We start from the raw sequence: 144,179 nt of genomic DNA, 5'->3' as shown, positions 1-144,179 counted from the left end.
AGTTATGTCGCAGAGCCAGGGCCACTAAATATGACTGAGAAAAGATCATTTAAAAATGGATAGTGTTGTAGGATGCTGTAAGACTGGCCTAAAGAGAAAGAAAAGACAAATGGGGAGCTCATCATAGGAATGCCCAGACAGGAAGAGAAACTAGAGAACGAGATCAGGGACACGTTTTAACGAGGGAAGAGTGAAATTCAGTGAAAAGGAGAGCTAGAGCAGGACATTTTTGTTTGTTTGTTTAGAATGGAATTTTTTCACTGCCCCCCCCCCCAGTATCTTTTCCTGTTTTTTCAAATGGTTTGTATTTAGTGTGACAGAGGAGGCCCTTTGGACCTTGTGCTGCTCCTCAGGGAATGCTGGATTTTCTCTCTCGCGGTTGTCCTGTGCTGACCTGGGCTGCTCTAGCCCCTTCGTGCCAAGAAGAAGGAGGAGAATGGATTTACAAGCTCCAGCCAGTTCCCATGCCCTGTTCTGAACTGCTCTATTCGAGGATATTTCTGGGAAGACACAAGTGTGCTCTGGGCTGGACAGAATGACTCAGGAGGCGGCCCCAGCATGGGGTGGTGCTTGCCAAGACACAGAGGCAATGAGTGGCTTGAAACAGGGTGTGTTTTAGAGAGGATCCAGTTCCATCTTCAATGTCCCCCAAGCTATTACAAGTAAAGACTAATTATAAAAATAGGAAGAAAAAAAAGAAGGAAAAACTTGAAGTACATGCTGATGTGTGCATGTGCGCACACACACTTATAATCCCTAGGCTGCTTAGTTCATAGGAAAAAAATTATCACTAGAATAGTTAGTTGACCATTGGAGAGAGAAAAATAAATCTTGAAACTTTCAGTAAAAGGAAGGACTTGGCATGCAAAAGAGGCTTCAAGACAAACTCCTTGACTGGCTTGTCCAACCAGACTGCTGTCCTAAGCTACTCCTTTGCAAATACTGAAGCCACTGATCATGCGATTTTCTGAGCCTCATGGCCCGGGAGGTAGAGATATCCCCAGGGAATGGTTTGGTGCCATAGACTTTCGCTTAATGGGCTTTTATTGTTATGTGTTTGATTCGCTTCTCTCTCTCTCTCTCTCTCTCTCTCTCTCTCTCAAACACACACGCGCACACACACAAGCAACTTGAATTTTTTTTTTTTAATTATAAAACTAATGCCCTCAGAAATCAGGAATAAAAATAAAGATAAATTTGAACACGCAAAATTAAAAACATCCGCATAGCATAATAGGCCGTAAATGAAGTAAAAAAGGAAATGACAAAGTGGGGGAAATATCTGCAACACATGTGACAAACTGGGGACAAATTTCTAATTTACTATGAGTTTATACCAATGAGCATGAAAAAGACAAAGAACTCAATAGAAAAATGGGTAAAGGATAAGAATAAGCAGGTCACAGAGAAAGAGAGGAAAAAAAGCTCAACTCCACTAATAATTTTTAAAATGCAAATCAAAACAAACACAGATCCCATTTTTCTTCTATGGTATTGAGTATTGGCAAAAATTTTAATGTGTGATAAGGCCCAGTAGTGTTGACAGAAAAATACTCACTCTCCTACTGGGGGTGAGAGTACAAATTAGTGCAGGCATTTTGAAAGGTGACCCAGCAATGCTATTTCTAGGAATATATCCTATAGATATAATCATAAAAATATGCCAAGATAGGTACAAGAATGTTTATTACAGCAATATTTATAACAAAAATTGAAATAATTTAGGGGCCAGCCTGATGGCTTAGTGGTTAATTTCACACGCTCCACTTCGGTGACCTCAGGTTCACTGGTTTGGATCCTGGGCGCAGACCTACACACCACTAATCAAGCCATGCTGTGGCAGCGTCCCTCATACAAAACAGAGGAAGATTGGCAACAGATGTTAGCTCAGGGCCAATCTTCCTCACCAGAAAAAAAAATTTGAAATAATTGAAATGCTTATAGACAGAGGCCTAGATAAATAATATTTGGAACCACTATCCTTGGAATTCTACTTAGCCTCTTGAAGAAGGAGGTTGATCTCTATATGCTAATATAGAAAGATCTCCAGTATAGTATGACACATTTTGTGAAAAAATGTAAAGGAAAGAAACATGTAATATATATACTGAGAGATACATAATAAATTTTTCTTGCTGCATACACAAGAAAGTGTGTGTAATGGTGATTAGCTTTATCTAGAGGGACTAGAAAACAAGAAGGAGGTTTTTTTACTTTTAATTTTATAGTTTCCTCAAATGCTTGACATTTTACCATGTGTGCGTATTTATTTTGTTTTGCTTTTTTTTTAATAATGATAACAGAGTTGAGGAATTTTGTTTTATTTCCTCTTAAAACTTTCTGTATTAAAAATAAAAACTGATAAGGGGGTGGCCCAGTGGCATAGTGGTTAAGTTCGTGCGCTCTGCTTCAGTGGCCCGGGGTTCCTGGGTTCAGATCCCGGGCGTGGACCTATGCACCGCTTGTCAAGCCATGCTGTGGCAGCGTCCCATATAAAGTAGAGGAAGATGGGCACGGATGTTAGCCCAGGGCCAATCTTCCTCAGGAAAAAAGAGGAGGATTGGCAAACAGATGTTAGCTCAGGGCTAATCTTCCTCACCAAAAAAAAAAAAACAAAAAACACTGCAGAGCAACAGGAACTCTCATTCATTGCTGATGGGAATGCAAAATGGTACAGCCATTTTGGAAGACAGTTTAGTGGTTTCTTACAAAACTAAACATACTCTTACCATACGATCTAGCAAATCACGCTCCTTGGTATTTACCGAAAGGAGTTGAAAACTTCTGTCCACGTAAAACCTGCACATGAATGTTTATAGCAACTTTATTCACAATTGTCCAAACTTGGAAGCAACCAAGATGTCCTTCAGTAGGTGAGGGGATAAATAAACTTTAGTACATCCAGACAATGGAATGTTATTCAGCGCTAAAGAGAAATGAGCTAGCAAGCCATGAAAAGACATGGAGGAACCTTAAATGCAGGTGACTAAGTGAAAGGAGCCACTCTGAAAAGGCCACACACTGTATGATTCCAACTATATGACATTCTGGAAAAGGCAAACTATGGAGACAGTAAAAAGATCAGTGGCTGCCAAGGGTTGTGGTGGGCAGGGCAGGAAGGGATGAGTGGGTGGAGCACAGAGGATTTTTAGGGCAGTGAAAATATCCTGTATGATATTATAATGATGAATACATGTCATCATATATTTGTCCAAACCCATAGGATGTACAACACAAGTGACTCTTAATGTAAACTAAGGACTTGGGGTGATAATGATGTGTCAATGTAGGTTCATCAGTTGTAACAAATGTACCACTTTGGTGGAGGATGTTCACAAAGGAGGAGGCTATGCATGAGTGGGAGCAGGGAGTATATAGGAAATCTTTGCACCTTCCTTTAAATTTTGCTGTCAGCCTAAAACTGCTCTGATAAAATAAAGTCTTAAACAATAAAATAATTAAAAATAAAAAATCACAGTAACATACCACTGTACACCCTTTATATGAGAAAAATAAATATTTCTGTCAGAACAAAACAAAGCAAATAAGCAAGGTGATATACACTTGTTGTTGAAATTTTGGAAAATACAGAAACCTTTAAAAAGATAATAAAAATCACATATAATCTCAATACCCAAATATAACCTCTGTTACTGCTGTGGTTTCTTTCATTCTTTTTTCTATGCTTATGAATGTGGCTGACATGTACTGTACCACAACAATCTGGATACTTTAAAAAATTTTTCCAAAACAAATGAAACTAAAACTAGCTCTAGCCTCTAACTACTGAATTAGCCAATTATCTCCTCCTTGGAGCTCCCCCTCTCCTGCCCTGCCCAGGACCCTGGGTTTATGTACCACGAAAGGAGTCCTGTGGACACACACCTATGGGAGAACAGCCCAGACGTCCCAAGCCAGCTCCGGATTGTGGCTGTTTCTGCAATTGCTCTTTGCCACCACAAGGTGTCACTCTCTGATGCCCCTGGACGTTGCCACTGAGGTGACGCTGCACCGCCAGTAGTCAGACAGGCCTGTTAGGGCCTCGGGAGGCAGAATTCTACTCCCTCCGCTGTCAGCTAATCCAGAGTCCTGTATCAGTTCCCGAGGCCTCAATCTTAGTGCCCAACTCTTTCAGGCCCCATCAGCGTCTTCCCTCCAAGCCTGCCCCACCTGTCTCAGGATGGGCTCAAACGGACACATGGACACCCGTTCTAGCCAGCCAAACACTTTCTCTTTCTTGCCTAGGGTTTTCACCCTTAAAACAGATTGGGCTTGTTCTGCTTCCCTCCTGGGCGCTAGAGCTACAGGTTCCACCCCACACACAAGAGTAACTTCCAATAGGATTTCTGGGGATCTCATATCATCTCCTTTGTGTCCCTTTTCACACAAAAGGTTGATTAAGGTCCCTACTTTCCCTGACAATAGGGCCTGATTGCCTCCGGGGGGGGGGGTCAGCCCTTCAAAACAGCTAAATTCTATTTACCTTCCCTGGAGGAAGGGGACCTTCAGAGTGAGTTACCTCCCCATTCTTTTTTTGTTTGTTTTTGTGAGGAAGATTAGCCCTGAGCTAACATCTGATGCCAATCTTCCTCTTTTTTTGCTGAGGAAGATTGGCTGTGGGCTAACATCTGTGCTTATCTTCCTCTACTTTATATGGGACACCACCACAGCATGGGTTGACAAGTGGCCTGTTGGTCCATGCCTGGGATCTGAACCGGCGAACCCTGGACTTCCAAAATGGAGCATGCAACCTTAACGGGTACGCCACTGGGCCAGCCCCATGCCATTTTTCTTTTTTTTTTTTTCCTGAGGAAGATTGGCCCTGAGCTAACATCTCTGCCCATCTGCCTCAATTTTGTATGTGGGTCACCGCCACAGCATGGCTTGACGAGTGGTGCGTAGGTCCACTCCCAGGATCCGAATCTGCAAACCCCGGGCCGTGGAAACGGAGCCCACGAACTTAACCACTACACCACTGGGCTGGCCCCCATAAACATTATTTCTAGTGGTTGAATGATCTTTCACCATATGGTTCTATTTGTAATTTTTGCACTAATTTACCTATTATTAGACACTGGTTATTTCCAATTTTTTGCTATATCCACTACTCTTGTACATACATCTTTGTATATATTTCTGATTATTTCTTTAAGAGAGATCTAGTATTGGAAATACTGAGTCAAAAACATTTGTAAGTCCTTTTATTCATTCTGCAAAAAGACTTCCTAGAAAGTGTGCATCATTGTGTACTACCAGCAGCAAGTAGGATACAGAATGCTTACTTTACTGCACCCTTATCAAAAGTAATTAGGGGCCTGCCCCCGTGGCTTAGCAGTTAAGTGCGCGCGCTCCTCTACTGGCGGCCCGGGTTCTGGTCACAGGCGCCACCGACGTGCCGCTTGTCTCGCCATGCTGAGGCAGCGTCCCACATACAGCAACTAGAAGGATGTGCAACTATGACATACAACTATCTACTGGGGCTTTGGGGAGAAAAAGGAGAAGGATTGGCATGGATGTTAGCTCAGGGCTGATCTTCACACACACACAAAAAAAAGTAATTAAAATAATTTCTAAAAATATCTGATCGTTGGATAAGTGAAAAAGAATTTTTTTAATCTACAATTAATCACTAGCATGAGTAAAAAGTTTTAAATTTATGTTTCTGCTTCTATAAATTTTCTGGTAGTAGCTTTTGCCCATTTATTTATTATGGTCTTATTTTTTTTAATTGAGGTAAAATTTATATACAATGAAATGTGCAGATCTTAAGTGCCCATATCAAAGAGTTTTAACAAAGATATGCACCGAGATGTACATGTTTTTAATTTTTATATATTCAAATTTCTTGGTCTTCTCCTCCAGTGGCCACTGTTAGGAAAAAGTGAAAGACTTTATGGACTAAAAAAAAAAAATGTCACTGGGTGTCTTATCTAAAGTGTCCTTCCATGTTATCCTTTCTTGTCTTTGATCTATGTTACGACTCTGTAAGTTGTAGAAAATCAATATTAATGCAAATTATTCTTGTTCATAGAAATGCAAATTAGCTGTGTCTGGTAGAATGCAATTGATTATTGCCCGTGGACAGATACATTTGCATCTATTTATAAATTCATTTTAGTGTTCCTTATCTGCCTACATATATGAGTGTGTGTGTGTGGATTTCTTTGAATTCTCTTGTGAACTAGTAACATCTTACTGGTTCCCTGATTAATTAGTGAATTAAAATCTTTGACATGTATTCATTTTATATCTGCACTAGAGTCATGATTATGTCCTCTTTAAAACGTTATCTTTAAATATCACCCATATTCAAGGCATGGGTTAGTAGGTCATGGCCTGGATTCATTCTGGAAACAGTTTATTTTCAAGGTCAAACTGAGTTTACTTAAAAGGGCTAGGACAGACTGACAGTTCATAATTATGAATCATCAGGAAAAGCCAGAAATACTTTTTGTGCTTAGGAAACATAAAGAAATATATTCATGTACATTCCCAAATTTCCAATAAAACAAGATGGATTCCATACACTGTAGTCTTTCTGTTTTGTTTGGTTTTCTTTCCACCTTGTCTTCTTCTCAAGGACTTAAAATTTGAGGAACCAGTGAGCTGTTGGGGAGTTCCTGGAGGGCAAGCACAATATTCATTCATTTCTAGTAACAAGTTCCCAGTTAACTCAAAACATTTGTGAAATTAAGCAATTTCCCTAGTGATGTGAAAGTTTTTATGTGTTTATAAGGGAATTAGGCAGGCCTCAAGGAGGAAGAGGAGAGAGAAGAATCTCCCCCAGGCTGAGCAACCCAGGGCACTGAGGCTCAGATCTTCATGTCCCTCCTTTGTCTTCCCCATCTCCTTCTCACTCCCCAGGCCAGTCAGACAGCAGAACCCAGGACAACAGGAGGAAAGAGAAGGGCAGGTGGAACTGGGATGGGAGCTGTGCTGGCTGGACAGGCCTCTCTCTGGCTAGGCAGGGTGGGGGCCACTTCTCCAAGCTTGAGAGTTGCAGAAGTAGGTGGCAGGGAATCCCTTGCTTGGGGAATGACACATCGGGTAGATTAGAAAGTTGAAAAGCAGGAATTCTAGGGCACTAGCAAGAATACGGTTAAAGAGCCAACCATGAGGTCTAGACTGAGTGGGAGGTAGAAAAGGAACTATCGTAAACAAGGAAGCAAAAGAGGCTGTGGTCAGGATAAAGGGCAGTCCCAGTTATCATAAGGGAAAAGAAGAGATGGAATAAGGAAAATGGAGTTGAGGTCCTGAAGTGGAAGCAGGTTCCTGATGTGGCCATGCCTTTGGAGGTTGAGTAGATGGAGGTGTAAGTCACTGGAGCGGAGGAGGTGAAGGGACCATGAGCACAGGTGGTAGAAATGTAATCAACATTATGGTGAGGTCACTGAGGCTGACAGCAAGACACTGGGATGAGAGGGGCCTGGTAGCCAGGTCCCAAAGCCATTACACGAGGCTGCAGAGTGGCCTGGAGTAGAAGTTCTCTGCTAAGGCACAACGCCAATGAGTGGTTGTGGTCGTTTGTCAGGAATGTTGGGGCAGTACAGCTAGAACCAGGAACTGGGCCTCAGCTGAATTGTGCCACCATCCATGCAGCAACTGCAACCCCAAATCTAGATGGTAGTGCTGTGTGTGGGGCCAAGATTGGTAGGTGACAGTGGAGAGGCTGTGTAGATATCCTGCTGATATGTAAGTATTATTGGAGTTTGGGGGAGGTCAGTAGACAACTCCCCTCTTTTCCTCTCCTGAGTTTAAAATTAATTGAGAGATGGATTCAGATGGAATTCATTCAGATGGATTATTCACTCATTCAACAAATATTTATTGAGTATTATTTATATGTGCCAGGATGTGCTAATGATTGAGCAATGAATAAAACAGCAAAATCCCTACCCTCGCTGAGCTTACATTCTGGTTGAAAGAGATAGACAATAAAGAAAATAAATAAGTAAAACATATGATATGTTAGGATAAACTAAAGCAGAAAAGAGAAATGGAGAGCGCTGGAGGTGTATTTGTGAACGAGATGGTCAAGAAAGGCCTTGTTGATAAGTGAGAAGTGAGAAAAGATCGGAAAAAGATGAGGGACCATGCCTTGCCAAGGCAGGACTCTAAGCTAATCGTGGCAATCCTATATTCCTCACCAGGGATTGGTTTAAGGGGTGAACAGTGACCCAGTTCTGACCTATGAGAGGAGAAGGGTGATCTGCCTGGGGCTCCTGGGAATGGTTTCCATGTTCTGAAGAGGTGGTCTCATTCTCTCGATGGACTTTTCTGTAGCCGATGTGATGTCTGAAACTGTGCAGCCATGTTGTGGCAAGAGGGGAGCTAGCCTCAGAAGTTTGATCATGCAAGATCATGTCAGCCCTGGTAATTGGTCTGGATGGTTCAATGAATATGTAGGTTTATTATGATGGCTATAATGTCAGGAAATTATATGAGAATCTTGTTATTATATTTTTCAGTTAAAACCTTATGAACTGGTCACTAAATGTATGAAAAGATATATAATTTCACTAAAATCCAAAAATACACAACAAAACAAGATATCATTATATGATAATCATATTGGCAAAAATAAAAAATGTTGACAATACCCAGTTTGATGAAGATGCAGAAAAACAAGCACTTTCATAAACTGTTGGTAGAAGTGTAAATTGAGGGAGCCTTTTGGAATGTGATTTAGCGGTATTTATCAATATTTTAAATGGGCATACTCTTTGATTCAGCTTTGTATTTTTGGATATCTATCCTAGAGAAATATTCATGCATATGCATATAGAGACATGTACACACTGGATGTAATATAAAAAATTGGAATCAACCCAAATATTGATAAATAACAGAGTGGTTAAATAGATTATGGTAGAGCAGCATTGTTTAATTCTAAGTACAGTTGATTCTCATTATTTACAGTAGTTATGTTCTATAAAGCCACCTCAAACGCTGAATTAGCGAATCTAGAACCATTGCTCCTAGAAGAAACACAGGGTTAGGTTCCTGTGTGCCTCTGGTCACATTTTCATCAACTAATTGATACATAACCTTGTTTTATGTGTGTTTCTGTTTAAAGACACTTTACTTAATATGTATTTCTTACAAATAGTGAATGGCATGGTCCTTCAATGGTTTAAAGCCAGGGGATTAGGAGGCTGTTTGCATTATATTAGACGGGTTCCTGTCCCACTATCCTTGTGAAACGAGCCAATCTGGTCAGCGCTGTAAACCTGCCCTTCCACATGGCTCTTTCCCTGCATAACACGTAGCAGGTAGTTTGAAATTCTCCCACAGCCTCTTGATCTGCAGAACCTGCCTGGCCTACAAATTCGAATTCTGCATGCTGTAACGCTTTTTGAATTGTATGAGCCAGTCAGTATTAGCTGAAAAGACTTAACATTTTCCTGACGCAACATGACTACAAATTTCTTTGTCTTTCACGCCTCACAACAATGCCGTCAACTATGCTATTGTATTGGTTATCATCTCATGAATCCACAAATTTAGCCCTTTTTTTATCCTTTCCGTGGCTTCATCACACACTATAACCGTTACTTTAGCACTTTCCGGAGCAGCCTCATGTACAGTCGGGCCAATTTCCTCTTCCTTTTTCTAGGTGTAAGGTATTGTTGATTCACTAACGCAGACTCACAGCCAAGGACACTATGACTCCTGCCTGAAGGAAGCTTTCCTAGCACACTAGTTTCTCTGTAAGGCATATCACAGCCTTCTTGATCCTAGGGACACAAGATAGCACTTCAACACTATACTTGGGGGCCATTTAAAAAGTGAAATCAACAACAAAAAGCACAAAAATACGAAAAACGCAGCATTAAATAGACCACAAGATGGACTCTTGTTTGCAGTATCAGATCTGAAACAAGAAGGCAGAGTGTCGCCTTGTTCAACCCCAGCTGGGAACATGCACATCAAGGGACTCAGATTTATGGCGGCTCTGAGCATGTCCACGCAGAATTCCAGAAGTGCCGTATTGATATTGGGGTTACAAATAAACTTTAGAGAGTAGGCAAATTCTCGAATGTGGAATCCTCATATAATGAGGATGGACTGTACCTATTAAAAGGAATAAAGTAGATCAGTATGTATTTGCATAGATGGATGACCGTGATATGTTTTTTAATGAAAAAAAGAGACCTATAGAATAATATATACGAAGGTTGAAAAAGTAAATGCTTATAAGGGCCAGAGAGGCAACATAAAATGGTGAGGTGGGCCATTGGAAGACATCTGGGAATAGTGGGGCCTGGAGAAGAGGAGAGCTCATCTCGCCTGTAGGAGGCAGCCCATTATTCAGTGCGAGTCATCGTTTCCAGGCAGAAGCGTGGGCCCGGTGATGACTGATCTTCCAAGTTTTCAAGATTTTCATGAAATATCCCAATTTAAAATGTAGGCAACAAATTCAGATTTTTAAAAGAATGTTATGTGGATCACATAAACCCATTATGGGCTACATTTGACCTACAGGCTGCCCGATTGTGGGCCCCAGTGTGTGGTAGTATTTATGATAAAAGTACTCACATGAATGGAAATGCATAGGAAAAGGTCTGGAAGGATACACATCCATCAGACCATTAACAGTGGTTACTTTGGGTAGAGGAAAAGAATAAGGTTGTTGAAGGCAGGGGTAGGTCTTCATTTTTTCTGTATTGTTTGAGACCTTGACCATGAACATGTGGTTATGTATTAATTATCTACTTTAAAAGGAAGAAAAGAGCCCTATGAATTGAAAGACCAAAGATTATGGGTCCTGTGGCCCCCTAGGTTGGGCAATGTTAGTGTTCTCTGCCTTGGATTGCAAGCCCTCAGGAAGAAAAGAATATATTTCTAACTTGCTTTTTAAATTAGCATTGTTGTAGTTATTTAGGGAATGAAGGGAAACCTACTCAAAATAGCTCCAGATCAAAAGGGGGATTTGGTGGGAAGGTATAGGGTCATCCAGTAGCATTCAGGGGCAGCAATGAAACCAGGCCCACAGGGAACTAGAACCACAGGCTAGAAGCCACGTGGCCCACCTCCAGAGCCGGCCTCTTTGTCCTCTCCTATCTCCTATCCCCTTTGACACTTGATTCATTCTTCTGCTTGGCAAGCCTGCTTCCTCAGCTCACTACACATGGCTCCAGTGGCACCCTTGGGCCAGGGTTACTGTGACCTCGCAGGTCCTGCACCCTCAGGTAGGAGTCTCCCAAGTCCCAGGTCCATATTCCTGGAAGAGAGAATTTGACTGTAGCCAGTGAGTTTGTGACCTAGAGCAAATGTCCTCTCCCAATCCAACACCCGTCAAGGGAAAAGTAGGATCCTGTCGTGCAAACAGGCCCCAGGGACCCACTCCAGCAGGGAGAGCATTTCTCAGAGATGGAGGGTGTGGCCTGGGGAGGAATCTCAAAAGGCATCCACAGGTGCAACTACAAGTTCCATGTTTATAGGGACTTGTAGATGCTGGATCTGACAGAACATGTTAGTTCATCAGGGACATAGCAGAGCAAAGTGACCAAGATCTGGGATTTTGGTAGGGCCACTCCTGGTTTGTCCAGGTCTGAGGGAGTTTCCAGAATTCAGGCTTTCAGTTTTGAAACCAAGATAGTTTTAAAGGTTTCCCAAGATGTGGGACATTCACTGCTAAAACCAGGAGAGTCTCAGGCAAATCAGGACGTTTTGGTCCCCCTAGATTTTGGAGTTAGATTTGGATTTGAATCTTGGTTCAGCTGCTATAGTTTTGTGACCCTGGGTAAGTAACTTTACCTCTTACAACTCAGTTTCCTCTTTGTACAATGAAGGTTATAATAGTTTCTACCTCACAGAATGAGATAAGCACCTAGTGAGCATTCAAAAAAAATTAGGCAATTAGGTAATAATACACATGGTTAAAAAAGGAAATAAAATGAACAGCGAAAAGTAAGTCTCACTCCCACCTCTGTCTCTCAGGCCACAGGCTCCCAGATCCCCTCCCCAGAAGTAACCACTCTTTAGCAGTTTCTTGTGTATCCTTGCAGATATACTCTGTGAATTATAGATGTGCATAGAGATTTTTTTTATATAAATGTTAGTAGACTACACATTGTGTTCTGCTGATAGCTTTTTTTCATGTAATACTATACTTGAAAGGCATTCCACATCAGAACATTTAGATCTGTCTCGTTATTTTTAATGGCGGCATAGTATTTCATGGCCTGAGGATATCATAATTCATTTGGCCTGTTTCCTATTGACTGACATTTGGGTTGTTTCTAGTCTTTTGTTACTATAAACATGACAAACAATATAATGTTATTTTGTATACACACCTTTGCACACATTCATAAGTGTGTCTCTAAGATAAATTTCTAGAAGTAGAAATGCTGGGTCAAAGGAGCTATTATTATCACTAGTTATTATTATTGCTATTATTAATCTCTAGGAAGTCAGACATCAGATCCACTCTTCCTTTTTAAAGGCAAATAATAGCTGTTTATCTAAGCGTAAAGAGATCTACATCTAGTGCCTTCTGTAAGAAATGATTAAGTCCTGGTACTGACATCTCGGAAAATTCCAGAATGCCTCTGCTACTTCTCCCTTTTCACTCTTTTCACATCCCTCCTTCTTTCCCTATTCACATTGGCCCATAACTCCATTCCCACAAAATGTGTCAGCTGAGGTGGTGACTTAGCCTGAGCTCCTTGGAAAACAGAACCTGAGGCAAAGTTTATATGCTGGCACTTTGTGAGGGCTATAACACCAGGAAAGCAGGAGTGAAGAGAAAAGGGCAGCAAACCAAGGAAAGGGGAAGAGCAAATATAAGCACATGCATAACTGTGCTGACCACAGCTTTTGCAAGTGAAATTGCTTCCTTGGTCTTACAGGACATCTTTGAGAAGCCAGATAAAGCTACTGTATCTCTGAGCAGTCCATGGAGGTGTGGTGTAGAGGAGGGGCAAGGAAGAGGGATAAATTTATCTTTAGGCTTCGAAAGTCTCCCTTTGGTCAAAGTTTGCCCCTCAGGGTGTCAACTCCTCCTCTCTTATGAGTTGAGCAGCCGTACTCCTCCAGCAGCCACAGAGAAAGCTAGAGCCCAGGAAAGCAGTGGCAGCCTCTGTGGCCACTGTCAATCTGCAGGGTGAGCCAGTGTGCATCCATGGATTTTGAGGTGGTCCACAGGGTCTCTTACATCAGCAGCATTAGGGAACCCACGTGGCAGGAGGATAGAAGCATAGATGTTGGTACGAGGCCAGACGCTATTGTGTCATGCCCTCTTGTGACATGAGGAACCTGGAGCGGCCACCACAGAGCAAGTCATTGCTAGGTTCAGGCCCGAAAGCATGGCAAGTGCAGGATTTGTAATGTCACAAAAAGTGAGTCTGGTACAGATAGGAACATTGCCATATTTCACTGATCCTAAGATGCACATTTTATTACCTTTTAGCATCATTGAAATCAGGATGCATATTACAATTGGCAACATGTCAGAGTTTAATTGGCAGTTTTGTTCCCTTTCTTTGTGATACAAAAGTGGCATTTTAGATGAGATATGGTAATTTATTTAGGCTGATGTGTATCAACCTGTCTCTTGATACCCTGGGCCCAGAAGTGTTCTCACAAAAGAGGCATTTCCATCTCCTATGGGAGAGACCCATAACAAGGAAGAGCAGTTAGCAAACTCATAAGTCAGGGGTCTCGTGTTTCCGTTGTCGATAATAAACATTCCTTATAATTAATATGGCCGTGTGTTGCTTATAGATAGCAGTGCCTGAAAATGTTTGCTAAGGTCAAGTCCAGGCTGTGAAACAAAAGTTCTTTCACATGTTCATGATGAAAATAATGGCTTTTAATTAAGGCAGAACTCCTTGCTAAAGATTAATATCTCATTAGCCTTGATAAAAGAAGTGTAACAACATGATTCCATTCTTAATTTTTAAAATGTATACGAGCGTGTTTAACCAGGAGGTTCCAAGTTCATGCCTATATTAATATCCTAAATCATGATGCTCTAAAATGTAGTCTTTAGAGTCTAAATCCTCACTCAAAGCGTGGTCCTTGGACCAGCAGTATTGGACAACACGTGGGAACTTGTTAGAAATGCAGACTCTCAGGCCCCATCTTAGGCCTGCTGAATCAGAATATGTATTTAAAATGAAAGCTCCCACATCCACTGATGAGTGGATAAACCAAAACGGTATTCAGCCATAAAAAGGAATGAAGTACTGCTACAATATTGACAGGCGAAAACACTATGCTGAGTGAACGAAGTCAGACACACAAGGCCACATATTGTATGATTCCATTCCTATGAAGTGTCCTGGATAGGCAAATCCATAGAGACAGAAAGTAGATTAGTGTTTGCCTAGGGAATAGGAGAAGGGAGGCATGGGGAGTCAGTGCTAATGGGGAAGGGTTTTCTTATGGGAGTGATGGAAATGTCCTGGAATTAGATAGTGGTGATGGTTACACAAGATTGTGAATATACTAAAAAACACTGAACTGTACACTTTAAAAATTCGAATTTTATCTCAAAACATTTTTAAAAATAAAGCCAATAACACACTGCCTGCAACCTTTAACAAATTGTATATTGTTTCCTTTTGTTCCAGGGTAGCAAAAGAAAATCAATACATTTAAAAGAAATGTCATCTGGTGTTTATTGTTCCCCAAGGAGTACAACTTTTAAAATCTTGTGTATTTATTTTGGATCATCCATGTAAGTGTATTATAAAGTAAAAGATTTCTTGTAAATAGATTGCTGTCGTGAACATCTTTAAAAGTAAAAGTGATCAAACTAATAAAAGGTTTTAGAAGTGAAAATTAAAAAAAAATAAGCAAGCTCCCCAGATGATTTGCGTTTGTATTCAAGTTTGAGAAGCGCTACTCTAAATTTCATCTCTTTGACTGCAAGACCTCAGTGTCCTTCCCCACCCTCACCTGGAAAAATCTTCCCTTTTCTTCTGGGAATCCCCAGATGTGGCTCCATTTCCCCTGTTAAGCTCCTCCGAAGTCCTTCTCACCACCGCCCGCGTTACAGCAGCCCTGCATGACCGCCCTGCTCCACCAGGCTGCGCCACCGTCTGCACAAGGGCCAGGAGAGGAGGGCCCTCACTGGGCTGCAAGGCGTCGTCTGCTCCCTGAAGAGCATTGCTGGTGCCCAGGGTCTCAGTCATCCTCTGCTGAACAGGATTCTCTCCATTGCTCAGGCCAGGGTCATGGGGTGGCAGAAGAAACAAGCCAGACACCAGACCATCCCCCAAACTGTCTTCCTTTCCTCTTCTCCCCAGGCAAGTCTGCACCAAAAATCTCCTCTTTCCTCCTTTAAGCAAAAAAGGAAAACATATCAGATGCCAACACACGTAAGAGGATCCAAATGGAGCAGGGAAAGAAAGGAAGGAGTCTCCTCTTCTCCCCAAAGATATCTGAACTCGAGCTTCCACTCAGCCAAAATTTTCTATTACACACACGCGCGCATGCACTAGAAAGATATGTAGCAAAATAATATGGTTTTTTAGAAGGTGGTAGGATTTTTCTCTTCTTTTTATTTATCTATGGTTCTAATTTTTCAAAAATGAATGCATATTACTTACACAATCTTAAAAATACATAAAAGAAACTCCCCCATGATGATGGACTACATGATTTCAACATGCATTTTTAAATAGAGAATTTCTGTCTTGCAAAAATTAGCTTGTGGAGGCCATAAAGGCTTCCCCATACGGTTCATAGTACACAGAAAAATCTTTCATAAGGGATGTCAGGTTACCAGAGACAGGAAACCAAGTTGGTTCCCAGAGCTTGGCAGGAGGTGGTACAGAGGCACTGCTCCATATGAGGACGTGCTGAGCTCTGTTTTCTGTAAAGACAGGGTTCTTAAGAGAACTACCCCATTATCATACTAATTGGTGATAATCCCTGTCTGATCATTTTTATCACTTAGACCCAGGCAACAGATGCTTTCTTTTGAATCTCTACCAAGAAGGACTTGAATTGGTTAATTATCCTGGAAGTGGTTCAGTTTAAAAGGGTTTAAAATAGTTTTGCTGGGCCGGCCTGTGACTTAGCGGTTAAGTGCGCGCACTCCGCTACTAGCTGTCTGGGTTCGGATCCCGGGCGCGCACCGACGCACGGCTTCTCCGGCCATGCTGAGGCCGCGTCCCACATACAGCAACTAGAAAGATGTGCAACTATGACATATAACTATCTACTGGGGCTTTGGGGAAAAAAAAAGGAGGAGGATTGGCAATAGATGTTAGCTCAGAGCCGGTCTTCCTCAGCAAAAAGAGGAGGATTAGTGTGGATGTTAGCTCAGGGCTGATCTTCCTCACACACACACAAAATAAATAAATAAAATAGTTTTGCTGTTCTTATTAGCAAGGATGAAAGTTGCTCATTTTGTTTCTAGTTTTACTCCCTTTTATGTGAATTATCCTAACCTTTTACAATGAGTAAATTTAAATGGGTAATTCTAAAATATGACATTAAAAAATTAATGTTTACAAAAACAAAAGAACAAAAAAATTAATGTGTTCATTGAGGAAGATTTAAAATACAGATAAGCAAAAAGTATTCCTATATGCATATATATGTGTGTGTATACACATACATGGATTTTTTAAAAACGGAAATGGTACATTCGTAGGCAATTTTTAAATTGTGAGTGACTGAACTTTACCACTCAAACTAGCTTAGGCAAGAAAGGAATATTTATTGACTCATAAAACAAACCTAAAGATAAGTCAGAGTTATTTCTGGCCTCAGTGACCTGAGACTGAAATCCTCTCAGGACTGCCTCCCCACTTCTGCCTCCGCTTCCCTCTCTCTACGTTCCTCTCATTCTCTTAGGCTGTAGTTCGGCTGGCAGGAAATATGGCTGCCAATAGCCCACAGCCTCACATCTTCCCATCTCCACCTCCAGGGAGGAGAGGTCTTTTTTCTTTCATTCCAGCTTAAGAAGTCTCAGGGAAGGTCTCTGACAGGCTCAGCTTGAATTTCCTGTGCACTCCCTGGCACATTGTCATGGGCAAAGTGGTGCAGTTCTATGATTGGCTCAGTTTGGGTCAAGTGCCCACCTGTAAACCAAAACCTGTGACAGAGGGAGGGTCCTCTAAGAAGATGGCAGCTCCCATCTGAAACATGGGGTCCTGTTTTCTGAAAGTTCAGAAAGTTAAGGAAACATATTTTTCCATGTTCTACACCATAATTTCAAGGATAATGGCATTTAATGGCAGAACAATATTCTATTCTGGAATGCAGACATGATGACTAGAAGTGACCAAGAGGACAAGAGCCACACACTAAAACTGGTAGAGCAGAGGGACAGAGGGCGTCCGAGTCCTTGACGGTATCCCAGAGTTGCTGTAACAGCCCTACTTCTACACTTCTTGATATATGAGAAAAATACTTCCTGATTTGGCTAAACCACAGTGGTCAGATGTACACACAGCCAAGTGCAGTTCTTTATAGATACATTTCCAGGCAGACTTCCTCCATTAAAAGTAGGCCAGGAAATTTGTCATCAATGAGAAGAAAGGGAGGTGAGGATAAGACCCCCAGAGAGGTTGAAAGGGAAGCTGAAATAAAGGAAATTGCAACCTATTTATTTTTTGAACTGTTAAAGGAAACTGACCCGTAGAGCATCCCTGAGTCAACATGAGGTGATTATGGCAGGGTAGAAATGGCAGCCATAGAGGAATTGAGCAGAAAGAGGGTCAGAGGTAGTAACCAAGACTTCTTTGATGCCCTGTAGCATGAAGTGTTCCAGAAGTCCCTAAGGGCTCCCAGCAAGGGTAATGGGAGTAGCTCAAGTTGAGAGCTAGGACGCCTCCCTGTGGCCAACACTTCTGAGTAGCAGCCTAAGCAGGCACAGAGAGAACAGGCTTGACTGGGTCAGTAGGGGATGCAGCCAGTGCAGAGTCCTATGCAGAGATCTGATGAGGTGAGCTGCATTCAAGTGGAGTGAGCAGGAGCCAGTAGAGAAGGTCAGCTGGAGAACCAGTGTCCCTTCCCCTTGCACTGAGATAACATCTCGGGAAAGAGTAAGCAGAGAGGAGACCTTTGGAGGAGAGAGACAGCTCTCATAGGGAGTTGGAACTCTAAATTGACTAAGAGTTACTCAAAACTAGGCTCTTTTAAACCCAGAAGAGACTGTTATTTTTAGCCAGTAAGCTGAAGAAATGCCCAGTAATGAGAATCTCCTTAGGAATCTTAGTTCAATTATAGAGACATTTAAAAAAATTTATACATCTGGGTCATAGTGTGTACAATTGTGACTGTGCCTCCTGGGTCCCCATGCATATAGATCTCTATCATAAGTTTCTTTAAAGAGGTTTCCCCGGAGTTTGACAGAGTATGTCAGAAGGAAAATGTCCTAAAATCGGCTTTAGACATGTGGTAGCCAGCCCCGAAAGTGATCCACAATGATTCTTGCCTCCTAGTATTCATTACCTTGTGTAGTCCCCTCCCACACTGTACCAGGGTTGGTCTGTGTGACCAAGAGCATATGGCAGAAGGGATGGAAGGGGGTAGAGAAGTATATGGTATATCTTGGTATATCACTTCCAGGATTAGTTTAGTTTCTGCTTCTTTCACTCTTAGATCACTCACTTTGGGGAAACTAGCTGCCACGTTGTGAGGAGAGGCCTACATGTGAGGCAATAGCCATATGAGTGAGCTTGGAAGCAGATCCTCTAGCCCCAGTCAAGCCTTCAGATAATTGCAGCCCCAACCAACATCCAGACTGCAACCTCATGAAAGACCCTCAGTTAGAGACCTTCAGTTAAGCTGTTCCAGATTCCTGACATACAGAACTTATAAGATAATAAATGTTTGTTGTTTTAAACCACTAAGTTTGGATGCAATTTGTTGTGCAGCAATAGATAACTAACATATTCCCTCTCTTAAGAATTTCGATTACAGCGCCTGCCAAAAATCTTTCTCTCTTTTCCTTCTCCATGAAGTTCTTTCATAGTTTCCCTCCATTCCTCCTCTTCCTCCTCTCTGCCACACTCTTAAGCACCCAACTCCCAAAAGGTCATGGTCCTGTCTCCAAGTGGCCACCTAGGGTATAGAGTCTTGTTTCCTTCACTGACTTCTCTTGTTATGAAACCAAGCTTCTCCTCCCCGCTCTTTTCCCCACACAACTGATAATGGTGAATAAAATGCTGAGAGAACAAGGCAGGGGCAGAAGGAACTGAAGACAGAGACAGAAAGAGGGGCAGGGGATAGCCATCAGCCAGATTCTGTGACACTTCATTCATCTTCCCTCCGTACTTCCTGCTGATTCATTGAAGAGACACAGAATCTCCCTAATGGCAGAATACCATAAAGACTTCTGAGGGGCCTGGAGGTGTCTTGATTCTCTAGGTCCTGAACTGTGTTCCAGTCGCATGAGGCCTAGCACTCCCTAGGTTTCCTGGGTGTTCCGTGCTGTTCCCATGAGATTCCCATTTTCCTCATTACCATATAACTAAGATACATCTGCTAAGCAAAACCAGACATTTGTCTATAGTGGACAGAATTCCTCAAAATGCTGTTGTGATTATCTTGCAGATGATTACAATTATGTAGCAAAATAACTGAGCTATAAGCTACATGAGAAAAAGAAGAAAAGACAAAATATTACTTGGTATTTTAGTATCTTTATGGTTTATCTCCCTGTTGGACTGTGAACTTCATGAAATCAAGGGTCATGTGTGATCCCGTGGGTAACCACAGTGTTCAGAATGGTCTTGATATAGAACATCGCCAGCAAATATTTGTTGGAAGATGCACTAAACATGTTTGTTGAAGGAATGGTTGAATTAGCATCAACGGGGTCTTCCACAATAGCCCATTGGCTGGTAATTCTAAGCATTTTGCAGTCCATCACAAAACGTCCTTTTCTTTTTTTTTTTTTTTTGTGAGGAGATCAGCCCTGAGCTAACATCCACCAATCCTCCTCCTTTTTTGCTGAGGAAGACGGCCCTGGGCTAACATCAGTGCCCATCTTCCTCCACTTTATATGGGACGCCGCCACAGCATGGCTTACCAAGCAGTGCGTCGGTGCACGCCCGGGATCCGAACCAGCGAACCCCGGGCCGCCACAGCGGAGCGCGCGCACCCAACCGCTTGCGCCACCGGGCCGGCCCCTCTTTTCTTTTTTTAATTGCACTGAATCAACAAAGAGGGTAGCGTTTTCTTCATTGTAAGGAAAGGCTTCTATTATTTTTTAGGTAAAGGCCCGCCCACAAGGGAACACTGGCTCTCACATAAAACCCAGGAGCCTCCACAGTTTGGAACCCAATACACACTTCCTAGAATACTCTGGCTATTAACAGTGTATTAACCAATGGAAAGGAGATATGCCTGGGAATTGTGATGCCAACGGAAGGAAGCAGAACATCTGTTTTCCACTAACGGCTTCTGCTTGGGGTTTCTTAAGCCCAGTCTGAGTTGGCCTGGAATCCGGCCAGCGGCAGACACCATTCCAGACTCTGGCCGCCCCGGGCTGGGGCAGGGGACCGGGCAGAGGAGGACGCGCAGCAAGGTCCGAGCAATGAGCTGTTTGGCGCCTTGGAAGGGCGAGGTGACAGAGCGCGGGAGACGCCGCCGTTGGTACTGCGGTAGTTGGGTGAGGCCAGGAGGTTCGCACCTGCAGATCCCTCTCTGGGTGTACAGCCTTTGGATCCCCCTGTCAGCTCCGGAGAGGCGATTCTCGCAGTCAGGTAGATTAGGAATCGGGTTTGGCACTTGTCACCGCTCGAAACTGGGCATCCCGGCACTGAGTCCTTTGAGGAAGTCTTGCTCGGGACTACATTTCCCAGAAGGCTCCGCGATGATTGAAAGCCCAATCAGCCTATGGACGGGGAAGGCTTCTCGCCATGGAAACCGAGAAGCCAATGGCGAGAGGACAGGGGCGGTGTTTTCCGGCGGCTGGCTGTCGAAATCAGCGTCCCACCTGTGTCCCCACAGTCCTGTCACGAATCACAGGCTGGTTCTGGGAGGGACCGTCTTGGCGTTGTGGGCCAGGTGCGGCTCGGCGGTGGAGGACTCTCACTTCCTGCTCCATCCCCGGCTGGGCCCTGGGGCGGTGAGTGATCCGGGAAAGGAGACAGCGGCGGCCGCCCGGACACTGCTGAGGGGCGTGGAAAGGCTCGCCCGCCGCCCCGACGTCGTCTCTGCCGGGTACCCGCGCTCGCCTTCCGGAGCCCGCGGGTCTTGCTGAGGAGTGGGGAGAGGTAGCTGCGGTTTTCTGCGCCACCGTCGGGATAGCTCATCCTTCTAATCCATTTTCTTGCTCCTCGTGGAGGTCCCCGGGTGTCGGCTTAGCTTTGTGACCCTCTGACCGGCCGCCTCCTGACTGGGGCCTGCGGCACCACGAGGGAGGAGATGGGTGTCGGCCCTGCCCCCGCCGTGATGTTCCTATTAATAAACACAGTGAGCGGACTGGTGCTTCTCACAATGGCACTTACTCACAGCACCTCGGCGCTCCAGGGCCTTTGAGGTCACCTGTACAGGGGACAGGAGACTGGGCGGGGAACAGGGTTTCTGTAACAGTGGCTGAGAACTCTCTCCTCCATCCCGCCGTCACCTGCAGGTGGGCCCTGCTGTCGTGTTTTGTAATGGATGTAGAAATAAAATTTATGCTCAAAACTCGTTACAATGTTCACTTCCTAATGACATTATTTTTGTTTGTTAAGGTTTTAAAGCAGAGAGATGAAATGTATTCCTCGGGTTTTTAGGTCCTCAAAATCTCACTACTTTATAAGTGACCCAGAGCAATGTCTGTCTATAGATGCATAAATGTTTCCACGAAAAGTGATTGTGTGTGTATTCTAGTAGTACCAGGTGCTTTGATTGGTGAGATGAAAGATGTGAAAGAGTAAAACTTCCTCACCTCAATCTGGTGCATCCTCCACTGAAATGCAGAATTCTTTGTAGCAGGTTCAGGTGGCTTACATGCATTTGTTTCTACTGGAAACTCTTTTGGGGTGGGGGGTGGGGGCGTGTTATCTTATATTTCTTTGTGACTCCTAATGCCTTACAACATATTACTGACTGAATAAATTACTGATCCATCCAGTAATCTGACCATCTCCCTCAAAATAATTTTTTCGTGATACTGCTGTCAATTTTATTAATGTGTTAATGATTGTTTCAGCCCTCAAGGGTTTTTTTTTGTTCTTATCCCCGTTGAATTTCACTTAATTTTACAGCTTATCCATGTCTTTTTTTTTAAAATCTATATCTTTTTAAGTCTCATATCTAACTCTATTAAACCTTGAAATAGAACGGTACCCAGGACAGTTCCCTTTGGGGTTCTGCATAGTCTGTCCCTTGAGATTGACACCAAATCTACAAGCTGGGAAAAGTCAGCTGTTCTCATAACTATTATGAGTATAATTAAGTCCACGATTTCCTAGCTTACTGAACAAAATGTAGTTGGAGAGAATCCAAAGCTTTCTAGAAATCAAGTTATACCTGCACACACTCTCCTTTATTTATCTTGTGCATCATGGACAATTTGTCCCTCAAAAAGTTAACGTGTCCAAAGACTGAGGGTTCTGTACATGTGTTTGGGAGGTCCAGGCCTCACTTAGTGATGGGAAACTTGGCCAAGGGAAGGATTATGTAAAAACAATAAGAAAAGCAACCCTTCTATGGGTGACAGAATTTACCTCAGAGCTATTCTAGTCAGGGGGTTTTGTTTGGATATACTTGTGGCCATGGTGGCTGTCTTTTGGTTTTCAGACAACGGTGAGAATATGCAGAGAGCTACTGATGCATGCTGAGGTCTCTTTCTTTAGGAACTGATGACCCTCAATGATGTGGCTGGGGACTTCAGGGAAGAGTGGGTTACCTGGACACTGCTTAGAGAATCCTCTTCAGGGATACCACCCAGCTCACTTAGAAGAATGGGGTCTCAAAGGGTAAGGATGCTACTCTCCTTTAGATTTAGGACTTAGATATCTTGAGAGGGCTCAGGCCTGAGTGGTCTCTGGGGATATTGGTCTCTTAGAGCTCTAGCTCTCTGTGAGAGTAATTGTTGCCTCCCTGGCAGAAAAAGAATGACATCCTTTTTTATGGCACTTTATGGTTTGTAGATGTCTTTGATATTTATTGTCTTGTTAATATCTCACCATCACCTTTTGATGTATGTATTATTATCCCCCTTTTCCAGCTCAGGACACTGAGACTCAAAGTTAAGTGGCAGAGGAAGAGTCCAGCCCAGGTCTTGTGGAAAAGGGGGTGCTCTCCCTATGGTGTTTTTTCCTTTCACTTAAAAAAACACAAACCTCCAGTGCTCTTTCTAAAATACCATGGCTACCCCTTCTCCCTGCTTTACTTTGTATCTGCTACACAAGTAGAATATACTCGTTGAAGAAAAAGACAAGCAGAATGAAAATAAAAGTCATCCATCCCACCACTGAAGAATTACTATCCTTCCAGCCTTTTTTTCTAAGCATATATATAATTAGAAAAACAAAACAAGAAAACAATTGAGATCATACTGTACGTTCAGTTGTACATCCTACTTTCTTACACATTATATTGTGAATATATTTCTACAACAATAAATACTATATCTTTCTCTATATCACTTAAAATAACCACTTAGTATTTTGTTGTATGGAATACAATTATTTACATTAGATTGGATCATATATTTGACCATTTTTTACCTATAAAATCACAATTTCATATGGCTCAATCAAATATAATTATTCCTTTGTTGTGGGACCTTTAGGTTGTTTCCAAATATTCACCAGTATTGTGATGAACAGCTCTTTGTCTTTTTTAAAAAAGCTAATTGTCTTTTTAAAAACTCTTATTTATTGAAATATATTTAGTTAATAATTAGCTAATATGTCTTTTGCACAACTTTTTTTTCATTTCCTTGGAATTCCCAGAATTAGAATTGCTGGGTCAAAGAAGAGATACATTTCTAAGATAGTTGATACTTTTGCCAAATGCCTTCCAAAAAGATTGAATCAATTTATATATTCCTGTAAGCCTTATACAAAAGCGTCCATTTCTTCATATTCAACATGTCAGGGTGGGTATTATAATTTAAGAGTCTGGGTAAAATAACAGTGATAGCTACATTTATTGAGGACTTACCACTTAATCCTCACAACAACTCTATGAGGTAGGTCTTATTGTTATCCCTATTTTATAGAATGAAGACACTGAGACAGAGAGTTTAAGTAACTTTCCTGAAGTCACACAGCCAGTAAGAGGCAAGGTTAGGATTCAAACTCAGGCACTAGGACTCTTGGGTTTGCACTCTTTATCTGTACACTATATTACCTAAGTGTGTCATTGTTTGAATTTCTTTGGTTAATGGTGAGGTTAAAGGTTTTTCATATATCTATAGGCTGCCTGTATTTTTTTCTTTTGTGAATTGCCTATTCATGTCCTTTGACCATTTTTTTTCCTTACAAGTGTTTGTCTTTTTCTCACGGTTGTATTGACTGCTGCCCTTCTGGGAAAATTTTAAAGCCCAACGTTATAGTTAACTTCCTTGATTCTCTCTAAGGATGAGGTCATGGCAGCTTTGTTTCTGATAAAATCTGCTCTCCACATGAGTTTAGCCCGGTGCCTTCAGAGATGAGTTATTGTGCTTACTTTCGAGTTTCTGTCACCTAAGTCTGATTTTTTTTTTATGGGAAGAAAAGGGCTTTTTTCTCAGATAAAAGAGGGAGATCACCCTCTTTTATCACTTCACCATGGCTGCCCTTTTTTCCTTCACTAATGTCTTGTGTTTGCCTGCTAATAAATTGAGAAAACTCACAAAATGGATTATTGATGGAATGGCTGCCCTTTTAATGAGACCAAACACACACTAGAGTTTCCCTGGGTATTCTCTTCTACCCAGGGAAGGAGGAAGGCTTGGATTTTGGCCAGGGCTTGTGTGATTGAGTCAGATTAACATCCTATGTTCACCCTCCTGTATAGGATTTCTAGACCAAGTGTAATCTCCCAGCTGGAACAGAAAGAAGAGCCATGGGTGCTGCCATGCCAGAATTTTGAGGCGAGGAAGATCCTACGGGAAAGTCACACAGGTGAGGTGTGAGTGTTACCTAATGGGAGGAAACGTAGCATTTCATTCCTTGTTTGATGAAAATTTGGAATGTTGCCCCAGACTTTTTTTTTTTTTTTTTTTGGTGAGGGAGATCAGCCCTGAGCTAACATCTGTGCTAATCCTCCTCTTTTTGCTGAGGAAGACCGGCTCTGAGGTAACATCTATTGCCAATCCTCCTCCTTTTTTTCTTCCCCAAAGCCCCAGTAGATAGTTGTATGTCATGGTTGCACATCCTTCTAGTTGCTGTATGTGGGACGCGGCCTCAGCATGGCCGGAGAAGCGGTGCCTCGGTGCGCACCCAGGACTGAACCCGGGCCGCCAGTAGCGGAGCGCCCGCACTTAACTGCTAAGGCACAGGGCCGGCCCAGACTTTTGTTCTTACTATTAGAAGTTTAAATTTGACTTCTTGGGCAGTCAGTAATTGACTAAATAAAGTCTTCATTTTAAGTAAGCATTTCACTTTCATATAGACTATAACATCTTTTTTTGTCCCCCCGCCAACGCCAAGCCCCAGTACATAGCTGTATATCCTAGTTTTAAGTCTTTCTAGCTCTTCTATGTGTGCTGCTGCCACAGCATGGCTACTGACGAGTGGTGTGATTCCTGTGCCTGGGAACTGAACCTGGGCCGCCGAAGCAGAGTACACTGACCTTCAACCGCTAAGCTGGCTCAGAGACTATAACATCTTTGAAAAGTGTTGCCCACTTTGGACAATATGTGGTATACTCTTGAAGGATAATAAGGTCACCTCAAGATTCATCTAGCCATCTTAAAATAAAAAGGGGTTAGGAATTCATGTTTTCTGTAAGCTCAATGAACTTCAATAAGTTTTTCACAAAGTGACAACCAAAGTAGTCAAATTAAATGTAGTCTGTTGCAAAAACATTAATTTTAGGGGGCCGGCCCGGTAGTGTAGCAGTTAAAGTTCATGCATTCTGCTTCAGTGGCCTGGGGTTTGCCGGTTCGGATCCTGGGCGTGGACCTACACACCACTCATCAAGCCATGCTGAAGCGGTGTCCCACATAGAAGAAGAACCTACAACTAGGACATACAGCTATGTACTGGGGCTTTGGGGAGAAAAAAGAAAAAAAAAAAGGAAGATTGGCAACAGATGTTAGCTCAGGGCCAATCTTCCTCACAAAAAAAACAAAAAAAGACACTAATTTTAATCTTTCTTGCTGCTTTCTGATGTTTTTTCCTGATAACTGATCACTTTATTCTGTTACTTCTGTTAATTTTTCAGACTTTGGGAATCATGTGGCAAAACTCAATTGGGACATTTCTGAAACAGCAGAACAGTGTGGAACATCCTCAGAAAGGGCCAAAAAAGATATTTCTCATACTCCTAGTTGGGGAGGAAACTGGGAGAGGGGCCTTGAATTAGAAGAGCAACATGGAACCCTTCTAAGAGAGGGCCGTCAAGGTCCCTTTTCACAGGCGAAGGATTTAAACAAGCTCCTGGATGGATATGTAGGAAAGAAGCCTGTGTGTGAAGAATGTGGAAAAAGCTTTAACCAGAGTTCCTATCTCGTGAGACACCTAAGGACTCATACTGGTGAGAGGCCTTATAAATGCATCGAGTGCGGGAAAGGTTTCAAACAGAGTTCAGACCTTGTCACTCATCGCAGAACACACACGGGAGAGAAACCCTACCAATGCAATGGTTGTGAGAAGAAATTCAGCGACAGCTCAACGCTCATCAAACATCAGAGAACCCATACAGGTGAGAGACCCTACGAGTGCCCAGAGTGTGGGAAGACATTTGGGCGGAAGCCACACCTCGTAATGCACCAAAGAACCCACACAGGAGAGAAGCCCTACACATGCCTCGAATGTCATAAAAGCTTTAGTCGAAGCTCAAATTTCATCACTCACCAGAGGACCCACACAGGAGTGAAGCCTTACAGTTGTAATGACTGTGGGGAGAGTTTTAGCCAGAGCTCGGACTTGATTAAGCACCAACGAACCCACACAGGAGAACGGCCCTTTAAATGCCCAGAGTGCGGGAAGGGCTTTAGAGATAGTTCTCATTTTGTAGCTCATATGAGTACTCACTCAGGAGAAAGGCCTTTCAGTTGTTCTTACTGCCACAAAAGTTTCAGTCAGAGCTCACATCTGGTCACGCACCAGAGAACACACACAGGGGAGAGGCCTTTTAAGTGCGACAACTGTGGGAAAGGATTCGCCGACAGTTCTGCCCTCGTTAAGCACCAACGGATCCACACGGGAGAAAGACCCTATAAATGTGGCGAGTGTGGGAAGAGCTTCAATCAGAGCTCCCACTTCATTACCCATCAGCGAATCCACTTAGAAGACAGACCCTATCAATGTCCTGAGTGTGGCAAAACTTTCAATCAGCGTTCCCATTTTCTCACACACCAGAGAACACACACAGGAGAAAAACCTTTTCACTGTAGTAAATGTGACAAGAGCTTCCGTCAGAAGGCACATCTTTTATGCCACCAAAACACGCATTTGATTTAGGAAACAGTCTTTGGTGGTTCTGCTGCTTCCTTCCAAATTTCCATTGCTACTGTCTTCAAGTACCCCAAATAGAGAAACCTGAACCTGGGCATCAATGGCTCAAGTTGGGCCCTGATCTATTCTCTCTTTTTTTCCATGTTTTAATGATGAGGGTAAATGTATAGGGTCCAAATAATGTTCTGAACACAAAAGGCATTCCTTCAGTGTTTTTGACTGTCTCTTAGGGAAATGTGAGTTTAATGGTTGATGCCTGGTTCCTAAAAGAGAAGTGAGATAAATGTGGCCGAGAGATCACATATAAGCCACCTAGTAAAGTGCCTGCACAAAGTGGGTGCTCAGTACTAAATGGGCACATTGTCACTATTAATGGTTAATATTTGAGATCTTCTATAAAGCCCTTAAGATAGTGCCTGGCCCTTAAAAGACACTCAATACAAGGTTGGTTTGTTGTATCAGCCTTATTACTCAACAAGTAATTTATTAGTGCAGCCCCCTAAGCCCAGAATTTGCAAGAAATTAGATTGGAACTAGAAGGTTTGGGGTGTGAACACATAGATTGAATGAAATGGAAAACACTTTCCCCTCCAGTGCTATGCAGACATTAGTCACCAGATGTCTCATTGCCATGACAAGGCACAATTATCATAGAGAAGGTCTTCGGTCTTGTGACTTAGATGCTGAAAGAACTTCAGAAGCTCTTTGTATAGCAGTGTATGAGGTTCTCCCGCTAGAGGTTTGCCACCATCTGAGGCATAGAAAATATCCTGTGATGAACAAGCCAGAGGGACCTGGAAGAGGACTGTAAAACTGTGAAAGCAAAATTGCTAAGAATGTTAAATGATTTTACAGGGATCGTTCTTGGCATTTAGTTGAAGGAAACTTTTTTCCTAATTTGCTGGGTCATTGGCCCTTTAGTTTTAAGTTAATGCAACTCTCTGATCCTTTTAGGGCCATTCATTTTATGCACTAGTACATTCCTATGTTTAATTGAAATAAATTGAGGGAAGGCAGTGTGTTGGAGAGAATACTGCCTTCATTGAGAAGGCGAGGTGGCTGAGTCCTGGCCCTGACACTTAAATTGGCCAGACTTGCACTTTCTCAGCCCCAACCTTACCTACCTCACAAGGTTGTGAGGATTAACACACACACACACACACGCACACACACACACAAGCACTTTGTTGTTAAACTATAAAGTTATTATCCCTAAAGTTTAGTGTTACAGTATTGTTGCTAATGTCTTTTTTCCAAGGAACTCTGGCTAATATTTCTCCAGGTGTCCCATTTTCTCTCGTAACGAGGGACTTCTTTTTTCACCTGTTGAAAACCTAAGGCCTGCAAATGCTAAACAACTCATTATGGGTCACATAGTTACCAGGAGAGCCAGAATTTGGCTGCAGGTCTCCTCTTCAACAACATAGAACAGACCAGCTCTGGGATTTGTTAAGAGTGTCTCTGAGACACTACAGGACTGGAGGACCCATGTTATATCCATCAGACCACCCTGAATTTGGAAATGATGGAGGGATGTAGCCTAAGTTCCTGGGAACTTTACAAGATCCTGTGCTGGGGATCCTTGATCCTCATGGAGTGAGAGTGGAGGGGTAAGGGCAAATGTAAGGGGCTAAGGAGGGAGTTGGGTGTTTAACATTCTAGAGAGAAAAGTGGTGGACTTAAGTTTTTTTCTTTCAAACCTTCCTACGTCAATACCAAATAAATTATTACATCAGCCTTGGAACACCAGTTCATTTTCTGGAATGCCATCTGAGTGCTGTGACTCATGGGGGGGTAGAACTCAGCTGATAACCTAAACTCTTTCTTTGAAAGGGTAATTAGATAATTGACCAGAACAAAAAAAATCTGGTTAATCCAGTGCAGTGGTTCTCAAAATGTGAGCTCAGACCAGTAGTATTAGCATCACCTGGGAACTTGTTAGAAATGCAAGTTGTAAGTCCCTACCTCAGACCCACTGAATCAGAAACTCTAGGGGTGGGTCCCAGCAATCTGTGTTTTAGTAAGCCCTCCAGATGATCACAATGCATGCTCAAGTTTGAGAACTACTGCTTTAAAAGGCGTCTCTTCTACTAAGCAGCCACAATACTATTTTACTCCTGAAAAATGTTGACAGTGATTTTGTAATATCATCAAATATTCCAGTCAACGTTCACATTCCCCTAATTATGTTATGTTTTTTGTTTTTGTTTTTTAGTTTGAATCAAAATCCAAATGAGGTCTCTACATTCATTTGGTTGGTATGTTCCTTATAAGTCTTGATCTAAAGTCCTCCCTCCTTTCTCTCTCTCTCTCCTTTTCTTCTATCTTATTTGTTGAAGAAAGCTCGTTGTCCTGTAGTGTCTCCCACAGGTCTGTATTTTGCTAATTCCGTCCTCTGGGGTCCTCCTCTATCCCCTGCTTTCTTAATATTGGTAGTTGGATCTGTAAACATGATCAGATTCAGATTTTTTTGGCAAGAGTACTCCGTAGTGATCTTATATACTTCTATCAGGAGGTAAAGAGTATTATTTTGTCTCTTTTCTTATGATGTGAGCAGCCATTGATAAACCCTTATTTCACTTGGGTTTGCCAAATGGTGGTATTTTATTTCTATCATTCCTTCTTCATTTATTAGCTGGAATACTTGTATAAAGAGAACTGCCCTTTGTCAATTATTTTGTTTCCCTGAGGTATAGTTTGTGTAGGAACAGCACAATAGTTGCTTAATCAGAACTCCTTAGATTTTTTAATATCACTATCTAGGTTTCGGCCTCCATGCCCTAGATTTCTAAGCCCCTTCCAGTGAGAGACTCTGTTCTGACAGGACATTTGTGAATGTATAAGTCTCATAATAACTTGTCTAATGTACTCGGTTGTTTTTCTCCTGCCTTTCTCCCCTCCAGTTTGTCTAGGTTCTCCAGAAAGTAGTGTGCTACAGAGCTCAATAAATTCTTGAGTGATTCCCTAGTCAGGGATGGACTCTCTAACTTGCTAATTAATATTTCTCAATGTTATCCAGGCCTGAAAAAAGGAGAGGAAACTACATCCCTATCAGCTGGGAATGATTTTACATTCCTTTTGGTAACAGGAGAGTATACCATCTCCATTTATCTTATCTATCTATGTATTGCTTTAAGTCAAATATGTTCAGTATGTTAAACAACAACAATTATTCGTAACAATCAGATAAGAAGGTAGGGGAAAAGCCTGGCAGGCAGAGGTGAGGGGTAATTTATGTGAAATCCAGGAGTGCCATCTCTCTGGGTATGGAAGTGTTTTGGCCAGATGTAGGAGGCAGAATGAGAAAGTCACAGAGTTCAGTATGATACCCCTCGAAAATGACATTTCAGATGGTTTTGCACTGGATTAATGTAAAATGGCCTAGCAGAGTGTCCTACAAGAGGGAGCCAGTTAGAGGACACAGAGGGACACAGAATCTACATTATTAGCACAAGCAGGCATGACCCTAAACCCAGCTAGGAATGTGATGTGTCGCTTATTGGCTGGGAGTGGCCCTAGATTTAGGAGACAGGATGTGGAAGCAGCACAGAACCAGAGTCAGAAGACCCAGCTCCTCGTTCTGGTGCAGTCATTTACTAGCCAACTGTCTTTGGACAGGTCACTAGATCACTCTAGGCTTCAGTCTAACTCAGAAAAAGATCCCTCTGTCTCTAACACTTTACAAATTCGGGGCTCTCTTAGACCCCAGGACTGTTCGATGTTGTGAGCAGGCTCTTCCACAGGTGCACCTTCATGCCCTGAGAGGATAAAAGCAGGTCGTTTATTTATAGCCTGGCTTCCTCTCCATCTCCCACTCCTCAGCCTTCTCCGGGTTCTTGGAGGAGAAGCGAAACCTCACAGCTACCGGTAGAGTTAGCACATTATCTCCAAACTAAAGACCTCCCCAGGTTCCAGCCCCTCTTATTCTGACTTCCTAACAGTATTTAACAGACACAGGTCACTGTTTGTAACATAATTTGAGTCTTTTTCTATCACCTTGTTTTTCATGATGTATATCCACAGATGTGTCTATCCTATAAGGTATGACCTCTTGAAGGACAATGTGTGACTTGCTTTATGGCTTTGCCACTTCTCCCTGCCACCCCTCCCAGCCATAAGTAGGAAATACTTAAATGGTATTGGTGAGAGTGGAGGTAACTGACTTTCCACATTTTCCCTTTGCTTCTACCCTATGACTGGGCTGTTAGCTTCTTGCACATGCTGCACACCTCCTCTCTCCCTCGCTTTGAAATCCACGTCATCACCAAACCCTATCAATTTTACCTCTCAGATTCCTCTCAAACCGATCTATCAATCTCTCCATCTCCACTGCTGCTCTCTAGTCCCAAATGACCACCAACTCTTCTGAATTCCTGCAGCAGCCTCCTGACAGCCCAGATTTTATATTTGCTCAAATTTCTCCTCACAGAAGCCAGAGTGAGCTTTTAAAACCCCAATTCTGATCCATCACCTATATGCTTAAAACTAGCAGCTTCCCATTTTTAGGAATAAAAACCCAAATCTTTAATCAGGCCTACAAGGCCTCCCTCGGTTTGACACTCACCCCCCCCACCAGCCTCTTCCGATGTCACCTTCCCTCTCACTCACTGAGCTTCAGCCCACTGTGTTCTCTCTGCTCCTTGGTCACACTGGGTCAGGCACAACTTAGAGTCTTGGTACTAACTGTACCCTCTGTCCAGTATGTTTCTCACCCAGATCTTTGCTTAGGCTCCTATTTGTCAACCAGGTTTCAGTCTAAAACCCACCTCCTTACAGAGACTTTCTCCAACTATCCCATCTAAATTAGTCCTCCTCCCCCACCGGTCACTCTCTATCACCTTATCCTCTTTTATTTTCATCAAAGTCCTTACAGCTGTCTGCTATTTTCTTGTTTGTTTATTTGTTTTGGTAAACTCCATGGTAGGAAGGAGCCATTTCTCTTGTTTACCATTCTTTCCCTGGCACCTAAAACAGAGCCGGGCATGTTGGATGAGTTAATGAATGCATGCTCACAGACAAGGAACTCATGCTGGAAAAGAAGCAGTATGAGAGGAAGCTGTAGGGGTGAGTGAGGGTCACACCAAGAAGGCTCTGAGTTGCCAAACTGGAGAATGGGGCGTCATCAGTGGTTTTCCAGTAGAGGAGAGGTATGATCAGCACTTGAGGAAGTTTGATTTGGCAGCTTTCTGTAAGACACATTACAGAGAGAAAAATTGAAGGCATTGAGACAATTTATGATAAAAGGGCTTAGCACAGTGCCTGGCCCATAGTAAGTCTCCAATAAATGATTGTTATCCAAGCACCATAGCAGGCACTGTGAGATACCAGAACAAAAAGGCAAGATCGTTAAACCTTCTTTCTACCTCAAAATAATTCTTCCTAGACCCTATTGTCACATTCCTTCCCTTCCCCTTTTTGTCAAATTTCCGTTAATGTGTAGTTATTCTCAGAGCTATCATGTATAGGCTATTTTAATAGGGCTTCCCACCCCCAGCATGCCTCAAAGGTCTCTTAATTTCCACATCTGAAGGCCTCTTGTTTGTCTTCTTCCCATTCAACAGCTGTTTACTTTTTGATACCACTTACATATGCTTCTTGAAATTCTCTTTTCCCTTGGTGGATGTGAGATGGTTCTCCTACATTTCTGGCTACTCCTTTTCAAGTACCTTCCCTGGCTCCTCTTCTTCCCCTTAGATGTGCCTCACTCCCTCAACATTCTGACCCTTGATCCTCTTCCTTTCTTCCTTCTTTCCTGTTCTGCACACCAATCTTATGACTTCAACCATCATCTCTCAGAACATGGGTCTAGCTCAACCTCTCTCCTGAATTTCATACCTACAAGTCCAGCTGCTTGGTGGACCCTCCCCAAAGATGACCTGCTGCTCCTCAAACCCAGAATCTCCAAATTATAGTCAGCATCTCCTCCCAAATCATCCCTCCTGACGTTTCTCTTTCTGCAATGACTCTGTTCTCCTATGTATCCTTACCAGAACCTCCTGGTCAGCTTAGATTTCTCTTTCTCCCTTGTTTCCTATATTTTGCTAGTGCCAAGTCACGTAGCCTCTGCCTCTACATTGTCTCTTTCTCTTTTTAAATTGTAAAAGCATCATGTACTTTCTGTAAAATTTTCAAAAAAATGCAGAAGTACCCAAACTACAAAAATGGAAATACCTCGTCTCTTCCTCATTCCTTCCCCCAATCTCACTCCCCAGATTTCAGCTCTGTAATAGCCTGGCATGCCAATCTTTGTTTCTAGCTCCCTTTTTCCATCTCCACTGCCATCATCTGAACTGAAGGGATGGTTTCCATCTGGTCCCCTTGACTTTTCCTTTTAGTTAAACTCAACAAACATTTATTGAGTGCCTACTACACACCAAGTCCTACACTAGACCCTGGAGGTAGAAAGACAAATAAGACAGTGAAAGAGGTCCACATTTAAGAGCTGTCAGACTTTGGGCAAGTTACTCCCTCTTAACCCTGATTTCCTTATCTGTAATGTACTGTAATCCCAGTACCTTCTTCATGGGGTTGGGTGAGGATTAATGAGATGACACATATAAAACTCTTTGTACAGTACCTGGTATATTGTATCTGCTCCACAAATGTCAATGATGACCATGATAATGATGATAATCTTTGCCTTGGAGGAATTTGTAGCTTAATGAAGACACTTGTAAAATAGGTATCATCTATGTGAAGAAAGATGGGAAAATATTTTGGAAAAGGGGAGAAAAGCAGTTTAAGTGAAATTAAAAGGTTGAAGTAGAGAGTTGGGAGACTGAGAGGTAAGAACTTGGACTTCATCCTCTACGAATATTTCTCAAAGTGTCAGCCAAGGACGACCTGCATTAGTCTTACCTGGGGTGCTTGTTCAAAATGCAGATTTAGCGGCCCCACCTCTGACCAAGGTGGTAAATTCACACAGTGGAATAATATACATCAAGGAAAATTTAAAAACTTCTGTTGTACTCATCAACTCAGATAAGCTTCAAAAACTCAATATTGAGTATAAAAAATAAGACAGAAAAATACATATAGTAAGGGTCAAAATGCAATAAAGATAAAAGCAGGCAAAACTAAACACTATATTGCTTGAGCAGTAAGGACAAACACACAAACTGTAATGAAAAACAAAGGGTTTATTAATACAAAATTCAGGGTAGAGGTTAATGGGAATGGGGAAGAAGAATGCTAAGTTTCTATTGCTTAAGCTGAGTGCTGAGCACACAGGTTTTCTTTTTATTATAATTCTTTAAATTAATACACATTATTTATGTACTTTTTATTTACAAGATATTTCACAAGAGAAAAAACACAAAAAAGCAAGTAGGAAAACAGAATACTTTTCCAAAGACTAACCTTTTCCACTCATAAAGGTTGAATTATACTAAGGAAAAAAAAAAAAGAGACAATCTAAGTTCCTGGGCCTGAACAGACACCTGGCCAATCCCCTCCATTCTTTCTCAATTGCACACTCACACTTGCTCATTTTTCCTTCAGCTAAAAAACAAACCCTCCCCTTATGTGTATCAATTAGTGCAAATGAATGTCCAGAAGATCATAGGCCCACCCTTCTATAAACATCCAAACTTGGACTCCTTGTCTGAATAGAGGATGCCCTGTCACATTAATAATGCTCTTGAGAACATCTTCTTTTTCCCCTGAAAAAAATATTTCCACATTTTAGATTATTTACACAGGGTGTGAACGTTTTTACAGCTCTCGTCACTTGCTGCCAAATCGTTTTCTGAGCGAATTGTACCAATTTACAATGCCAGCAGCCATAAATGACTACCAGTTTCACCACACCCTCATCCTTGAAAAACAGTTCTGCTAATTTAATAGACATGATTCTCACATGTTGTTTTAATTTGCATTTCTTTGATTACCAGTGAAGTTGTACAATTTTTTGTACATTAGCTTCTTTCTTGTATTTCTTCTGTTGTTTGTCATTTGTGTACTTAGAGTATACAATCAGAATCAAAAACCTTGACTATTTGACTTTGAGGAAGTCACTTGCTTTTTTCCTGTTCCCTTCTCTTCCCCTCTCTGCTTTATTACTTTTTTACTTCATTAGTTGTACATGTTCATATTGGAAATATCAAAAAACACAATTAAGCAAACAAAAAAGTAAAATCCCACCTTCCAGAGATAGCCACCACTGTTTATTTTATATCCTTTTAAACTTTTTCTCTAACAAAAATATTCACAAATATATCACCTACCCTTTCTGAGCCTGTTTCCTTGTCTATACAACGGCAATACTTTTCCCTCAAGTTGATAATTAAATGAGCTGATGTATGTGAAAGTGATTTAAAATGTGCAAGATGTTATATACATGCAAATTGCTGTTCTTCTGACATAAAATACCCTTTACTCTGCCAAACAGAATGATAACATTTTATTCCCCGAACATAGCCTGCCCTCTCCAGCAGTTTCTTCTTTCTAAAATGATTTCCTGCCTCAATTCTTCCAACTAAATAAGTATCCACTATATTTTTAAAAATTCAATATGTAAGATATACAAAAGGTATAAATGGTAGTGCAAAGAACAACCATGTACATACCATGCAGCTTAAGAAATAAAATTTCTCAAAAAAAAGAAAATTTTACCAATACACTTAAAATTTCCTGTGACCCCCTCCCCAGTTATAGCCCTTCCCCAACTCATATTCCACTTTCCTGAATTTGGTATTTCTCCATGTTATGCTTTTACATTTATTTATGTTCTTTCTCTCTTCTCTTTATATATATTTACATAGAGATATTGATATAGATCCCTAAGCAATGTATAATATTGGTTTGCATAAACTTGTTTAAATTGTATATGAATGGATATCAAGGTAAGGATTGTGTACTTATTCCCCCACAATATTATGTTTGTGAGATTCATCCATGTTGGTACATATAGTTGTACTTTATTTCCTTGCTTTAATATTCAATATATAATCACACTGCAATTTATCTGTTTTCCTGATGATAGCCATTTAGGTCATTTCTGGGTTTTGCTGTCACAGGCATTTCTGTGATGAACATTTTGGTATGTCTCCTTGTGGACATGTGTAAGCGTTTTTCTGGGTATATATACCTAGGAGTGGAATTCTGACGTCAAAGAGTATGTGCATCTTTAGCTAGATATTGCCAAATTATTCTCCAAAGTGCTTGTAATAATTTCCATTTTCACCAGTAGTGTATCAATATTCTCTTCACTATTCTTTCTTGTCAACCCTTAGTTTTGTCAGACTTTTTAGTTTTTCCAATCTGATGGATGTGAAATGACATCTCATTGTGGTTTTAATATACATCTCCCTGATTAATAGAGAAATTGAACAACTTTTATAAGTTTATTGGTTGTTCATGTTGCCTCTTCAGTGAATTCTATGTTCATAAAGAAACCATTCTTCAAGGCCCCTTTAAAACACTTTCTCTCCATGAAATATTTCCAGAACCCCTCCATCAAGCAGATGGGCTCTCCTTTGGATCTCTATAACCCTGTCTACATCTCGGGTTTCACTTACTTTTTATTTCATCTTTACTGTCATTTGTGTACTCATCTAAAGGTCAGGGACTATGTTTAACCCAACTTTATGCCCTTGTTAGTACCTAGTGCAAAGTAAACATTTCATAAATCTTTGTTGAATCCAATCATACTCCTCCCCTACTTATAAAATCTTAAATAGTTTCCTATTGTCTACCGGAGAGATTTGAATCTCCTTAATCTAGAATTTAAGACCCTTACATGGGATCTGGCATTAACTTTCCTGCCTCTTCTCCTGGTATGACCCTGCCTTCTGCCCCAGATACTAGATTCTTCATCCACAATGAGGTCCCAGTCTGCAGATGTTTGGCTTCTTTCCCTGCAGCCAGGATGGCAGCTTGATCCCACTTATTTTAACTGCTCATCAGATTATTTAAGAGAAAATTTAGGGATCCTGAATCTAGAAGCTTGCTTTTATTACCGAGCAGGACTTTTGCCCTGAATCTGTCATTTGTGTTCTAAGAATACATAAATTTCTTTACCCAGGTGACTTGGGTTCCACTGAAGGAAACCTAAAGCACTTAACTTCAGCATTTTGACCTTGAGTCTAGGCCCGGACACAGCCTGTCCTACCTCTTCCAAGTCAGATGCATATCACAAACAGAATATATGAATACATGCCCAACCCCATATTGTATCTTTCCAACTTATTCAATTTAAATCAGTAAACATTCATCATACACCTGTTACATCCAGGCTCAGTCCAAGGTGCTGGGGACACAGATATAAACATGACAATTCTCTCAAGAAGCACACAGAGTAGTTGGGAAAGACAGATGTACAGACACATGGTTTCTTTTTTTTTTATAATTTTTTTTAAATTTTTATTTATTTATTTTTTTCCCCAAAGCCCCAGTAGAAAAGTTGTATGTCATAGCTGCACATCCTTCTAGTTGCTGTATGTGGGACGCGGCCTCAGCATGGCCAGAGAACCGGTGCATCAGTGCACACCCGGGATCTGAACCCGGGCTGCCAGCAGCGGAGTGCGCGCACTCAACCACTAAGCCACCGGGCCAGCCCCAGACACATAGTTTCAATACAAAGAAGAACATGGGAGCCAGGGAAGGGCTATTCTGAGAGTCAAGAAAGGATCCCTGGAGGAGAGGTCACGTAGGGCAGTTGGTGTATAAATGAGTAGATGAATACAAGGCATGATCTTGAAATTAAGCTTTTTTTAAGCTTTATATGTGAATTCTGCCACAGAAGATGCTCTGATACATGGGGGTTTTGCCACTGATTCCACTGAACTGAACAACATGACTGGTGCTAATGGTTTGGAGAGCCCATCTTTGTATTATGAGGAGGCAGTTAGAACTCGGCCATTTTCATACCAGACTGGTTGTGAGTCAGTTAACAGACAGGTGTCTTAGGGAGGAACATGGCTGCATATGTGTGTGTCTCTCCCATTTTTTTTTCTGTGATAATCTTTACATATCTTTGAAGTCTCACAGTATCCTACATTGCCCTGTTCTAGTGATACAAATCATGGTAGAAACATCCCCAGTTTGCCTGTAATCTCATGAAAGGCCCAATAAGATTTTCAGCACTCCACTCTGGAGGAGCCCACAGGAAAGTGGCATTCTGCAAAGGATGTGAGCATCCTGCCACCTGAATACCAATCTTAAAAGCAATGAGGAGTGACAAAGGAAGAGGGTATTTGTAACCCCTCTGACCAAAAGTATCCACCCATTCCCCAACCAGCAACCCATGGTACCAGAGGAAAGAGGAAGTCACACCTTCTGAAAGGATGGGACATCTTTCCCAAGAGGTTCCACTTGGACTTCTTGAAGCATCATGTGGCTTCTACTCTTTGAGAAGAGTGAAGTGAGCTAGGAGGTCAGCCAGGCACATACACACCTGCACATGTCCATACACAATTCATTTTCACAATTTCCTGGCTTTGCTTACACTGTTTCCCTAACCTGTGCTCTTTCTCACCCTTTCCACTGGTCTTCCCTGGAAGCCTTACATAAATAACATCTCTTCTAGGAAACCTTAGATCATCTAGTAAAAATCTACTGTTCTCTCATCTGTGGTCCCCGAACTGTCTCTTCACATCTGAAAGCTCCTTGAGAGTACTTTGTCATGTCTGTGCCCATCACATTCTTTGATGGATGTGGTCTCACAAATCTTTCAACTCTGCTCTCTAGGTAGCCACTACCATGGACAAGGTTGGCACATCCGCAAACAACAGTGTTCACGTACATGGGCTTTGAGTCAGGTGCAGTTTGAATCCTGGCTATGTTACTAATTAGGTGTATAATCTTTGGAAAATTAGTTAACCTTTCTGAGTTGCAGTTCCCTCATCCCCAAATTGGAGAATTCTAGAATTCTAGTAGTTCCTGCCTCATAGACCTGTTGTGAAGATCAAATAAGGTGACACATATCAAACATTTAGAACTGGAGCTGGGGGGCACTCATTACAACTTAGCTATTGTTACTAGTAACCCACTGTCATCCTGTAGATGTTTAAATGGCATGCCATGAGGGAACCCTGCTCATGCAGGCTTGTTTCAGGATTCAGTCTTGTGAAGGCATCGGTGTTCCTTGTCTCATCTACCTCTCTTTTCTCTCTACTTTGATCTGGCTACCTCCTGAGCTCATGGTTCCTAACTATGTCGCTTGATGGCTCCTTAAATCGTCCTTTGTCTTTTGTCTTGAGACTGCAGTAGTGCCTTGCGGCCAATTCTAACCCCAGCCCGGAAACCAATGCCCCAACTCCATTCTGGGCTGACTTCCTGGTTTCCTCCCACAACTTCCTGGTTTCTGTTGTTGTCAGTTATCCCTAGACCAGGACATGGATGTTCATAAATGTTTGTTGAAGGGTTTCTAGAGGGCCAGTGCGGGGAGTAAATGAACACTTTCTCAGTAATATGCTGTCTATAACCTGGGAGGTGGTATTGAATGGTTATTTGGCAGAGATTTTAGAATTAGAAAGACCTAGGCTTGATTCCTAACCCTGAATCTTATGACCTTGAGTAAAATACCTAACCTCTTCGTACCTGTTTCCTCATTTATAAAATGAGGATAATTATATCTTCCTCATAGGGTTATTGTGAGGATTAAATAGATTAAATAAATCTATAGATATATATATCTATAAAGCCCCTAGCATATTCTGGAACATGGTAGGCAGTTGGTAAATGGCTGCAATTATAAACAGGTAGTTAAAAACTTTTGCTCCTTTCTGAAAAACCATGAGGTTGGAGAAGTGTCTCAAGTCAGAATACTTGGCAGGAGCTATGCTCAGACACAAGATCCAGAATATCTGAACACCTGAAGTACAAGGCAAAATAGGTTTTCTTCTAATGAAGAGGTAAAGGAGAGTTAAACAGTAATAGACAACAAAGTTTAATGAAGATGAAAATTGGCTCATAATAGAGACCCAATTGATGGGATTCTGTAATTTGCTGTATGTTGTCCTCTTTGTTCTATCTCTGGCCTTAGTTTACCCAAGATGTTCAGCCTATCGGAAGACAGAGAAATCAGATCAGAGAGAGCATAGATCAAATGGGGTACTCACTTTATTATTGGCTATACCTGCTCATAAGCATCATTGAGGGGCTGGCCCGGTGGCATAGTGGTTAAATCTGCTTTGGTGGCCTGGGGTTCACGGGTTTGGATCCCAGGTGTGGACCTACATACCACTCACCAAGCCATGCTATGGTGGTGTCCCATATACAAAGTGGAGGAAGATTGGCATAGATGTTAGCTCAGAGACAATCTTCCTCACCAAAAAAAAAAAAAAAAAAAGAAGCCTCATTGAATTTTGAAGTCAGGCCTGTCAGAAAGGAGCAGGGTGCCCTGCTAGTTCATAGTCCTTTTTAGGCAAAATTTTTTCATCAGCATATTCGGCAACACTACCTGTGAATCACCTCATTCCTCTCCCTATACACCCAAATGTCCTAGGGCATATGCATTAGTTTTCTATTGAAGACTGGGCAAACTTGACTGGATTCTTTGCTCAAGGTCTCACAAGGTAAAAGTCAAAATGTCCACTAAGCTGAGCTCTTATCCTGAGGATCTGGGAAGGAATCTGCTTCCAAGATCATTCAGGTTGCTGGTGGAATCAAGTTCCCTGCAGTTGTAGATCTGAGGTCCCTATTTCCTTGATGGCTGTTAGCCAGGGGTCACTCTCAGCTCCTCAAGGCTGCTCTCAGGCCCTTTCCATGTGGCCCCTTCCATCTTTAAAATGGCAATGGCCCATCAAATCCTCCCCCTGCTTTGAGTCTTTTTGACTTCTTCTGCCACCTGGAGAAAACTGTTTGCTTTTAAAAGTCTCTTGTGATTACCAGAGTAATCTCCCTATTTTAAGATAAATTGATTAGTAACCTTAATTACATCCGCAAAATCCCTTCAAAACAGTACCTAGATTAGTGTCTGACTGAATAACCAAGGATTGGGAATCTTGGGCAGCCCTCCTAAAATTCTGCCTACCACAGCATGGCTACAATCCCCTGAAAAGCTATCCCTTGAGGTCCTTAACACTTAAAGAATGTTGAGAAGCTATAGCCTCAGATTTCCCAGCCTCTTTCACAAGATGTTGGTATCCAAAAGCCTATATGTTCTTATACAAGGCAAGGGACTAAATCAGTCAAAATATTACTATCTGTCCTAGGGAATCCATCCTTCTGAAAAATTTCTATATAAACTACATAAAAAGCAAATACTAAAATCCCAACGGTAAGAATGCTACATTTGTTAACTATTCACACTGAGTTTATTTACCCAAATTTCTGTCTTTGTGGAGTTAATGATCTGTCTGGGAAAGTGGACCTGTAAATAACTAATTATAATTCAATGAGCTAAGTGTTATAATAGAGTTACATAAGGTTACACACTTCCTAGAATTGAAGACACCTTTGATTGTGGGATGTACCATCATATTTCAACATCTTTTGGGGTCATTAAGAATATCCTATCAAATGTATATATTTGAAAAAACTTGATGGACAATAGCATATATTTATCACTGGAATTACTTACTAACTTCTCTAAATCAAAGCGGGAGCCAAGCTTCTTATGAAGAGTCTAACTCTATTTGGATCCACTAACGATTCCTAAAGCGTGAATCTGTTATCAATTCTAGCTCTGAAAGTTCTCTGAACTTTTCTGAGAAATTAGTTAAATTCACACATCTGCAAGCAATGACAATTATGTTACTTTTCCATTACTTCTCTACCTGGTAGACGGCTAGTTTCTTTTTTTCTTTTTCTTTTTTTTTTTTTGAGGAAGATCAGCCCTAAGCTAACATCCATGCTAATCCTCCTCTTTTTGCTGAGGAAGACCGGCTCTGAGCTAACATCTATTGCCAATCCTCCTCCTTTCCCCCCTCCCCCCCAAAGCCCCAGTAGATAGTTGTATGTCGTAGTTGCACGTCCTTCTAGTTGCTGTATGTGGGACACGGCCTCAGCATGGCCATAGAAGCAGTGTGTCGGTGCGCGCCCGGGATCCGAACCCGGGCTGCCAGCAGTGGAGCACGCGCACTTAACTGCAAAGCCACGGGGCCGGCCCCGGCTAGTTTCTTTTAATACTGATTGTAAGACCTATCCTGATTTCAGAAGTTAAAATGTGAAAAAACTTGGGACTTCTTTTTGAAGACATGGTTTCTAAAGTGCTACTTGGAAATAAATGAGGAAGTGATTAATTTTGCCTGGGAGAGGAGATGACATTTGTGTTGGGTCTGGGAAGTTGACTAGGTTTTTCTCAAGGAAATAAGAGGCTAAAATGTATTTCACGCCAAAAGAAACCTCTATTATGGTTCTTATCTGAAGCTATCCTGTCAATATTGCTCCACTCCCCTGAGTCTGTATATTCCACGGTCATGAACCAATTCTATCTCCCAAAATGATCATTTAGCTCATTATTATGTCGTTTAACTTTTATTTATTTATTCATTTCATATTTACTAACATTATTCATACTTATACCTACTGACAAAATAGTATTTCTAGTAGCTCATTGTAAAAAACTTGGTAAATGCAAAGAAGCAAATAAACAAACAAATCCCACACAAATCCACTGTAATTCCACCACTGGAGAAACCACTGTTAATGTATTGGTGTATAGGCTTCAAGGCTTTTTTCTATTCATATGCACATCTATATCTATCTATATGTTTTTAAAGCAAAAATGGTATCATAATATGTTTATTAGTTCATAATTTGCTTTTTTTTCCACTTAACCATCATATTAGGAATATTGATCATTGTTTGCCTACCCAGCCTCCCATTGAAGGAAATAATGCCCAGCTCACAGTTTTCTATCCTTAATTGGCTGTATTTCCTGACCACAGCTAATTGAACTAAAGGATTGGCATCTGATCCAAGGGCAGCCCACTTGTGGGCATTCAGAAACATACACATGGGGTGAAGAGATGAGCTGGGCCAATCATATGCCACTGGGTTACGGGAATTGGGCAACTGAGATTATCCTCAAAGGAGCTGATGGTGTAAGGATGTCATGGCCCAAGGCCATGGCAAGCCAAATAGAAGCCAGAGTTGTGACGGAGCAGAAAATATTAGAATTGATGAAGCTGGTTGCCGAAGAGAGGAGGGTAAGAGCAGACCTGTGGAGAAGCAGATATACCCAGAGGGACAGAGCCCTGCCTTCAAGCTTCCGTTAGTCCTGTTTTTTCTTGCTCTAGTTCCAATCCATATATATCTTTATTAGAAATACCTCCCTTCCAGGCTTTTTTCCTCTAGAGGTAAAACAAGTGGGTCTCCATTCCTTGTAGCCAGGCAAGCCTGACCAGAACCACAAATCATCACTATTATGACTGTATAGCGTTCCATTGTGTGGAGGTGCCATCACTGATTTAAAAACCTAGTGGTGGGCTTTTAAGACATTTCCAATGTGCATCTTCATCACTAATTTTTGCACATTAAAAAATAATTTTGGGGGCTGGCCGGGTGGCGCAAGCGGTTAAGTGTGCACGCTCCGCTGCGGCTGCCCGGGGTTCGCCGGTTCAGATCCCAGGCGCACACCAAGGCACCACTTGTCAGGCCATGCTGTGGCGGTGTCCCATATAAAGTAGAGGAAGATGGGCATGGATGTTAGCCCAGGTCAGTCTTCCTCAGCAAAAAGAGGAGGATTGGCAGATGTTAGCTCAGGGCCAATCTTCCTCACACACACAAAAAATAATAATAATTTTGTTATGATATATTCTTTTAAAGAAGTGGAATTCTTTGAAAGATTGCTACATAAATGCTAAGTTGGACTTCAGAAAGATTGTATCAATTTACAGCCCAACCAGCAGTGCATGAGAGTGGTTGCTTTTTCAACCCTTTGCCAATAATATCAATTAAAACAAAACATTGCTACTCTGATAGGCAAGAAGTGGTAAGTGGCCAGTTATGATCTTAATGTTCATTTCTCTGAATCTTGTGTTTATTGACCAGGCACGTAGGCTTTGTCACTAGACAAACCTGGGTTTGAGTTCCAGCTCTGCCTCTTGCTGTGTGACCTCAGTTGAGTTAGTTCTCCATTTTCTCATCTGTAAATTGGAGATAATAACAGTTCTTACTCTGTAGGATTATTATGAGGCTCAGATGAGAAAATAAATACAAAACAGTCCAGTAACGCCTCAGTACATTTCAGTTATTATAGTTATGAAGTATGAATTAATTTGTGACCATCAGATAAAGCAATGTGAGCTATCTGAAACTCAATAGGATATTGATTTAAATACCTGTTAGAGGGCCGGCCCCGTGGCTTAGCAGTTAAGTGCTCGCGCTCCGGGCGCGCAGCGACGCACCGCTTCTCCGGCCATGGCCATGCTGAGGCCGAGTCCCACATACAGCAACTGGAAGGATGTGCAACTATGACGTACAACTATCTACTGGGGCTTTGGGGGAAAAATAAATAAATTAAAAAAATTATAAAAAAAAATACCTGTTAGAATTGTATGGTCCTAGGAATAAGAAAAAATGCAAGAGGCCAACAGGTTCATAATCTTTATCGTTAGAGAGAAAATACATTTACATGTTTGGATTCCATCCATTTACACAGGTCTTTAGAATTAAAATAAAAACACAATGTACATATCTTAAAAGCCAAGAAATATAAAATAAAATCAAAAGATAAACTGTGTAGGACTTGCAGATTTCTCAGAGTAGTTAGAGGATGAGGTAACGAGTTTTGAAGACCATGACATAATATAAAAAGGGGCTCAAAATGACAGTTGACGCAGTGAGAAGAATGGCTCTAAAAGTCTGTGCCTCCAGGACTTATGTCTGGTAGAAATGTCTGATCGAAAGTAATCTTAGTTAACTAGGTTGGAAACTGGCTTTCTTAGCAGCTCTGTGTCTTTCAACTCAGAGAAGCTTTAGAATTAAATACAGAAAGGCTTAATGGGGTAAAAACTGTGGGATTAATATGTTGGTGTTAAGAAGAAATATGTGCATATTTCACATTTCATGAACTTGCAATCTTTAAGAAATTTTGGCTTATTAGAGTGACAGCCTTATAATTCATTTTAAATGTATAATTGAGTTAGTTTTAGACTTAAGATTTTGAGTTGAAATCTTACTAAGTTTACACTTGGAACTGGGCTAAGAAAACTTTGGATTCATTATATTTGTACGTTTACTTGATTTATAAGGATTACTAAACTCTGAAAGGTTCTAGATTAGATAACTGAAGAAATTAAAAAGAAAATCTAAGATATTTTTATGGACATAATTTTAAATGTTTGAAGATGTTGGATTAACTAAGTTTGTGAATGGGACCAAAAATTATTCAAAGTTTCTGAAAAGTGGTAAAATATGCTAGACATAACTAGAATAAAATTTGTAAGCTGAACTTAAAAGCTTAAGAAAGAACTAACTTTTGAATTTGTTGTAAATTAAACCTTTGCCCATTTTTTAATGGGGGTGTTTTGTTCTTATGTTTTTAAGCAACTCACTTTAGTACTTTGAAGGAAGAGTGGATAAATTGAAAACAGCTAGAGCAAAAAGCCTGGAGTCAGGTTGTGAAGGGGCTTATTTGGCATGCTAAGGAACTTGGACCATAACCCGAAGGGAGTAATAGGAAAAAATATAAAAAGGAATAACACAACTGCGTTTGCACCTTAGAAAGAACATGCTGTTGACTGTGAGGAGCTAGTTGGCAGAACGGAGAATAGAGATAACGACAATCTGAACTGTGTAATCACAGTGGAGATAGAGACAAAAGCAAGACACTTCAGAAGCAATACCGATTGGATTTAGGGCACGAGGCAAGGAGACTGGCGTGTCCCGGCTGCGAACTGAGCACTTCTGTTAGTAGAGAATATAGCAGGAGCAGGGGCAGTTTCGACACGTTAAATTTGAAGTGTCTGCGGGATTCAGAGGTGAAAATGTCCATTACACAGCTGAAAATATTGAGTTAGGGCTTCTAGAGGGTCTGGTCTGGAGCTATATATATTTAGGGCTCTTCAGCAGTTCAAGGTGAGCACAGATCAAGTTACCAAGAGTGGGCAAAGAAGAGGACTGACCGAATTCTGCTGAATACCAACATTTTAGGGGCAGGCCACAAAGTGCAAGAGGAAGAGGCATCCCTAAAAGGGGCAAGGAATCCCCTAAAAAGAAGAACTTAACAGTGGCAGGAAATCCAAGGCAAGGAAGTTTGGACAAACACTGTTCTCCTGCTTTAGCACCCACTTCTCAAATACTTGGGGGGTGGAGGAGTCCAAATCTGGCGACTGCTGGCGAATCTAGGAGAGGACTGAAGCCAGACTGCCAGACTGTGAGGTCCCTTATGGCAGTTTGTGTCCTGCTTGTGTCCAGCAAGAACACGCTAGGGCACTTCAACAGACGCCTTCCTTGAGCTCTTTGGCGCAGAGGAATTTATATGGGCAGGCAGTGGAAGGGGAAGGCCCACGTTTTCTATTTCAAGCAACCGACACCGTTGGCCTTTTTGTCCGAGGCGCGGCCGGGGCGGCGGCCGGGGACGCAAAGGCTCCAGGGCAGGGGCGGACCTTCCCCACCAAGCGGAGCTCGTCGCACCTCGATTGGCAGCCGGGCTCCGCCTCCTTCCTTCCACCTCCCGGGACCGTGCGCGCGCAGGGCGGGGCCGGGCGGCTCTGCCCCGCCCCCTTCCGCCCGCTCCCGTCAGCGCGGCAGGGTGGGGCCGCTGGGGTGGGGCCTGCGGGTGGGGCGGTGGCGCGGGGCGGGGCCTCCGGGAGCAGGGCAGCCCGCGCACTCTGCAGCAGCTGCCGCCGCCGTCGCCCGCGCCTCCGAGGTCTCACCTCTTCCTCAGCAGACCCGGGCTCGGCCGCCATGTCCGCCGCGGACGAGGTTGACGGGCTGGGCGTGGCCCGGCCGCACTATGGCTGTAAGTGCGGGGCTCCGCGGCGCGGGGGTTTCGGGCCGGGCTCGCTGCCTCCGAGGTGCCCTTTCCCCGGGGAGTCGGCCAGCCGGGTGGGGCAGGGCGGCTGCGGGCCGCGCGGACCCGGAAGAGCCGGGCGGCGGGCGGCGGCGGGCTGGAGGGGTGGCGGGCGGCGAGGCCCCGGGCCCGCGCCCCCGGTCTCCGAGGCGGCGGGGAGGACCGGGCGCGGGGGCTGGAGGGCCCCACCCAGCGCCTCTCGCCTGCCGCTCGACCGAGATTGGGGAGCCGGCCCTGGGTGAGGTGGCAGGCGGACGCCGCAGGGCGTGTCCCGGGGCCGGGGAGCGGAGACGGGGCCTCTGCTCGGCCTCGTGGGAAGGTGCTGCCTGCGAGGTGGACCCGGCGTCCATACCTGCCCGGCCCCAGGCTAGCCGAGAGGTGTGGCCCTGGTCAAGTCACTTCAGCTTTCGTGGGCTTAGTTCCCTCGTCAGGATTTCAAAAAAAAAAAAAAAAACCCACCTCTGACTTCCTCATTTTCTGTTGCTGTCCCTAGGACATCATTGGATCAGGCGGCATAGTTACCAAAGGCGAGTCCTTTGGAGTCTTGAGGTTTTCAGTTTTATGTTCTGGGACTAATGTTCTGTTTTTAGGATAATTGCACTCAACAGTTATCTGTGAGGTCTTGTGTCACGTTTGTGAAATTAAACATGAGTAAGACTAGGCCCTGCCTTCAAAGAACGTTTTCATTAGAGAGACAAACAGGCGTACAACCTAATGCTAATAAGGTGTAGTGAAGATAAAAGATGCAGTGAACTAACTAGGCATAAACAGTACCCTGAGTGGGGGGAGGAGCGTGGGGAAGGCAGGAGGAACACAGGGAGTGACGTTCTGACGGAGCCTGTCTTCAAGGATGCTGTGTAAAGTTTGACAGGGCAGGGTGGGCCAGGAGACATGACGAAGAGAGAAGAGTATAAACTCTTCTAAGGCGTTGAAGAGTGGAAGGGTGCTGTGTGTGACAGGAACTGAGTGGTGTGGAGTGCACAGTGGTGGGAGGAAGAACAGGGAGAGGGAGGAGAGTTTCCAAAAATAGTTGGCGCTAAATTGGGAAAGGCCTTGAATGCCATCCCAAGGAGTTAGGAATTTATTCCATACGTTGGTGCTCATGAAGGAGGTTGATTGCAGAGGTTAAGCTCACAGGCTTTTGAGACACTGCCTGGGTTTGGATCCAGGCCCCATCATTTATTAGCTGTGGGGCTAAGATCACCCAGCCTCAGTTTTCTCATCTATAAAATGAGAGTGACAGTTACAGGCTAGTGAGGCTTCAATGAGAGAATGCATGTAAACTGCTTAGCCTTATTACTGCCACTTAGTTCTTAATGACTGCTGGCTTTGGTTGTTAATAAAAGAGGGAGATACCATGATCAGCTCTGTACTTAGAGCTAGTCTGGCAGATAGACGAGGACAAATTTGGGCCAAAATCTCAAGTCAGTATTTTTCAAGTTACACTGAATTTTAGTACATGTTCATATTACCATACTTTTTAAAAAAGGGTAAGATGAGTATAGTTGAAACCCCGTAATTCCTGTTTTAGGACAGTCATTGTTGTACACCTGGCTACCCACACATCCACAGGTTACCCTGAGTCTCTAGGTGACTAGCAGGAATTTGATGCTGTGGCATTCTTTTATCGCTTGGGAAGGTTACAGATTCTTATGTTTACATTCTTTCTTTCATGTTTTAGCTGTCCTGGATAATGAGAGACTCACGGCAGAGGAGATGGATGAAAGGAGACGTCAGAATGTGGCTTATGAGTACCTTTGTCATTTGGAAGAAGCAAAGAGGTAAAGATTGGCTGGCTGGAGAGAAGACTGGGAGAAGGGAGCTGATATGGTGTGAACACAGATAAAGATCTCTTTGAATGTGTTGTAGGTGTGACTGTGGGAGGCTGGTAGTTTGAAGGAATAAGTATAGTTAGGGTATTTATTCATGGGAGCAAGTAGCCTTGATAGCAGTTTATCGTGAAACATTGATGGGCACTTACATATACTGAAAAATTTCCAGATTTGTGTTGTTCAGTTTCATGCTTATGATGCGTGTTTTGGGCACTGCCAGTTGTAGGGAAGAAATAGCGTTTTTAGTGTTTGAAATTCTTGGCCTTTATGTTTCACTGGTTTCTCACTGGTTTTGATTTATATGAATTGGGTCCATTCTCCCCTGGGTAATGCTCTGGGTATAGGTCCTCTATTTGGCAATGTTAAAAGACGGTTTACCAAAGGCAGCATCCTCTGCATTCTTTGTGAAGTGAATGTACAGCTGCTGTTTTCTGATACTCCCAGACCTTGTGGTCTTATTGTTAGAGTGTCAATTTGCTATCAGTGGTTCATTTCTTTTGTTCTGGTGCTTGTGTTCCTTTGCAAGGTCCCAGGGTAGATAGATGTAATTACAGATCATTTATCCTATAAGTGAGCTTTGGTGGAAAAGGCCAGCAAGGGCTAATCAAGGGTATTGGTGATCAAAGTCTACTGAAAATCAAGGATGTTTCAAATGGTGCTAATAAACAAGAGTGTTTTGGTAATTCTGAAGATCTTAAAACGCTACAGGAAAGTCCAGAGAACAAAACAACAAACATCCATGTATTCCAGAACTAACAACTGTTAGCCCTTCAGATCTTTCCCTTTCCTCTTAAAAGACATGGAGTCCTTTTTGTGCCTCTCTCTGGTCCCAGTCTCCTCCTTCCCATCCTTGGGCCTACCACTAACATGCATTTGGTGTGTCTTCTTGATTCCAGGCTTCTTTTCTGAGCTTAAAGCCCTTCCATTAGACTGGGGAAGGGGGACTGGGATTAGTGATGATTTAGGTGGGGAGAATGATAATAACACTTGTTTTTGTAAATGGAAGGTTAGACAGCAGGAGGTGAATATGTTATTAGAAAAGGGGATGTTTCTCATACAAAGTTTGTAAGGCTCCCGTGTATAAAAATACTAAGTCCTCTGATACTTGCATTGTGGATTAGATCTAGTTTTGGAAGGTCATAGAATTTGAAAGCTGCAGCTGGTATGAGAGACTGTCCTGTGCTCTGTGAAGCCTTGATGTCCCTGTTGAGGTGACCTAGGGATGAGAGGGAAGAGGCCCAACTTGCCTTCCTTCCCCCATCTAATGCAGTTCTGCTTTTGTTTTAATATTGAGTTTCCATAGTAAAATTCCCTTTTTGCAGAGGATGTCTTGGCTAACACCCCCTTGCTGCCACTGATCTGATTCAACTGTCTCATTTCAGTGAGGAAACTGAGGCCTGAGTTCTCATAGTTTACTTGTAGTTTTTTTAATTGAAGAATATTTTCATCATTTTATTCAGCAGTTCTTAACCAGATGTGTGCATTAGAATCACCTGGGGAAACTTTAAGAAAAATACCGATATCTGGGCCTTACCACCGAGATTCTGGTTCGGTAGATCAGGGCTGGAAGGTCCAGATACCTGTATATTTTAAATGCTTCCAGTGGTTGTGATGCCACACACACACACAGCCACCCGCCCACCGGCCCCCCTGCCCAAGGGGAGAAACAAGATTTAAAGCATTTTTAGAACCCTGCCTTATGCTGGGTTATTCGAGCCTGAACAGAGTGGTGCTCTTCATCACATTTCCTTCTTCCAGTGCTGCACTAGCAAGGCTCTTCATTTCCATCTGCTCCAGAGCATATTCTTTTCTGTCAGATGTTTTTTTTTTTTTTTCTTTTTTCTTTTTCTTTTTCTTTGTGAGGAAGATCAGCCCTGAGCTAACATCCATGCTAATCCTCCTCTTTTTGCTGAGGAAGACCGGCCCTGAGCTAACATCTATTGCCAATCCTCCTCCTTTTTCTCCCCAAAGCCCCAGTAGATAGTTGCATGTCATAGCTGCACATCCTTCTAGTTGCTGTATGTGGGACGTGGCCCCAGCATGGCCAGAGAAGCAGTGCGTCGGTGCATGCCTGGGCTCCGAACCCGGGCCCCGAACCCGGGCCGCCAGTAGCATGCACTTAACCGCTAAGTCATGGGGCCGGCCCTGTCAGGTGTTTTTTCCAGAATAGAAAAGTATCCCATTTTCTTTAGAACCCATCCAGGGGGCCATGATCCCCTGGGGTGTTTTTGTTGGGTGCTTTTACATACTTAGGGAAGCGACTAAGGCAGCAAGACAGTTGTGATCATCTTTATTTTTTATGCTTTGGGTTATAAGAGAGGGCATAATAGTGGCATATTGCCCTGGTACACTCTGCCCATTGGCCTGCATTGTGGAAATGTGCCCTGTTTACTTCATGGAGGCAATCATATAAACTGAATGTGGTGATTTTTTTTGTTTAAAGCTTTGATTAGAATATCAACTTTGGAAGCACCTATTTAAGTTTTACAGCTAGAGAGAGCTAGGAAAAGAAGCCTAGGAATGTCATGCTGAGAAAAGAAGACTGGGATTCCTACGGGTCACCTAATGTGGCTGCTGCCACCCCTAAAAAGTGTTTGAGGTACACCACAGACAAATCCCATGCTCTGCCATGTTCGCTGGGGCTTCAGCTCCCAGTTGTGTCTCCTACTCTGGTGAGCTGGACTGTACTTTGTATGCTGCTGGGGCCCCTCTTTCCCCTCTAGTACAAGCCCAATTTGCCTCTTTGGATTGGTCCCATCCTGTTTCCTTTATAACCTCCACCCCTCCCAAGTTGGAGGAGCCCCAAGGTCTGGAATTTACACCCATTCCAAGGCCAGGAAGAAAGATCAGAGAGATCCAAGGGAGAAAAGTTTCCCCTCTTTAGTTCTATTTATACTACTGCCACTCATCCCGCTGGAAGCTCCACCTTATAGTACAGTGGCCCCATTGTGTATCCTAGGGCACTCCATTTTCTCCTGTACCTGTTACAGCTCTTTCATGGGAAGAGGAGAATGTGTAGAGAGTGAATATGAATGTGTGGAGACAGTGAGTGTAAGTAAGAGTGTGTGTAGATTCATGAGAGTGTGTTATAGTTACGGGTTTGTGTTTCCCCAAAAGGTTAAGAGGGAAAATTTAGGAGTGATTCCATAAAGTGTGCAGGGAGTGGTTGGGAAATAGAAAATACAGAGATTCTGCTTTTCTCTATTGCTTAGAGAGTAGCTTCAATATGGGAATTAAGTTATTGTTCTAATGAAATATCATCTAAGGATTCAGGACTTTTTGTTAGGGCTGCAGAGCAGACCAAGGATTTATAGAGGGAGACATCTTAAATTACATATTTATGCTTAAATGTGGGATTATTTTTATCCTTTTGCCTGTTCTGATTGGGCTTTACATTTGTTTTGGCTAAAGAGCAGCCATATAGTAGAACAGCATTTTCGCTCAGTTGAAGGAGGTGAGATTTAAATATGTGAGGTGCTCAGGTCTTGGACAGGAGGAAGTAACAAAGAGAAAGATCAGAAAGTTCAGGTGAAAAGAAGCAAGAAGATCACGTATCAGGCAGGGCAGAACAGGGTAGGCTGCAGGTGAGGAGAATGTAGGAGTAGTATTTGGAAACTGGAGAAAATTGTTAGGTTAAAACTTCTGTTAGGTTAAAGGTCACAGGAAGAAGATTAATTCCAGCACTCTCTGAGTCTGACAATTTAGGATTCCTTCTTTCAGAGGTTTGCTGGTATGCCCTTTTGAGCCTATCATAGGCCACCTTCCTCCTGTTAGTGTCCATACGCCAGCTCAGGGGGCAGGGCACACCTCCCTTATGGAAGGGAAGGTAAGGGCTGTGGCTGGTTGGAGACTGTCAGAAACTACACGGAGTTAACAAGAGCGTAGCACTAAATGGAGGCACTTTACCTTTTGTAATTTAGGGGAATTAAAAAAGTATCTTGGAAAGATATCAGTTCTTGAGAACAAATTCTCTTTTGTGTATATGTCTTTGTTGTTGGCATCAAACATTTTCCAGGATGGGCCCTTCAGATCTCCTCTAAGTGGAATAAGAATTCCAGTAACATCTGGTTATATCCAGGCTGGCACACTGTGATCATGAAAACAGACGTTAAAGACAAAGAGGCAAGAAAATAAAATGGATAGGTGAGGTGACTAGGAAGAATAGCTTGCCCACCAGCTTCTAGAATTCTCAAATGGAGGAATACCACTTAAAGATTGAGGGTGATCATTTTTAGGAGGTTGATCCAAGCTCTCCTTTTACAGATGAGAAAACTAATTTGTGATGAGACCCAGTATGATTAAGGTCCCACATAGAATGGCACGTTGGAACTACAAGTTGGATGCATTCACGTATTCATAATTATCGGGGGGAGGTATGGGGTGGGATTTATTCTTAACTCTTAAAATGGTAAGGTAAAGGAAAACCTCAACTATTCTCTTTTCTGAAATTTACTCTAATACAGCTGCCTTGGACAGATTCCATGGTGAGAAGTGGGTTGCATTTAAAAGCGTATTTGTTCAAATGTTTCAAACTGAGTGCTTTTTCACATAGTTATAATGTTACAAATGGGAGGATTAGTTCCTAGTATGGCCACAAAAAGCTTTTTCCTACTTTTTACCCTTTGTGTAGCAGAGACAGCAAAATTTATAATTAGGAAACGTGGAGAATAATCTTCTATATATTAGGCAGTCAACTAGTTAGTAGCTAGTAGCTATCGTTATTACTAAGAAAAGTCATATGACTATAATCTCATAATACTTATAATTAAATAAAACAAATTTGGAAAGTCTGAATAAAACATCTTTGAAAATCTTGACTGTTGAGATATGCGAAGTGAAAAGAATGAGGACTTTCAGTTTTGGCAGGTGTGAGTTCTGATTCTGGTTTGCAAGTTGCTTAACCTCGGAGAGTGAGCCTGAATTTGTACTTCGCAGAATGGAGATACTCTGCATCTTATGGAGTTGCTGAGAGGTTTAAGTGTCTGGTGCAATGTCTGAAATACAGTAGACACTCAATAAATGTATTCTTTATCCTGGTCCTTGGGGCAAAAGCAGATTTAATATGAAGATGATGAGCTGTTTAACTTTTCTGGGAACTTTCAATGTTCTAAAGGTTGGTAGCCTTAGCTTTTTCACTTCAGACTTCAGCTTTTGTCTGCAAGGAAACACGAGGAACAGAGGATACCTCTAGGGAGTAGAATGAAGGTAGAGGATGTGAGAAGACTTTTCCTTTTTATTTAATGCCCTTCTGTATATTTAAAATGCTTTTTACAATGATCATGAATTTTATAATAAAGAAAAAAAGGGATCAAGAAAAAGGAAGAACTAAGTACATAATTTTTAGATAGTTGTAATCACAAATTTAGATTTTTTAATTGCTGTGTTGTCATCTTAATTACTATTTTCAATGGTTATGTAGTGTTCATAATTTATTTAGACTTATTCCAGTTTAAAGTTGTATTGCTTTGATTGCTGAAAAGGCTAAACGTTTTCCCATGTGTTCGTTTACCAATTTTATTTAATTATGCAAATTGTTGATTATGTTTGTCTATCTCCTAGGGTCATGATATTAGCTTTTGTGAGCTCTCTTAATATGGACAACTTTTGGTCATGTTTGCTACAAACATTTTTCCTTTCATTTGTTTTTTCACTGTACAGAAGTTTAAAATTTTATTCAGTTTGTGTTAATCTTTCTCTTCGTAATTTCTTCTATCAATTCAAAGCCTAGATAAGCTTAATTTCTCAAAGCCTTGCTACAATTTTAAGTTTTATGTTCTATTAGCTTTTCTATTATTTAGTGATTTAAATGTTTTTAAGAATCTAAGTCTTTAAATCTCATGGTGTTTCTAAATTATTCTGATATCATTTAAAAACAATCTTTTTACTACCTATTAGCAATTGATATCTACTTTGTCAAATATTAAATTACATATAGTTCTATTTCTAGACTTTTTATTCTGTTATGGTAAACTATATTTCATTTTTCTTGAGAAAATGTGTGTGACTTCATTTTCTTGTACTTATTATTGAGAGAGAACATCTGAAGCTAGCTTGATTTTAGCTCCATGGCAAGTAACTTTTTTCTTTACACTTTTTCATGATTTGAAACTTGTAAAATTTGTTTCTTAAAATTTCCCTAAGTTATGTATTAAAGTTGATATTGGCTTAGTAATTTTGCCTATAATGTGGAGACTCTTCTTGATTTGTAATACCTTTTTCATTTGTTTATTTTAGCTCTAGAAACTTATTATACCTTTAATAATTGGTTCGGATTCATTAATTCTGTCTTAGGGGTGCCTCTTGGTAGGTTAAATGTTAAATGTGCACAGTCTGTTTTATGGCTTTTTTTCACTTTGTTTGTTAATATTAAGTCAGCATTCTAGATATGTGTCTCATATATCTTCTGTTTCACTAACTTCATTTTCTGCCTTCTTGATTTTTTTCCTAGGTTCTATTAATGGTAGTTACTTTGTCCTATTGCAGCTTTCATTTTGGTCTATTAACTCCTTTTCCCTCTCTACTCTTGTTAGTAGATTAAAAGTCTCTGATTAGTTCATAAAGAATAGTGTGACACATATAGGATCCTTTTCAGGTGGAAAAAAGGAACTTGTAGCCAAGAGAGTTGGGTTAAATACTTTACCAATTCCTCTTATTTTTAGTAAGTCTTGGAGTGGATGTGACCACAGGAAACCAGTGTTAACCGGCCTGCTGGGTTGTCCACCAGTCAAGGTTGGGAAAGTCTGATTGGGTTAAGTGGACCATTAGTTTGGCCTAATTTGGCATATGTTTCTTCTGGTCTTAGAGATCAGAGTAAAATGGTTGGCCTAACTTGGCATATGTTTCTTCTGGTCTTAGAGATCAGAGTAACAGTTGTGTTTATATTTTTAATGTTCCCAATGAAAAAGTAGTGAAAATATATTTGAGGGCCTAAGTTGGCATGTTCTAGGAATTTAATTTTCTGGCTTTGCACGGTGACCTGTTTGATTACTGTGTAATTCCTTCTGCTTCACAGTTTAGCAATTTGGGGGTACCTGTTGGTAGCAAGACCTGTATTTAACATTTTTAAGCCATGTGGTATTTGATGGACTCTTGGTTATTTCCAATTGGGGTTGCTAAATAAACTCCTTCACAGGAAGTATTCGTGTAAGAAAGTGCTGGTAAGCAAAGTGAGACCATCCGGAAGTGATTCATACGGCTGGGGCTGTTTGTTAATTTGGGACTTGGTTGCCTAGAGACCATATCTTTGAGCAGGCTAAGTGAAGTGCCACTTGAATGCAGAGGTCCCGTTGCCTACCTGATCAAAGTGGAACTCTGCTGCCGGATTTGTCTTTTGGGACAGAGCTCCTGGTAATCTGATTGATCCCTGTGCTTTAACAGGTGTGTGAGTCAAAAAATTTTAAACATGTAAATGAAAGATCTGGTTAATGGTTTATTTTGAAAAGAAAGTTTACTTGCTTAAGTTTGGATGTTTTTTAAAAAAATTTTTTCTTATAATTGTATGTTGGGAAGAATTTGTTATTTTTCGATAAGGCATTTTGTTCTAGAAACTTCATTACTTCAGATACCTCTACAGCTAAAAGGAAGCAACAAACAAACAAACAAACAACGACCCAAAACAAAAAACCCAATCCTGCAGTTTGCAAGCACATCATGATATAAAATATTTCCTATCTGCCCCAAGGTCCGTGTGCTCCTTCTCCCCCTCTTCATCATTGTCATCCTCAGTACCATTTACTGAGCACTTATTATGTGCTAGGCACTTTATATGCATTATTTAATTAGCTATTCTTGAAGTCCCAGGAGGTGTTATTCTTATCTCCATTTAACAGAAAAGAAAGCAAAGCTCAGAGAGGTTGACTCACCAGTCTAGTCAGTGGTAGATCCAGATTTCAGGTTTGGCCAGGACTCTGAGGCCTTTGCTCTTACCTACAGGGTCAGTCTGCCACTGCAGTCAGTACTACTTCTGCTTCTGAAAGTAATAATGACAGCAACAATAACTACCAGGAATTAAGCAGAATGATGATGTACTTACAACATTACAGTGTAACAGGCATTATTTTTCTTTTAAAGAGGGAAAAAATGAGTTAGTATCACTTGTCTCAAGGTCACATAACTATCTGTCAAATTCAAGCCCAGGTCTCTGTGACACTTCGACAGGCACTGAAAGGGCAACATTTAAGACCAACATTAAGTCAGCTAGTTCCCAGAGACATTAATTAAGTAATTAATTGGGCAAGGGAATGTGAGCTGTTTCCTGCCTCTTGTTGCAGAGTCTCTTTCCCTTGCCACTCTGACCATGTGAGGGCAGTTCTCTGATTTGTCTCATGTATTTTTGTGTCTAAGTAGATTGTTGGACTCTGTCTTAAACCTCTTGTATTCCCTGCAGAGCTAAAGATAGTAATAGATAGTCATAGGTAGCTGTTAACTGTTGATTGGTGAAAGATTTGTGCATACATGCTTACAAGAAATATAGTAAACATAAAATGTAAGTTAAGTGATTTTTTTAGATGTCTAGAAACATGATAACTGGTCTGTGATAAATGTGTATATTTAACTTTTTTGACCTAACTCCTGTGCTCCAAGAAGGTTTCCCTTGAAGTGGAAGTGGATGCAGTAGAGGTTATACAGTTATATACAGTGACTGGGGAGGCTAGAGAGTTCCTGATTGGTTTTCTTCTTCTTAACCTGGTATCTGCTTTTGATTCAGTTTAGAAAGGCATTTCTTCTTCCAATTGCTTGTCTTTTAAACAGTGACCTCATGCAGACAGGAGTGGCGAATTGGATTGGAAATTGCCTTGGATCGTTTGGCAAGAACTGTATTTTTTGGTGTTGTGGGTGGAGGAAGGGCCTGTCTCCAGGCCTCTACTTCTTTACTCAGAATACCTTCCTGTTGACTCACTGGAAAACATAACGAAAAGCAGAAGGAGCTTGGAGAGGCAGCTGCCAGCCCAGGGCTTGGCTTCTGTTGGGGTAGATGTTTGGAGACTGAGAGAATGGTGGCTTTAAGAAAAATTGTGAGACTTTTGTAGAAGGAAATACTGTTGTGATAGATATTTATCCATAGGGCAGAAAGTATTTTGCTAGGGATTATTAATTAGCAACATAAACAACTAAAAATATTTTCTTGAATAGGGTTAATTAGTGTTCGTAAAAACTGAAGCAGAAGGAACTGCAATATAAAAAGAGGGAATGGGGCAAAATTAGAAAAGGAAAAATTGAAAAGAAGAAGAAAAAAACCTATGATCATTAAAGCTAGAAAAATGATATAAAAATAAAATTTAAATAAAGTCTCACAACATAACAGATCGTTTTATTATAAATAACATATACATCCCAGATGACCTTTAAAACAGCCAAAAGGAAACAAAAGTTACTTACTACTTACATGACTGTTATAACAAGATGCCTTTCTGCCCTGGAGACATATTGCTATGTCATTAGTTTGGACAATACTTCTTAATCATTGATAGTTTGAAAAAGTATTGCTTGACAATGACTTGACTTTGGGAGTTTTCCTTTAAAAACTTGAGAATTCCCACAAAATATTTTTTAGGCAGGTTTGGTCTTAATTTTTTTAATTAAAACTTTTTAAAATCTTTAGAAAATAGATAATACATGGACGTGATATTTAATTCAGAGGCGGGCTGGCCCCGTGGCTTAGCGGTTAAGTGTGCGCACTCCGCCACTGGCGGCCCGGGTTCGGATCCCGGGTGCGCACCCACACACCGCTTGTCCGGCCGTGCTGAGGCGGCGTCCCACATACAGCAGCTAGAAGGCTGTGCAACTATGACATACAACTATCTACTGGAGCTTTGGGGAGAAAAAGGGAAAAAAAGGAGGATTGGCAGTAGATGTTAGCATAGGGCCGGTCTTCCTCAGCAAAAAGAGGAGAATTGGCATGGATGTTAGCTCAGGGCTGATCTTCCTCACCAAAAAAAAAAAAAAAAAAAAAAAATCTGTCTCCTTAGTCCTGTTTCCCAGGCCCCCAGTTTTCCCCAGATGGAACAACTGTTATGACTTTGTATCCTTCAGAGATGTTCTATGCATATAAAGAAATTTTAAAAACTTATTTCCTTGTTTAGAAGTGATAGCACACTATACATTCTGCTTTGTGTCTTGTAACTCATTCCATATGAATACATTCGAGTGCCTCATTTTTTTCTTCACACTTGCATAGTTTTTCAGTGTGTGGATTTAACCTATCAATGGATATTTTCCCCTCAGCTTTTGCTATTATAAATAGTGTTGTAGTTAGCAACTTTGTATGTATGCCATCTTGTACTTGTGAGTATTCTTGCCAGTTAAATTTCTAAAAGTGGGATTTCCTAAAAAGGAATATGTACATTTAGTGTTGATAATATCATCAGTTTGTTCTCTGGAGGTTGTACCAGTTTACATGTCCATCAGTAATATATGAGAGGGCTGCTTTCCCCATAATTTCACCAACCTGGAGTATCATAATTTTTTTTTAATATTTGTGAATTTTATAGGTGAAAACAGTATTTCATTGTAGTTTCATTTTCAAATTATCTAATTCTGCATGAAGCTAAGCGGCTTTACATATGTTTAAAAGCCATTGTATTTCCTTTTCTGTCAGCTGTTTTGGCAGAATCCTTTGCTCATTTTTCTATCGAGTTACTGGTCTTATTGATTTGTAAGAGCTCTTTACTTATTGAGGAGATTGACCCTTTGAATGCTATATATGTAGTAAATATTCCAGTTTGTCCTTTAACTTTTGACTTTAAGGTGTTTAAAATAATTTAGAATTTTAAACCTTATTTGATTTTATTAATCTTTTATTTTTAGCTTTTGGGCTTTATGTCATTTTTAAAGAGTCCTTATCTATAATGAGATTATACAAAAACATTCCCCCATGGTTTCTTCTAGTACTTTTAGAATGTAAAAAGCTTTGGCATTTAACCCTTTAATCCATTTGGAATTTATTTTGGTGTGAGGAATGAGGTAGAGATCCTGCTTTATTGTTTTCTCTAGATGATATCTGGATAATATCTTAAATATTGAGCATCAGCAATGGCTCTCTTATGAAATGTGCTCTGGAGTTTACCATACTGTGAATTGAGATCTTAATTTTTTTCAGAACAAAGCAGCTTCAACTGTTGCGATTTTGGAAACATATGGCTTAAATATCCTTTTAGAGAAATTTGCTAGAATTTTCCAGAGTGCTTTCTAGCAAGTTGTATTGTGATGTTAAAAAGATAGATAGTGTGTAATGAAATTGGCATTGAGAAAACAGGTTTTGGATTAACAGCTTTGACATACATATTATGAAAAAATGAGTAGACTTGCCAAACGTAATTTCTTCTTTGTGTTAAAGGAGAATGCAGTCTGGGATTTGAAAACTGTGTGGCTAACTTTCTATGTCACTGTGTTTTTTGAAGTGTATTCTATTAATGAGTGCTGTGACATTAAGGAAGAAAGAGTTTAGTGGTCAGATAAATTTCAGAAATACTGGATTAAACCAAGTTAAACAGGTTATTTAACTGGTAGATTACTTATACTCTTCATCACGGGCTGTAAATTCTGAATTTCCCAGGGAGAGGATAGTGCAAGCAATATTCCTCAAACCTAGTTTATTATCAGACTCTTCTCATAGATGATCATCTTTCTTAGAACAACTAGTGTTCCAGGGTATACTGGTTTGGGAAACGCTTTTCTCTATCAGAATAATGGATTTGAGGGACTATTTCAAGTAAGAATTTGGGACATGTTCATAGTCAATTCTCAGTTGTTTTATGTTTTATCTACAGTTTCTTTCCCTTCTCCATTGAGTTCTCATGTTATTGGTTTATAGAGCTTAAATTAAAGCCATTATTGATTGTACTAATGGGTAGGTTTAATTGTTGTCAGTGATCTTAAGGCACTGTGAAGAACAGGAGTGTGGTTTTTACAAATAGGGGAGTGCAAATGTACTAATTATTAAAAAGGAAAAGAAGGTATCACAAATTATAGTCTAGTGAACTAGTCTCTGGCAAAATTCCGTAGCTTGTTGTCAAATAGATGGCTTATGAGCACTTAGTAAGATAAGAACTGATGTTTAGGAGTCAGCCAGGACTCCCTGAGAAAAGCCCTGTCACATTAACATCATTTCCTTTTGGACAGGGTCACCAGATTGGTGAATCAGAGAAGCCCAGTAATGTCTAGATTTCAGTAAGGCATTTGGAAGTATGTCTTGTGATACTTTTGCAGACAAGTTGGATAAATGTGGACTAGATTGTAATGTAATTAAGGTTTGTAGCCAGTTGAATAAACCATTTTCAAAAAGAGCTGCTAGAGGGGGAGTGACTGCTTAATGGGTGTGGGGTTTCTTTTTGGGTGGTGAAAAATTTCTGGAATTAGATAGTCATGGTGGTTGCACAACATTGTGAATATACTAAAAACCACTAAATTGCATTTTTTAAAATGGTTAAAAAATGGTGAATTTGTTATATGAATTTATCTCAATAAAAAAGAGAACTGCTAGGTGTTCAAAGAGAGCTCTTTCAGGTATGTTACATGTAAAACTTTTTTATTGGGACTTATAAATGCATCAGCGATATATTAATCAAATACATTAATTTGACTTGTTGCTGGGGGGATGGTTAATATACTACATAAGAAGTTCTGCTTTCAGAATACCTTGAATTTAATGATGGGATTTAATAGTGATAAATGTGATGTCCTACATTGGTGTTCAAAAAATGGAGTGTCTAGGTAGAGGATAGAGAGAGAAGTAGCATTAGTGGGAATAGCATTAGTGAGAAAATAAAATGAAACAAACCTGAGATGTTTATTAACTCATTAATAGAAATATGGTATGTACAGCAAAGGAAGAGATGGTTCCGTTGTCCTGTGTACTGATCAGAGGCTACCTGAAGTTGGTCTTCCGTTCTGAAGGCCATACTTTAAGAGGGACCTTGATAGTCTAGAGCAGGGATGGTAGATATGTGGTGGGATTCTTTCACATCCACAGCAAGCATTGCTGATAGATCAGAATCCTTTTCAACAGAGAACCTGAAGAACCAGTCCTAATCAGTGGGTGTTGGTCCACTAGTTGAGACTTGGTTATTGCCCCAGGACTAGAGCATGTGGGATGAGCATGACTAGGATGACAAAGGGTCCATAAATTATGATATCTGAGAAATAATTGAAAGGACTGAGATTATTTAGCATGGAAACAAGATTTAGAGGGAATATAGATACACAGAATCTCAGAAGTTCAGTCTGTCATCCAGTATAGGAAGTCATTCAACTGTTAATATTTTTGCCTACGTTATTAAAAAATTCCTGAGAAATGGAAGAGAGGTTCAGTTTATCATGTGTGGTACCAGAGGAACAGAACTAGGCAATGGAAATCTGCAAAATATGAGGAAGAACTTGATAACAATAAAAAATTTCCAAAAAAATTCCCAAAAAACCTGCTTTGGAAAAACCCACGTTGCAGAAGATTTTCAAGCGTAGACTGTATAACAGTTAATGAAAGATTATGTTCTAAGTGCTTTCTCAAGTTACTTAAAACAATTTTTTTTGTTTCCTGTGTTATTAAAAAGTATTTTTGTTTTGAATGGGTTGATGATATTCCGTTGCTCATTTTTTTCTGACATGGCTAAAAAAGTTGGGAAAAATACTTCCAGTAAAATAAAACAGGTAAAGAAACATTTTTTAGCTTCTCCATTGTTCAGGACCCTTTGGCAGAACTGGAGAAAATGTGAAAGTAGAACCCAGTCCTGCCCTTAGGGGGCTTACAGATTAATTGGACAGACAGGGCATAACCATTTGAAAAGTTACTCAACATCAAGGATGAAAGCTCTAACTAGTGTCACAAGGCAATGTATGATTGCCAAGGAAATGATGCAGTTAATGTGTGAGAGTTTAGATGAAAGATTATTTTATGGCTGAGTTTTGCAAGATAAACTGAAGTTGTATGGGAGAAAAGGGAAAGCATTACTATATGAATATTTATCTTATTCTTTGTGTTCCTTTAGAGTTCAGACTGTCTTTTTCCACTTCTTGGTATCCAACAGCACCTCCTTCCACAGTGCTTTTCCACAAAGCAGATGCTCAGGAATATTGTTTAGTTGAATCGATGCAAAGTTGTGTGCAATGTGGGGGTTGAGGGTTAAGAGAATTTGAGTATTGTGGTGATGAGAGCTTAGGGTAATTTCTTTTTCTTTTATTATTTGGTTATAATTGAGACCAGGACTATGGTCCTTGAGCAAGAGAGAAAGAACAGTTTGTGTCATTCAGCTATTTTTTATGGATCACTGTGCTTCAAAGATACGTCACAAAAGGAGTCCACTGTTGTGTACTTAACCGGATTAAGAGGTAAAGAGATAACAAAGTGCCATAGGAAAGTTTAGAGGAAGTTTGGAGGAAGAAGAGATTATTTCCAGTGGTAGATCATGAAAGAGTTCATGGAGGAGGTGACTTTTGAAAGTAACATTTGAATTTTCAGAGATGGGTGAGGCTGATCAAAATTTTACCAAATCTTTATTTTTAGTAGGCATCTCCATCCCTAGCTTCCCATATTACAGCTTGATGACCTCTATTTTCTCTACAAACTCTCTCAATTGTTCCAGCCCTAACAAAGTTATCCCATCTCATTTAACATGGCATCTTGACCTCCTTCCCTGTACCAATGGGAGAAGTGTCTTTGTGTCTCTGTGGTCTGATCCTATCCCTTCTTGTCTTCTAGCGTCCTTATTCCAGTATTATTTTCTTAACTGTAACTTGAACTTGTTTCTGCTGATTCTTTCTCCTTAGCACATTAGTTCTTCACTCGTTCAAGATATACTACCTTAATACTAGACCCTACTCCGATTATTGTCCCTTCTTTTTTCCTTCAAGGAAAACTTGTCTTTACTCCCTATATCCACAGTTCTTTATCTTAACTCTTGTGGGTGTGATTCATGCACCCTCCTTTCCCCCACTGAAATTTCTGTTGCTCAGATCACTGATGACCTAATTGCTGTGTCCACAGGAAAATTTTCAATATTTATTGTTCTTAATCTCTGCAGCATATGACACTCTTGTCTGTTTACTTCATGAAATTTTCTTCCTTTTTTAACTGGGTAGATTTTTATACTTTTTGAATTTTGACCTGTGTAAATATATTGTCTGTCTAAGAAGATAAATTCAGGTAGCACCTCCTCTAGGAAGCTTATCTGGATACCCACCTTTACTCCAGGTCTGAGTTAGATGCTCCTCTCTTGTGTTTCTATAGCACCGCCCCCTACCTCCGCCATGTATCTTTATTATGGCTTTTCACAATATAAGTGCCTTATACTTTTCTCTTCCTTAATATGTTGTGAGCCTTAGAGGGCAAGGATAATGAGTAATAGTTAACCTCTCCTCCTGATATATTCTCACTAAGTGATAGATCTGAAAATTAAATTTTTGACATATACTTGCTCTACAGGCTCTCCTTGCTCCCCCCCAGGGCTCTAGCAGCTGCTGCAATAGGCAGTGACTTAGAGAATTGTTTTCGCAAAGAAATATGTACCTGTCTTTCACCTTGTAGAGGACTTGCACGTGTTTCTTTTCTCAAGAGCTGCTCACAACCAGCAATGACTAGGCTGTAGCTGCTGAGACTTAGCTATCGTCTAGGTTTAACTCAGTCTGAAGATTTTTTTCATTTAAGGTTAAAAGGTCTTTCATGCTTCATGACACATGGTTAAGTGGAGATGGATAGATTGATAGATTCAAACATGGTAATGTTTCACTAGGCTCTGCATCTGAAGACTTGGTCTGGGAGTACGTAGTTAATCCTATTAGCCCAGGGACTTTTTTTTTTTTTAACTTTATTGAAGTATAATTTACATGCTATAAAATTCTCCTGTTTTTAATGTACAACTTAATGATTTTTAGTAAATTTACCAAATGATACAACTGTCACCACAGTCTAGTTTCCATCACCCCAGTAAGACTAGGGACTCTTTGAAATGTGATAACAGTTAGACATTTAATTTTGGCAAGTAGATTTGACATACCTTATCCAGTTCAGCAAAGAGTGAAATGATTTGCTCAGGGATGGGTTCGTATTAGGTATCAAGAAACACAGAGGTTAAATAAGTTACTTAAGAAAAAGGAAAAAGTTTCCCTTTCATTTCTTGCTTATTCATATAGCTGGTCAGATTGGTTTAATTTATACTCAGAAGTTTCTTTTAAGACAGATACTGTCAGGATTTCTCATTTTGCTTGCATGGCTTGGGAAACGAGCTTTTATCATTTCTTGTCTAGATTACTGCAGTACTTTCTTTAGTAGTTCCTCACCCTTTACTGGTCCCTCCTCCTAATCCATATTGTTTAGAGTGATCTTTTAGATCAGATCTGATCATTTCATTCCTGTTTCAAATCCTTCAAAGGGTCTGCACATTCTCTTCCCTTGGCCTGACATATTCTCCTTTATCAACACACACACACACACACACACGCATGCACGCACATGCACACACATGCACACAGTCCTTCAAGACCTAAATGCCATTTTCTCTGAGAAACTAGCCCTAATTCCCCTCCTCTTCACATGATGAGGAATGCTTTATTGAATACTCTACATTCCTTTCTCTCAAGGCTTGTTCTTACCACACTATATTGAAATTACTAGGTTGTTTCCAGGGCTTAGAGGGTGCTCAGATGTGTTAGTGGCTTAGTAGAATCCTAATTAGGAGGAAAGACGGCCGAGCTTGGGAGGTTTTTAGCAGTGAGCAACCCTGGCATTTGGGGGCCTTTGCTCTGCAAGCTGGGTGTGGTACCAGCGGAGCTGCTCCTGGGGGAACTGAATCTCAATGGTTTGGAGTGGTCAGTTCCGGCATTGGTATGTTCCCCTTCTGTATTGCACAGAGCCGGGAAACCGCTGAAGTCATGTGCTCTGCAGAACTTGTTCAACTGGTTTCCTCTTCACAGACCCCTAATTCAGATTCTCACCTTGAGTCTTTTCTCCATATGCTCTTGGTCTGAGCTTGTTTTAAGGCTTACCACAGTAGAGTTCTCTGAATAGTCGTTTCTTTGTCTTGCTGAGTGGAAGAATGGGTAGGGCCAAGTACATACTCCTTTTGACAGATATCAGTAGGACAAGGTGGACAGGTATTACACGAGTTACTGAGTGTCAGACTCTAGAAGTAGATTTATTTCTGGGATCTAGCCATCTCACACACATCCTTATACATACATACACAGATACATTGCTACCATTATTTAGGGCCTGCTAGTGTTTGTATACATTATCTCCGTTAATCTTCACAACAGTTGTATGAGAATAGGTACTGTTCCTAATCCTGTTTTACAGACAGGAAACTGAAGCTCAGAGAGGTTAGTTAGATAACATGGTCATTCTTGCTCATTCTTATTTCTTTCCCTCTTTTCTCAAGTAAGAAGTGGGTATGTTCCTTTCCATAGCTAGCTGCCCCCTGTGTCCTTGAGAGCCTTGGTTTTTTTTGTTCTTTATTTCTTGTATCTTTAGTCCCTCCTTCACTTGTTCTTTTGCAGCCCCAAGTAAGTGCCTCTTCTTCAATCAAAAAAAAAAAAAAGAGAGATGCCTTCCCTGGGCATGCCACCACCTCAGACTCACCCTTTCTCCATTCCCCCAATTTCTCTTCTTCCCTTCGTAAACTTCTTAAAAAAGAAGTCTACATTTGCTGTTCTCGTTCCCCACTTCTAGTTACTTTTCTAGTTATAGTGATCTGACTCTTCCTGCCTCACCACTCCACTGAGATCCCCCTAAATGGGGTCACAGATGACCTTCTTCCTTGTTTGCCATATCCTTTTCTCTTTGCCTCCCATCTCTCTGCAGCATTTGAAGTTGGTGACCTCTCTCAGCTTCCTGAAAATTTTTCTTCCTTGATTGCCATCATGTGATTCTCTCATGGTTCTCATTTACCATAGTGACTATTCTTTCTTTGTAATATTTGCCTCTTAAATGTTGGTGTTCTCTGAGGCACACTCCTTGTCCTTTTTTATTTTTCTCTATGAGCTGTGTCTCTGGTGAGCTCATCCAGTCCTGTGGGTGCCACTTGTCAAATCTGGGTGTCTAACCTGGTCTCTCCCCTGAGTTTTTCAGACTTGTCTTTCCAACTGTCTGCGTGATGTCACTACCTGGATGTCCCATTGACATTTCAAGCTGAACATGTTTCAGGCATGAATTTACCATTCTGGCCTGCTTCTCCTGGTGTCCCCAGTCTTGTTTAATGGCATCCTCTTGTATTTAGTCATCCATGTCACAAGTCACCAGATCATCTTTTAAAAATAAAACAAACCGTTTTCCTTTTATAAAAGTTTCTGCAAGTTTACTATAGATGGTGTGTCTTGCCACATTTTCTTCTGGAACATTGTAAGAATGTGGAATTTCCCCACATACTGGACAGTAATGTTACTATCTTTTTTTTTTTAAATCTTTGCCAGTCTGATAGCTGAAATGGTGGTATTGTTACTTTAATTTGCATTTCTTTGATTAGTAGTGAGATTAAAATTTTTTAATATAATTACTTGCAATTTGTATTGTTTTGTGAATTGCCTATTTGTGTTTCTAGCCCATTTTTCTAAGGAAATAGTTGTTTAAGTGTCTAAAAATGTACATGTGTATAAAGATTATAGAAGATTATTAGCTCCTTGTTATGTGTTGCAAATTTTCCCTCCAGTTTCTCTCCTTTTCAATTTTTATTTTTTTTAAATTGCTTTATAGAGGTTTAAGTACTTTTTTTTTTTTTGAGGAAAGATTGGCCCTGAGCTAACATCTGTTGCCAATCCTTCTCTTTTTTTTTCTTTTTTCTCCCCAAAGCCCAGGTACATAGTTGTATATCCTAGTTGTAGATCCTTCTAATTCTTCTATGTGGGACACTGCCTCAGCCTGGCTTGATGAGCAGTGAGTAGGTCCGGGCCCAGGATCTGAACCGGCAAACCCCGGGCTGCCGAAGCGGAACATGCGAACTTAACCACTATGCCACTGGGCCAGCCCCTAAATGCTTTTTATGTAGCCAATTTATCTTTTCCTTTCTGATTTCTGCTTCTAGAATCTTGTTTGGAAAGGCCTTTACCATTTCAAGATTATACAGCCCTTCATTTATATTTTTTCTTTTCTTTTTTTATTTTTTAAAATCTCTAATTCATTTGGTGTTTGTCAGTAGCAAAATGTAAGGTCAGGAGTTAACTTTGCTGTTTTTTTTCTTTTTAGTTGTCTGTAAAGCCCTCATCTTCCCCAGTGCCCTTCTAACCCCCCTCCAACCCATCTAACAGATTGTCAAATGGGATCAGTTCTTCCTTTGTAATTACTCACCATTGTTCTTTCTGTTTCTGCCATCGCCCTAGTTAAAGACCTTATTATCTCTTCACCTGGATTTCGGAAATAGTTTCTAATATTTCTCCCTTGAGTCTGTCTTCCATGCTGTTGCCCTAGTTACCATTCTAAGTCTCAGATCTGACCAAGCCACTCTTCTACTCGAAAACTTTCGTGGTTCCCATTGCCTGCAGATTAAAATACTGATGTTCTAGATGCATCTCCATCTCCTCTACCACAGTGGTTTGTCATTCCCTAAGTATCCCATTTGCTTTCATGACTTTTGCCCCTTTTTTATGCCTGTTTCGTTTATCTTAAATGTCTTCTTTTTCCATTTTTCACCTCTCTAAACACGATTTATCTTACAAAAGCCTACTTCAAATATCATCTCCTATTATAGCTTGTTGTTTAAGCATCTCTGTTCCCAAAGGGTGATCTTGAAGGTGGGAACTGGTATTCAGCACATTTTATGCCACTGAGAAGATTGCACAGACTGGTCCATTAGGAATGTTTCCTGAATGGATATGTGGCTGTCAGAGTAGATAATTTTTTTGGAAAATTGATTTAAAATATATATAAAACAAAGCTTTATAAAAATAGGCTGAATATGAAAAATATAAAAGAATCACTTATAAGAATTATTATGTACTATATTAAAGACATTTATATAAGCACTAATTTTTTACACTAATTGTGTCAACTTCACCAATGTTTAATACTTAATAGTCCCTTCTCGGCGCTTGATAGAGGAAGTGCTGTTAATGAGATCATGTACTGTGGTGTGGGATGCTTCAGGAACTTGAGCTTTTGTTAGTGAGTGATCAGTAGGTGGTAGCTGTTATTATTTTTGAAGGAGGCAAAATATTGTAGCAGTGGAGTATGGGTTTTAGAGTCATAGCGACTTGGGTTCACGTGTGAGGTTAGCCACTTACTAGCTGGGTAATCCTGAACAGGTTTCTTTTACTTTTAAAGCTCATGGTGTCCTTATCTGTGAGGTAAGAACAGTACTACTTACCTCATGGGGTTTTTGCAAGGATCAAGTGAGATAATACAGGCAAAGTTTTTAGCTTAATATCTGCCATATGGTGTTAAGAGATTATTTATTTAGTGTTATTTATATTGAAAATGAACCATTCAAATGTTACTGTTTTCCTGTTTAGTAGTTGTGTTTCAGATCTGATGTCACTTTTTTTGTTTTTTTTAAATAATTTTCATTCCAGTTAGACTTGCTAAAGCAGTTCTGGGGTTAAAGTTGAGGAGGAGAAAATGTTGAAAGTTTATGTCCCTTGTTGTGAGGGGAAAGACTAAGAACTCTACTCTCCACTGTCTTCAACTCTTGTGAGAAATATGAGTTTTGCGCTGAGTTTTATTTGTGGCCGTGGCTGAGAGTCCTGATCACAGGTGGAGTGTGCTGATGTCACCACTTGGTATGATATTCTCAGAACTTTTTTTTTAAAGTGACTTATTTGTTAAAACATTTGTACTTGTTTGCTAATGAAAAGAGACTTAAAAACCCCACATTGTTGTTGAAGTGATTTTCTGAAACGAAGGGCATCCCCTCTTAAAATCCTTCAGTCCGCCTCACGACTAGGATGAAGGACAGGTTTCTTAGCGTGACAGACAAGCTTGCATGATCCAGCCTGCTCATTTTTCATCCTCACCTTCCGCTGTTCCCCTTCGCACTCTACCTTCCAGCAATGGCAGTGCTGAGCTATTTTGTAACCCACCTTGTTTTCTCATGCCTCCCTGCCTTTGTACATGGTATTTCTTCTGCTTGGAGGCCTTCTCTGCCTTGGCTGTTTGGTAAACTCCTCCTCATTCTTTAAAACTCATTAATATTTGTGGATGATGTGAAGCTGAAAGAGAAGTTAATGTTTTGGGTAACAGAATTAGGATCCCCAAAGATGCTGACATTAAGGACAATGAGCTGAATCGAACGTGAAGAAATATAAATAGAGATGAGTGCAAGTAATGGTTCTAACATGGAATTGTAGATATAGGCTTTAGCAGCCGCATATTTAGGAAAAAAAATACTAAGAGTTTCTGTTGATTGGAAAAGCATAATAGGATAATTTGATCTGAGGCTTTGTGGTTATGGAGTATTCAGAATAAAGAAGGTGACCGTGCTATTCCATTTCAGTCAGGCCATACCTGGAACATAGTGTTCAGTTGGAGAATGTTCAGTGATGAGTGAGAAAGATGTGAGGGGCCAGGGAGTTAACTCTAATGCTACTGGTAATGCCAGCTAACATTTTGAGCACTTACTCTATTCCAGGCACTGTTCTTAACACTTTATGTGTGTTATCTCTTAATCCTCACAACCATCCTATGAGGTTGGTGCTATTATTATTCTCTTTTTATGAAGAATACTTGAAGGAACTAGAGTCATTTTGCTCATAGAGATGTCAGCATGTGACTCATCATATGAGGGGAGAGGAGGAGAAGCACAAATATTTTTTAATACCCAGCCAAGCACTGTGCTAGCTCTGCACTTCACCTGCAGTCTTACTTAATCCTCAACAACAGACATATTTGGAAAGTATTGTTATTCCTATTTAACAAATGAAGAAACTGGTTACGTGACTGGCTGTCTTGATAAATGACAGAGACAGGATATAAATCTAGATCTTTTAGAGTCTCTGGCCAATGCTGGTCACATTATATATATTTTTCTGTGTGTGTGTGAGGAAGATAGGCCCTGAGCTAACATCTGCCAATCCTCCTCTTTTTGCTGAGGAAGACTGGCCCTGGGCTAACATCCATGCCCATCTTCCTCTACTTTATATGGGACACCGCCACAGCATGGCTCAACAAGCGGTGCGTCATTGCGCGCCCGGGATCCGAACCGGCGAACCCCGGGCCGCCAGCAGCGGAGCACGCGCACTTAACCGCTAAGCCACGGGGCCGGCCCTAAGTTCTACTCTTTTAGCAAATTTCAATTATACAATACAGTATTATCAACTATAGTCACCATGTTTTACGTTAGATTCTCAGACCTTATTCATCTTATAGCTGAAAGTTTGTACCCTTTTACCAAACTCTCCTTATTTCCCCTACCCCTTACCCCCTGGCAACCACTTTCTACTCTGTTTTTGTGAGTTTTTGACTTTTTTTTTTTGATTCCATATATAAGTGATACCATGCAGTATTTGTCTTTCTCTGTCTGACTTCTTTCACTTAGCATAATGTCCATCCGTGTTGTCACAAATGGCAGGATTTCCTTATTTCTCCTGGCTGAATGATATACCACCTCTTTTTTATCCATTCATCTGTGATGGACACTTAGGTTGTTTCCATATCTTGGCTTTTGTGAGTAATGCTGCAGTGAACATGAAAGTAAAGATGTATCTTCGATATCCTGTTTTCATTTCCTTTGGCTAAATACTCAGAAGTGGGATAGCTGGATCATATATGGCAGTTCTATTTTTAATTTTTTGAGGAACTTCCATATTGCCTCCATAGAGGCTGCACCAATTTCCATTCCCCTCCATAGTACAGAAGGGTTCCCTTTCTCCACATGCTCCCCCACACTTATCTCTTGTCTCTTTGATAATAGCCTTTCTAACAGGTGTGAGGTGATATCTCATTGTGGTTTTGATTTGTATTTCCCTGATGATTAGTAATATTGAGCCTTTTCATGTACCTGTGGGCCGTTTGTATGTCTTCTTTGGAAAAATGTCTGTTCAGTTTCTCTGCCCATTTTTTAATTGGATTGTTTGTTATTTTGCTATTGAGTTGTATGAGTTCTTTATATATTTTGGATATTAACCCCTTATCCAGATACATGATTTGCAAATATTTTGTTCCATTCAGTAGGTTGCCTTTTCATTTTGTTGATGGTTTCCTTTGCTGTGCAGGAGCTTTTTGGTTTGATGTAGTCTCACTTGTTTATTTTTGCTTTTGTTGCCTTTGCTTTCGAGGTCAAATCCAAAAAATCATCACCAAGACCTGTGTCAAGGAGCTTGCCACCTATGTTTTCTTTTAGGAGTTTGTGGTTTCAAGTCTTACGTTCAAGTCTTTAATCCATTTTGAGTTGATTTTTGTGTATGGCGTAAGATAGGGATCCATGCATAGATTTATTTTAAGTGTATTTATAAAGCTAAATTAAATGCTTGAGTTTTATAAGAAAGGTTTGTGTCTGAGTTGATAATCACTGGTAATCTTACAGTTAAACTAAAATACTTAAAACCCTATTTAAACGGACAGGATATGGAGAGATATCAGCCTTTTTCCTGTGTGGGATATCTGAAACTTGGCCCTGTTTAGACAGCCCTGTGGAGTTCAGCCTGTTAGGCTTTTGGGGTGATGTGGTAAGAGCAAGAGTGGTATAGAGAGAAGGACTCTTTTTTTTTTTTGTGAGGAAGATCAGCCCTGAGCTAACATCCATGCCAATCCTCCTCTTTTTATTAAGGGAGACCGGCCCTGAGCTAACATCTATTGCCAATCCTCCCCCTTTTTTTCCCCTTTTTCTCCCCAAAGCCCCAGTAGATAGTTGTATGTCATAGTTGCGCATCCTTCTAGTTGCTGTATGTGGGACGCGGCCTCAGCATGGCCAGACAAGCGGTGCGTTGGTGTGCGCCTGGGATCCGAACCCCGGGCCGCCGGTAGCAGAGTGCGTGCACTTAACCGATAAGCGATGGGGCTGGCCTCAGTGAGAAGGATTCTAAACTAGGAATCAGAGTCCTGTTATTCCACCTTTGCTGCTAGCCAGCAGGTGACCCTGGATAGACTTTATTTTTTTCTTTTTTGTGAGGAAGACCAGCCCTGAGCTAACATCCGATGCCAATCCTCCTCTTTTTGCTGAGGAAGATGGGCCCTGGGCTAACATCTGTGCCCATCTTCCTCCACTTTATATGGGACGCCGCCACAGCACGACTTGACAAATGGTACGTTGGTGCATGCCCGGGGTTCCGAACCTAAGAACCCCAGGCCACTGAAGAGGAGTGTGCACACTCAACTGCTGCGCCACTGGGCCATCCCCCAGACATTATTTTTATTTGCAAAATGAGGGGGTTGTGCAAATAGGTACAGCCTTTGGGTAAGCTTTTGGGCAATAAAAATTTTTTTTTAATGTTTATAATTTTAAATTTTGGAGTTATACTTCTAAGGACCTCTCTTTAGGAATTTGTTCTAAATACAGAAAAACGTTGTGCACAAAGTTATTCCTTGCAGTGTTATTTAATGGTTGAAAACATTTAGAAGTTACATGAGTGTCCAACATAGGTGACTGATTAAGTACTTGATAGAATTTTTATATAACTTAAAGTCCTCAGAAACTATATAATAACATGGAAAATATTCATAAAGTAAATGTTTAATAATTTTCTTTAATGGATATGTATTATATTGGGGGAAAAAACCCAAAGGGATTTGTCCTAGAAGTGCATTAAGTTCTTGGCCTCTCACATTTTGTGATTCTGTGATTTAGTGACAGAGGGGGAAATTTCAGATGGGCTGTAGAAAAGGGCATAAAGCGGGGTTTGTTGTATCTTCTTGGAGTTATGGTAGAATCCGAACTTCTGCTAATATTAAAAATTTTAGTAACATTGCACCCTACTTAATGCTCTTAATTTTTAAAGCAATTTGGTCCTGATTTAACTTATTTCATCCTTATGAACAAAGCAGAACTGTGAAACAGCTTAGAATAGGGAGTGAGCCCCACGTGTAGTGACTTTGAGGGCAGCTTTGGGTTTGGGGCAGTTGTGTAGAGACACTTCTGTATTTTGCCTATTTATTCTGGCTCTCCCTCTCTGTTTATCCCTTTTCACCAAATCACAATTGACTTTTCTTCTTTCGGCCTGACACTTGTGTGATATCAAGGTATTTTACTCCACTATAGAAAACCTCTAAATAAGTCTAGTCGTTAATCAGGACTGTTGTATAGCAGTTAGACTAGGAAAGGCAAAGATAAAAGGATTGTAGGAGATGTCGCTGTGGTCCCTCATGTTACTTTGATTTAATCTAGTAATCTCAGAGAAGAGGAGAGTCTGAACTGGCTCTGATTAAAGGCAAGAGCGCCTACCGTGCTGTTTTTCTGTGGTCTTCCCTGTGTGTTCACCTCATTTTGAGAAGAAAATAAGTAATTTTTTCTTCATACTATTATGTTTTAAAGGGCTGTTTTTGGCTTAGACTAAAGTTGTTCTAAGTTTGTCCCTGTTAATGGGAACACAAGTTAGACTGTCCCCTGAGAGCTGGGGTTGCCAGGAGCTGTTTCTTTATCTTTTTCAGCAGTGAAATATTGGAGGGACAATTGTATGAGGTGTGTCCTTGGACTACAGTTCTTTCCAAACCAACTACCTACTACCTACATTCTTTTCCACATTGCCCTTCTGGTCTTTAGGTCCTTGCAAAGGTGTAGTTTGGATTTTGGGGCTGTTACAAATTGATATCTAATTTAGTTACTGTAGCAGCTCTTCTGGAAAACTCATTTGTTTCTTTTTTTCCCCCCTCTCTGACATTTAAGTTCTACTACCTGAAAGAAAAGCCAGAGGAGGAAACTGATTGGGTATAGGAAATAATTCTCTGGCCCATTTATATATCCAGCCAGTATTTATTTAAGTACCTACTATGTGTCAGACAATATGCTAGCAGCTTTAAAAGTAGAATAGATTTGAAAGTGAAATTGAGTGACTATTCTATAGAACTTGACAAAAACAGGGAAATTGTTACTTTCCCTTATTTTTTTTTAAAGATTCTAGTGGTAATCTCAATTTGAAAACACAGAATTAATACCAGAAATTTTATTCTGAATTATAAAAGTAACAATTTATAAAACTGTGATAAATTCAAGCTCTATTGTATATCTTTCAAGCAATTTTATTAATATAAAGAATTATATAAAAACAAACATAAATGGGATCATAACTACATTTACATATTGTTTGGCCTGTTTTTCTATCGGTATATTAGTGTTTTCATATAAACTTTCATGGATATATGTGTGTGTGTATAAAATATAGCGTTTTTAAATGTTTCTTCCAGTTTTATTTGCCTTTTAATTTAAATTTCTATATATCGGTGAACATTATGTTTCATTTTTTTTGTTGTCCTATTTTGCAGTAAATCTGGTTTTTACTTCAGTCTGCTGTATCTTTGGATTTTTTTTTTTCGTTTGGCTTTTCAAAGATTTATCACTAGTGAAAGAGACCAGGCAACATCTGGTGTTTTGGGAATTTTTTCCCCAGTATGGTGAAGAATGTGGGGATAACATCATCCTTGTAAAATTTGAGTAGAATAATTTTAAATTAGGGGTTTTTAATCTGAGGTCAATGAAATCTCTGGCGTTTATATTAAATTTAAGTGTATGTACATTTTGTCTAATGAAGGATCTACAGCTTTCTTTAGATACTCAAAGGATTCTGTGACTCAAAAATGGTGTAAAACCATTGCCCTAAGTGATTTTTAGTTACCTACATTTCTGTTGATAGAAAATAAACTTTGTTTTATCTTGGGCTTCCCTGAAATCTCATGAGAGGTGTTTGAGGGGGAAAATATAGTTTTCTTTTCCTTTCCCCTTTACATCCTTGTTCCCCTCCCTCCGAAAAACATTTAAGAATTCATTTCTATGCTTCCATTGGAGTTTCCTTCAGTATTTTAGCTGAGATATTGACTATTTCATACCCCAAAACAACCTTAAAACCTGAACCTAGAAATTCACTGTGGATTCTGAATTCTGAAACCAGCAGAGAACTTCAGCAACAAATTTAAGTTTCTGAACAGTTAAGATGGTGGCTTCAGTTACAAATGGTCTTTGTTAGGAGCTCTTGAGTAATTTAAGGAGTGAGGGAAGGGGTCTGAGGTTCATGGGTAGTAAGGACCTGGGGAGCCAGCTGGCTCTGTTGCTGCAGGAGAGGAAAGTAGGGTAGAGAAGAAGGTGGCATTTATGCTCAGGAATTTTAAGTTCGCTCTCCCTGAAATCCGACTGGGCCAGGAAAGGGATGTGTGTGAAATTGAATCTTAAGAGTATTGCTTATGTTCCACTTAAACTTCTCCCAGGAAAATGGAAATTAAGTTTAAAATCTCTAAGGAAGAGAGAGTTCAAACCTTCCTTCTCTTTTCTCACGTCCTCTCTCTTTCTGTGCAGGTGGATGGAAGCATGCCTCGGGGAAGAGCTGCCTCCCACCACAGAACTGGAGGAGGGGCTTAGGAATGGGGTCTACCTTGCCAAACTGGGAAACTTCTTCTCTCCCAAAGTGGTGTCCCTGAAGAAAATCTACGATCGAGAGCAGACAAGATACAAGGTGAGTCCTTCCTTGCTTGGTGCTTAAATTTCTGTAAACTTGAGAGAGGTTAGCCCTCTTTATCCTGTGTAAGAGTAATTGAGAAATATGTCTAAGTATGTGTGTTCCAACAAAATAAAATACCTGGCAGAGTGGAGAAAATAGTGCAAAGTCAAGATATAGTAGTAAAAGAACTGTAGCGGTCTGTATTTCTGGTAGAATTCTTATGACAGTGTGTTATCTAGAAATTTTCGTGGTCCTTAATGAATTTTTTATTTCTTAGAAGGTAGAAGAAGTAACTAAGGGAATTACTACTTTATCTTATTTTAACCAAGCACTAAGATTTGTTGGCAAATTGAAAGCAATAGCAACTTTAGGATAAAAGATCACCCTGTGATATTAGACTTCAAGATAAAATGGGAGAGTGATCCAATTTCAGAAAATTGAGATAAGTGAAAGGATTTGATTGTTGTGGCCCAAGGCCCTAAAAAAGAAGACTGCTTAATTAGGTTGGGATATTGACAAGGACCAAATCCTTTTGTCTACAGAGCTTCTGTGGGGAGCTTTCCTGTGAACTCTTATTTGAAAAGGAATGAGTATAAAAGATAGTGGAAGATTGCAAAACCAAGAGCAAATTTAAGAGTGGTTGACTGTAATAATTGGGCCAGAAGAATTGAGCCAAGGATGAGACAGTCAAAAGAGATTTTTATGTTTTATGTTTAAATTCAAAGGAAAACAAGGAAGATGTAGATTCTAAGCCAAAATTAACATCCCAAATAGGGACTTTTATTAATCAAAAAGCAAAGACTTGGGCTGGCCCCATGGCCTAGTGGTTATGTTTGGTGTGCTCCGCTTCGACGGCTTGGGTTCAGTTACCAGGCACGGACCTACACCACTTGTTGGTGGCCATCTGTGGTGGTGACCCACATACAAAATAGAGGAAGATTGGCAGCAAATGTTAGCTCAGGGCGAATCTTCCTCAGCAAAAAACAAAAGCAAAGACTTATACATTGAGTTTTAAATAAGCAGTTATTCCGAAGACAACTCTGGAGCTGTTCTGTTGAGAGTCTACAAAACGTGTGACAGAATAGCAAGACATTAAAGGAAGAGTGGAGACTGCAGCAACAATAAAAACAATAGTCCTACCTCTCTACCCCTCTTTAAAGTAAATGTTGCTAAAAAATAAGACACAGAGGTTTAGGGGGGATATTTGTGTGTGTAGTGTGAAAACTCTGACTGGTATAATTAATTTTACCTGTCATTTTGTGAGTGTCTTCTACCTGCCAGACACCACATTGAGTGCTTGATGTAGATTTTCTCATTTAATCTTTGCAACAAACATATAAATTAAGTGTTATAGATGAGGAAACTCAGACTCAAAAGGGAGCAGTGACTTGCCCAGTGTCACCAGTAGATGGCCAAGCCAGGAACTGAATCCAAGATAATTGAATTCTAAGGACCGTATTCTGTCAAGCACACCATACACAGGAAGATTCTCCAGATGGTTCTTAAGTGAGAAGAGCTGAGATGAGGATATGGCTTCTTAGGATTGGAATATGAACATAATGCTTAGAGACAGACCTTAAATTTAAGGGTAAAGTCTCACAAGGAAACTTTTGCAAGGAGTTTTTATTTATTATTTGCTTCAATATTGCCGACAGTGCCTAATGGTCTTTTATTTGTTCTAGGCAACTGGCCTCCACTTTAGACATACTGATAACGTGATTCAGTGGTTGAATGCCATGGATGAGATTGGTTTGCCTAAGGTAATTTATGTGATATTCGTAGTTCTGGCTGTTTTGGCATAACAGTTCTAATTCTATCTGTAAAATTATTCTCAATTGAATCTTTGGTGATTTTTTTTTTTTTAAATACTGAAGGATCTCTTTTGTTTGTTTTAGGAAATGTTTTTTTTTTTTCTTTTGTATTCTTCATCTCTGCTTCACCTCACCCTAGAGAAATTCCCTTTGTTATCATTTACTTTACACCAAATTGTAGACTTAATTAAAATTCACATACCATGAAATTCACCATTTTAAAATGTACAATTCAGTGGTTTTTGTTTATTCAAAGTTTTTACGTTCAAATTTGACTTGAGGAAATAGTTTAGAAATGTTATCTTCTGACTTCAGAATCACCAAATCTGTAGAGGGTACGAAGGGTCATATTATATTTCACATTCTAGAGGCAATATAATGACGTATATTTCTTTTTTTTTTTTTAATGTTTTAGTTATTTATTTTTTCCCCCAAAGCCCCAGTAGATAGCTGTATGTCATAGATGCAAACCCTTCTAGTTGCTGCACGCGGGACGCAGCCTCAGCACGGCCTGAGAAGCAGTGCGTCAGTGCGCGCCTGGGATCCGAACCCGGGCCGCCAGCAGCAGAGGACGCGCACTCAACCGCTAAGCCACGGGGCCGGCCCAATGACGTATATTTCTTATTGCCTCTGGTTTTGGTGATGGCTGTTCTTTTTTTGTTTGTTTGTTTGCTGAAGAAGATTGGCCCTGGGCTAACATCCATGCCCATCTTCCTCTACTTTATATGGGATGCCGGCACAGCATGGCTTGATGAGCAGTGCATAGGTATATGCCTGGGATCCGAACCTGTGAACCCTGGCCTGCTGAAGTGGAGAGTGTGAACTTAACCACTACACCGCTGGGCCGGCCCCAAGTACTTTTTTTTTCAACAGCTTTATTGAGGTATAATTGATATACAGAAAGACTGCACATATTTAATGTATACAACTTGATGAGTTTGGAATAATGGCTGCAGTTTTGATATGGGAGTGTGCATCCTCGAGTGTTTTGCTCAGGAGTTTGTTTAGTGCTGCTCTTAGTGAAATTGCCATCTCTAACTACCCAGTCCTACCTTGAACCCATAAAGGGCAAGCTGTATTGTCACTCTTAGAGGCATGGACAGCTTTTTTTTTTATTATATCCTTTGACCAAAGAATTCTACTTCTAGAAATTTATTCCCCCTGCTGCTCCCCCCAAAAATCAGACAAGCACAAAAAGATGTATATGTAAGGATTTTTCAGCATTGCTTATGACAGAAAAATTTGATAGCAAACTACATGTTCTTACACTAGAGGTATTAATTGTGTTACAGCCAGTCAAATGCTAGTGTACCCATTAAAAAGGATGATATCAGGCCCAGCCCTGTGGCCGAGTGGTTAAAGTTCTGCGCGCTCCACTTTGGCGGCCTGGGTTCACGGGTTTGGATCATGGGCGCAGACCTTCTCCACTTACCAGCCATGCTGTGGCGGTGTCCCACATACAAAATAGAGGAGAATTGGCACAGATATTAGCTCAGGGCGAGTCTTCCTCAGCACAAAAAAAAGGATGATATCAATCTATATTGACAAAGGAAGTTGTGATGTGTTAAGTGAAAAAAAACAACAAGCTAAAGTTATAAGAGTTTGCGTTCTAGATAACGTCACTATTTTTGTGTAAAAATAAAGTAGTAGTCTTGGGAAAAATCTGTAAGAAGATACAGTTTCCACTTCTGGGGTGATGGGATTAAGGGATGGTTTTTATTTTCTTTATTTCCTGTGGAGTCTAAATTTTCCTGTGGAGTCTAACCAAAGAAAGATTAAGAAAAAAAAAGTGAGATGTGGAGTTTCAGAACATGGCTGGAATCACTTGGTGTTTAGCATAGTTGAGTGCATTGTTGCAGACGTACCTGTTGAATTGAGTTAAATCCAGAGCTAAGTCTTTGCAGAAGACTAGCTTTTGTCCTCTTTTTTTCAGAGCAAAGTGCTGAAGTTCTCTTCCTTACTCTGGTATGTTTGAGAATTAAACCCCACATATGTCAGGAAATGCAATACGTCAGTTCTTACAGCTACTTGGTCTTTCTGTGCACCTGTAACTTCCTGTTCCTGTTATTATATAGTACACCCAAGGAGCAATGACGATTTAACCTCTTTTGAATGGTATGAAGAGCTTTGTTAATATTTGCTGTTGCTGGTAGTGTTATTACTACAAAAAGCTTTTATTTAATTTTTTTACTCTTTTTGTTTGCTAACATAGTGGATTGTCCTGGACCATAATTGCAACAAACATAGAATTCCCCAAAGGCTCTTAGGGACAACAGGGTTATCATGCTATCAGCCTTGAAACATCCACCCTACATGATTTAAGTCCAGAAGACTTTAGAGTAGTGTAGACTAAAGATACTTAGCCTGAAAGTGTATTGTTGCGCATAGTATAATGTATGATCTATAATTGACAATACATATATAGTAATTATCGGGATGTCTTCCCTAATCTCTTTATACGGTACATACAGGCTATTCATAGAAACTTAATATGATAATTTTTTGGTTCTTATCTTTTTCGACTCTTTATTGTAATTGGTACTATTGGCCAACTCTTCCATGAACTATTTTATTATTTTGATTTTTTAAATTGTTTTTGATCTGCCCAACTAGTCCTCTGTTTTTTTCAGCTATTCTACCTTCCATATCCTAGTGGTGGGCTTTCATTAAGATGCAATCCTTATTTTAGCTACATTCGCTTGTTCTCATGGTTTCGGTTATTTTCAAGACTCTTTACTATAAGATAAACACAATATCTTTAATTGGCTACTGGACATTTCTCCTTGGATAGCTTTCTATCTTCTAGAATTTCTCGTATCTAAATCTAAACCTACCTTTTTCCCCAAGTGAACTTTCCCTCCTCTATAATAAATGGTACCTGTCATCCTTTTCCCACTCATCTAGTCTCACAAGTTTGGAGTTACCTTGGACTCCTAAAGGCAGTCATTCCCCAAGCCTTCCTCATTTATTTGAAATGTCTCTACTATCTGTTGAAACTGCCTCCTCAGCTTCAGTCTCTTCACTATTCAATATATCCCGTATCCCGTCTCCAGGTAGATCTGGCTGAGGCTGTTTTTACCCTTGACTCCAAAGCTAGGACTTCTCTATGGCCTGTATATCAAGTTCAAACTTGTTCAGCTTTCAAGATTCTCATAATCTGATTCCATCCTACCTACCCAACCTTATTTTTCTATTACTTTCTAAAGTGTATTCTGTACTGTTTTCGGGAAGGGTGGCTCACTGTGACCATGATTTTTCACCTTTCAGGAGAAGACATCTCAGTCTTAGGAAGTTAGCATGTAGAGTTTGAAAAATTATCAAAGATGATGATTCTAATACATTCCCCTCTAGGGGGTGCAATTCTTTCTAGTCGGGAGCCATAGGCATTGTGGGGAAACAAGCATAAATACAAATAATCAACACGACGTGTTAGGTGCTGTAATAGAGTTAGATACAAAGTGCTTTAGTGCTCTTCCCATGGCGTTAGTTAAGGCTTCTATTGCTTATCCAAATTCTTCTAATCACCTCATAATTCAGCCTTTCACTTCTCCAATCCACTGTTACCTCCTTTTTTCCCTAAATTACAGGTTGAGTTGTATGGTGCCACATTACCATGAGAACAGGTCTTGAAATTCTAGGCTATTCCCAGTCTAAACCTACTTTGTTCCTAGCGACGTCATTCATTAATTCATGAAATACAGAGCTCTTTCCATGACCTTGGCTCTGGGCTTGGCATTGAAGATATAGCAGTGAACAACATAGACAGGTCCTTGCCTTCATGTGGTTTATAGTCTATTGGAGGAGTCGAACAGATAATAATGCACGTGATTGATTAATTGTGGAAAGTGCTACCAAGGAACACTATCTCCCGCGTTCCAGTGCACATCCTCTATTCTAGACTTTATCTATCTTTCCACTTCCCTCAAGCATTATAACACATTTTGATATTTTGTAGTTTTTTCAATGTCTAAAAGTAGTGGTTTGCACAAGCTAAAGTACTTAGTAAATGTTCATTGTTGAGTTATTACTCTGTCTGGGCATGATAGATAGTAACTAGGAAGATCTCAATCCTTCAGAGCCTCATCATACTCTTTCCAGTGATTTAAACTAGACTAGAACTTGGGTTTCATTTGCCTGTGTCTGAGTCTGCGGTAAGAAAATCACTTTCATATACCTGGTGAAATGCAGTGAGTTGACCAAATAAAGCTTTTCCAAGTAGTGCTTTTCATTCTGTATTGCAGCATTTTATTCCTTGCATTACTTACAGTGAAATGTCTGTTCACCCTAATGAAGTTATTTGCTGAATGCCAACAATGTTTTCTAATTGTCCAAAGTTTTGTTTGTATTATTGATGATTAGTGAAGGATCAAATGAACCCCAGTGGATGGGTACCTTACTCTACTTCTTTTATTTCTCCTTAGATTTTTTACCCAGAAACTACAGATATCTATGATCGAAAGAACATGCCAAGATGTATCTACTGTATCCATGCGCTCAGGTAATCAGATTTTCTTGGTAAAATAAGCAGTTTATATAGATAGAGAGAACAGATTGGTAGTTGTCAGAGGCAGGAGTTTTGGGGGTGGGTGAAATGGGTAGGGTGGTCAAAAGGTACAAACTTCCAGTTATAAAATAAGTGAGTCCTGGGGATTCATGCCTGTAATGTACAGCATGGAGACTATAGTTAATAATACTGTATTGTATATTTGAAAGTTACTAAGAGAGTAGATCTTAAAAATTCTCATCACAAGAAAAAAAATTGTAACTATGTGTGGTGTTTGATGTTAACTAGACTTATTGTGGTGATCATTTCACAATATATACATATGTTGAATCATTATGTTATACACCTGAAATGTAACACCTAATACAATGTTATATGTCATTTATATCTCAGTAAAAAAAAAAAGCAGTTTATGAATAACGCCTGAATTGCATGTATAGCTTTTTGTCCATAGCGTAATGAAAAAGTTTTTGCATTTGCTTTGGAATTTTCAAATAGAATAGAATACTATTATCTTAACAAGATGGTGAGAAACAGCTGTGTTTTTCTAGGGAGTAGGGAGAAGGGATTTATTTATTTCCATAATAGCAGATAATTTTGCTCTAAAAACATAGTATAATCTTTCATTATTGATCTAGTGTTTCTGTGAACTATGCATTTCACTTGGGATGCAGTCCTTATCTTTTTAATTAAAATCTCTTAAAAATTATAAAAACTATACATTTGAAAAGTTCTATTGTTTACCATTTTGTTTCAAGCTGATAAGCTGAATTACAAAATACGCTATGTCTTGATACTCAGTACAATCAAATTTTGGCAACATCTTCAAATAATAGCAAATATCAAACAGTTGATTTTGGGCCGGCCCCGTGGCTTGATGGTTAAGTGCACGCGCTCCGATGCTGGTGGCCCGGGTTCGGATCCCGGGCGCGCACCGAGGCACCACTTCTCCGTCCATCCTGAGGCCGAGTCCCACATATAGCAACTAGAGGGATGTGCAGCTATGACATACAACTATCTACTGGGGCTTTGGGGGGAAAAAATAAATAAATAAAATCTTTAAAAAAAAAAAAAACAAAAAACAAAAAAACAGTTGATTTATAATTTATTTAGTTATCTAGGTCTTCACCAAGCCATGTGTTCATTAAATTTTTATGCCAACACAAACATGATAAGTAGGAACCGAAACAAAGTATAATTTTTTCACACTTTCATAGTAAATTTGGAAGATGACTTAATTTCAGGTCCCCAGCTCTTAGAATCAACTAAAGTACTAAATTGAGGGAAGAGGTGATGTGTCTGGAGGGAAGATGCAAATTTCAGAGTGGTGCACATTTACTTGATGGCCCATAGGGCTAAGGGAGAAGATGGTAGAAGTGAGTGGGACTTGAGTATGTTTAAAAACAGGTGATATATCAGAGAATTTTCAGAATGTAGCAATTTCAAATGTATGTGTCTGAGCCAAAATCAGATTAATTCTGAGTATTGTGATTGGCTTAGTGTTATGTGAGGTCTGTCTGTGTTGATAACCTTGTGAAGGCTGTGCCTACAATGGATATCTGAACTTGGCGGGCACAGCAGCTAAGCGGGCAGAATTCCTCTCTGCTAGTTCTGCTAGCAGAGAGCCACTGCTCTCTGCAATGAAACCTGGGTCCCCATTTCCTCAAATTCTCTGAAATAGAAATGAAGAATTAACTGTGCCTTTCTAATTTTTTTTTTTTAAAGATTTTATTTATTTATTTTTTTCCCCCCAAAACCCCAGTAGATAGTTGTATGTCATAGCTGCACATCCTTCTAGTTGATGTATGTGGGACACGGCCTCAGCATGGCCAGAGAAGTGGTGCGTCAGTGCGCGCCCGGGATCCGAACCTGGGTCGCCAGCAGCAGAGCGCGCACACTTAACCGCTAAGCCACAGGGCCGGCCCAACTGTGCCTTTCTAATAATGGAGTCAGAATGAGAAAGAGAGGAAGCCTGCTATTGTTTTCCATTTCTCTTCAATATGCAGTCTGTGTTTAGAAAATATATACAGAGCAATGTGTTCTGATTGGTGATTTACGATTTCTTTCCTTCCTTATAATGTTTTTCCTGAAGGGTGGGTTGACAACGCTTGATAATAGGTAGATGGTGTTTTAACTGCTTGAGCCTCTTCTTTGCCATAAAACACAGCAGTGTTCAAGGCAGATTCCTTACTTCACTGTATTGGGTAACGCCCTGTCTCCCTTTTGGATCAACAGTGACAGAAGCATTATCTCCTTGTTTTCTCCTTCCCTGCTTAAAGTCTTGACTGGCGTTATTCCAGAGATAGTCACCATACTTTAGTCATACTAAATTACTCTTGTAGATTACATTTCACTCTCGGATAAGACCCCAATTCTCCATTATTCCGAATATATTTGTATACTTCCTTTCCATTTTCCTTGATGTTTTATCTTTCTGAGCACTGATTTGGGGATTATATAGGCCTATAATCTTTTATCCTAACTTCAAAAAAAAACCCTAAAAGCTTGGAAAATTTAGTTTAAATTTGGTTCAAGCTCATTTGTTGGCAAAATCTGGTGAGAATTAATTGAGGTTATTTAGAATATTTAGCTACTTAATATGATTATTCATATGTTTCTCTGCAGAAAAGTAATGTATTTGATTAGGGATGTTGCCCCAGGGCTTGCTGGGGGTGTTTTATAATACTGTATATACTGTAAAACCTTTCTAATATCTGAGAAATCCTAAACTCATATCTGGCCCAAAGAATTTAGATAAGGGACCGTGGGCCTGTACTAGATTCTGTTTCCTAATCAACTGCTGTGTTTAAGAGCCTTTATTAATAATCTTTGAGATCAGCATAGTGATTTCTTTTAGGTTACTCTTCAGTCAGCAAAGGTAATTGGAATCCAGATGGGCTAACACAACTTCCTTCTCCCCATTGCTATAAAGTACAGCTTAACTAGGAAAAAAGAAAAGAAGAAATCTGAGCTCAATTATAGGCTGACCCTCATGCGTACCTAACAGCTTATTTGTAAAAGCAGGCATGGGAGAGTAGGAACAAAGATTGGGAAGTGATGTTTACTGTTAGGATTTTTAAGTTTCAGCTTTGAGGTTGAGTACTTTTACTTCTGAGTAAGAAGATCTAAGTGGCCATTGCGATTCCATTTATAGCTCCACCATCTCCTTAAAATGTTCCTAATAATTAAAATGAGATAAAAGAAAGATAGTGCCCATCTGCTTTCTGCTTACCTTCTCCTCTACTTTTTATAACAGCTAAAGATGTCATTGTAACACCTTTAATTTATCAGTGAAAGACAGTAAAGCTAACTCACTCTTCTTGGGGCTGTGAAAGTGACATTCTCCCTGCCTTCATGGAGCTTAGAATCTAGGAGATTTCTTTTTTTATTTCAAGAATCAAGATAAATAATATGTATTTTATTTAAAACTCTTAAATTACCTGAATTAAACTTTCCCATCAATAATATGAATTCAGCTTAAATAAGATTTGCTATGTGAATCATTTTCATGAGACTTTTTGTTATTTAAAACTTATTGATTTTGGGAAGGTAAATGGAAGGGAAGAGACTTCACTTGTATTAATTATGTTAACATTTATATTGACATCTAGTCATACATTGGATTTTTGTTGGCACTGGGACTTGAACTGGTGTCTACTGATTCCTGGTCCAATGCTTTTTGTGGTACATTATGTGACTTTTTTAGGACGGTGTTGCTATGTGTAAAATTTAAAAAAAGGCTCTGAGGTAAAGTATTGTAATTGCAAAGGGAAAGATGGTAGAGTACTGGGAGTCTCTATGTTTTGAATGTTTCTGTTCTTAATGCTGATTTTCCCCTTTAACCAAGAGCAGCATAGGTACTGCTGGGAGGCCTAACTCTTTTGCATATCGTGTCTTCTAGTTTGTACCTGTTCAAACTAGGCCTGGCTCCTCAGATTCAAGACCTATATGGAAAGGTTGACTTCACAGGTAAGGAGTTACAAACTTGGCAAGAAATACTTGATTTATGTGGAAATAGCCTGGAGGGTCAACTGTATCAATCTTAAAGATGTAGGGCTTTAAAAAATACTCTGGCAATAGAGATGAAAGAAATATAAATAACTTGCTTCTCCTGGTGTTGTGGAAAGAACACTAAACTTGGAATTTCAGGTTCTGTTCTCTCAATTATGACATAGGTATGGTTAATAAGTCTCAGTTTTCTTATATGTAAATAGGAAATAATATTAACATATATAAAACATAAGATATAGAATATAACATTAACATCTAACATTAAATGTTCATGTATAGTGAAAAAACTTTATAAAGTCTTTCCCTTTCCCTTCCAATAAGCACCTATTGTGGGCAAAGTAAGGGGAGTGAGATGATGCAAAGATGGCAATTTAGTAATTTTAAAACTTTAGCTTATTTGAGTGGGTGTTACTATGTGTATTTGCTATCATTAGATGCTTGAGGAGGGCTTGAGGAGAAAAAGAACAGTGATAATATTGGTTAGGAGTGAGGTAGATTCAAATCTTTTGAACTGGTGATTATTTTGTGAGCCTGGGAGTTTTAAAAATTGGTAGTAAAATTTTTATCTCTGATATTTTTCCTCCCAAGGAAGTTGTTCACCAGACCTGGGGCAAGGGCCAGACTTTACATGTTGTTTTCTTTATCATTTGACTTCCTGCCTTAGAAATGAAATTATTTAATAGTAGCTATTGGTTTGGATTGTAAAGACTGAGATCATCAACTGGCTTGTGACTCACTTCTTGCTGAGCTCCTTTTAAAACTGCTCCATTTGTAAGTTCATTGTAGGAAATGCCGTAAGTAGCAATTTTGAAAAAGTATTTTCTGTAGGGTCATTCTCATGTTACAGTTATTTTTGATGCTCTTGATAGTAGTAATAATAGTTAATGTCTTGAATGCATGTTACGTACCAGGTATTGTGTTATGTGCTTTCCATATGTTATCTCATTAAATCTTTATAACAGTCCTAAGAGGTGGATGCCATTTTGTTGCATTTTGTAGTTGAGGAAACTGTTTCCTTCTCTGGGTTATGGAAAGTTGCTTAACTTGCTTGGTTGGGTCTTAATTCTTTCCTGTAGAAGAAGAAATCAACAACATGAAGATTGAACTGGAGAAGTATGGGATCCAGATGCCTGCCTTCAGCAAGATTGGGGGCATCCTGGCCAATGAACTGTCAGTGGATGAAGCTGCACGTAAGAAGAGAGAAATTTTGTGGGTTCAAATGGGATTGTTGCTACCACTTTCAATAATTAATACTCTAATGATGATCTTGGACATTAGGGATTTTGCTAGCAAGTTTATGTCAGTAGGTGTAGTTTTAAACATTGCTATATAGTCTGTGCTGTTATTATTTGGAAAGAAGTGATGGATTTTGATTAAAATAAAAAACATTTAGAAAGTGAGTTCATTTCAGTGCCTTTTTGAGTTTCTTTTTCTTTTTTTTATGATGTTTACATGGTGATTAAGGGTGAACATTTCCATAACAAATGCTCCTCCTAAGGGGCGCTTGTGAATATTTCCCTATGAGATTCCAAATTCAGCATCCCAAACATGGATCACAGGCAGAGCTGTGGCTTTGTGCATTGTAAGGAAGGGACTGGGCGTACAGGACCCAGGGAGCCATTCCTCCAATCCCAATCATTATTTCTCTATGAGAAAGAGCTTCTCTCTTTAAAAGGGCGTTACTGTGGGATTTTTTGGTTTGTGTTTTTGTGTGTGGGGAAGATTAGCCCTGAGCTAACATCCGTTGCCAATCCTCCTCTTTTTGCCGAGGAATATTGGCCCTGGGCTAACATCCGTGCCCATCTTCCTCTACTTTATATGGGATGCCACCACAGCATGGCTTGAGAAGCAGCGTGTCGGTCTGTGCCCGGGATCTGAAACCGCGAACCCCGGGACACCAAAGCAGAGCTCGTGAACAACCACTTCGCCACCGGGCCAGCCCCGCAGTGTTGTTTTGTATGTATAATGTACATCCTATACTTTATATAACCTCAGTGTTGTATGTTTTGAATTTTTTTTCAGTACATGCTGCCGTTATTGCTATTAATGAAGCCATTGATCATAGAATTCCAGCTGACACGTTTGCAGCTTTGAAAAACCCCAATGCCATGCTTGTGAATCTTGAAGAGCCCTTGGCTTCCACTTACCAGGATGTACTTTACCAGGCCAAGCAGGATAAAATGACAAATGCTAAAAACAGGGTAAAAATGGAATATCTGTTCTTTCTAATTGATTTATATTCTTTCATCATTTGATATGACTCCATTTTTTTTTTTTTTTTTTTTTTTTTTTTGTGAGGAGATCAGCCCTGTGCTAACATCCGCCAATCCTCCTCTTTTTTTGCTGAGGAAGACGGCCCTGGGCTAACATCTGTGCCCATCTTCCTCCACTTTATATGGGACGCCACCACAGCATGGCTTGCCAAGCAGTGCGTCGGTGCGCGCCCGGGATCCGAACCAGCGAACCCCGGGCCGCCGCAGCGGAGCGCGCGCACTTAACCGCTTGCGCCACCGGGCCGGCCCCGATATGACTCCATTTTTAAAATCAGTTTTATTGAGGTATAATTTTACATAAAATAAAATTCATCCATTTTAAACGTACAGTTTGATGAGTTTTGACAAATGTATATGGTTATGTAACCATCACTCCAGAAGTTCCCAGGTCCCCCTTTGTAGTCAATCTCAACCTCCCCCGCCCCCACTCCTCACCTGTGACCCCAGGCAACTACCAATTTTCTTTTTTTTTTTAAAGATTTTATTTATTTATTTATTTTCCCCCCAAAGCCCCAGTGGATAGTTGTATGTCATAGCTGCACATCCTTCTAGTTGCTGTATGTGGGACACAGCCTCAGCATGGCTGGAGAAGCAGTGTGTTGGTGCGCGCCCAGGATCCGAACCCGGGCTGCCAGCAACGGAGCGCGAGCACTTAACCGCTAAGCCACGGGGCCGGCCCACTACCAATCTGTTTTCTATCATTTAGTTTACCTTTTCTAGAATTTCGTATAAATGAAATGGAATTACCCAGTATGTAGTCTTAGTATTAGATTCCTTTTTTTTTTTTTAATTTTATTTATTTATTTTTCCCCAAAGCCCCAGTAGATAGTTGTACGTCATAGCTGCACATCCTTCTAGTTGCTGTATGTGGGACGCAGCCTCAGCATGGCCAGACAAGCGGTGCGTCGGTGCACGCCCGGGATCCCTACCCGGGCGCCAGTAGCGGAGTGCACGCACTTAAGCGCTAAACCACGGGGCCGGCCCTAGATTCCATTTTGACCACTACTTTCTTCTTGAATTTTGTGCAGACCAGTTAGAGGCTCTGAGGTCTGGTCACTGGATGTGCCCCACCTACTCAGGTCTGAGGCAAGGATGCAGGCTCACAAGGAGCAGGGCAGCGTTCACACTGCTTCCTTCTCTTGCCAAATTCTGGAAGAACCCCTGGGCTTGTCGTTAGCAGGTGGATCTGCTTTTTATGTTTTTAGTTATAGTTGTGAAGCATTCCGCTTTGTTCTTTAAGGATTTTAGGCTACAACCTTACTTGTTCTTGGTTCTGTTATGGTGGGGGAGGAGCACAGATGTATTTCTGTGGTCTTCTTAGAGACCTGAACTAATTTAATTACACTTTTTACTCATCTTCAGACAGAAAACACTGAAAGAGAAAGAGACGTTTATGAGGAGCTGCTCACTCAAGCTGAAATTCAAGGCAATATAAACAAAGTCAATAGTAAGTATGTCCCTAGTCAGTTACCTAAAGGGATATTACAGAATAATGTGAGTGTTGATATATTTTGAGACTGGTGACATGGTTTATTTTAGACATTAGTGGATTTGTCGATGAACTATTGCTTATTACTACTTTTGTGTTCATACATCTTCTGTTTCATCTACCATTGTCCTCAGGCAGTCCCTCACTCCTCCATCTGCTCCTGTTATGGCTTCCAGACTGGTCTTTTTGGCTACAGTCTCACTCTTTCACCCTGTGTGACACATTAAAAAAAAGAAATCTGGGGGCCGGCCCGGTGGCGCAAGCGGTTAAGTGCGCGCGCTCCGCTGCGGCGGCCCGGGGTTCGCTGGTTCGGATCCCGGGCGCGCACCGAAGTACTGCTTGGTAAGCCATGCTGTGGCGGCGTCCCATATAAAGTGGAGGAAGATAGGCACCGATGTTAGCCCAGGGCCGTCTTCCTCAGCAAAAAAAGAGGAAGATTGGCGGATGTTAGCTCAGGGCTGATCTCCTCACAAAAAAAAAAAAAAAAAAAAAAAAAAAAATCTGAAGAAGGATTTTATTTTCCTATTTTTAAAGTAACATTACAGTTTTGTTTTTCTTTTAAAGAGTAATACAAATTATCTAGAAATAAATAACAAACAAAAAATTAGACCCCTATCACCTAGAAATAACCACTATTGACATTTTTATGCATATCCTTCAAAATATATATTTAAACAAAAATGAGATTCTACTGTTCATTTTGATTTTTATGTATGTGTTACACACTTTTGAGAAATTAATTTCTTGAAAGTATCATTTATATCTTGTCACTCTTCAGCTAAAGAACCTGCATTGGTTTCTTATTCCTTGCCAGACAAAATGCAGATCCCTAGCCTAGTGGATTTTTTTATGCAGTATTTTATTCATTCAACTGTCTATAGAAACTCGTTTGCCTAATTGTCTTCGATATTCATTCTGTTCATTTTATGACTCTGGGAGTTAATCTCTTGCCCTCTAATTAATAGCTGTGTGACATTGGGCACCTGTGGCATAGAATCTTCATGTGAATGATGAGATAGTGTGTGTAAATTGCCTGGTATTTAGTAAGCACTCAATAAACAGTGTTATTATTGCTTTTGTTAATCCTGTAACCTCCCCACTATAATGCCCTCATGTGTCATCTCTGACCTAATCCAAATTGTACCAGTCATTCAAGATCCAGCTCAGTTCTCACCCCAGTGCCTATCTCAGCTCACAACATAGTTGCTTTTCAAATCTCCAACAGCATTTATAGGCTAAACCACACAATTTTGTACTTAATTATGTATTGTCTTGTATTACTTGCTCTTTGTTTCTGACGTCTTTATAAACTCTTTAAAGTAGAGATTAATTATGAGTTCTGCTCATTTTGAAATCCTTGTAATTCCTAACAAAGGGTTAGACTCACCAAAAGAACTAAAAAAAACTTAGTTAATTCTACCAGGCTTGATCTTGTTTTGCTCAAGATAAAAATAACAATAGTAATAGTAATCAGTGTCCTCTTTGTTCATTTGGAGTTCCTAATTTCTCACTTGAACTAATAATACTCTGAATAGCTAGAGAGAATTTATAAGATTTTACCAACTCCATATGATCTGGAGTTCTAAATCCTGACCAGGAGTCTTTGTATTCTGTTCCATTCTGGTTCATTTAGGATAATGGCTTTCTGAACAGAGTAGTAGTTCCATTGAAGTATGGGTGATTTGTTGTGCTGTATCTGTATGAATACTTGAGTTAGCAGATATAAACTGGAGTGTCCTTATATTTAGTTGTCTGTGTGAGAAGAAAGTTCACCACGTTTCCTGCTGCATATAGTGCATATAATACTCTTTTTGTTTTACTAAGGGATTTTTCTCTACTGTGTTGTTTGGGATTTTATAACCTTTATAGCTTTACCTGGCTAATTATATGAGAGTCAGTTATAAACATATAGCTTTACCTGGCTAATTATATGAGAGTCAGTTATAAACATGCAAGGAAAGAACCATATGTATATGTTTTTAAAGTGTTCCATTCATATCGTTCTTATGTGGTTAGAGGAGCGAAAATAGTTTTAGCTTTCAATATAGTGAGGAAGGTAGACATGCAAAGGAAGAATTTCAGGGCAACCAAGGCGTATGAGTTGCAGTCATAGAATAAAGAAAGGAATAGATGACTTCTCCTTGGAGGTTTGTATATGAACCTTCACTGGGATTCTTAGAGTAGATAAGAAAGTGAGGATAAGGCAGAATTCCCCATAGGGCGGCAATCTTTTCCTAATTGTAGAGAAAGTCTCAGGCAAGGGAAAGGTGTATGCTAGGAAGATAGATGGACTTTAGGTCTCAGGAATTATCTTAATGTAATTATAGAGAAGATTCTTTCCCTAGGGTGTGAGAACCAGCAATGAAGCCATTAACACTACCCCAGAAGAAAGCTGCAGGCCAAATAGTTAAAAATGAGAAAAAGTTTTTATTTTTTGTTAAGTAGAATAAGGAAAATTAGAGTTAGGCAATTAAAGCTGAGTGAAAGAAAGTATTTAATGTTCTAAACTTTATCATCTTTATAGTATGTGTTAGTTAATATTCATTCATTTAAATATTTACATATTTATTTAAGTAGTAGGTTTATGTTTCTAGTAAAAGCATAATTGACTAGATGCTTTTGCAGATAGTCAGTCTGAGACTGTGCATTACATCCCTAGAGAAAGCCTTGTTATTACCCATATTGATTTTATTTTCTGTCCCCCACTACTACAAAAGCTCCACAAGGACGGAGGTGTTTATCTGTTTAGTTCACGGCTGTATTTTCAGCATATAGCAGGTGCTCAGTAAATGTTGAAGGAATGGATGGTTATTTGGCCTCAGTCAAGGGGCCACCTCTGTGGTGTGGTGATCAGTTAGCTGAATTGTAGGCGAAATCATTGGGAAGAAGTGAGCAGTCTCTTAGGGGTCTACAGGGAGACTACAAATCTGTAGAAATTTTTTTGTTGTTGTTAAACTATAGAATTTTTTTTATTGATGTTTTAATAGTTTATAACATTGTGAAATTTTGGGTTGTACATTTTTGTTTGTCCATCACCATATACATGGTGATGTATATGGTGCCCACCCCCCACCCCCATTGCCCCTGGTAACCACAATACAGTTTTCTCTGTCCATGTGTTGGTTTATATTCCACATATGAGTGAGATCATACAGTGTTTGTCTTTCTCTTTCTGGCTTACTTCACTTAACATAATACCCTCCAGGCCCATCCATGTTGTTGCAAATGGGACGATTCTGTCTTTTTTTATGGCTGGGTAGTATTCCATTGTGTATATATATATACCACATCTTCTTGATCCAATCGTCAGTCGAGGGACACTTAGGTTGCTTCCACTTCTTGGCTGTAGTGAATAATGCTGCAATGAACATAGGGGTGCATAAGCCTCTTTGAAATCCGTAGAAATTTTTAAGCTTTTCGTCCTTTTACCTTTTGGTTGTATTTATTAGTTTTACTCTTCCCCACTGCCCCCATCCTCCATTTTCTAGTTTGAGACTTTATTTTTTCTTCAACTGTTTTGTTTTATTTCTAACTCTTTATATTAATTTTCTTTTTGTTTTTTTACTAATGAAAACATTTAAAATTGATAAGTACTACTATGCCCCAAATATTTTGATTTTTAGTACTATTTTATTATTGATTTATTTTGCTACTTTGGTGATAAAATCAGTTGTTCATCCCTGGGTGGGGCATGGGAGGGAGAACTCTTCTAAATATAGGAAAATTGAAAATAATACAGTAATTATGATTTTCCATTGGCTGTCATTGCTGAAATCAGAAAATACCTTATTCTGACTTCCAACCTGATAATACCTTATTGATTTTACAGTATACAAATGCTTTCATGTGTATGATTTCATTTAATCTTAACAATAACTCTATGAGGAAGGTATCTTTATTATCATTTTCAGATGAAAGAACATCTGAGTTTTCACTGTCAGATAATATATTAAAGACCTTGTGTGCCCTCAGGTTCTGTGACTAGAAGTAGAGGATATTGAGAGGGTGTAGACAGCCCCTTCCACTCCACGCCATCAGACCACCCTTGATGTCTGGGCACTGACTGCTTTGGGTGGGGTTCATTCAGGAGATATCAGGATAATGAGGGGATTCAGAACGATGCTCTGTTAGAAATAGTTGAAGGAACTAAGGCTCTTTAGTCAGGAGTGACTGTTACAGGGGAGAAGGATTGGATGTATTCAAGTGTCAACTCTAGAGGGAGAGCTTTAACAATTTTTTCTCTGAAACAAAATTGTCCAAAAATGTAGTAAATTGCCAGGGGAGATGCTTTCTTCTGTTTAGTAGTTTAATCTGGGCAATGACTTGGCATCTCAGAAGGAATTAAGGCCTGTGTTGGTCTGGATTGGTGCCTCTTATATTGCTACCCATATTGGTGCGAAGCTGTCTACATCTGGAAGCTTTTAAGAAAGCCTGGGGTGTGGTCCAGGAGTCTGTTAAATCTGATGAACACCCTGGCTGGGAACTCCTGAGCTTGATGACTTTAAGATTCTCTTCCAATCCCAAGATTTTATGCTTCTGTGATACACCAGAATAAAGGCTGTCTGAATTATATTTTCCTGATCTGGAACTGAGATTGGGTTTGGGGAAGGAAAAATATTCTAGGCTATAATGTTAACATGGTTTTTTCTTAAGCTTTTGCCTTTTTTCCTCCTCAGCACTTTCTGCATTAGCAAATGTAGACCTGGCTTTGGAGCAGGGAGCCGCACTGGCCTTATTCAAGGTTCTGCAGTCACCAGCTCTGGGCCTTCGAGGACTACAGCAACAGAATAGTGACTGGTACCTCAAGCAGCTCCAGAGTGATAGACAGCAGAAGAGAGAGGTGAAAACATCCTGGGTTGAACCTGCAAGGGTTTCTGTACATCCACTTGAATCCCATGCTGTTGTTTAAAGATATTTATGGGGCCTTGTTTTTCTAGTAGAACTTTTTCTCCTGCATATAAATTAGGTTTTTAAAATATCCTCAGGTAAAGTACCTATTATCTTCAGCTCTCTTTTGCTTCTAGAGTTGTAAATCCTCTTTTAAAATAAACAAACAAGGGGCTGGCCCCGTGGCGCAAGCGGTTAAGTGCTCGTGCTCCGCTGCGGTGGCCCGGGGTTTGCCGGTTCAGATCCTGGGCTCGCAACAACGCACCACTTGTCAAGCCATGCTGTGGTGGCGTCCCATGTAAAGTGGAGGAAGATGGGCATAGATGTTAGCCCAGGGCCAGTCTTGCTCAGCAAAAAGAGGAGGATTGGCAGATGTTAGCTCAGGGCCGATCTTCCTCACACACACACACAAAAAAAATTTAAAAATAAATAAAAAATTTAAAATAAATAAATAAAATAAACACACAATTCCCACCTTCCCACTCTAACCACTCCTTCACTTGAAGCATCCCCCTTCCCCGATTAAAAGCCGTTGGCGGGGACTGGCCCGGTGGCACAAGCGGTTAAGTGCGTGAGCTCTGCTGCAGCGGCCTGGGGTTTGCTGGTTCAGATCCCAGGCGCGCACCGACACACCACTTGGCAAGCCATGCTGTGACAGCCTCCCATATAAAGTGGAGGAAGGTGGTCACGGATGTTAGCCCAGGGCCAGTCTTCCTCAGCAAAAAAAGGAGTATTGGCAGATGTTAACACAGGGCTGATCTTCCTCACAAGAAAAAAAAAGCCATTGGGGAAAACTTGCATTTTTTTACATTCTTACTTCAGGAATTTCCACTTAAAAAAAGCCATACCTCCCTAGTTTCCTCTGGCCAACACTGGCAAAGTACTTAATGTGCAGTAAGAATAGACTGTGTGGGATTGTACTTTGTGGGTTATTTTAAGGACAAGTGTGAGGGGCTTTCTTTTTTGTCTAAATAAGGGCAAGTATACATTTTGCAAATTCCCAGCATGTATTGGCCAGAATAAGCAGCATTAATGTGGTAATGATTCTATAAACATTTTGTCTCAGGACATGTTGATGCTTCTCACAAAATATTTTTTAAATGCACTGGTATCTGGAAAGTCACTCTACCCCAGACTTGGCAAGGGCTTTTGGCTCTAGGGCTGCCACTTTGACTGCGTGTATCCTGAAGCTGTCACTTCGGCCTGTGGCTCTCTGTCCCTAGTGACTGCTTTCGAGATATGAGAACAGTAAGGTCTGGAGGCATAGGCAGGAGTAATCTTTACATAAATGTTCTTTGCTTTTCTCAGGGTGGTCAGGCTGATCCCCTGCAGAAGGAGGAGCTTCAGTCTGGAGTGGATGCCGCAAACAGTGCTGCGCAGCAATACCAGAGAAGTAAGAGTCCTGTCAGCTGGGTGTCCACTGAAATACTGAGTAGAGGAGGAAAGTGACTTTATGTCACTGGGGGGGTCTGAGGTTAGAGTCTGTCACCCCTCACCCCCACTCCACGCCTACTAGCCATGATAGACTACCAGATACCTTTGGCAGTAGGGTTCTTCTAGTTTTAAAAGTAGAACTGGAGTCAGTGTAGGCTCAGTTTGGCTAGTAAGCACTTCATGCTGGTTAGGAAAGCATCTAGAGCAGGCGACACTTAAGGGATTGCTTGGTAAGATTTGGAAGGTGAAAGAGGAGAGAGAAGGATGTTCCTAATGTGGGGCAAAAGGGTAAAAGGACGTGTGAGCAGAGGTACAGAAGGTGAAAGATGTATTTAAGGAACAGTGGCTAGATAAAGTTTTTATAGATGTTTTGGGCTGAGTTGTGTAGGATAAAGGCTTAGAAAGCTTGTGGAAAGCTTTGAATGGCGGCTTAAGAATGTGGTACTTGATTTGCTGGGCTACAGGGGCAGGAAGAGATGTTCTAGGTAGCGAGTAGTGGTGACATGCAGGATGAATTGGAGTGGAAAGAAAATATGTGTGAGGAGAACAGGAGCCTGCTTTTTTTAAACAACTTCATTGAGATATGATTCACATACTATGCAGTTCACCCTCATACAAAGGAGGCTGCTTTTTAAAGACAAAAGTTCCACTTCAAACGTCATGGCTGATAGTTTATCCACAGAATATAACTTTCTTCTGTGAAAATTGGCATCTCCTTCCCCTCAGCGCTGTCTAAGCCCACTGCATTTCTGACCTGTTTTTTACCCAGGATTGGCAGCAGTGGCAGCAATTAATGCTGCAATCCAGAAAGGTGTTGCTGAGAAGACTGTTCTGGAACTAATGAATCCTGAAGCCCAGCTGCCTCAGGTGTATCCATTTGCTGCTGATCTTTATCAGAAAGAGCTGGCTACCCTGCAGCAACAGAGTCCTGAAGTAAGTTAACTGAACCTGTGCTGTTTGTGAGCAAAATGGGGTGAAAGTGAATTTAATACCCACTTCTTAGTTGGTTAGGTAGAACTATTTTTTAACCAGAAACTTAGACTCCTTATGGTTTTATTATACTTCTGACTTCCTTGGTATCCAAGAATGTCCTTCCTCACTCTCTTCCCCTCTCCCTCTCTGTACAGCACAGCCTCACCCATCCCGAGCTCTCTGTTGCAGTTGAGATGTTGTCGTCGGTGGCCCTTATCAACAGGGCACTGGAGTCAGGAGACATGAATACGGTGTGGAAACAATTGAGCAGTTCAGTTACTGGCCTTACCAATATTGAAGAAGAAAACTCTCAGAGGTGCGTGCCCAGGGTGGTGGATTGAATCCATTTGAAAGCTGTTTCCTCTTTTGTGTATCAACTCTTGTATTTTCTTTGCAGGCATCATGACTTTAGTGTAATCTTTTTTTTTCTTTTCTATTTTGATTCATTTTATTTTTTATTGTGCTGAAAGATTTATAGTAAATGACAGATGACATTCCACTCCTAAATCTATAAATATGTGTATCTAAAACAATGAGACTATTTGTTATATAGCCAAAATAACACTATCTTATACTCTGACAAAATCAGTAATGCTAGTTTAATATCCTGTAAACCTGGTCTGTTTTCATACTTCCTCAATTGTTCCAAAACTGTGCTGTTCAGCTGGTTTGTTCAAACCAGGATCCAGGCCAGGACCATGTGTTACATCTGACTGTTCTGTCCCTTAGATATCTTTCATTCTAGCATTGGCCCTTTCTTCATGACACTGACTTGTTAAAGAGATGGGCCAGTTGTCCTAGAAAATGTCCCATCTTCTGGTTCTGGTTGCTTCCTAATATTTGGCTTATTCTTGTAAATTGGAAATTAGGTCTAAAGACTTGTCAAGATTCAATTAAATATTTTTGGTGATGTGTATTTCATATTTTCTCATATCAAGAGGCATATAAAATCTACTTGTATCACCATTAGAGATACTAAGATTGATCCTTGGATTAAGGAGACAGCTAATCCCTCCATCGTATATTTATGTTTTTCCATTATTACCAGAACATAATCTCACACCTTTTGCACCGTCAGAATGTCCAGTTCCCCATTAACCATTCTCCTCCCAATTAATAATCCTAGCCTAAATTAATATTTCAGGAAGTCGCTCGATGATGATTTGTTGATCTATCATCATTCCTTCTATGTTTATTAGCTGGTATACGGCCTTGTTTTCTTGTCTTTAGAACTGCTTGATCTGCTGCCTCTGATTCTAGAGTTGGTCTTACCTGGAATTTACAACATGTAATAGGCTGTCGAGAATAAGTGATACCCTTGCATTTTTGCACTTTGTTTAAGGTAACTCCTCAGTCCCAAAGCTGGCCTCTAGACTGTATCAAACTATTGGAGTACCTTAGCATCTTTGTTCCTTGGGTACTCTGCCCCCAGGTCTTCTCATTCCTGTCATTCATAGTAATCCTGAAGGTCCCTTTTCTTATGTTGTACTTCCTTGTCTTTTTTGTTGGGGGAATGGAGCAGGTATCTTGATGAGTTGATGAAACTGAAAGCTCAGGCACATGCAGAGAATAATGAATTTATTACATGGAATGACATCCAAGCTTGTGTGGACCATGTGAATCTGGTGGTGCAGGAGGAACATGAGAGTGAGTAATCTACTTCTCGTCCCCCCAGATAATGTCACAATTAAAGATAGTGTGATTCTATGAACTGGTTCTAAATACTACTCCTGGAAGGATTTTTGGAAATTGAAAAAAAAAAAAAAATATATATATATATATATATATATATATATAACTCAAAAGGTTGGATGTTGTTTTTAAAACACCAGGCAACTGCGATAATTAGATCTGTATGTAATAAGAACTAAATTTTTCAGGAGGTGAATTGAACATAGCTGTTATTTTTAAATGCTGTTATAACAAGTAGTTCTGACATTAACTACCTGGAGTTAGATCGTACTGCACAGGTTAAGGGTACAGTCCTGCACAACACTCCTCTTACTTCAGACACCAGCTGTAAGCTCCTGAGTTTGGAGGTTACCACACTCCTGAAAAACGGGCTATAAATTCTGAGGTTCCCTCTACCTCCTCAGGTTCAATAATTTGCTAGAATGATTCACAAAACTCAGGAAGGCGCTATACTTATGATTATAGTTTTATTATAAAGGATTCAAATCAGGAACAGTCAAAAGAAGAGACCTATAGGACGATGTCTGGTAGGGTCCCAAATGCGAAACTTATTTGTCCTCAGGATGTGTTACCCTCCTGGCACATTGGTGTGTATCACAACCAGGGAAGCTCACCTGAGCTTTGGATATCCAGAGTTTTTACTGGGGCTTCATTACATACGAATGATTGACTGAATTATTGCCCATGTAATTGAAGTCAATTTCCTGTCCGCCTCCCTTCCCTGGATAGGGAGGCTGGGCTGATGTCACAATATCACATGGCTCAAAGCCCCTATCTTCTAATCACATGATTGGTCCTTCCCATGGCCAGCCCCCATCCTGAAACTATGTAGAGGCCCACCAGGAGTCCCCTGGTTAGTGTAAACTCAAGTGTGGTCCTAGGGCCTCACCATGAATAATGGTTACTCCTATCATTTGGGAAATTCCAAGGGTTTAGAGGCTCCTTTCCAGGACCCAGGGACAAAGGCCAGCTAAATTTATTATTGTACAACAGAGTCTTTACAAAAGTAGCACAGCTGGCTAAGATACCTGAGTGAACATTTCTAGTTTTAATTTGTATTTCCTGTGAGAAATATTTAGTTGATTTAGTGGGAAGAGCCTTGCCTTAGAGTGGGGAGCCCTGGGCCTTGATCTTCCATCTGCCACTTGTTTGCTGTGTGATCTTGGAGAAGAGATCCCTAAGCCTCATCTTTTCTTCTATAAAAATGTTAAATTAGGTGACTTTTGAAGATCCCTTGAACTCTTGACTTTTTGTGGATCAAGAATGGTTTTGATTACACATTGGAATGTACCTGAAAGCTATACGGTAAAGCCAGCTTCATCAAAATCCTCATAACTTTTAAGTTAGAGCAATTAAAAATAAAACAAAAGGAACTGAGATTTCAGTAGGAATATGGATGCAAGGGAGTTTACTTTAGGTAAAACAAACACTAAATTTTAAAAGAAATTTATGCTGCTTAATATTATGGATGACAAATTGTAGTTTGAATTATGGTAACTCGGGTGGATTTATGATTACTTAGCATGTTTAAAGATTGATTTGTTTACATAAAATCTTAATTAAGAAAATAACCTATTGTCCCTTCTTATTTAGGGATTTTAGCTATTGGTTTAATTAATGAAGCCCTGGATGAAGGTGATGCCCAAAAGACTCTGCAGGCCCTGCAGATTCCTGCAGCTAAACTTGAGGGAGTCCTTGCAGAAGTGGCCCAGCATTACCAAGACACACTTATCAGAGCAAAGAGAGAGAAAGCCCAGGTGAGTGGCACGAAATTGTTCCTTTATGTTCAGAGAATTTCATCCCTCCTGGAACCAAGATACAGGTAGGGACGTGTCTCTTGGTGCACTCAATGATTATTTCCTAGGCACCCTTAGATTCAGAGCACTGGAGGGACACAAGATGTGAGAGACATAGACTCCACCTTCTAGAAGCTTATGCTATTCAGTTTTTTTGTTTCTAGAAGCTACACATTCAGGTTTTTTATTGTTCTTTGTTTTTATTGTTGTAGGATCATCTCTTATGTTTCTTTAAATAAATTCTTTATTGAAATATAAGATCCAGAAAAGTATATAAGTTATGTAAGTATATGGTTGTATAAATTTTCAAAAATGAGCATACCCGTGTAATTGGTACTCAGATTTTCAAAAGCATTAACAGAACTCTCCTTATATCCCCTTCCATCCTTATCCATCCCCCGAATCCGGTGGTAACCACTGTCCTGATTTCTAACACCACACTTGATTTTGCCTGTTTTTGAACTGTGTTTAAGTGAGATCAAACATTGTGTACTCTTTTATGTCTGGCTTCTTTTGCCCAACATACTGTTAGTGAAATTCATTCATGTGGTTACATGTAGCAATGGTTTGTTCATTCTCATTCTTGTGCACAGAAAGTATAACCATCGGTTGTATGGTTATATTTTCTGATATTGGTGAGTTTTTTTGTTGTTTCCCACTTTACGGCTACTGCAAATAGTGCTTCTGTGAATATTCCAGTTCATGTCTTTTAGTAAATATATGTATACATTTCTATTAGATATACATTTAAAAGTGGAATTTGTGGATCATAGGGAATACATACATGTTAAGCTTTAGTAGATAATGCCATAAAGTTTTTTTATAACAGCTTTATTGAGATATAATTCATATACCATACAACTCATCGTTTTAAAGTGTACAATTCAATGATTTTTAGTCTATTCACAGAATTGTGCAACTATCACCGCAATTGATTTTAGAACATTTTGATCATCCTCAAAAGAAACCTGGTGCCCATTAGTAGTCACTCCTCATTTTCCCTCAATCTCTCCAGCCCTAGGCAACCATCAGTCTACTTTCTGTCTATGGATTTGCCTATTCTGGACATTTCATTTAAATGGAATCATACAATATGTGGTCTTTTGTGATTGGCTTTTTTCACCTAGCTTGGTTTATCCAAGTTTAGCATGTGTTAGTACTTCATTTCTTTTTATTGTTGAATAATATTCCATTGTATGGCTATATCACATTTTATTTATCCATTCATGAGTTGATGGACATATGGGTTGTTTCTACTTTATGGCTATTAGGAATAACGCTGCTAGAAAACACAAAAGTTTTCTAAAGTAATTATAACACAAACCCATCTTTTAAAAAGTTTGTCTTGCCTCTCAGCTAGTTTGTTAGGAAATGGACAAGACTTATACCTTTTTATCCTGTTCTTGAGTAGGAATTGCCTTGTATGTGGTAGGCCCTCAGATATTAGTTGCGTGATTAAACATAATGACATCTGTTTTTCTACTTATGATTGATCTCCTTTAAAGTTCTTCCTAACTAACAATTAGATAGGGAAGATCACAGCTTTCTTTTCTTACTTAGAAGTTCCCTACAGTGAGGTTCTTGCAGCAAGCAGAAAAGCTAAAAGAAATTCTTAATTCAGGGGGTCAGATTCTTTCTGGGAAGCCGAAGATGGAAAAACAGACCAGGGCTTTTGTGTTACTGGAGCTTTTGTACACAGAAATCCATGTGGCCTCAGTATGTTTGGGTTAGGGATAGAGGAGTTGTGGGTAATGTTATAATGTTGATAGATCTCCTTTGATTCCATTGCCATGAGAGCAGTTGACATTGCCGTGCCCTAATCATGTAAATGTAGCAAGTACCAGGTTTCATTTAAGAAGTACATTATTATGCAGAATGTCAGTTGATCCTGTGGTGAGGGTTGAATCTCAACTCCTTTATTTTGTAGCCAGGAAATTGAGACAAAAGATTAAATGATTTTACTTACTCAGGTGAGAAGCAGTTGGCTGTAGGGAAGCTGTAAATGGAGGTCTGTCTTTTATATCAGTTTATTGGATCAGAGCTTCCCAAACTTTACTGATCATTAGAACACTTGAAAAGTCATTTTTAAATACAGATTCCTAAGCTTTAACTCTATTTCTGCTGATTCCAAATCTCTAAGCTGAGGCCTGGCCACAGTGATTCTTTGTAGGCCAGTGGTGGTGGCGGTTGTTTCTGCTGCCATATAAGTCCAGAAGGAGTTTCATATCTGACTGACAGAGGAGTGGGCTTCGAGAGAATAAGCTAGGTCGGGTTCCATGTCTAAAAAAGGAAAGTAGACTGAGGATATAACTTGTACCTGCTGTCACTCATACTGTGAGCCTGACTGCTCCTTTTGTTTGGGTCATGGGAGTTAAACTTTTAGAGGATGTGACTAGAATTTGAAGCATTTCCTTTTGCTATGGAATAACTTTTCAGAGTTCCAGGAACTCTGGAGGAAGGGGAGAGTTAGAGAAAAGTTTGTTTAATACTGCCAGCCCCTAGCTGGGTGAACTATACGTTAGATGAAATTGTCTTTTTTCAGGCCTTAGCTCTGCTTCTAAGCTCCTCTGAGTCAATTTGGGAGTGGTTTTAAAAATAATCATCTGAGAGGGCCGGCCCAGTGGCATAGCAGTTAAGTTCTCACAGTCCGCTTTGGTGGCCGGGGGTTTGCCAGTTCAGATCCCTGGGCACAGGCCTATTCACCTCTCATCAAGCCATGCTGTGGCAGTGTCCCACATAGAAGAGCTACAACTCTGCAACTATGATACACAAATATGTACTGGGGCTTTGGGGAGAAAAAAAGAAAAAAGAAGAGGATTGGCAACAGATGTTAGCACAGGGCCAATCTTACTCAAAAAAAAAAAAAGAGGCCTAAAGAGCTTTAAAAAAAAAAAATCGTCTGAGTTCCAAATTTAGCAAGCAAAAGATCTTAATTTAAATTTGGTCTGTAGTTTTCTTTTCTTGTGATATCTTTGTGTCTGTTTGTGGTATCATGGTAATACTGGCCTCATAGAATAAATTGGGAAGTGTTCCTTTCTCTTCTATGTTTTAGAAGAGTTTGTGAAGCCATGTGGTCCTGGGTTTTTGGTTTTGTGTTTTTTTGTAGGATGTGTTTGATTACTAATTTCATCTCTATATTTGTTATGGGTCTATTCAGGTTTTCTTCAAGTATTCTTTCTCTTTCTCCTTGCCTTCTGGGAATTCCATTATGCATATGTTGGTGGTGTTGATGGTGTCTACAGGTCTCTGAGGCTTTGTTCATTTTTCTTCATTCTTTTTTTTCACTGTTCCTCAGACTGGATAATTTCAACTGACCTATCTTCAAGTTTGCTGATTCTTTCTTCTGCTTGCTCAAATCTGCTGAGTCCCTCTAGTGAATTTTTTATTGCAGTTATTATACTTTTGACTCCAGAATTTCATTTTTTTTAAATAATTTCTATCTCTTTATTGATATTCTCTATTTGGTAAGATGTTGTTCTCATACTTTCTTTTAGTTCTTTAGACATGGTTTCCTTTAGTTCTTTGAACACATTTGAAAGAGCTTATTTAAGTCTTTGTCTACCAAGTTCAATCTGGACAATTTCTGTTGTCTGCTTTTTTCCTGTTTGGACCATGCTTTCTTGTTTCTTTGCATGTCTTGTAATGTTTTGTTGAAAACTGGACATTTTAATAATATAATGGGGCAACTCTGGAAATCAGATTCTACTTCCTCCTCAGGGTTTATTGTTGTCCCTGTTTGTTATTGTTGTTGTTTGTTTAGTGACTTTTAATTCTATTAAGTCTGTATGCTTTGTCATGTGTGTCCACTGACATCTCTGCTTGGTTACCTAGTGGTCAGCTAATGATTAGACAGAAATTTCTTTAAATGCCTAGAGCCGATAAAGCTCCCAGCCTTTGCTGAGGGCCTGTGTGCATGTTGGGGCATGCCTTCAACACTCAGCCAGGTAGTTTACAATTCTGCCTTAGCCTTCACTTCATACTTGCCCAGAGCCTCCAAGTCAGCCAGAGGTGAGAGTTTATAGCCTTATCCGATCTTTTCTGAGCATGTGCACAGCCCACATATGCACTATGGCCTTCTAGATTGCCATCCCAGGAACGTCAGAGCTTTTCAAGGCTCTCTGTGGACATCTTATTCTCCAGCTTTTTCTTTTAAGCTCTTTGTGGTTAACCTATTGTTTGTCTAAATTTTCATCCACTGCCCCAGACATCTGTAATATTGAACAGTTGCCTCTTACTGCTTTTGACAAATGCCCCTGAAGAAAAGGCTGCACTGGGCAAACTCTAAGTGAGGTCAAATAAAGACAGCCTTGCTGTGGTCTTCCAGGGAACTACTTAGCATGTCAACTAATGACAGTTCTCTAGGAATAACAGGGCTTTGAAAGAGGTATGTCTGTGTTGGGTGGCAGGTGGGAGCGCAGAGGGGAATAGGCAATTTAAAGTGCCACAAAGCTCACGGTTCTTACTGAAATTCAACTGTTTTTCAATAAACTGTCCAATTGCTGCAAGCCTTTGGTTAATTTCTGTAGTTTTGTGTGTATATGGTATGTATGACATGGTTTATGTGTATGTGTTTATATATATAATATGGTATATATGTGTGTTTTTATATATATATGGCATAGTTTATATAAATATGTGGCATGGTTTGCATCTGTGATGATAAATAAAATATTACATATACATATGTAGTGTGTGTGTGTGTGTAACATTTTATCTGTCATCACACATGCAAACCATGACACATATCACAGGACAGACTTTTTAAAGGAAGTTTTAAGGGGTGAAAAGTGCCCTTTAGAGGTGTGTGTGTGTGTTTGTGCTTTCCATATACAGTGTCCCTTGGTATCTGCTGGGGAATGGTTCCTGGACCATCCACAGATTCAACTAACCTCGGATTGTAAACGTAATACACAGTCCATGCTTGGTTGATTCCACAGGTGTGGAACCTGTGGATATAGAGGGCCAACATACACACACGCACACACACACCACATATGCACACACACACACACACACACACAGAGTCATGCATTGCATAACGACATTTTGGCCAACAATGGACCGCATGTACCATGGTGGTCCCATAAGATTAGTACCATATAGCTTAGGTGTGTAGTAGGCTATACCATCTAGGTTTGTGAGAGTACCCTCTGTGATATTCGCACGGCAAAATTACCTAATGACGCATTTCTTAGAATGTATCCCTGTCATTAAGTGATGCATGATTGTATACACACACACACACAGACACGCACACGCACACACAATAGCCATTCTTTCACCCCTTCTCCCTTTCCTTCATATTTTGTGGCTCCTTCACCTCTTTTACCTCCAATCCTAGCCCGCTCCTTTTTTGATTCTTATTTCTGGTCCCTATCTCCTTACCTCTTCTGGAATACAGTCAGTGTGCTTCTAAGTGTCAGTCAGAGTTGTTAGGGGGCAATATTTCAGTATATTTTATATAGCATTTTCACATTAAATCTGTTTTATCTCAATATTCTCCGCAGTATCTAGCCCAGGGTTTTAACGCCCTGCTCAGTGATTTGAGTTAATTTTGGGTGATCTCTTCAGAGCAAACTTTAATAGGAGGATTTTGGGTTTGTCATCTTATTCAATCTAATTGGAGCAAAGAGAACCTGTTCTTTCCTTACAGTGGGATGAGGTGATATATGTCATCTGTCCTTCTTCCTTCAGTCTGGTGAGGGGTATTTCTATATCATTTTTACCTAACACACCTAAGATACTGATCCATTCTCTTTTTCTTGCATTTCATACTATAGCTCTGTTGCTTGTTTCTTAGGGGAATATGTATGAAAGGTTTAATTTTAATCCTTTTACTTGAGTCCACTTGGGCAGAGAAGACAGAACTCTGAATGCAAGGAATGCTAAGCTTCCCAGTTTTGCTTATAGTAGATTCTGCTCAGAGATATCTGATGTGTGGTTAGCTTAAAAGTAAACCAAAAATGATCTGGTTCTGTGAAAATACTTCTGTTTTTATGAGGCAAGGATTCTTACGCTACTTCTCTTGGAGACTGCACCGTCAGCCCTCCAGCTTATCACTTCTCAGTTTAAGTTGTCACACACCTGTAGCTGACTCATTGTATTGTCTCACACTGAAACTATTGCTTAGCATTTCCAGTATTTATTCATGTGACTCTAGGGGATTGTGTGTGGCCATTTTCTATTTTTCAGTAATAGAAAGTGACTAGTGGTAGGAACATGCTAAGTTCTGCAGCTATTAGGTGTTTTTTTCTTGCATTCTATTTATGTCTTTACTCTTTTTCTTCCCCGAGACTGTGAGCTCCTTAAAATTGGGACGGTGCCTCACGGTTGTAAGCCCAGCACTTACCATAGATTGATTAAATGATCTTTCTTTCTAAAACTCTGCATTTGAGAGAAATCACTGCTTTCAATTTTAGATGCCTCTCTTTGGCCTTATCCTGTCACCAAGGTGCTTTATAAATTGCCAGAGCTTGTAGCTGCTTGGCTCTGCTGAGTGAAATATTGTGTCTCTGGCCACTGTAATGAAAGAGGAAAGCCAAGCCTCCTTTAAGGTTCTGCGACTTCACCTGTCGGGTGAAGTCTGCTGCCAGTAGTGAAACTTCCCACTTGGCCCCGAAGCCCAGACCCTGCCTCATCTGGCACCACAGTTAAGAGTTACTGATCCCATTGCCTCATTGGTGCCTTGGCAAATTATATTTACATCAGGCAATCTCAGTGGATTTTCAAGCTGCTATTTATCCCAATTGCTATTAGATTAAGCCTCAGGAGCAATTAATTTTGTTGGGTCTGCCAAGATTGCCTCAAACATGACTCTCAACCTGGCCACTTTAAGACCTGAGGTGCCTTGCATTTTCTAGAGAAGACTCCATATTAATCTTCTGAATTGATACTTTCTATAAAGACTTTGGAGACAACAAAGGACTCTCACTCTTTGAGACAGTTGAAGCTTATATAACCTCAGTATAACCGCTGAAATCTGAGTTGGTATCAGAGTGGTTTCCAACTGTGACTCTTATGAGAACACATAGACAGTAGAATATCTCTTGTGCTACCTCTCTGTAACATTAGTGACTACTTGGGGCTAATCCATAAGGCACTTCCCTGACTCAGAGGGTGGTAACCAAATTCTTGGAAATTGGAAGATACTAGAGAAAGATATTTCTGCTAATCCAATTCTGTTTAAAATGCCTTTCAGAGCAAATGATCACCAATAAGCTACTTTAAAAAAAGCTGTCTAAGAATATTTAGGAAGAAGGAAGTAAACCACCACTTCTGTTTCACCTCTGTCCCCAATATTCAACTCAAACTATACTATGGACAAGTGAGGCTTTTGTTGGCCATGCTGAGGAAATTAATCACTGTTTATTATGTTTCCCTGTGAAAATGTGTTTTTAAACTCCCAACAACTGACTTAACATTCAAGTTTTAAAATATAAGCTGATGATAAGTTTGGATTGCCTGTAGTACTGGCTTTATGGGTAATAAAGTCATGATAGTCTTAAAAACAGTAGGCATAGAGAATGTTAACTTCCTCTGAATATCGTTGGCAAAGGAGGCTTTCTAAAAAGTACTGCATATTCATATATATACCATGGCGCTTGTCACACTGTTAAGTCCTTGGGCCCCTTCCCAGTTTGGTCCCTTTCCCCCTTCTAGCTACTCTTGACCTCCTGAACCACTCGAATTCACCTTCATATATCCGTCATCTATATCTGAGGCATTTCTCTTGTAACCTTTTACCAGTTTTTTGATGCCTGGCTTCTTCCAGTTTACTGTTCCATGTGTCTCACATGTTTGAAACTTTTTCCTTCATATCTGATTGAGTCTCAGAAGCCCCTTCATCACGTATACCCTGATTTCATGACTCTAATATTGTTTTGCTTTTAATGGTGTGTAGGAAACCCAGGATGAGTCAGCTGTGCTGTGGTTGGATGAAATTCAAGGTGGAATCTGGCAGTCCAACAAAGACTCCCAAGAAGCACAGAGGTGTACGTACCAGTTGTTTTATTTCTATTTTGGTGGAGGGTGGGGGTGGCGAGGTGCTCCATATCAATCTTCAGCTTGACTAAGATAGAGAGATATAGGGGGAACACTTTGCCAGTATAGTAGGTGAACTAGTGTGTGAATTTAGACACTTTCTAAACTATTCTGGTAACAATTCTTTTCCGGGATAGTTGCCTTAGGAATCTTTGCCATTAATGAGGCAGTAGCCAGTGGCGATGTTGGCAAAACACTGAGTGCCCTTCGTTCCCCTGACGTCGGCTTATATGGAGTCATCCCTGAATGTGGTGAAACTTACCAGAGTGACCTTGCTGAAGCCAAGAAGAAAAAACTGGCAGCAGGTGAGTTAATGGGGAAATAAATTTCTGCCCTAAAAGTAAGAACTTGAATATATGAGGGGACAGGTATAGAAGAAAGGGACAAACTCTAGGGAAAGGAACTTTAGTATAGAAGTACAGTATTTAGGCTTAGTTTAAAGACTCTAAGGAGATATCTCTATTTTTTAAAATATTCGGGGTTTTTTTTTTCCCTTGAGGGCAGCTGTGTTAAAAAGGTCAATTTTCTGAAAATGCAGGAAGGATCAAAATATTTGACTGTTTATCTTTCATGGGATGTCAATAGTTCTGATTATCTAAGCCCATAGATAGTTAAAAGTAGATTATCTGCAAAAAGAGGGAAATAAAGGTAAGATTTTTTCATCCCATTTTATGGCTTTTTTTAATTAACTGGAGAGGCTGAATGGTTGCAAATCTTTTATCAGAATAGCTTTCTGACACACATGGTCTTAGATGTAGGCTTTGGAAGGAAAAAACCTAACCAAGGTTAATTCCACAATTGGACTTAATAGATATTTTCTTTTTATAATGTAGATATAAGTGATCTAAGTGAGACAAAGCCATAATTTAAGAGGGGCTTAGGATGCCCCTTTACTCTCATAGATCCAAGGAGCAGGTTTTTGGAATGGTCTTCATTTAGATTGTTAAACCAGACGAGAGTAATCCTGTAGTACTAGGCATAGAAGTGTGGGGAGTGTGGCTCTGGGTTTCTTTTATCTTTCCTTTATTTTCTGCTAGGAGATAATAACAGCAAGTGGGTGAAGCACTGGGTGAAAGGTGGCTATTATTATTACCACAATCTGGAGACCCGGGAAGGAGGATGGGATGAACCCCCAGACTTTGTGCAAAATTCTATGCAGCTTTCTCGGGAGGAGATCCAGGTAGGTCACATTTCTTCACATAAGAAGAAGCCAAGAGAAAGTGTTCTAGAGCTAATATTAGTTAGGAGGAACAGAGCCTGTAGTCAGAAGCCCTAGACTAAAATTAAGGCTATATAATTAACTATTTTGGAGTAATTTTTTTCCTAGTGGTTGGGAGAGTGACTAAGGCCTAAATTAGTAAAACATCTGGATTGTAGAATTAAGTCAGATAAATTGTGTGCTTAATAAAGAAAACTTGGATGATCTAGAAGAGAAGAAAAATGAAAAGTTGCTCTGACTCCTCATTAAATGCAACTACTGTTAATCTCTCCCAATTTACGTTTTCAGTCTCTTTTCTGACTATTGCAAAACACCTTTTAATTGCCAAATTCAGTTAGGAGATCTCATCATATTTGACTTCTCAATGTGTTGTCTTCCTTAAACCCTCAACTCTTTTGGCGATTCTCTTCTGGCTCTCCTACTTCTGAGTGTCCCTTCTTAATCTCTCTCACTACCTTCCTTTGCTTTACCTCCACTTGAATTACATCAGGATTCCACTGGTCTGCTTCTCTTCCTCTACATGTTCTTCCTGAGTAATCTCATTCAAGCCTGTGGCTCCAGCTCTCACCTTTGTGCTGGTGAATCCCAAATCTTGTACCTCCAGACTTTTCATCCTTCTTCTCACCACCAGGTTTGCCTTTTCATTCACAGTCTAGAAATCCACCAGACACCTCAGACACAGGTTGACGGAAAAGCAGAGACTGAAATAGTGTATAAGGGTGTATTTTTTTCCTCACATAAAATAATTCTGGAGTTGGGCTGTTCAGGGAAGGTGTGGTGGCTCCACAATATCATCTGTCCCAGGGTCCTGTCTTTCTCCTCTGCCATTCTTAGGATGTGGCTTCTATTCTCAAGGTCATCTTCTCATCTAGAATGACAGCTTGGAACTCAAGCCATCAAGTTAGCAATTCAGGCAGGAATTAGGAAGAAGAGCAAAAAAGGCACATCTGTCTGTCTCTCTCTTAGGGAGCTTTCCCAAAGGTCTTACCAAACTACTGCTGCTTACATTGCGTGAGCTAGTAAGCAGCTCTTTTAACTGCACATTGTTGCCCAGAAAAAAAATCACGGCCCTGAAACCAAGGAAAAGGGGGAAGATGAATATTAGGTGGGTAACTATTCTCAGTGCTGCTGCCCTCACTCAAGCCCAGGTCATCTCACTTGGATTACAATAACAGCATTCTAACTGATCCACTTGCTTCAATTCTAATTCACCCACTCTTGCTAATCTGTGAGCTATTCTGTAATAGTGCTGCTTTTCTAAAAATAAATCTGATGGTTTTATTCCTCTGTTTGAAAGTTTGCTGGTTCCCAGTGCCTATAGTAACAGTCTAAACACTCTAGGCTACTTTTCAAGACCGTTTGCAATCTGACCATTCCCTTGCAATGTCCTCCACTGTGGCATTCTAGGGGTTTTGGGGGCTTGGTACCCAGCCCTGTGTTGGCACATGTCACTCTGTCTTCTCATCAACAGTGACTCCAGATCAGCAAGCACAGTTCCTGGCACAGTCAGTGTTGGGTAGGTGAGCGGGTAAAAGTGATCACGTATGATGTAAAAGATCAGATTTTTATGACTTTTTTTTTTGAATGTGAGAACAACCTGGCCCTGAAAAATGGACCTGAAGTCTTCATTCCCATTGCTTAGGTAAAGATCTAGTATGTATAGACTTAGAAAGCAGTGAGGGTTGGTTTGTGCACTGTGGATGATACTGTGTCAAAATTTGTGTCCATTCTCACCTATGTATGTCTTCTAACGTGACCAAATGCTTTTTCAGAGTTCCATCTCTGGGGTGACTGCTGCGTATAACCGAGAACAGCTTTGGCTGGCCAACGAAGGCTTGATCACCAAGCTGCAGGCTTGCTGCCGTGGATACTTAGTTCGACAGGAATTCCGATCCAGGATGAATTTCCTGAAGAAACAAATCCCTGCCATCACCTGCATTCAGGTATTTCAGAGCCTATTATACAGACAGCAGGTGGGCTCCTAGAGCAGGGGTAATAAATAGTCAGCTCTTATGATTGAATGTCTGCGTGTGTTTTTTGCTTTCTGACCTCTTAGTCTCGTCCTTCTTTTGACAAGTTCTTCCTCTTTACTAACATTGTAACCGGAATGTGCCTAATGCTGTTTAGTGGTGAGTTGTCCGGATCAGTGGCCGTTCTTGAGCACTTCACTGTCTTCTAAGACTGATCCTTTGTGTCACATTTGAATATTGAGGGAAATAACTGTGGTTTTGCTTCACCGACAGGGTAGCACTATGGCACGGAGAGAATTCTGAGTTAGGAATTATAACTCCACCAGAACCTCTCTAAGTTTGTTTCCTCATCTGTAAATGGGGATACTAATATTTCACTTCCTCACCTGATTGGTTGTAAGGAGCCAATAAGAGAATCTGTGTGGATGCACTTTAAATGGTATGAAGTGCTATGCTAACACCAGGGAAGTGAAAGTTAGCCCGTGTGCTCTCCTGATGGAGGTATAGCCATTCCCGCATTCCCCTGTCACTGGTGGATGTGGTTGGTTTTAAAGCTTCATCGTGAATTGCACTTGGATAATATATCAAGATGAGATTTTTTTAACTTCCTCTGATCCTTGGGAAATAATGTGTCAACTGTAATATTTGATGGTTTCAGTCGCAGTGGAGAGGGTACAAGCAGAAGAAGGCGTATCAAGATCGTTTAGCTTACCTACGCTCCCATAAAGACGAAGTTGTAAAGGTATGGTCGCCCGAGCAGGGTTTCTCAGTGTGGGGTGAGTATGACGTGTGTTCAGATGGAGGACTCTTCTAATTTCCAGGATTCTTTTTCCACAGATCCAGTCCCTGGCAAGGATGCATCAAGCTAGAAAGCGCTATCGAGATCGCCTGCAGTATTTCCGAGACCACGTAAGTACCCTTGGGTAATCAGAACCAGTAGAATCAGTTTTGCTATATTTTTGGTGGACAAATGAACAAAGGAATTTTGTCTTCCTTATTCCTTAGATAAATGACATTATCAAAATCCAGGCTTTTATTCGGGCAAACAAAGCTCGTGATGACTACAAGACTCTCAGTGAGTAACTGTCGCTCAGCAGAGAAGTGTTGAGGCAGTGGTTGAGAGCCATCAGGTTCTGGGTAGTCTCCATGGATCTCTTTTCTTGTCCTGAAGGCAAAGCTTGGGGGTAGGGTGCTGCTTGTGACTTAAGCCCCTTTGCTACACCTGTGGTTAAATGTCTTGTTGCTTTCAGTGTTGGCCTCTGTCATTCGTGGCAGTAGCATGACCAAGAGGACTGTACTTGGCAGTTGTCCTTGCACATCTCAAAAATAAATGTCTTATGTGTGACTAGAGCTATTTTTTCAAGACAATGCTGATATTTCCCGAGACTTAGAACTTTTTCTGGTAATTCTCTTCTTTGTCTGACGCATACTTTGTTTCTCTCAGTCAATGCTGAGGATCCTCCTATGGTTGTGGTCCGAAAATTTGTTCACCTACTCGACCAAAGTGACCAGGATTTTCAAGAGGAGCTTGATCTTATGAAGATGCGGGAAGAGGTCATTACCCTTATTCGTTCTAACCAACAGCTGGAGAATGACCTCAATCTCATGGATATCAAAATTGGACTGCTTGTGAAAAATAAGATTACATTGCAGGTATGGTCCAGTGCCAGCAGAGGACGTGGGGCACTTTGTCCTGCTTGGTACCCCCTGCCTCACATTTTCTGACTTGCAGGGAGGGTGGAGGCTTTCTTCTCAGCTAATACCATAAATTTTTAAAAAGTTATATAAGAACTCAAATAATTTAATAGCAAAATTTTAAATAGAGAAAAGAAGATAAAAATCATCCCGTAATTTTACCACTCCACAATCATTTTCTATCCTACATTTTTACTTAATATTAGAGGATAAGATGCTTTCCATATAATAAGTAGTCATAAATATTATTTTTTTTAATAAATATTTTTAATGGCAGCATAATTCATTAAAAAATATTCTATGATTTACCTCTTTTTCCAAACTATTTGACATTTAGGTTGTTTTTCAAGTTTTTATTATTACAAATAACGTTGCAGTTAATGTCTCAGTGTATGTGTAGCTTTTATTGTATTTAAGACTTTGTTTTTAAGATAGATTCCTAGAAGTTGGTTTCCTGAGTCAATGGACATTTTTATGGTTCAGGTTCCTTATAGGAAGATGGAAGTAGGAATGGATTTGATTGGTGTTCTGAAAATAGGATACAGTGTAGTGATTCTAAAATATTTAATGGGGATCTGCCAGTGTGTTAGACCTTCATGCAGATTTTTAGGTTCTAAAAGATCCTTCCACAATGCCCAGAGTTTTGTCTTTGAAAACTTTTTGATTTATGTATGTGTTTTTGTTACAGGATGTGGTTTCCCACAGTAAAAAACTTACCAAAAAAAATAAGGAACAGTTGTCTGATATGATGATGCTAAATAAACAGAAGGGAGGTCTCAAGGCTTTGAGCAAGGAGAAGCGAGAGAAATTGGAAGCTTATCAACACCTGTTTTATTTATTGCAGGTGAGTGGCACCTGGAATTGGCATTGTAAAATTTAGCTAATTTACTTTACACAAAAAAACTTTACCCATAGATCTCTATGGAAATATTTCTGATTTCCACTGAGGGATGAGCAAAGGGCTGTCTTATTTTCTTTATTGCTTATGTATATTCTTTTTTTTTTTTGGTGAGAAAGATTCACCCTGAGCTAACATCTATTGCGAATCTTCCTCTTTTTTTTTTTGCTTGAGGAAGATTAGCCCTGAGCTAACATCTGTGCCCATCCTCCTCTATTTTGTATGTGGGTTGCCTCCACAGCATGGCTGACGAGTGGTGTAGGTCCGTGCCCGGATCCCAACCCGTGAATCCAGGCCACTGAAGCAGAGCATGCTGAACTTAATCACTACACCACAGGGCCGGCCCCTCTTATGTATATTCTAATCCTTCAGTTTTAAAAAAATGTGAATATTTGTGCCAACCTTGATATTAGCTAGAAATTACTTATCCCTTGGTTTTGTTTCAGACCAACCCCACCTATCTGGCAAAGCTGATTTTTCAGATGCCCCAGAACAAGTCCACCAAGTTCATGGACTCTGTAATCTTCACACTCTACAACTACGCATCCAACCAGCGCGAGGAGTACCTGCTCCTACGGCTCTTTAAAACAGCGCTCCAGGAGGAAATCAAGTATGAACAGATTTCTGCAGGGCATGGGACCCCTCCCTGCTGTCGGAGATGCTCATAGTTTGAAATTAAGGCCTATCAGTACTTTTTCTAGATCTCAATTAATACTGTAATTTGTGTGAAATACTTACTCGAAAGAAGCATCTGCTTTTCAAGTTAATATAAAGTGTTCCTTCTTCTGGGGAGGTGATAGAATAGGAGATTTACTAAATTAATTTTAGGAACATTCTATATCAAGATATAATTTTTAAAAAGCTGATCCAAACATGAAGATTCCACATTTTTATCTGGTAAAGGACCTAATCATGTTCCCATGGTTGAGTTTGCAGCAACAGGAAGGTCCTGTGTTCAGATGAGTGTTGGGAAGTGTTTCTAGAGAGAGAACATATAGCCCTTTCCTTCCAACTATTTCTGTTTCTAGGAAATGAAATTTTTAGGTAGGATGGATCTTTAAGTTGATAGATTCTGTGATTAGTTTAAATTGAATTTGTATCTGGTGTTTTATAGGTCAAAAGTAGATCAGATTCAAGAGATTGTGACAGGAAATCCTACAGTTATTAAGATGGTTGTAAGTTTCAACCGTGGCGCCCGGGGCCAGAATGCGCTGAGACAGATCTTGGCCCCAGTCGTGAAGGAAATTATGGATGACAAATCTCTCAACATCAAAACTGACCCTGTGGATATTTACAAATCTTGGGTTAATCAGATGGAGTCTCAGACAGGAGAGGCAAGGTATGATAACCATATCACCTTTTTATTTTGTGTTTTTATTATTTTCCCTCTCTTTTTTAAGTAGTTAACCTTTGGTTTATAAACTAATAATTGTTCAAATAGTTTTATTTGGAAAAAAAATTGTTCAAATTGTTTTTTCCTTAGAAACTGCTTCTTTAAATTTTTGACCTGGTAATTTATTCACTTATGTAGCAAATATTTATTGAGTACTTACTATGTGCTAGGCACTGTGTTAGATACACATATAATAATACAGTAATGAATAAAACATGCAATAATGAATGAAACAGACATGCTCCCTGCCCTCTGTTTGTAGTTTATTACATGGGAGAGACAACAAACAGGTACATAAAAATAAAGTTATGAATTGATTAAAGTTTTATGTAGGGAACTGTAATGGAGAATACAAGAGGGAGCTCACTTAGATGGTTAGGGAGAGCCTCTCTGAGAAGGTGAAATTTCACTTAGCTGAGGCATGAAGGATAAGATGGGGCCAGCCTCACTAACAGCTAGGTGCAGAGTATTCATGTCTGAATGCTTTGCAGGGGAAGGAGCGTGGGAGAACCTAGGCCCTGAAAGGGCACGGCATCACTAAAGGTGTGGTTGGATGGGAAGACTCGCACAGCTCTGAGTAAGATCGCTGTGTTTTATTAAAAGAAAGAGGAGATGGTGTGGAGTGGATGATGAGCCCTGGAATGCCATGAGCTGCCCTGGAATACTGAGAATTGGACTAATTAAATTAACATAATTCAGGAGATTTATGTGCCAGGGCCTTAGTTTAACTACCATGATTAATGTGTCTAAATCACAAGTGTGTCACTAGGGTAATGCCGAGAAAATATAGTTCGGAAAGCCCAAATGTTTCTGGATTTATCTACCTTGGGTGAGGAATGGAGAGGTGAGCAGCTTAATCTATGGTGGGTTTTTTCTTGTTGTGGAGTAGGATCAGATCATGCATGAAATTCTCTGGAGCTGAAGAGGAGGTACCTCTCCATACCACTGCTACTCAAAGCATGGTCTGTGGACCAGTAGCTGAGAATCTTCTGTGTCACTAAGCACACTGTTTAGTTTCAGCTGACATTTTTTTCATAGCAAGACTTTCTCAATGAAGGAAGCAGTGGGTTGATTACATTCTGGCTCAAGCTCCTTATCCAGTCTTGGCCTGATTCATAGACTGGCACTGGTCCACACTTTGAGTAGCGCTGCTCTACATCATTCCACTTTCCAGGTACCTGGACACCAGGCAAAGGGGGAGGTGTACCCCAGATAGAGAACAGAACATTCTGCTGACTCTTAGAATGGGCTTATCCCCTATTGGGAATCCTTTGGCTCCTGATTTGGTTCTCAGTAATGTGTAAATCTGTCACCAGATCATTGCTAGGTGTGATGAAAAATCCATTTTTATATTGACCTGCACACTTGAGGCTCATATCCTGGAATATGGTCAGTCAGCTGCAGTACTTGACTAGGAAGTTTTGCCTGCAACTCAGGGCATCCCTAGATGACAGCCCCATGGACGCTGGCTCAAGGGTACTAAGATATTTCCTCTGATGGTCCATGAGTCAGTCATTTTTATTTTATTTATTTATGTAGTTGCAGTAACATTGGTTTATAACATTATATAAATTTCAGGTGTACATCATTGTATTTCAGCTTCTGTATAGACTACATCATGTTCAACACTTTCACCCTCTTTACCCCTTTCACCCTCTCCCTATCCCCCTTCCTTTCTGGTAACCACCAATCTGTTGTCTGTATTTATGTCTTTGTGTGTTGTTGTTGTGGTTTTATCTTCCACATGAGTGAAATCATACAGTATTTGTCTTTCTCCGTGGAGTCAGTCATTTTTAGATCACAATTCCAGTAGACATTTTTGGATTTTTTTCCTGTGAGTGCCTGTCAGAAACTGGTGTCTTATTTTGTTTTTCATAAAATGGAAATTGATTTGAACACATTTTTTTGATGCCACTACCTGGAAGGTGTACTGGTGTGGTGGGAGCCCATCCTGCATGTAAGCGTCATGGATCCTTGAGTTTCAGCCACCAAACTCATAGCAAACTGGGGCCTTGTCACCTCTTGGGAATGTTCACTTCTAAAATTTTAGAAATAATATTCTGTTCTCTGACTACAACCATTGTGTTTAGCACTTCATTTCCTTTCCTCGTTACTGCTTTTTAAAAAATGTCATATAGGGACCAGCTCCGTGGCCTAGTGGTTAAGTTTGGCACACTCCACTTCGGCAGCCCAGGTTCACAGGCTCAGATCCCGGGCATGGACCTACACTACTCGTCAGCCATGCTGTGGTAGTGACCCACATACAACATAGAGGAAGATTGGCAACAGGTGTTAGCGCAGAGTGAATCTTCCTCAGCCAAAAAAAAAAAAAAGGGCATATACACATAAAGTTATAAATTTTACTGATATAAAAGATGTATAGCACATACCTTACAAATAATAAAATAGATGATACTCTTTATTATAAATTTCATACAATCAGTTGTTTCAAACAGAATGTTTTTGTTGAGTTTTGCTGAAGTCTTGTTTTCGTAGTCTTACTGTGTTTGTAATTCATCTAAATTCAGATATGACAAATGGAGTTGTATCCTTGTCTGCTTGAATCAGTTTCCTGTTGCTCCTGTGACAAGTTACCACAAACTTCATGGCTTAAAAACAACAGAAATTTATCCTCTCATAGTTCTGGAGGCCGGAAATCCAAAATCAGTATCGGTGGGCTGAGATCAATGTGTGGGCAGGGCCATGCCCCCTCCGGAGGATCTAGTGGAAAATCCATTCCGGGCCTCTTCCAGCTCCTGGTGGCTGTTGGCATTCCTTGACTTGTGGCCATGTCACTCCAGTCTCTGCCTCTGTGGTCACGTGGCCTCCTCTGTGTGTGCCAAATCTCCCTCTGCCTCTCTCTTATTTGGACACTTGTGATTGGATTTGGGCCACTTAGATAGTCCAAGATAGTCATTACTACTTTTTGACTTCATTGAAAGTGCCAGAACCTTGACCCCTCATTTCATTTTTGTCTTTCAGCTCCCTCTTTTCCTTATTTTCTTTCTGATTAAGCCTAGGCTCGATGTTCTAGTATGTCTACTACCTCTTGCCAGTTTCTTCTAACTCAGTGCCCTCTCCTTGAGTGATCTTGTTAGCTCCTCTTACTTTAATTCATATATGTAACTGTCACTTCCCTCATCAGTACCCAAAGGGTCACCAAGTCCCATTGATTGTGTCTCCTTAATCTCTCTCAGATCTGTCTCCTTGCTCCCCGCTGCTGCATCCTTGTTCATGCCCTCATCATTTCTTGATCAGGCTGTGGCACTAGTCTCCTATCTCTTTCCTCTGTGATTCTCCATCTTTGTCCATCTTTAGTTCATTCCTCATGGTGGGCCAGAGCAATCTTCCTCAAAATTCACATCTCCTGTCTTTTAATTGCTCTCCCTGGCTTCTAGGGAAGTCCAGACTTAGCATTATAACAGGGCCCTCTGCGACCTGGCCCCTGTTTAGTTTTCTACCCTCATTTCTCCTCCCTCTTCCCCTTTTTTGCATTTGATCTTCCTAGAAGACCGTTCTTCTTTCTTTTTCTTAAGTTTAGATGTCCCTTCCTTATGGAAGTCTTCCTTGACTCCTTCAGTCTGAGTAGAAGCCTCTTCTCTGTGGTCCTGTAGCACTTCTGGTCAACTTCCTTATTTATGGGACAATATGTTTACAAATACCTGTTTGTATGTCTGTCCCACCAGATTGTAAGAGACTCGAGAAGCTATCATGTCTCAAATACCTTTTATCCCAAGTGCCTATCAGAGTGCCTGGCACATAGTTTAAGGCACCCAATTCACAGTTGAAAACCTGAGTTCAAATTCTGGCCCCACTATTTACCAGCTCTGTGAGCATGAGCAAGTTACTTGCTCTCTCTGGATCTTTCTGTTTATGAAAGACACAGTCCTGCTCAGGCTGTTCCTGGCTGTTAACCTAACATACTTGGGGATAATTTCTGCTTTTCCAGCAAACTACCCTATGATGTGACCCCTGAGCAGGCTCTGGCTCATGAAGAAGTAAAGACACGGCTAGACAACTCCATCAGAAACATGCGGGCCGTGACAGACAAATTCCTCTCAGCCATCATCAGCTCTGTGGACAAAATCCCGTGAGTGCCGTCAATTGTGACCCCAAATAGAGCCCAGCATTAGTGCCCTTCTGCTCCCAGGCCCTTCTCACTAAGTTTTGTCCGTCCCACAGTTATGGAATGCGCTTCATTGCCAAAGTGCTGAAGGACTCGTTGCATGAGAAGTTCCCCGATGCTGGTGAGGATGAGCTGCTGAAGGTAAGAGTCTGAAAGCTGGCACATTCTTGCCCTTTCAATAGCCCTTTGAGGAAAAAGTTATAAAACTAGACCTGATGACCTTAGACCTTTAGTAAGTGCCTAAACATAGATTCTGGCAGTAGCTCGCCATTGATGTGGGCTTTTGAAAGTGATTGTAAATAGTAAATGACACCTCTCTTAGTCCCTATGTAGTTCCTATATTGTTTGAATGGCACACAGACGTCAAACGAGCAGAGACGATGGATTTTCCTGTCTTGAGATAAATGACTTTGAGGCCTATCTTTTTGCTGAAGAATTGCTCCCTCTGCTGGTGGCAGGTGAATGGTAGCAAGCACAGGTGTTTCTGCTAAGGCTGTTGCTGGTAACTCTTTCTTACTCGACTATGCTCCTTCCTTTTTTTTTTTTTTTTAATCTGAACGCTTTTTTCTTCTCTCTCCTAGTTCTGTGCTTTCCTACAGTGAGGCCTCGATTCTAGACTTTCTGTTCAGGTGAATTAATTTTACTTTTTTCTGAATGAAACTCTAGGGGAAATGCTGTGACTGTCCTTGAATTCTTCTGTGGAAGAGATGTGTGTTGAGTGACTTTAATTGCAGAGGCATGAACTTGTCCACCTCTGAAGTCTGCAGTATGAGGATGATGGGGGTTGGACAGATTGTGCTATGCTAATTAGTCATGTTTAAGGATTATTTTAGTCATATTCATTAGCTTCTTAGAAAGAAAACCCATCTACATGAAAATGAAAAGTGCATGTGGGTGACAGCAGCCTTATTTGCTGCCATGATATGTGAATGAAGGATGCCCTAAAATGCTCAATAACAGACTTAAAGTCTATCATTTTTACCTTCTGAACCTGCTCTTTCAGTGTAGTGATTTTCAGTTCTGTCCTCATTTTCTGTTTTTCTGCATCCAACCAAGTGATGTTTGGTCATTTTAGTTTCAGGCCTTGAGAGAAAGTATGTGTGCATGCATGCATGTGTGTGTGTGAGTGTGTAGTGTTTATTTTTTCCTCACAGGACTGCATTTTCTGGTTTTCATTGCTAGCAAAGTCATTTGTGGCTTACTTGGTGGACTGGTTTTTAACACCCATCTTTCTTTTTCCTCTGTTCCCAGATTATTGGTAACTTGCTTTACTATCGATACATGAATCCAGCCATTGTTGCTCCTGATGCCTTTGACATCATTGACCTGTCGGCAGGAGGCCAGCTTACCACAGACCAACGCCGAAATCTTGGCTCCATTGCCAAGATGCTCCAGCATGCAGCTTCCAATAAGATGTTTCTGGGAGATAATGCTCACTTAAGCATCATTAATGAATATCTTTCCCAGTCCTACCAGAAATTCAGGTAAGGGAGAATGGACAAGGTACTCGAAAGATTCTGTGGGCGTGTTTCTATCTCTGAGGGTAAAGACAAGATTAAATACCCCACCTAGCTTTCCCTGGACTGCTGTATTGTAGGATACATGTTTGATGTGCTCGCAGCTCCAGGAGATGGTGAAGAGGATTTTTGAGCTATTAAAATGTATTCCTGTGAAATAGTCAATACTTAACATAAAAAGAGTGGTTGTACATTAGGCACATGTTACTTTGTAATCAGAGAAGAATTGGAGAGTGCTTTTAATATTTGTAAGTTAAACATTCAGTGTTGAGTTCAGGGCATTGTCTTAGAAAGTTGGTCCTCCTGATGACACAGGTGTTTGAAAACTGTTTTAAATTATGGTTGAGCAGTTCTTGTGGGTAGAACTAAAACTAAATGGAGAGAAAAGTTGTTAGAACCAACGTCCCAGGGCTGTCAGGCACAGCGAACATGCAGCAGTTTCCCTAGAATTAACTGTCTTTACTGGCTTCTGTTTGAACTCATTGCTCCAAAGGTTTGTGGCATGTCCTCTTGCCAACTTCTCACACATGTGTCACTTCTTGGGATCTGACTCTTGTGTTTATTTTCAGACGGTTTTTCCAAGCTGCTTGTGATGTCCCAGAGCTTCAGGATAAATTTAATGTGGATGAGTACTCTGATTTAGTGACCCTCACCAAACCAGTGATCTACATTTCCATTGGTGAAATCATCAACACCCACACTGTAAGTATTTTTCTTTAATTACTTAATTTCATTGCTCTGTCCTTAATTGTCTTCCCTGACTGCTGCTTACCGTCTCTGGAAGCCGGATATCTCACCTTCCTTTGATCTCACTGACATCAAATCTGTCTTGTTGTTTCTCTTCCTTTGCTTATTATTCTTAATGATATCTACTGCTAAGTTTCTTGAAGTGATCCCAGGCCATCTGCATCAGAGTCATCTGGGCTGGTTGTTAAAAATGGAGTTCCCAAGGGGCTGGCCCAGTGGCATAGTGGTTAAGTTCACACACTCCATTTTGGCAGCCCAGGGTTTGCAGGTTCAGATCCCAGGCACGGACCTATGCACCGCTTGTCAAGTGATGCTGTGGTGGCGTTCCATATAAAGTAGAGGAAGATGGGCATGGATGTTAGCCCAGGGCCAATCTTCCTTAGCAAAAAGAAGAGGATTGGCAACAGATGTTAGCTCAGGGCTAATCTTCCTCACACACAAAAAAAAGAAAATGGAGTTCCTGAACCCCACCATAGGCCTACTGAATCAGAATCCCCAAGGGTGGGCTCCACAATCTCCATTGTGGGCGCTGATATAGGGACTTGATAAAATACTGTTGTTACTCTTCCTTCTTTTTACCCTGGGCCTTGATATTATTTTTCTAACATGATCTAGAATACTAACTTTTCCCTTCGTGTCACCTTAGAGTGATTTTCCCTTGGATGCTTCTTTTTTCCCCCAAATTTTTATAATTCATTCCTTTACCTGTTAGAGGCGTATAGAACAGGAAATAAGGAAATACATAAAATGTAAATGAAATTTCAAGTATTGTCACTTCTGAGGACGTCACCTCGGATAATAGCATCTTCAAGGCTTTGCTTGAGTGTCCCTGAGATAATGATAACATTGATCCGGTTTGCTTTTCTCTGGATTAAAAGATATTGTATACTGGAAATGTTAAGTACAAGTATGAATGTGAGTTATTTGAACTGGTTGTAGGGTACATTGATGATTTTGGATATTAAACTCTGTGGGTTTTGTTCTTTCTTACACAGGTATATTTAAATCCCTTATATCCATGAGGTTGAGAGAGTAGCAGTGTTTTCTCTCCATACATAATAACATAAGTCATTCAACAGAGGCCACTGTGATACTTTATATATTATATTGTTTATTTGGGTTAGTTTGCTGAGGATTGACTTGTCAGTCCTTTGAATGTAGGAACTTTGTTATCTAACCTCTTTTGTGCTATTAGACTTTGTGGGCAGGGACGAGAGCTAATGGGTTGAGTGTGTAAATGGAATTGATCCCTGGGTATTCGATGCAGCTCCTGTTAGATCACCAGGATGCCATTGCTCCAGAGCACAATGATCCAATCCATGAGCTGCTTGACGACCTTGGCGAGGTGCCCACCATCGAGTCCCTGATAGGTAAAGTTCTGACTTAACTGCCCAGAAGGTGAGAGGGGAACATGACAGAGGAGGGTGTAATTGTCACCTCCTCTGTCTCTGCACTGTTCAAGCTCTGAATATACACTGGGGAAGAAAACAGGTGTGGCCCTGTTTGTGAGGAACTGAAATCCAGTGGAAGAGATCATTTTAAATGTATATATACACAAAATCATATAATTAGAAATTATAAGTCCTATAAAATCAACAGAGCATTTTGAGACAGAATCATAATATTACAGTGTTGAAATGATTTGTTAAACATTTATGAAATTATTTTATTATGGATCTTTTGCCATTATCATTTGGCATGTATTTTATTTCTCAGTAAAAGGTGTCCTTGCCACAGTATACATGTTGGCTTATTCTAAGTATCTTCTTAGACTTACATTATTTTTTATTTGTATTAATAGCTCCTCTCCAATATTGCTGCCCTTTATTATACTGATTCTTTCTACCCTCCAAAAACTTTAGGAGAAAGCTCTGGCAACTTAAATGACCCAAACAAGGAAGCGCTGGCTAAGACAGAAGTATCTCTCACACTGACCAACAAGTTTGATGTGCCTGGAGATGAGAATGCAGAAATGGACGCACGGACCATCTTACTGAAGTGAGTATCGAAAGTCGGAAGAATGGAGTGAACGTAATCCGATGATCCCTTGGCCTTGGTGAACAAGTCTGCTTATTCGTACCTGAAATGATCATCTTGGCCTTTTAAGCCTGTCATAATTCTGGTCACTCATGTGTTACACCTGGCATGTATCATGGACTTATCTGCCTTATTTGCTAACAAGATGCTAAAATGAAATTTATATCCTGGAAATCCTAACCTTAGTACCCACTCTGTTAGAGATGCATAAATAAGCCTGGGGCCTTGAGTACCTTGTGTTAGCAGCTGCCCAGTGGGACCTCTGTGAAGTGGTGTTTGTACTGCTGCTGCCTAGGTCCATTTGAGAGGAAGTAGAACACCTCGTAGTGTTTAAATGCTTTCCCCATCTTCTTTCAGCACCAAACGTTTAATTGTGGATGTCATCCGATTCCAGCCAGGAGAGACCTTGACTGAAATCCTAGAAACACCAGCTACCAGTGAACAGGTAAAATTTAGGAGTTTAACACGTACTGTAATAAGGTACATAGGTGCTCCCATGATAGGCGCATGCCATAGTTAAGGAGGGATATAGATGACAACAGGTGGTAACCTGGGGGTGGACTGGAGGATGGTGGTGGTGAGGGCTTACTGAGAAAGTTGTTGGTTCTTAAATCCAGAGGCAGATGTTCTCAGTGCACAAGGCTCACTGCACTTAGGTGCAGTGTGTGCGGGTGTTTTAATTTAACCTGAGGCAGAATCAGTGAGTCTGCCCAGTAATGTATTGAATATCATATAGTTAGAATTTTTTAAGTGCCTTGGTAGATAGAAGAATGTGGCTCCTAAATTCAATGAACTCGTGATTCAGTTGGGGAAATGTGATATATATGCCTGAAACAATTAGAAAACCATTAAAAATTAACTGTAGTGTTGGCTATAAAAATGCTAGAAGTTCAGGAAAAAGGTCAGTGAGGAGCAAAGCATCAGGAAGAAGTGGAACTTGACCCACACTTAGAAAGAGTGGAGGGGGTTTGGGTGTGCACGTAAGACAAGAGAGACACTCGAGGCCTGGAAGTCCACCAGAACAGAGGCACAAAGGGGGGATGGGCATGTCGTGACCAGACCCACATATCTAGGAAGAAGATGTGGGTGAAGGTGAGTAGTGGGAAATGAAACATGAGAACAAATTGTGTAGAACCCAAAACCTGGACAGGAATTTGGCACCAGAGAGATAAGAGTAAGGAGCCTTTGTAACCTTTGGGACCATTTAGTACTGATTAATTTGGCTGTGCTGTCAGAGCAGATGGTAGATGAGTCATCCACGTGTGTAATAAGGTCCGAGGCCCGGTTGGTTGGGGAGTGACATGGCAGTGGGAAGGGATGGCTGAGTTACTTCATGTTTAAGACTCCTGTTTTGCATTCATAAAATGAGAAAAGTAGATCAAGTCATTCGTTTTCAAATTTTGAGCATAGGAGTCCTTTTCATTAAATGACAATTACTTGGAACCCAATATATAATCAGGTAAAATTGTAACTACTCGGGAAGCACCAGGAATAGAGGTCTTGGAACGCCACCCTCTAGGACTCTGTGATACCTCTGGGAAACCCTTCAGGCTGCACAGAGGACTATTTGAAAACCACTGCTTTAAATGAATTCTCAGATTTTAGACACTGTGTTTGATTACTGAATACATTTGTGAGGGGCAAGAAAAGAGGCATAGCCGGTACCTGCCACTGGTTTTTTGTTTGTTTGTTTTTGTGAGGAAGATCAGCCCTGAGCTAACATCCATGCCAATCCTCCTCTTTTTGCTGAGGAAGACTGGCTCTGAGCTAACATCCACTGCCAATCCTCCTCCTTTCTTTCCCCAAAGCCCCAATAGATAGTTGTATGTCATAGTTGCACATCCTTCCAGTTGCTGTATGTGGGACGAGACCTCAGCATGGCCGGAGAAGCGGTGCATCGGTGCACGCCCGGGATCCGAACCCGGGCCGCCAGTAGCAGAGGGCACACGCTTAACCGCTAAGCCACGGGGCCGGCCCCCTGCCACTTGTTTAACCAGAAGGAAGTTTGAAGTAGGGAAGGAGGAACCAATCTTTATTGAGAACCCCCTGTTAGTTTGGTGCTTTCACCTATGTTCTTTCATTTAATCCTTGCACTATCCCTATGAGGTGAGTCTTTTCCTCCTCATTTTACAGATGAGGAAACCAAGACCCTTAGAGGTTAAATAACTTGCCCAAGATCATCTGCTGGTAGTGGCAGAACCAGACCTGGATCCAGTTCTAACTCCAAAGTTTATGCTCTTTGCGTTATATGATGCAGAGTAGTCTTGACATTAGAAGAAAAGGGAATTGCACCGGTCTGGGAGGAATTACAAGCTATCCTAAATGTAAACATCCCAGTACAAACAGTTCAAAATATGGTACCAGAGCCTTAGCCACAAAAATTTGGGATCTATCAGCATAGAAGCGATCTTTGAAGTATTGAGAGTAAACAGTTACAGAGAAATGACCATGGGTTACTTGGCGGTACCAAACGCCTGCTTAAGACAAGAAGAAAATGCAGAGATGATGAGCAAGGTGACAACTAAGAAAAGCCACTGGATTTGGGGTGGGGGGAATGGTAATTGGTGATGAAAGCAATAGATGCAGAGCCAGATTGCAAGGAGTTAAAGGAGAAAGTGCTGGAAGAATGGAACAGCAAGTATGGATCATATGTCAGGCAGGTACATAATGGACAAACATTGTATGTTGACTAGGAAAGATAGAAGGATCAAGGTAAGTTCTTTTTATTTTCAATATACTGGTGTTTGCAGCCAGTATTTAAAGCAGAGGGAACACTTGAGCGTGATTCAGCCTGGACAAAGTGGCAAAAAGACTTAGCAAGAATTTACTGATCACTGGTGATGGATTGGTGTGGTGATAACATTCATTGAGCTGTGTTTCAAATAAAATTAAATGGCTTTCCTGACCCAAAATGTGATAGGGAAAAAATGAGGGATTTTGTAGCCAGTAGATCCCAATCTCTTGACCATACCTGAGAGTCCAGGAAAGAAGCTGTGTCCTCTCATAGCTGCATCTCTGCTAGATGAAAGAGATCTGCCTCTGCTTCATGCCGTTTCTCTGTCAGTTGTCAGGGAGTAAGTTTGTTCCAGAATGAGGTTTCCAGAATGTTTCTGTTTCCAGAATGAGATTGGAGAGCTGTATAAATTCAGGTTTCAGATTGGTGTGGTGAACTTGCCAGGGACTTCTTTATCTTATCTGTAGGAAGCAGAACATCAGAGAGCCATGCAGAGACGCGCTATTCGTGATGCCAAAACTCCCGACAAGATGAAAAAGTCAAAGTATGTAAAGGAAGACAACAACCTCACTGTTCAAGAGAAGAAAGAAAAGATCCAGTCGGGCTTGAAGAAGCTAACGGAGCTTGGGACTGTGGACCCAAAGAACAAATACCAGGAACTGATCAACGACATTGCGAGGGTACTGCATTTGGGGGACGTTGATGGCCTGGCCGTGCTTAAGGCTGTCTCAGGCTTGTAAAGAGATAGTAGCTGTTCAGATGACAACATGCCTTCAGTTTATGGGCAAATTAGTATCCTCTCCTTTGCGGAATCATTGCTTACTCTTCCAGCACGAGGACCTTGCCCTCCCTTTGATGACTTATTCCACGGCTGAAATTAATAGGGAGAAGACCCTAATTAGTGTTTCCTGTGTCTCAGTTTGTCTTTGGCCTTAAAGAATTCTTCCAAATCTTTTTAACAATTACTATGAAATATAAATTCACATCAAGCTGATCATCAAATCCTTGATTTGTGTGAATCGAAGTAAGGGGCTCTGGTGCCAGCTGAGAGTTTAGATGTTCTCTGCTGTCAGAGACATTGTCACTAAGATAATGTCATGCGCACCTGGGAGCTTGATCATTGATATATTAAAATTACCTTTTCTCCCTCTCCTGACAACATATTTAAGAGGTTTAAACCAGCTTTGCAAGTAAATTCTAAGAATCTAGAAATCTGTAAAAGTAACACATTTCCCTACCTCTAGAAAATATAAATGGGAAAAAAATTGATGAGATCTGAATTTCTTTGGTTATTTTTTAACATAAATTGCTGCCTATTAAGAATGTGTGGTCATGCAAGGCAAGGTTAAGCACTGCTGGGTTCTAGTGTTAATGATTCAAGAAACACATGGTATCTATCATTATTTTCCTAATTTTAATAATTGTGTCTCAGGATATTCGGAATCAGCGGAGATACCGACAGAGGAGAAAGGCTGAACTGGTGAAATTGCAACAGACATATGCTGCTCTGAACTCAAAGGCAAGCTTCTATGGAGAGCAGGTGGATTACTATAAAAGCTATATCAAAACCTGCTTGGATAACTTAGCCAGCAAGGGCAAGTGAGTATTGTTTTAGAGAATCAACGAAGTAGAGGCAACTGAAGTGACATTGGAAATTTTTACTTAAAACACACTGGATCTACTTACTGCATCAGTTCTTTATTTTGCTTCTAATTATTTGCATAATTTCCCAGTTCCATTTGTTATTGTATGATGTAAATAAATAATGTGTGGAGGGTTTCAAGGATGCTTATTTCTAAGCATCCCTTGTTCCAAAACACCTTCTTGGCCCTAGAAATTAAAGAATCATGAAAGGAGATAATCTAGTGGTCCCAAAACCTAGATGTGCCTCAAAATCACTTAAGGAGTATTATAAACATTTCGATTCCTTGGCCTTCTCTATACCTCCTGGGGGCGGGATCCCAGACCTTGACATTTTCCCAGCTGCCAAGGAAAGTCTGATGCAGCCTTCCTGGCTCTGGCCACAAACCATCTGCATGCCCATTTTACAGGGAGGGAAACTGAAAACCCAGAGAGGTGAGGTGCTAAGTGCAGGTGCTACTTGTAGGGTCAGTTTATTTTTCACTCCTAGCTTTGTTTTAAGAATTTTAAAACCTAAGAAAGGTTGAGTGAATAGAACAATAGACACCCACATACCCTTCACCCAGATCACCTGTCTTTAACGTTTGTCACGTCAGCTTCCCCTCTCCTTGCTCACTTACTCTTCCACTTCCGCTCTTTCTCTCTTTTTCTCTCCCTCCCTGAGAGACTTCTGAAGTGAGGCAAGGCTGGTGAGAAGGGATAAGAATCAGGTCCACCTAACCCTGCCTGCAGGGTGGGCTCTTGTGTCCTTTTGACATGTCCCTATCATTGTTTGAGCACTTCTGGACTTTATGGCCTAGATGTTTCTGGTTCAACTTCTACTTTCCTCCTCCCAGGCTTGGAATTAGCTATTTCTCCAAGCATCCCTGGTTCCTTTTAATGAAGAATGGTATTTAGAAGCCAAGGTCTAGGCACTAGGTGTGCTCATTGCCATGGAGTCGTCATTGCTTCTAGGCCTTCTAAGCAGACAGAGCTAGGTTCTCATTTCTTTTTTAATGGCTGCATAGTATTCCATTGCATAGATAGATATAACTATTTAATCAGTCCTCCGCTGATAGACATTTGCATTGTTTCCAATTACTTATTATGAAAGGTTCTGCAACAAATAACCTCTTGTACATATGTCATTTTGCAAATGTGGGCATATTTTTTAAAATAACTTCCCAAAAGTGGAATTGCTGGGTCAAAAGTTTTGTACAATTGTGATTTTGATAGATCATTTCAGTTGCCTTCCATAGGGATTATTCCCTTTTATGGTCCTACCAGCATTTCTGCCCCATTTCTTGAGACCCTCCCCTGGGAGTCCCAAATCCCTGTTCTTATTTATCTCTGTTCTTCCCTTGCTTGCTTTTCTTATCACTTCTTGCTTTGATTATCCCAATAGCCTCCTAACATCTGTTTCTTTTTCCTTGCTCCCGTTCCTCTGTAATCGCTATGCTGCAATTTTTATTATGAGATTTTATTTTTTCCCTGCACAGCCGAGGGGCTTAGAGTGACTCCTCTGGGATTCAGTAAAGTTCCCTCAGGCTACCATTAGAAGCCCTCACTCTTACTTGTAGGTGCTTAGGTTCCAAGAGGGACATAGGAGGATTAAGATACTGTCAAATTCATGGTGTGTTCTCAAATATAATTTAAATTAAAGACAAAATCAATTTAGTAATGTTTGCCCTGTTTTGCGGAGATACTGCTTAGGCTAATGTTTTTTTGTTTGTTTGTTTGTTTTGTGAGGAGATCAGCCTTGTGCTAACATCTGCCAATCCTCCTCTTTTTTTGCTGAGGAAGACTGGCCCTGGGCTAACATCCGTGCCCATCTTCCTCCACTTTATATGGGACACCGCCACAGCTATGGCTTGCCAAGCAGTGCATCGCTGCGCGCCTGGAATCCGAACCGGCGAACCCCGGGCCGCCGCAGCGGAGCGCGAGCACTTAACCGCTTGCGCCACCTGGCAGGCCTTGCTTAGGCTAATGTTAACATTTATTTGCCATTTTAGAATTGGTCTATTACTTATGCTCATGTATGGGAAGTTTGCTTTTTGACCTCATATCCTTGAATTACCAACAGACTTGTAGTAGATAGTTACTTATAGAATAAAAGTGACACAATGTGATTTTTACAGGGTCTCCAAGAAGCCTAGGGAAATGAAAGGAAAGAAAAGCAAAAAGATTTCTCTGAAATATACGGCAGCAAGACTACATGAAAAAGGAGTTCTTCTGGAAATTGAGGACCTGCAAGTGAATCAGTGAGTATTTACATTTTTACTTGGTTTTATGCATTGATTTTTTAATTTCTGCATTTATCAAATCTTTATCTTATTGCCTTTATTTCTGTTATCTGGTATGGTCGTTTTTCCATTTTCTATCTATATATACATTTATGTGCAGAATTAGGCCTAATACTCAGAGTTAACTTGTCTGTCATAGAAGGGAAAGTATTTCTTTTCCTTGTTTGTGGAACATTTGTCTCAGGACATGTTCACACCTGCTTGTGTGGGTCCCATCTTAATTTTTCCTCTTTAAGCGGGAAGCCATTTTTTCTATGTCTAAACCAAGAATAAATAAGAATAACAAGAAGAGGACTTGACTTTATGCCACCTGAGGATAGGAACCAGGGACTTCCCTTCATTTTCTTTTCCAGGGAGCGCCAGCTTGCTTTGCGCGTGATGCGCAGAGCTGACCTGACTGTCTACCCTGGGCCCTTGGCCCAGCTGGCATTAGCAAGCGTTTATTAGGCACCTTCTCAGGCAGCCCTGTGATCTCAGGCCGCTGAGCTTTCTGATCTGTGTCTGTTTAAAGAAACCCACAAAAACAAAAAACTTCATTTAAAAAGAAACTTTGATGTTTTTCTGATTCTAAAATAATATGTATTGATTATTGAACTTTGAAAATATGGAAAAGCATAAAGAAAAAGCACCTTTAATCCTACAAGCCAAAGATAACCACTGAAATCATTTTAGCATATTTTCTTCTGTGCTTCTATTCACATAAAGATTATTTAACCACCCACTTACTTATCTACGTACTTATTTTTTTAATGTAAATTGGATGATACTGTTTATAGTCATGTATCCAACTTTTTTCTCATAACATATTATGAGCATTTTTCACATTCTTTGAAAGTGTCCTTTTTACTGGCCACATAATATTCCATATTGTAGTTATAATTCAACCATTCATCTATTGTACATTTAAGTTGATTTTATTTTTTACATTATTACACATGTGATAACACCTTTTTATGTAAATCTTTGATCCTACCTGTGATTTTTTTTTTTTCATGATAGATACCTAAAAATGGAATTTCTGATCAGAGTAAAAAAAAATTTTTTTTATTATAAAAAACACAAAACATAAAATTTACCATCTTTACTATTTTAAGCGTATGGTTCAGTAGTGTTAAATATATTCACATTGTTGTGTAACAGATCTCCAGAACCTTTTCATCTTACAAAACTGAAACTATACTTATTAATCAACTCTGCATTTCCCCTTTCCCCCAGACCCGGGCAACCAACAGTGTACTCCCTGTTTCTATGAATTTGACTGCTCTTGGTACCTCATTTAAGTGGAATCAGTCAGTACTTGTCTTTTTGTTCCTTGGCCTATTGCACTTAGCATGATGTCCATACGATTCATCTGTATTGTGACATGTGACTGATTTCCATCCTTTTCAAGGCTGAGAAGTATTCCATTGTATGTATATGCCACATTTTGGTTATCCATTCCTCCATTGATGGACATTTGGGTTGCTTCCACCTCTTTGCTGTTGTGAATGCTGCTGCTATGAACATGGAATTGTAAACATCTCTTTGAGACCCTGCTTTCAGTTCTTTTGGATATACACCCAGATGTGGGATTGCTGGATCTTATGATAGTTCCGTTTTTAATTTTTTGAGGAACTGCCATACTGTTTTCCATAGGAGTTGAAAAAAATTTTTTAATTCTTATATATATTGCCAAGTATTTTCTAGTAGTGTCTGAAATGTGTATGAAAGTGCTTAATTGTCTCCCTACTTCCTTGCCATCATTGAATAATAAAATAATTTTTGATATTTTTGAATTCAATAGTTAAAAAGTAGTATCTCATTATTAAGTTTTGCATTTCTTAGAATTCTGATGGAGTTTTGCGTGTGTGTGTGTGTACTTTTTTAAAATCATGGCTTATTAATCTATATTTTCTCTGGTCTTTTTTTTCACTTGGGGTCCTTGGTCTTTTGTGGGATTTTTTGATTGAGCGCCTTGTGCATTTTTCAAATCTGTTCCATAATATTTATTATCTCTTGCCTTCTTTTTGTCATTATTTTCACTACTGTTCTAGGGCCTACCATTATTTGCCTTACTTTTTAATTTGCTACTATGGGCTTAGAAACCAGATAATAAAACAAACCAGTTAAAATAAAATTATTTTATAAAGAAATTTATAAAATAAATATCTTTAAGGGATAACCTGTGAAGATCTGTTGAGTAAAATGCATGTGTTTTAGTGCATGGATATTGTGACCTCTCTTTTAGCATCTCAGTGGCCTCTTTTGCATCCTTTATGGTTCTCAGCTCTGTTCACAATAGACAAGTTTGCTCTGTAGTGGAGTTCTGGAAATCTGGGGTGATATACTTTGATCACCTGGGAGACAGCATATTTCCACCTTCTCCTGGTGCCATAAAATTTGCAGGCAGATAACGTGTTAAAAATGAGTGATACCTTAAACATTAAACATTTTCAGTAAGAACGATTTATCTTTGGTAATACTCAATGCATTTATATCTCTAGCACCTACTCTTTCTAGAAAACCTCCTCTCTTGGTTCTTTTGTTCTGACCCCATTTTGTTTATTTACTCACTTCTTCCAGTCCTCACACGTGTGCATTCACACACACACCCTTTCCTCTCTCCTTTCAGCCCAATTTCCTCTTGATTCTCCTTTTATCGTTATGTTTCAGCAAGGGCCACACGGAAAGCTAAGAGAATCCCTCTGACACCATCCCTTCCGAGCCCATTGTGGCATGCCTCAGTGGCCCCTCTTTCAGTAGAATGCATGTGCTGTGGGAGAGGTTGCCGTTCCTCTCTCCAGATCCCACAGCCCTTGGTACTGAGAGCAGCAGCCCTGGGCCGCTCCTCCTACAGAAGGACTTGGGACCTTTATTTGTACTCCTTCTCACTCTTGAAGACATGGTTTATCTCCCTTCCACATTTCACAGAATAGTTGTGTATGAAAATCACACCCTTGTGATGTTATGTTTCAACAGGTTTAAAAACGTTATCTTTGAAATCAGTCCAACAGAGGAAGTTGGAGACTTTGAAGTGAAAGCCAAATTCATGGGAGTTCAGATGGAGACATTTATGCTACATTATCAGGTGGGTATGCACCAGGTAGAACCGAAAGCTCTCTGCTTGAAGTAGTTGTGTTCTTGTGAGGTACGAGAATCGATAGAAAGGAGACCCTTTTGGGGACAGTGGTCCACGTTCAGCAGTGAGCTGGGCACCACACTGGGGGAAGGAGCTCAGGATTTTTGTGTCTGATTTGGTCTGCGCACTCTGGAGAGCTTTTGCAGATGTGTGAATCTTCAGGAAGCATTTATCTGAAGCTTCCACTTAGTGTAGCCACTAAATTGAGCTGATACCTTGGACTTGAACAAAATGCTGAAGTACAGATCTTGACAGTGCAAAATTATAAGCCCTCTCGGTAGCTTGAAATCTTGTTTTTTTCCCTCTCATTTTAATTTGATATAGGTGCTTAACGGTGTATTTCTGACAAGGTGTGTGTAGATTGCATCCTTGTAAACTGACTCTCATTTTAAATTCAAAAAGAACTCTTCCGTGAATCATTTTCAAAAGCATAATTACCCCTAATTTTTATTCTGAAATATCTCTAATTTTTATGCATTAAAAAATATCAGGGCCGTGAGAGGATTCCTAGGGAACGTCCAGACTCTTTTGCACTGCTTCACGCTGCTGTGCCGTCAGACTGGGCAGATGCCTTTCTCTGAATGTGCATGTGGGCTGTTGCACATGCTGCACCCCCCAATTGGGGCCTTCCCTTCACTATCCTCCTCCTCCATTCCACCATCGTTTATTGAGCACTCACGTGTGTGTTACCTCCCCTGAAGCCTCATCCCACCAGCCCAGCCGCAGCTGGTTTCTCCTTTGCTTCCATCCCCTTTAGAGACAGCCTCTGCCTACAGTAGGTGTTGACCTATTTCTCTCTCACCGCCCCTCAAACTGTGAACTCCTTAAGGACAGGTAGTATTTCTTTACTTCCTTCTTGATGGCTAGTAGGCTCTCAAAACATATTGGTTGAACAAATGTGAAATGATTTTCTGATGCACATAGCTAACTAAAGTACTTACACAAAAAAAGATCCTGTTATTCCCTCAGTTTCACCAAATTCATATAGGCCGCCCAGTCTGCCTCAGGTAATGCATTCATCCATGCACAAATTTATTAAATGTGGAATGACTGCCAGGTGCAAGGTATTATGTTAGGGGCCGGCCCTGTGGCTTAGCGGTTGAGTGCGTGTGCTCTGCTGCTGGCGGCCCGGGTTCGGATCCCGGGCGTGCGCCGACGCACCGCTTTTCCGGCCATGCTGGGGCCACGTCCCACATACAGCAGCTGGAGGGATGTGCAGCTATGACATACAACTATCTACTGGGGCTTTGGGGAAAAAAATAAATAAATAAAATCTTTAAAAAAAAAAAAAAAAGGTATTATGTTAGGCACAGGTGACGCACCAGGCTCCTCGTCCTCATGGAGCTGCTCAGATTTTTACAAAAGATGAATTAGTTAAACTTTTGGGGTCCCTTCAAGCCCTTTGACTCTTGCTTTCTCATCACCACTCTTCTGAAGTTTAGGGGTGAGACCACTTAGATTTCCTAAATTTGTTCTGGACAGTGGAGGGTAGTGGGAAAAGCAGTCAGATCTAGATTCACCACGTCCAACTCTGTACTGCTCGGCAAGTCATTAACATCTCAGAGCTTCAGTAGCCTCATCTTTAAACTTGGGATAATCATACCTCACAGGACTTTTGTCAGGACTTGAAAGACACTATATAGTATGCTTATACAGTGTTGAGCACATAGTAGGCGCATAAGAAACGTTAGTCCTCTCTTTTTCCCTTGCCTTTAGAATATAAAAGCTTTCTCGTGTGAAATATTACTGGCCTTTCTTGTTTTCAGTGATTCGTGTATTTCATCATGGATTGAAATGCCTTCACCTTCTCCAGGTGACCCATCACTTAGACAAACTGGAGACACATTATTGTAACCTCTGAAATAAAAGGCGTAGATATGTGTGAAAACTGAACATGTGGCTTTTTCTTTCCATGTTTTGTGTATTTTGATATGAACCACATGACTTCTTAACTCCAAATGTACCAGAAAATTTGGTTGACCAACGAGCCCTGTTCCTCCAGCTCGCAGGGTGCTTGTGCAGTGGGCAGTTCCTAGTTGGAAACTTTCTTCTTACCCCATTTCACATCTGGCACACAAGGCATGCCTCACTCCTTCTGGACGCTTCCCTACACTGTGTCCTTTCTTTTCTTATTGCATAGACTTGATTGACTGTCAGAATGTTTTTTTGAACAGGACCTGCTGCAGCTGCAGTATGAAGGAGTTGCAGTCATGAAATTATTTGATCGAGCTAAAGTAAACGTCAACCTTCTGATCTTCCTTCTCAACAAAAAGTTCTATGGGAAGTAATTGACCGTTTGCTGCCAGCCCAGAAGGAGAAGGAAAGAAGTGCCTCATGGCCACCTTTCTAGGTCCTTCTCTACTCATTGGAAGCGAAAACCCAGCCCAGAACAATGTCTTGATTTGATACGCTCCCACTGCCACATTCCTAACTCCCCCTGCTTTAATGGGACAGTTGTTGCCCTTTTTTCATAGTGAAATTGTATTTCAGGCTTAGTCTGACCCTTTTTGTTCCTTCGTTTTCTTCTGTCACTTAGGAAAGAGTGGAAGCTCCACTAAAATCTCTGTGTTGTTATGGTATTAGAGGTTTCATTACTGTATTGTAAGCTTTGGTGTTTGTTTTTATTAGCAATAGGGATGGTGGGATTTGAATTCTTGTATTTAGAAGAGGATGCTATTAGCACCAATAACATACATACATTTAAGACACACAGTGAAAATGTCAGGTTATTTATAGTTTATTAGGTTGTCATTTAAAAGTAAAATTCCTTTATGTTTCTGTCCCGTCAGTAAAAATGAAGGATACGGGGGGTCACAGGTTCTCCTCCATTCTGTTTTCCTTTCTGGGCAGGAGCTAATAGAAGTCACTGTTCTGTGTTCAAAGGAAGCATTTCTAGAAAAGGCAAGATACTGTTTTTAAATTTCACCATTAAATTTGGACAATTCTGTTAGTGTAACTCTCTTATCAGTGGATAGGAGAGTCCCACTGATAAAATTCGGCTGTTTAGGTAAGTTCAGAATGGTTGAGGCACCTGCTTGTTTGTGTTGGTGCTCAGAGATTGACTAGATTCAGGAAGACAGTCCACTCTGTCCCTATAGCAAAGGAATGGGTTAGCCCTAGCGTAGAATGTAATTGTTTTCAAAACTGTTTTATATCTTGAGTGCCTTATTAAAATGTAGATTTATTTCTTAAAATGTGGATGATAGGAATTTAAAGATTTATATAATGCTTCAAAAGCCTTTAGAATACTATAAGAAAAGGGTTTTTAAAAAATTGGCTTATCTGTATATCTGAACTCTTAGAACTTTCTTATAGCTAAAACACTAGGATTTATCTACAGGGTTGCAGAGAGATAATCCTGCCTTAAATAGACTGAAACAAAAACAAATAAAACCAGCCAACCGATGTTACACCTGATATTAAAATCTATTTTTCCTCATTTCTTTCTCTTTTCTCTTGCTGCCCACACGGTGCTTTTATTTTATGAGCTCCAGTTTTCTGGGTTTATTCAAAAACAATTCAGTTCTCAACATTGAATTTAAGAAACTTTTGTTCTTAGATAAAAAGTCATATACTTTTTTAAAAAATCTGTTTATCCAGGAAAATATATTGAAATCATGCTACTGAGCCTCCACTTTCTCTGATGTGTTGGTTCACTATTCTTTTATCCTAGAACATAAACTAACATTTAAAAACTTCCTGATGTATATTTAAAGCCAATAAACTGTTTCATTCATAACAAATTATGTGAAGTGTCCCTGTTACAAATGTAAGTGTCGGAGACGTGTTTTTCATGATAGACTATTTACTCATCAGGTCCACAGGTGCAGATGTAAATTGTCTGAATCTTTACACACTCCAGGTGGCCCACAGGCAGGTGAACAGAGAGGTGTGAAGTACCATAGAAGGGGCCTCTACTACCCTGAGGGTTTTTGCTCAACAATTTTTTAGTAAATATTTTCCTCAGATTAAAAGAAGATGCTATTACAACTAGCATTGCCTCAAAAATTAGTACCAACCAAAGTGTCAACCCTTTTATCTTAAAAGAGGATACCCATCCCAAGTGCTTGTCGGGCCCCATGACAGACAATGAGCAAAGTTTACAACTCCTTTAATAAAATATGTTTCAATTATTTTTGAGGATTATACTTCCCTTGATACAACTTCTAATGCAAAATAGCACAGAATGTACTTCAAGAATTTTGATAGTAACTATATCGAATTATGGTTTTAATAGCATTGAGAATGTCTGAACAAACTCAAGTTGTGACATTGAAACCATGTAGCTCTTATTACTTTTATTTATTAGCTGTAGCCTTCCCTGTCTCATCTCTCTCCTTCTTTGACCTTCTCTTCGACCAGCCATCATGACATTTACCATGAATTTACTTCCTCCCAAGAATTTGGACTGCCCATCAGATTGTTGCTGCACACAATCGCCTTTGTATCTCTGTATGAAATAAAAGGTCATTTGTTCATGTTTGTGTTTATTTTTCTCACTTTCATTGTTAGCAGTTCCTGCTAAACAGTGTTGACTAGAATGAGATTTAATAATTGAAAACCACAACAGAAAACTACCCCTTTTTGAAGGAGCAAAACTCAAGTCAGCTATCAAATCACTGAATTATCTCAAAGCGATTTTTTTTTTTTTTTTTTTGTGAGGAGATCAGCCCTGAGCTAACATCCGCCAATCCTCCTCTTTTTTTGCTGAGGAAGACGGCCCTGGGCTAACATCTGTGCCTATCTTCCTCCACTTTATATGGGACGCCGCCACAGCATGGCTTACCAAGCAGTGCGTCGGTGCGCGCCCGGGATCCGAACCAGCGAACCCCGGGCCGCCGCAGCGGAGCGCGCGCACTTAACCGCTTGCGCCACCGGGCCGGCCCCTCAAAGCGATTTTTAATATGTGAGTTTAGCCTTTTTAAATGTAATATGCTTAAAGTAGCCTCAACATAAAAAGAAATAGGGAGTGGGGAGAACAAACATCATGCCACTTAGTTCTCATTGGCTAATGGCTGAAAGCTTAAAACTGCAGCTTTTCATATTAGTTTATGAACAGCAGCACACTGGGGGTTGAGTACACAGTCATGGACGCTCCCTGAGGGAGGTACTGTGTTACATACAAGTCACCAGAAAACATTAGGGGAAGTTAGATATGGAAAAAGGAAACAGCAGCAAAAGGAAAAAAACAGTGGCTTCCTTTTAAGTAAGGCCCCGGGGGCAGACTGACTTAAAACACAAATATGTATATAAGCATCCTTTGTGTTTATAAACTGTGGCCAGACTGAATTGGAAATAAGGGGGGGGAAGAAAAGAATTCTGAAGTAAACATAAGTGAAAAATTGGAAGTGATGGTTTGTGTGGGTGGCTGGAGATGACCCTGGATACCTCTGAGGAAGAGCGATGAGGTAAGAACATGGGTTTTTCCTGGCAGTGGGCCATCATGGAAGTTACCCCTCTGAGCCTCAGCCTTCTCGTTCTAAAACAGGGAAGATGCTGTCTGGTAGGTGTGTTATTGGAACCTGAAGTCTATTTGAACAACATGCTCTACGTTATCCTGCAAAGAAATCAAGGGAGTTAGAAAGGTGCTTATCAAGGTGTAACACTGTTAAATAAGGGAACCAGGACAAGGGGAAAAAAAGGTGAGATGCGACGTGGAGTGATGATGCTCATAGACCGTGAATGCCATGGAGTCGCTGCTGCTGGCGGCGCGGCCACGTGGAAAGGGAGCCGGGAGCCGCCATGGCAGTGCTGCTCACACTTATGCCCGTGTAAACCCAGAAAGAATTTGGGAAAACTACATTCCTCCACTATTTTCACTTTGACACCTGTTTTTTTTATGCTTAAACTGTAAAGTGTACAATTGCCAACATATTGTGAATTTCCAGGTAAAAAATCACCTCACTGGTAAAGGTATGCAATGGAACCCCCATCCGTTTTACAGATACGTGAACGAAGGTCTTTGTGGGTTGGAAACTACATTTTTTTCTCTTTTACCTCGTTTCTACTCCACTTCCCTTAGAATTTTATCCAAATGTAATATTTTTAAGCATGTCTTATTTTTTATTATCCTGTCATTATCTGTAACAAAAGTTAAAAATCTTTTATTTCCTATACCATAAGGCTGTTAATCCTCAAAAGTATTTGGCGTCATTATAATTATTGTCAGTGCACATTTGATCAAAGTAATGTAATAAATTGTCTTGACAATTCTAAAAGTAAGATATTTGAAGTCCATTTTTTAATGAGATAAATGAAGGTTTTTAAAATGAAGGTTTAAGAAACTTATGGATAAATATTACTACTTGCTAGAATGAGATAGGGCTCATGACCAATTCTCCTCCTGTTTTTCATTTTTATAAATGTAAGCTCTGAGAAACTTTGCTGTCATAATAAGTAATGGAAATAGAAGGTGTTTTGTTGATAGCAATGTCACCCGTTTCTTAGGACTCAGTTATATCCAAAAAAACTCAATGATTTATAATAAAAATTATAACATGATTAGGTCCTCCAATTTTGTTAAAAGCCAAAAAAAAAAAACGGGAAATTACCTAGTTTGGAAAAGAATTTATTATCCATTCATTAGATCATCCACTTTCTCAGGACTTGAGAAGTAGACAAGGGGCTTTAGTAAGACTTCTTAAATGACTGTGAATTATACTCACAACCTTTTGACTTAAAGACCACTTTTTTAACCCAGTATGCTAAAGATGCTTTGGAACAATAGAAATATTTTAATACTCCGTTGGCACTATAATTTTTTAACTTCCTTTTTATTATGGAAAACTTCTAACATAAAAAGAGGGATTAGTATAATGAACTCTCATGTGTCCACCATCCAGAGTCAACAATTATCAACACATGGTCACGCTGTTTGAGCTCTACCTCCACACACACTCTCATTGGGTTATTTTGACAAATCTCAGATATAGTATTTCAACCATAATGTATATGTATATTCAATATGTATCTCTAACACAGTGTTTCTCAATAGGGAGCAATTGTGCCCCCAGGAGACATGTGGCAATATCTGGAGATAATTTTTGTTGTCCCAACTAAGGGGGTGCTACTGGCATCTAGTCGGTAGACGCCAGGGATGCTGCTAAACATCTTAATGCACAGGACAGCGTCCCTCAACAAAGAATTATCCAGTCCAAAAATATCAACAGTACTGGGTTAAGAAATCCCACTCTTTACAGATAAGGACTTTAGAAAAAAAATCCCCAAGCCATTATCACCTAAAAAGAATTTTAAAATATCAAACATGCAGTCAGTACTTATATTTCCCCAGTCATCTCACACTTGCGTAAATGGTTTGTATGCTTGAATCAGGTCCCAAACGAGGTCCACACATTACATTTAGTCAGGTCTCTTATATCCCTTAATCTATAAATTCTCCCTCCCTCTTTTTTTGTTGTTAGTCTTGCAATTTATTTGACGTTGATCCTGTAGAATTTTTTACATTCTGGGTTTCTTATTACATCCTTGTGGATTAGACTCAGTTTCAACCTTTCAGCAAAAATACTTTAGAATTTCTATTACATCACATCAGGGGCTTATCTTTTTATGATGTAAATAAAGACTGGTCATTAGGTTCAAGTGTTGCTGACTTGACCCATTAATTACAAAGTTTCCCATCAGCTTTTCATCACATATATGGATTCAGCAGCCACTATAATGACTGCCTAGATTTCTTATTTCCTTAGGGGTTGCAGAATGTTAATATTCTAAGTCTATCATTCCTTCTTCATTTATCAGTTAGAATTTTTCTGAAAAGAATTTCCTACCATCAACTATTTGGTTACCTTGAACAATATACAGGAAAAGGTGATGAATGCTTGTTTCACTCCCTTTATTTACCAGCTTTTAGAATGAGCTGGTTCCCTAACATCTAAAGGTGACCAATGAGGTTTTGTCTTTCAAAATCATTGTGACTCCTGGGTTTTTAATATATTGGATGTCTTTGAATCCAATGCAGATTTTTGTATTTTATTTTATTTTATTTTTTTGTTGCTCAAATTGTCCACTCTTTGGCTAATAAAAAGTACCTTCGTGGTGACTGTTGAGTCCTTTTGACATGACCCCAGTAGTCTTTGATAGCTTCCTTGCTTTCTGGCGTAAGATGTTTCAGCCTTGTCTTGTTACTTTTCTCACCCCAAACCTGGAATCAGCCATTTCTCCAAGAGGCCTGGTTACTTTTAGTGGGAAATGGTATTTAGAGAATACAGTCTGGGTGCTAGGGGTGCTCATTACTATTAGGTTGGTCACTGTTTCTTAGCTTTTTGAATGGAAATAGTTTTTTATTAAAAGAACATTTCCTGGGGCCGGCCCTGTGGCTTAGCAGTTAAGTGTGCGTGCTCTGCTACTGGCGGCCTGGGTTCGGATCCCAGGCGCACACCGATGCACCACCTCTCCAACCATGCTGAGGCCGCGTCCCACATACAGCAACTAGAAGGATGTGCAACTATGACATACAACTATCTACTGGGGCTTTGGGGGAAAAAAAAAAGGAGGAGGATTGGCAATAGATGTTAGCTGAGAGCCAGTCTTCCTCAGCAAAAAGAGGAGGATTAGCATGGATATTAGCTCAGGGCTGATCTTCCTCACAAAAAAAAAAGAGAGAGAGAACATTTCCTGAGTTCATAAGAAAACAACTTTTTTAATAAAATGCTTTTATCTTAATATATGCAGCTCTATGAAAGAAAAAAAATATACCCTGATTAGTAGCATCTGCCAATTCCATGGTATAAATACTTCCCTATAGCTGATTTCAAGCTTGATGTCACTGGTCACTGAATGTGGAGTTGGGAAGAGGTGCTAACAATCAGCTCTCATGAGCTAGTACTAAACTACTGATTTTATTCCAGGAATAATAGGGCACAATTGATGGATTTTAAGAAGAAGAGCAAGAAATGATCAGATTTGGGCCTTAGAAATGTGGAAGATGGATGGGGATGAGAAGGCAAGACTCAAGTCAGGTTGTGTTGCATATCTTCTATTTGTCCCTCCAGACCCGCTCTCCACCCTTCACTCTCCTCTGTGCCCTGGGAAGATGGCCACAAGGGCTGCAGTACCGTATCCCTCCGGCTGCTGGTTGGGCTTGGCCAATGGCTGGCATCACAAGGAGATTGGAGGTCTGGAAGAAGGC

At 40.4% G+C, this 144,179-nt stretch overlaps 2 protein-coding genes across 3 annotated transcripts; both read left to right on the top strand.

The window, feature by feature from the left end:
* Nucleotides 1–20,910: 20,910 nt before the first annotated feature.
* ZNF774 (zinc finger protein 774) lies at nt 20,911–28,649 on the top strand. 2 transcript variants are annotated; one of them, XM_058542508.1, is made up of 4 exons: nt 20,911–21,191; nt 22,761–22,883; nt 24,913–25,019; nt 26,284–28,649. In XM_058542508.1, exons 2-4 carry the CDS (start codon nt 22,777–22,779, stop codon nt 27,522–27,524), a joined length of 1,455 nt encoding a protein of 484 aa, XP_058398491.1. In that variant the 5' UTR covers nt 20,911–21,191; nt 22,761–22,776; the 3' UTR covers nt 27,525–28,649. The 2 variants fall into 2 exon arrangements, with proteins under 2 accessions (XP_058398491.1, XP_058398490.1); XM_058542507.1 differs by having other exon boundaries at nt 20,911–21,550.
* An 18,608-nt stretch (nt 28,650–47,257) lies between these two features.
* On the top strand, nt 47,258–139,509 carry IQGAP1 (IQ motif containing GTPase activating protein 1). Its single transcript, XM_058542505.1, has 38 exons — nt 47,258–47,370; nt 49,103–49,202; nt 76,604–76,760; nt 78,428–78,505; nt 82,978–83,054; nt 86,962–87,029; nt 88,148–88,261; nt 89,094–89,272; nt 90,707–90,791; nt 95,510–95,673; nt 97,029–97,113; nt 97,924–98,087; nt 98,282–98,442; nt 99,649–99,773; nt 101,412–101,575; nt 109,515–109,605; nt 109,792–109,959; nt 110,692–110,834; nt 112,646–112,816; nt 113,502–113,585; nt 113,681–113,752; nt 113,849–113,918; nt 114,288–114,496; nt 115,227–115,382; nt 115,883–116,046; nt 116,551–116,775; nt 120,779–120,919; nt 121,012–121,096; nt 122,207–122,439; nt 123,042–123,174; nt 124,487–124,589; nt 125,082–125,217; nt 125,614–125,701; nt 128,458–128,670; nt 129,423–129,589; nt 131,749–131,871; nt 134,872–134,980; nt 137,206–139,509. The coding sequence occupies exons 1-38, from the start codon at nt 47,316–47,318 to the stop codon at nt 137,317–137,319; spliced, it is 4,974 nt and encodes a 1,657-aa protein (XP_058398488.1). The 5' UTR covers nt 47,258–47,315; the 3' UTR covers nt 137,320–139,509.
* The last annotated feature ends 4,670 nt before the right edge of the window (nt 139,510–144,179 follow it).

This window comes from Diceros bicornis, chromosome 5 (genome assembly GCF_020826845.1).
Source record: "Diceros bicornis minor isolate mBicDic1 chromosome 5, mDicBic1.mat.cur, whole genome shotgun sequence".
In the NCBI taxonomy this organism is placed as follows: Eukaryota; Metazoa; Chordata; class Mammalia; order Perissodactyla; family Rhinocerotidae; genus Diceros; species Diceros bicornis.
This window is presented reverse-complemented; position numbering and strand designations above follow the sequence as displayed.

What these genes read in the sequence shown, in the direction of transcription:
- ZNF774 (XM_058542508.1), top strand. Translation starts at nt 22,777, where the DNA reads ATGATGTGGCTGGGGACTTCAGGGAAGAGTGGGTTACCTGGACACTGC. An exon ending in GAAGAATGGGGTCTCAAAGG is followed by an intron (nt 22,884 to 24,912) that starts GTAAGGATGCTA and finishes CCTCCTGTATAG; the next exon opens with GATTTCTAGACCAAGTGTAA. An exon ending in CCTACGGGAAAGTCACACAG is followed by an intron (nt 25,020 to 26,283) that starts GTGAGGTGTGAG and finishes TTAATTTTTCAG; the next exon opens with ACTTTGGGAATCATGTGGCA.
- IQGAP1 (XM_058542505.1), top strand. Translation starts at nt 47,316, where the DNA reads ATGTCCGCCGCGGACGAGGTTGACGGGCTGGGCGTGGCCCGGCCGCAC. An exon ending in TGCGCAGCAATACCAGAGAA is followed by an intron (nt 97,114 to 97,923) that starts GTAAGAGTCCTG and finishes TTTTTTACCCAG; the next exon opens with GATTGGCAGCAGTGGCAGCA. An exon ending in TGCAGTATTTCCGAGACCAC is followed by an intron (nt 113,753 to 113,848) that starts GTAAGTACCCTT and finishes CTTATTCCTTAG; the next exon opens with ATAAATGACATTATCAAAAT.